The sequence below is a fragment of the Plectropomus leopardus genome, chromosome 14 (assembly GCF_026936395.1).
Source record: "Plectropomus leopardus strain MGB_pleo_1.0 chromosome 14, ASM2693639v1, whole genome shotgun sequence".
NCBI classification, from domain to species: domain Eukaryota; kingdom Metazoa; phylum Chordata; class Actinopteri; order Perciformes; family Serranidae; genus Plectropomus; species Plectropomus leopardus.
Window position 1 is genome coordinate 4,582,819 of NC_142189.1, and position 106,557 is coordinate 4,689,375.

Genomic DNA, 106,557 nt, shown 5'->3' on the forward strand with positions numbered 1-106,557 from the left:
GACATTTCTCAGATTTTAGGACATCTCTAGGATTTAAGGATGTTTCTATGATTTTAGGACATTTCTCAGATTTTTGGACATTTCTAGGATTTTCAGACATTTCTGGGATTTTGTCATGTTTCTAGGATTTAAAGACATTCCTCAGCTTTTAGGATGTTTCTCGGATTTTAGGGCATTTCTATGATTTTTGGACATCAGAGTCTTAGCTTTGACCTCCCTCGGGTCATAGGTGATCCTCCACTGGCACTTGTTGGATATTCAAGCTCTATTTTGATGTTGTTTTATGCACTCTGGCACCTTTAGTATACTTAGTGTACTAAAAATACAAAAACAATTCCCTGCATGAATCACTTTATTTTTATTTGTAAATTAGAAAATGGTCTGACAAGATTTGGGCCACGGGCCGGATGTTGAGTATCAAGTACTGTATATGAATAAGCACCCAGAAAAACCCCACTTAAAAAAAAATCTGACTTGTACCTTTAAGTAAATAAAAAAGAGTTGCTACTTTCTCCATTGTTGTACTTGCCTTTGCCATTAGGGCCCCGAAACTACGAGATGAGGCGTGCCGAATCAGTGACATCTTTAAATCACTTCTTAAACTCACTTTTACAGACTTGTTTTTATGTGATGTCTCCTTTATATACTTATTTATTTATTTATCATTTTAAATCTCTTTCTTTATCCAGTTAGCTGCTCATAAATGGCCTGATCTTACCATCTTGTCACGTTTTAATTTATTCACACGTTCATGTAACTCTTATTCATTTGTCTTTAGCTTATCTTTGTTTCATCCCCAATGAAGCGATGTTGTCTTGTTAGATTACCTCTTATATTAGTTATATTTTTATCCCCTTTCATTGCATTTACTTTTATATCCTCTAAAAACTTCTAAAAATGTGCTTTATTTTTGCTGTATATGTATTTTTGTTATCTCTATTTGGCACTTTTGTTGTTGTCTATTTTTATTATTCCCAGAGTTCCTGTCTTTGCTTTGTTATATATAAATAAAGTTATTATTACTACATTACTTGTGTAAGGCGGTTGTGTGAGTGGTGGTGGTGGAGCTGTGATGTCGGAGCCGGGGAGGAGTCCGTGAAGGCAGCGTAATCCAGCCCAGCCGCTGAGTAGCCATTTTGGTCCCACCTAAAACGGACAGAGCAGCTTCACTTTGGGCCGCCGGAGATGGAAGAAACCGAGTCGACGGCGAGTATTTCAGCCTCCAAAACCGTCTGAATCCCTCCAACAACCGTCGGCTGGTGACACTCGACGCCATGGCTTCTTTTTAATCTGTTATTTTTTGGTGAGAAAAGGAAAAAGCCCGGGGTGATTTTCTTTTTTCTTTTTTTTTTTTTTTTTGTTTGGAAGTGGCGACCGACAGCGCCTTAGTTTAGTTAGCTTCACTGACCCAAACCCAGACCGACAGACGGATTTGAGTTGAGGCCATGAGCGGTTTGTTCCCGTCATGTAAATAAGTGAAGTCAACATAATTTTAGTGGGATTTTTTGTTTATTTTTTCGGTCCCTAACAGTTCAGGTGCTCGGCTCTAACACGTCCGGTTTGAAAATTGTCACGATCCATGCTGAGACTGTTTCCCCCCGGAGAGCAGAGCTGCAAAGCACAGCAATAATCTTCATTTTTCCGGCTGAAGGACTGAAGGAGGTGTCGGTGGATTTTTTTTTTAGAGACTGGGGGAAGAAAGGACGAATAAAACATGTCAACAAAAACTCCTTTGCCTACGGTCAACGAGAAGGTGACGGAAAGTGTGAGTATAAATTCTTGTTGAATATGTAGATGTACTTTAATCAGTTTATTTAAGACAGAAATAACATTTTTTCAGTTATAAGGTGGATATTTCACTGAAATTATTTTGCATTTTTGAACTGGATGATAGCTAATTGTTTCACACTTTAGTAGCAAATCGTAAACAAGCATATTCTCCACGTCAAATACGCTAATTTAACTCGATCCAGCGTACATGTGGGGGTTTATTTACATGTAATTGATGTTTTTGTGATACATTTTGAAGTAACTGTATGTAATTTGGATGTAGTCGGGATATTTAGGCCCAAAACTACAGTACTTTGCCTGCTGGTTCTGGCAGGCAACAGTAGTTTCTGTCCCGGCTCGCTATTGGCTCCCCCAGCTGTCACTCAAACGTTTCAGCCGCTCAGCTTCCAAATATGGGCTTCGTAAGTCCCGCCTCCTCGTGACCAACAGAATCTCCTGTCTGAAAGAGCGTTGTCAAGGTAGCGACACTGAAGTTTCCGGTCAGCATTTTCAAAATTAAACTAATCTCTAACTTGTGATTTTTGGCAGCATAGAATTGACATGAGAGAAATTAAATTAATTTCCTTGATTTTAATGTTAAATACAGAAATTAAAAGTGTATAAATAGAAAAATATCAATCAAAAGTCATAGTGATGACATTGGAATTAATGACTCTTGCTGGCAAAAAGAAAAATATTCGGGCTGCTATTAACATATCATTTACATAATTTCATAATGAGGATTTAAAGTCAATTTCTTTAGGGCAGCAACTGTTATTGTCCTTATTGAGTAATGTATTGATTATTCAAAATTGTTAGAAAATAGGGAAAAATTGAGGGAAAAATGCAACATTTTTAACCATTTGAATCCTGCGCAAAAAAGTAAAGAAAAGTAAAATAAATAAATAATAAAATTTTTGGAAAAAAGACAATGAGCAACATTCAAAGCAATGTCCCAAAAATTAGCAAGAAAATTACCTGAAAAAAAGGAAAGAAAAGTAACAGAACAAAAACAAAGTGTTTAAATATATATGTTCTCTGTATTATAAATTGTTTTAGATCATTTTCTTATCATGTGTATATGTATATGTGTGTGTGTGTGTGTGTGTGTGTGTAGATGGATAGATAGATAGATACAGATATATTTTTTACACTTTGTAACATGCCAAGTTGCGGCTTGCCTTTTTTTTTATGTTTTTGAATGAAGTCATGCTTCAGTGGTTTAAATACTTGCAAAAGGGAATCTGAAAGCTGTACAAGAGAAGGTCTTAAAGGGTTAAATTGCTATGTTTCTCTGAAAAATGGTCCAAAACCTTGAAGATATTCAGGTAACAATGCTGTAAAACACAGAAAATCCTCACAAACAAGAATCTGGAACTAGAGGATGTTAATCATTTTAGCTTTGTAGTTGTTTTTGTCTGTAGTTGTCTCATCTCATTTTTAAACGTAATAAAATAAAAGTAATAAAACACATATTATCCTCACATTTAAGATTTGGGAAAAATACAATTTTAGCTTTATAATATATTTCAGCAGGATGGATGATGATGATGATGATGATGATTTATTATAGCTTGGATGATAAGCTATACAACAAACTTAATGAGGAGATTCTAATAAACAACAAAAATCTTAATTTTATTCTGTACAGTGCAACAAAAACTAGAGAAAATCCTCATCACGTTCTTCAACACCCAAAATAATTTCTTTAAATTTCCAAAACTCTGTTAGTTTTACAATGGTCAAAAACATTATTTGAGAAGCAGCAGTCCATACATGTTCGATGTCATGGTCATATGAGCGTGATCTGATTGACTAATTTAGGTTTGCAAGGATTATGCCCAAAATGGGTACGATAAATTTCCGAAATTCAGGATGCTTGTTTTTTCTGACTGCTAATAAAAAAATAAATATATTTTATTCTCAACCATATAAAACAGGCAAAAGCAGCAAGTTAAAGCTGAAACCAGCAAATGTTTGATATTTCAGCTTGATGAATGTTCCCTAAGGATTAAGTGGGCATTAAAATAACTGTCGCTTGACTTATCAGTCAATCGACTAATTGATCAGTGCTACAGTACATTAACGCTTATGACAGGAAATTGAGTAGTATAAACCACTGTGCATTCATATTTTATCATATTGATGTACTTGTCGGCTGCAAATTCACATCTGCAAAAACGTAATCTACTATTTATTGTTGCTTTGTACTTTGTCTTAAAGCTGTAATCCACATATTATCTTTCATTTTTGCATTTCTGTTTCGCATATTGTTGAATTCAGGTAGTTGTATAAAATAATACTCCCCTTATTGTCATTTTGTTTTGTAATTTTCACACATTCCTTTTGTTTCTCTCCGTATCCCGTCTGTATAACTGCAGCCACACGTTCTGTCCACATGTGATATCAGAATCTCATGACTCATCACGGTAGCAGCAGAGAGTCAGCTGGAGATAAGAATATACTGCACAAACACGAGAACTGAGGGCGATAAGAAGTGGGGAAATTTTATTGATCCCTGCAGGTAAATTAGGCCATTTTAGTGGCTGCAAGTCAGTAGTCGGAGAACGACGACTGGAAACCTGCAGAAGCAATAATGAAACAGAAGAAATAACAATTAAAGGTGCTGTATGAGACATTCAGAGCATATCTATGATTGAGTGACTGGGACGGGATTGTTTGCACATGGTTCTCATGGAAGTGGCCGAGCTGGCAGCTAGCAGTTAATGTTGCTAACTCAATAAACAGAGGTAACAACGGCAACAGAGCTGACATCATCAACCAGGGGAAAACCGGAGGGTGGGCGCTACGTTTCTGCGACATTATCATTTCGTTATAAGTGATTACCACCATTTAGAGTTGTGAAGGGATGACATTTTTTTGTAGACCAACCAGGAAATTAGCATCGTGAAAAACCTTATGGGATTTTTGAATGGGATTTGCAGTTATCGCCAAAAATTAGCTCTGTGGCAAACACAAGTTTATGAGACTTACACATTTTGTTCAGCATGATGATCTTCACAGGTGAGCACCACTTTTGTGTGTTTTGAAGCGTAAATGAAATCGCTAGAAGCAAAAAGCTATTGTTAGGCTTTACACGAACTACATCATGGTTGCACGACTTGAACGTCTCAACTACAAACACTGTAAAAACATGTTAAAACACGATCGAAAAATATTATAAACAGGTAAATATACAAGTTCGAGTGTGAGTGTGTAAAGGCGGACAAGTGGGTTTAATGAGTTTCTGTGTCTGGTGTGATGATGTCTAACGTCCCCGACAAACACTGTAGTCCCATTTAGCCACGTGTTAGCAACTGAAAAATCGATTTGAAACTATTTTGATGAAATATAATATAATATAATAGGTCTGGGTGTTATTATGGTATACGGTATACGGTATATGGTATGTTTTTTTCGAAACTGTCTTAAATACAGGTGCTCCTCTTTCTGTTAAAATCATTTTATGTAGTGCACAGCACGCACCACCAGAGCTTGGTCTATGGTCTCTACTGGTGGAACAGGTTACAGGACCGTTAACAGCCGGCGGCCAGCAGACAGAGAGAGACTGTGGGAAAAAACGGCATGTTTTTTACATTGAATTTGGTGAATGAAAGATTTATTAAGAACAAATGGGAGCTGGTGATTGTATGAATAGTGGACTTACGAACTAGGTAACTAGCAAGAGTAATCAAGACAGTTTGGGTGAGTTTTACTTTGTTTCTGTCGTGTTTTATCGTGAGCTAATGAGGCAGCTAAGTAGTGCTCCCTCTTCTGAAGTTGGCGGTTCAAATCATTAGTCAGACTCCTCAGTCGACCGAGGTTGCCTCAAGTTGGTGCTGTGCAGTGTATGTCTGAGGATGGTCTCCAGATGGAGCAAACTTTTAAACTCAAAATACGGAAACAGAAACAAAAAGTCAAATAATCGTATTAAACAGCCAAATCCGATTCAACTGGCATCAGTCCGAGTCAGTTAAAGCCCTACAATTAAGCCATGTCAGTCTTACATGACGATAAACTTGAATTCAAAAGGTGTGCAGTTGTATTTCTCTGTTTAAAAAGGAAAAAAAGGTGTGAGAATATTACTTTTCTTAACATTTTGTGGGTTTATTTATTATTCCGAAAAGCTGAAAGTACCATATACCCCGGTGAAATTTCAGGAAGGTATGAAATAGTACATACCATGCCATGCCTACTGTGTTAATATGCAGATCTCTTAATGCCTTTTTCACATCTTAAGTTGCAAATTGGACAGTAAACAATTACCACAACATTGAGCAGGAAGTCTTTAGCTTAGATATCTGTTATCTGAATATCTACTAGCTATCCCTGAAATATTGGCTGATGCCCTCAGAGGCTAAATCGTAGTCAGACCGACAGCCGATGAGTTCTGTGATTGTTTAAAAAGAGTCTGTACCTCCCTGCCACTGTGAAAGCAGCTGACTCAATGCTTTTAACCTGAAAGGATCCTGTCCTGGTTTCCGGTTTCGGTGTGTCCGCCTGCAGCAGGCTTGACTGGGATCAGTGCGTCCCCCCCAACCCCCCTACCCCCGTCCTCCCGTCCTGCCGTCTCACTCTCTGTCTCTCTGTGGTTATCTGGGCTCTGAGTTGGGAAAATCTGGTGTAGTGGGAATCTCTATGGGCATCATCAGTGTTTTCCTGTTGAAACATGACGGGCTCGCAGGCGGCCAGGAGACACCGCAGCCTCGTGAGTAACCACAGAAAAGGAAAGGATCAAATTAAACCAGGAGACTTTTCTTACAGGAAGTTGTTAGCCAGAAAAATGGAAATGGGTGGTTTTTTTTAGAAACTTTAGATATTTCTGTGTTCTTTATGATGAGCAGATGATATGTGGGAAGGAAAAAAATAACAGTTTAATGTGTCCCAGAGGCTTTTTTTGTGGCGTGTCTGTGGTATTCAACAGTGACCTTATCCTATTTTTATCTCCCTGCTATCACTGTAGAGGGCCTAAAATATTCCTTTAGTGACTTAAAGTGTGTGTGCTGCTGAGCAGAGAGTTTAAAGTGACCTTATTGTGGTTTACTGCATTTAATATCCTGTAAAATAATTGATATGGAGACATCTAGCTTTATTGTGACCTTGTCTTATCTGATGGTTACTTTATATTCTGTGGTATCTCTAGAGGCCTGATCGTAGCTGTAACATCTGCGCAATATCTTAAAGAAATACTCATGCAGTGACTATAAATCTTTTTAATTAAATTGGTGTCTTGTGGAATGAAAACATAAAGTTTAGATGTTTCCTGTTTATCATTTTTGACCTCTAGTCAGGCTTTTTTATCACTAGTTTTGCATGAAAAGTCAAAACCATTGTTATTCATTTCCCCACTTTCATCGTCGTCCTCGTTATTGTCTCTGGGGTGAATGGGGTCAGTTAGGTTGGGGATGGGCAGAGGGCACTGCCACTGTTAATGAGGTCTGATAGTCGATACCGAGGCCGCAGCGAGTATCTATCAGATTTTTTTTTTTATATGTTGGGACACAGAGGGGGTGCTTTTTGAACACCCAGAAAAATCAATCCCTCTGTTGGTGGTGCTGTCAGAGCCACCAGAAAATCACCAGACTCCTTCCTGCACTGAGGTGTTTATCTTTGATTGCACAATGAAGGTGCAAACCAGAGTTTTCCAAACAGCTAATGTATTCTTGAAGTTTCCGCTATCATTTTACCTCGGAATATATTATTTTTTACATCTTTTTACAGCCTCTCAAACAGACTAACATCATGAAAAATTAGTACAAATAGTTGCAGCAGTCTTGGTGTAAATCAGAACAGTAGCGTGATAACAGTGTTTGAACCAGACTGCTGTTATGGATTGACCCTTTCAACTTTTCATTAACCTTTCTGACACCTTTATTTGGCGCTTTATGATCTGCTGTACATCCTGTTTTCACATCGGCTGCATGCGAACCACAGGATGTGACTGTAGCTGCCAGCCAGATAATGTTACATGTTATTTTTCAGTTTGATATGGCATTTTAAACATAGAGGCACATAGAGGTGTTTTATATTAGGTGTTTTATACTGTTTTGTCTTTGTTATGGCAGCTAACCTGCTTTTGTTGAGAACAGGGCAAGAAAATGAGGAAGAAAAGACACAAAAAATATGTGGAACAAGCAAGTAATTGTCCTCAAATTGAGATATGGGTCTCTGCATTTCATCCTGGTCACATTTTTTTCAGTTTAGTTCCCAGTTCCTTATGCGTTAAGGTGACCTTCATTCGTTTGTAGGAGCCAGTGAGCTGATTGGTAATAAAAAGTAATTCATAAGTAGCAGAATATGTTCCCAAATGAATAATCAGTTCCTCTTTAATATAGTTTAAGTTCATACAAATGATACTAGTGTAATTTGGGCGTTAATATGTATTATAAGTCACTAATTTTACAGCTGAAAAAAATAATGTCAAGAAGAAGAAGAATGCCAATTATTATTATTCAAGTGTCTTTAGCCTAGTTAAGACCAAAGGTTTGGGACAAGAGGAAACCGTTGTAGATCTTTGCTCTGATATTGCACTAGATATCAAACAAAAGAGATTGTGTTGTATTAAGTTGCTTTGAGCTGTAAATTTGTCAATTCTAAGCAGAAAGTCTCTCCTTCTCTGTGCTGCTGCCTGCATGTCTGCAGCTTCCTGCACCAAAGATTTGCGTCACAGTTGAGAGCGCTCACTCCGCAGCAAAATTAAGGGACTAAAACGTACCCAGAAGTACTCGACTATAAGCGATCTCAGTCTACTGAGGGGTCTCCACTGATGATTCAAATCTCCGATTTTCAGGGGGCAGCCCTACTTTCCTGACAATCTATCATCTCATAGTCACATTGGTGTAAACATGCAGTTTGTCAGAATGTTGCAGACAGTTGCATTTCAAGTTTTTTCACTTGTCTCGTCTTGAATTTTTGGTTTGAACTAAGTTTTGTGCTTTTCATGACAGTAAACTGACTTTCTTTGGCTTTTGAACCAATGTTTTGGCAAAACAAGCATTTTTAAAGACATCCCTGAAGACTCTGGGAACTTGTGCTGGATGCCTTTCACTATATTCTGACAGTTTATTGACCAAATGATTAAACAGTTAATTGATAAACCATCAAGGAAAGGTAAGTTTTTATGTATAGCACATTTTACACACCAAGCCAATTCAAAGTGCTTAACATAATGCATTCAAAATATAAGAAAAAGAAGGAAAATGGTATAAAGACACAAAAATGCAAGATAGCCAAATAGAATTTTAAGACATAAACATAGTAAAGGAGACGTGGTTCATGATGAGTATTAAGCAAGTATTAAAGCAAGTGAACGACATTTTTAACCTGGTTTTAAAGACCGAATATCCTGTGGAAATTAATTTCAGCTCTGTGTCGATTGTTCCAGCAGTAAATGTAATACCTCGCTCTGATAGTTGGTTGATAAAGTGGTGAAACCACCTGGAAAACACTGCGTTTATCAGCCATCTGTGGTTGGTGGAAGAAAAGCTTCCCTTGTCTGGATGCAGAACTATAAATATCCTCAGTTTATTTCCTGCAGAGTCTAAGTGGAAACGTCACAGTGGGTCAACATGAGTCACAGCAGATACATGTAGATGTTTCACAGCATGTACGGTTCAGTAACCAGCACTTGTTTCTTTCTCCCACAGCACACGTCTCACAGTAATGGACGTCAGGAGATCAGCACGCGTTCGGGCCGGACCGGCGTCCGATCTCGCAGCTCCGAGGAGCCGCAGCAGCCTCACGTCGGCAACTACCGGCTGCTCAAAACCATCGGCAAGGGTAACTTCGCTAAGGTCAAGCTGGCCCGACACATCCTCACCGGCAGAGAGGTGAGATGCTCACAGACACTGTTTTTATACAGTGACGTCACATTTTAGGTGTTCAGCAGATACTCTTATTCTGAGAGTTATCTCTAGTAAATCTATTATTTGAACTAAAACAACAGCAACCTCAGAAATATGGTGAGAAATGTATTGCGGATTTGGAGTAATGGAAACAATATAGGTTAAATTAAAATGTTCAGTGTAGATATGAGATCTGTGTAATGTTTTCCTGAGAGTACGTGTAGAATTAAAAGATGAAAATGCAACAAATGAAGTAAATTATGAATTTCTATGTAGCTTGACATCACCAGATTAGTCTTGAACCTTTATTATTTTTTAATTTCCAAGGGTCGTTATGAACGGCTGTAGATCAGAATGCCTCTGGATGCAATGGTATTTAACTCCAACCAATCAGAGCAACGAAACGTGATGTAGCGCTGAGTGATGGAGAAATATAAACTCACTACAGTGTGCAGAGATGAGCTCTGATGGCTAAACAAAGCTGAGAATAATACCATAATAAAATACTTAAATCACGTCATGTGCTTTGTATTGTATGGGTAGTCAATAGCTTTAAGGTGTCAACCCGAAAAACTCTATACTCTATACTACCAAGTAGTGTAGAGACTTCTCTCGTCAAAAAAATCTGCAGTCACTCCTTTTCGTGTCCAGATCTAGAAAAAATGACTAGTTGTATGGTTTTGCTAATCACTGAAAGAGGTCTTTCTGAAAGACGACAAAAATTGGCTCACTACTGGAGCTATAAGCCATACAGTCTGTGGAGTGGTGAAGTTGATTTTTGATATTATTTATTTTAAAAAAAAAAGAAAAGAGACAAAAAGATTTTTTCCACAACCTGAGCTCTACCCAACCCGGCCAGTCAGCACACATTTTTGGCACAAACCTGGCCTGAACCATCGGGCTTTTCGGGACCCGTCGGGACCCGTTGGGACCTGTCGGGACCAGTCGGGACCAGTCGGGACCCGTCGGGACCAGTCGGGACCTGTTGCGCCTGGTTGAGATTGTGATCTACTGTGGAATCTTGTGGCATTTTACACAAACGAATGCTTTCGTTAACAAAAAAGCACAAAAAAACAGTATGCAATGAAGTACTCTATGGGTAATCTCTATGACTTTAAGGGTACTGGTAGTGGTATTGTAGTTTGCTGAGTGCTGTGTGAGCCTGAATGTCGACACCAGCAGACGCCAATATTATTACTGAATTTAAACACCAGTCTTTACTTAAACGTATAAAATTTAGAGATGCAGTGTCGTCTTCAGTGAGTTAGTTAAACCTCTACACACGACAGTAAACTGTTCATTGAAACCAAAAGAAAATATCTTTATCAGTTTCCAGCAACTTAAGACAAGAAGTTTGAAGTTTAATTGCTGGTTTTACACATGGCTTCCTCTGAGTTTACCTCTGTGGTTTTGGCGGGGAATATCACTGCTGTACTGATACTCAGTTTTTATCACAAGTCATATCTCAATGTTTCTTTTGTACAGACCGTAATGTGAAGTGAGAAAACTGTCAAACGTTGGCATTTAATTTCCTGTCAGATCCGTAGCGTTGTTTACTTGTTCTTTGGTAAGACAGTTCCTGATTTAATTCATTTTTTTGCCAGTTTTTCTTTAAAAGTCTGCTTCCGTTTGGGCAGCATTTAAGAACTTAGACTTATTTTTCTGAGTAAAATAAAATATTTTAAGGGTGAAACTTGCTTTTATTTCTTAAAGTAAGGCATCAAAAAAAGCATTGTCTTGATCTGTGTACCAAAACGTGGGTGGTATTTGTATGAGTATCTGTTATATTTCAAACACTATGCGGCCCCAGCAGCTCCACATACTGACAGATTCATCGCTCTAAACCTCGTTGGCAGTAATGGATGTTTTCAGAAGCTGCTGCTGAGCATTTGATTTGTTCATAATTGATGAACAGAAAGAGCAAGCTTCTCCTTAACACAGTGTACGACGTTTTAACGAAACGTTGGTGCTCTTTTCCTCTCAATCCCCTCCTGATTGTGTCGTTAATTATTCGGCAGCATATTTCTTGTCTCAAGGAGGAAGCTGAAACTGTTTTATTGCTCTCTCAGATTGCTTATTAAGTGTTAAAAGACAAGATAAACTCAATTTCCTTTTCTGTGTGGTTGTCTTTTTGCTTTGTGATTGATTTTCATATTCCTCTTCCTCTTTTTCACACTTCTCCTCTGCCGTTATGTCCCATTTAACTCCGTTTCAATTCTGTTTTTTTCTCCGTCTCTGCAGGTGGCAATTAAGATAATAGACAAGACACAGCTGAACCCAAACAGCCTTCAGAAGGTAATTTACCCCCCTTCTCTCTCTCTCTCTCTCTGCTGTTACTCTCTCACACTGTGGCAGAATTCATTTATAAATTCATGAAGCGCAGCAGATTGAGTATTAATTGTGTAAATGGGAAGCAGGGCATGCTGGGACTGAGCATGTGCCCTCCATATAGAGTTAAGAGCTTTTATTATTTTAGTGGGATGCTTCTGCAGTGGAGGAGGTGATTCAGCTCTACATCAACTGTCCCACTAAGGTTTAAAATGAAAACATTGGACTGTAATGCTTCTTAACATCTAACCTGAGGCCTGAAAGAAGAAGAAGAAGTACTCGGACCTTTTACTTAAGTTAAAGTAACAAACTTATCCATAAAACATGGATTAACAACATCATTAAACAGAAGTTAAAAAAAAAACTTGGCTAAATAATAACCGTCAAGGTTCATAGACAAACAAATGTCTTGCAAATCATGCTTCCCCCACATATACAACATGCTAATGTTATTAGCATAAGCCTATGGCATTTTACATTGAATAAATTAGCCTAGGGGGTAGTGGACTTTTCCTCTACTCATAGCTTCAGAGTTTACATGTATTATTAATACGTTTTGGATACTCATAGTTTTTTTAAATTTCCCAACAGAACAACACGGTTGAATTTTAGCCTGCATGCTCGCTTTTTTCTCAGCCTAACGTTAAAACTGAGCAGCTAATGTTGCTGTGAAGTTAGCGAAGTAAGATGCCCCGACGAGGTCATGTTACCTGGGTATGGCTTTACTTTACAATGGCTTTTTGTAGTACTTGTGTCAAGTACAAGTACCTCAGAACCGTCTCTTTTGAGCACTTTTTGCTGTGTGTACTTGTAGTTTTGCAGACGTCTTTTAGCCTCCAAGAGAAGCTGAATGCGATTTTTCTGCCACCTTTTTCTCGGCTCCTGCTGCTCGGTTTGTCATGCGACTGGGAGTGACAGTTTTGTTTTCCCTGTTAAATCAACCAAACCAGGAAGCGGCTTTGCTTTTAAAATGCAAATTATCAGAGAATGAGAGTGAATGCTTCTTTTTTGCTTCCCAGTGAAAAGCAGTTTCACTTTACAGTTTGAAGTCAGTGAGCTGAGAAGGAGCGGCCCATAACCCTCGTTTTTTTGTGTGTGTGTGTGCACTCATTAGCAAGGGAGATGTGTGTTGCGTGGTTGTTTTGATCTGTACATTTTGGCTCAGTCTCACAGCCTGGAAGTGGTTTCGGGGAAGTCAGAGCGATATCGACTCTGCAGCTCCGGAGGCTTTTTTGCTCATCAGACAGAGGAGAGGGGACAGGGGCAGAGCGAGGCGGCGACAGTGACTGCTGCTGCTGGTCGTGATGGTGATGGTGGCAGTGATGATGTGTTGATGTTCAGCCGCCACCCGTCGCTCGGCTCTTCTCTCCCTCGTCCCTCTCAGCGATCGGCTAGTGGTTTTCCATCAGTTTTTCCAAAGCTCCATTGATTCTGGCCTTTGTATCTCAGAGGCCCGGGCCCTTTGGCGTTGGCTGTGACACGACGCTGACAGAAAAACACTGAGTCATGACAGCGCTGTTCACGGAAACACAAAGCGGGAGGCTTTTGTCTGCAATCCTTGTTGTTTTTAGGTTACTGCTTTGTCACAGTCTAGGGGAAAAAAAGCCTCTTTTAGGAATTTGTCAGGTTATTTTTTCCTGCTGCTCAACAAAGATTGTGATTTCTTTTTTATGACTTAACCCTTTAAACCCGGATTGCCACATTTTTGGGCAGTGTTTGGATTCCTTTTACAGGCATTTCAACCTTGTCATTAAATATTATGAAAAAAAAAGAAAATGGCCTTAGCTAAAATACAGAAAATCATCAAATAACAAGGGAAAAATAAGAATAATAAAACATATGATTATTAAAACTATGAAATGAAGGCTACAGAATTAAAAATTTTTTTTTTAAATATTTATTTTGTTTTAGCACTTTGGGGTTATTTTTTTATGTAATTTTCTTGTAACTTTTTTTTTTGCTAATTATTGGGTCATCTCTTGTTAAGCTGCTTATTGCCTTCTTTCCATGTTTTTGAAAGAAAGTCCAGTTTCCTTAGGTTTCAAGGGATTGAATCTGAATTTCACACAAAGCCACATCATTAAAAAAACACAATCCCTTAATAGCACCAGATAGAAGAAAGGAAAATAGAATACAAAAAGATGAATAAAAACAAATAATGCTAAAGAAATTTGTCTAACATTATCTGTACCGCTGTTAAATGGCCACGCATAGTAAATCATGAATGCTTTCACTTTGCTTTTTGTCCTGCTGCTCCATCCTCATCCACCCTCCTGCGTCTCTGACAGGACTCAGATTTCTTTTAATGTTTATTTTAAGGAACTGGAACACACTTGAAAAAAGAAACTACTTTCCCCCCCCCCCCATAATTGACACTTTAAATGTTCCCATTCCTGTCACATGTTTCTATTTAAAGGCTCACTTTCTGTGTTTTTTCTTTTTTTGGTGGATAAGTTGGATATTCAAAGGAAATCCTGACATGGATTAGATTTGTGGTTTATTTAAAAAGTATGTAGCTCATTAATTGAGTCTGGTCCTAATCCAAGAGGGTCACTCGTGTAATGGGATTTTTTTTTTTGGGAAATGCAACTATAAGCTTTCATACAGAGAATCAGATGAGAAAATCAATACCACCCTCACGTTTGCATTTTTAATATGAAGCTCGTAATGCAAACAACCCACCCCTACTTTTCCTCTGATTGGATTTGAAACTCATTTTCTTCGTCGCATCCTCGAGCAACATCACAACTTAGACATACCGGTGAGAGAACTTTTCCGTCAATAAAAATGCTCTTTTACGCTTAACCCTTTAAAACTTGAGCAAATTGGCTTGATTTCTCAAAAAAAGGAAAAAAGCAATTTGTAACTTAACAAGAAATGACCCAAAACTTTGCAGAAAATTACCTGAAATTGGCACAAAAAAGAAAAAAAGGGTAAAAGACCAAAAACTGAGAATGGCCTGAAGAAAGTGATAAGAATAATAACAATACATATTTTTTTTCTGTAACCCAATTTTAAATAAATAATTAAAAACAATTCTAAATATAATTTGAGTTATATTTTCCTAATGATTCTTTCTATTTTTTAAAGCTAATTTTCTAGTCACCTTTAAAAAAAAATAGCTTTTTTTTGCAGTGTTTCTGAAGGAAAACAAACCAATTTGCTCACGTTTCGAAGGTTTAAATGCTTGTGAAAGACGTATGAAGGTAGCACAAAAAACGAATGTCAGTCCAGGTTTCAAAGGGTTAAAGATTTACGTCTTGAGTAGGAATCAGTGGGTTTGGAGCTGAGAGTCACAGACAGTTGGCAATAAGAAAAAGAGCAGCCTGATCCATAAAAACACTCACTCTTTTGGTATTTTAAGAGCTGACTGAACGTCAGCGGGGAGCTCAGGTTTGTGTCTGAAACGTTGCGTTCAGGTTCAGAGGGATCGGGTCTGCTGTTTATTTTGCTCTGCTCTCTCGTTCCTGTGAGCCGGTGCTGCTGTAACAGCCAACCTGTATCAGAGCGCCGGCACCGCTGCGACCTGACCTCTTATGTAACCGGGAGAATTGGCGAGAGGCTGATAGCGGGGGATATCGTCTCTGAAGCCTAAATGTTTATTTTCAGCCTCTGTTCTTAATAGTTTGGAGGAGCTGAGTCGACATTCACATCTGTCACTGGCTGCTGGCAAACTGCTCTCCGCTCCAACTCTGTTCTTCTTCTTCTTCTTCTTCTTCTTCCTCCTCTCGCTGTCCTCAGTCAACCTGCTGAGGGTTGTCGTCCAGGTCAAAGGTCAGGGAGGGAGTGCGACACTTGGAAGTCCTGATTAAACAAACACCCTCTGCTCTCTGTGCTGAGGTTTTGCTTTTCATTAAGTGGTTGCAGAGCAGTTATAAAATCCTTAAGACGTCATTTCTGGCACCATTTTTTCAAACAGGAGGGAGTAACTCTGCAGTGCGTCATAAAAATGATTAACCCTTAGAGACTGTTTGTCGCATTTAACGCTCTTTTCATCTTCAGTTTTTTTAATCATTTTGACTGTGACATACATTTTGGCAAGATTGTGTTTTTTTGTTTAATCTGTGAATTTCCAGCTCAGCTCCTACAATAAGTCTAAAATACAGTTTGGAAACTAAATAGTTACATTCAGACTGTGAAGAGCAAAAAATGCTCCATTGAAACCCATTCAAACTGACGTTTTTGGTCCCACAGCCATCAGAGCATAAAAACATGTATTATTTCTGGGTGTCATTTGGGGATTTTGACTTTGAAATTTTTAATTTCTTACTATTGTCCACCTGATGATGTCATATTTGGCATATCGAGAAAATACTTGCTATTTCCACTTTAGGTGCACTGTCACAATCAGTGTTGCTGCACATATCCCAGGCTTTGATAATCCAAAAAAACCCAATTAAAAAAAAACACTTTGCATGTTCTATTTTGAAAATAATTCGTTTTTTTGTGTTTTTTTTTATCTTAAAACATAGTGGCATCATGTCAAAAACCTGGCATTTAAATTGTTAAAACTCTAAAAAAATAAATAAATAAATGAATAAATATAAATGTAAGCTGAAATACCTCAAATATATTCGATATTTCCTCCACTAATCTGAAGGTTTTTCTATAAAACCTCTTTTCTGCCGGTGTAATATAAATCTGAACGAGGGGTGACAGATTGATCTATTACGGCTCAGTGCTTCATATTAAAGGTCCACAAAATAACCGTCCTAACGAGAAAACTCACAACACAGAGCTAAAGTTTGACGTTCTGGTGAAGTCTGCAGGACGATCACAAAGAGGCGTCTCGTTATTTGTGGCGTCATAACCTCTGAGGCGCTCTGAGACACACGGTTTTCTGTAAAGTGTCCTAAACTCGGCGTGATTGCAGCCGTTAATTTAAAGCAGTGTGTTTACTCCCTCAGGTTGATTTGTTTGTCCAGATGGGAACAATAACACTAAATCCTCAGAGGGACTAAATAACTGCATCAGGCAGGAAGTCTCTCCTGCTCAAAAAGCTGATCTTAACAATACACTGCAGTCTGGATACTTTTTTAACTGAAATAAACACCGTGGGTCAATTACAGAAAAAAACTGCTGCACATCCATCATTCTTAGCTGATGTTGCTGTAATCCGATTTGTTGTGACTCACCTCAAAGTCTGTGACCTGGTGGGATGAAAGTTTAGCAGAAACACGCAGTAAATGATCTAATGGCGAGCCCGCGGGATCTTGTTTACGAGCCTCGGATCTGTTGTAATTTAGGCGGCTTAAGAAATGCAGAAAGAGGGAAGTTTCTTTCCCTGAAGTTTGGACTGAAAGGAGTCAGTTGTAGGAGTGATTTCATCCTCTTACTGTGTGTCATTTGTCCTGAAGGGGCTTTGTATTGATCACCAGATGCATTGTGTAAGACTCATTGCATCATTGTGGTGGTATGACTGGATCAGCAGCAGGTTTGCGTCCTCGACCTCATGGCTGTATAATGTGGTGAATCATCTCGTGTTTTTCCACTAATTCTGTTTACTGCATACCATACCTGACAAAGTATTTCCATGTCCAGGTTTGTTTTTTTAAGGTCTATCAGGTGACAAAAGGACTGAATCTGCTATGTTTAAAAAAAAAAAAAATAATAAGACAGCTTTACTACTCTAAACATATTTGTTTGGAGTCGCTGGTTCTCGCTAATAATCAGCAAAGTTCCTCGTCCTTCTGTCACACAGAAAACCGGCTCAGATTTGTTTCTCTGTGAGCTCAGGAGATTGTTTTCAGTCTGATGACGGGCAGAGCGAGATCACAGGCAGTGTAATGACAGTGAGGAGACCTCGGGCTCCTCTCCTCCTCCTCCTCCTCCTCCTCCTCCTCCTCCTCCTCGTCAGCAGCAGCCAGACTCGTCCTGGCTCAGTTTGTTAACATGGCTTCCAAACCGGTCGACTCCGTCCTGAAGGCCTCGCAGACTGGAGCTCATAATTAACCCTTGAGTTGTCTCTGAACTGGAAATGAGATTTGTCATCACAGTGCCTCCCACAGCCGGCGTTCACTGCAGGATTGAGGTATTTAAAGGAGTACTCCTCCCCCCAAATAATAATTATACAAGGTAGATGTACTAGTCTTTTTAAAATCTTTCTAACCTAGTTTAGGAACAAATACAGAAAAATAAAAATAATAATAATAATAATGATAATGATGATACTACTGCTACTACTACTACTGCTGCTACTACTACTACTACTACTACTACTATGACTACTACTACTACTACTAATAATAATAATAATAATAATAATAATAATAGTAATAGTAATAATAATGATAAAAATGCTGATGATGATAATAATATATTTGCAAAGCAGCTTTCATACATCAAATGAAGCTTAAAATGCTTTACATGCGAGAGTGATTCAAATTAAAACCTAACAATATATAAGTATATATATAAAATAATAAAAAAATCATTATACAGCTTTTGGATACCATGATTCTAGAATTAAGTTACAGACAAGCCAGAATTGGAAAAAAAGAAATATATATATGTTTTTTTAAAATAAACAACCAAAGTCAAAAGAGTGAAAGTGTATAAAAGGCACAAAACAATTCTATAAAGCAACCATAATATGCAATAAAAATAAACAAAAGGGCAAAAGAGCATTTGTATATCGATTTCTAGCCCCATATCGTGTTGAATTCTTAGAGAAAATGTTTTTCTTGCATGCATCCACCGTAAACAAAGTATCCAAAAACAGATAAAAATCTTGATGAATTGGAGTTATAGGGAGTCCACTTTGAAACAGACAGCCCTCTGAATGAGAAACTTATCTATGCTCTTTAAAGCCAAACTCCGCTGATTGAAATTTTATCTCACTAAATAAGGGAGCTGCTCATCGATCAATAGTTTGTGATATCAGCCCTGATTACACAGAGATTGCGCTATAAGTCCCTTCTTCATGCTGCCTTTGCATTTTTACTACTATGTTCTTGTTTTTGTTTGTTTGTTTCTTCAAACTTTAAAGCACTTTCAGTTGGTTTCTATCTGTTAAGGGTGCTATATAAATAAAATTTGATTAATTAATCGATTACACAGAACCAAACAACGGCAACACCGTGCCTCTCCAATGTGTGATTATAGACAACATGCTCGCTTCCTAGAATCAAAAGAGGCGTGACGGACGTGATGTTCATCAGCACAGTGCTGTCCTCTTGTGTGGCAGAAAACATGCGTTTGCAGCACTTTATAAACAATAACAAAGACAAAACATGCTAATGATGATAATCTTGTCTGCAGACTTATGCCTGATATTATGCTGTTTTCTTGTTGTTTCTGTAAGGTGACCTTGAGTGTCCTGAAAGGTGCCCATAAATAAAATGTAATATTATTATTATTAGATTAGATTTATTATCCACTTTAGCGTAAAAGTTTGTCTTTGGCTTCCCTAATGCATTAAATTACAGACAAAAAAACAAATCATTAGATGCATCACACCATACAACAACAAACAAATTGCACAACTATACAGGAAACAGCAGCAGCAGGTGAGAATATTATAACCTACAGAGAATGCACTTAAAATCTGACTTATTATTATTATTATTATTATTATTATTAGTATCTACCGTCCCTGTTTACCGTCCCCGTTATATTGCGGCTGATCTTGTACTCTGAGGGTAAGGAGCTCATCATTTTCCGAATTTGCGGACATTTACTGGTCTTCTTCTCTGAGTTAACTGCTAACTGCTGCTTTTTAAATTTCAAACATAACATGTTGGCAAAATGTCACACCTGTCGTGCCTGTGGTCACGTCCTGTTGGTTGCCGTGTAGATACAGACAGTGTTTCAGCGCTGGTACTACCCGCCATTGCGTCTTAAAGTAAAAAAAAGAAGAAAATGTCTATCCTCTCCACTCAGAACTTGTTCTTATCGTCTATACCAACATTTCATTTGGCAAAAGAGCCTTTTTATATGAGGCTCATATGTACGAAGTCTTCTGCAGAAAGACTCAAAGCTGCACTCTTTGGTTCGTCGAGGTCGTTTCAAAGCTCTGCTGCAGGACTTCTGTGCTTAATTTTGTGCTCTTTTTGTTATTGTTGCTTTGGAGTTATACATTTTGATTTTGTATTTTTGTTCCATGTTGCTGCCTGTCTTGGCCAGGACATAAAAGAGATTTTTGATCTTAAGGTTTTTTTGTATAAATAAAGGTTAAATTACAAAATAAATAAAAAAATACAGAATGACGAGGCTGCATAACGGCACAGTATTCTCGTTCTGAACAGGAAGTTTGAAAGGAGGCTATTGTGTGACTTTAGAAGCATAAATAAATTAGCTGATGGAGGCAGCGGTAGACCAGCAGCTCCTGTGTTCAGCGAAGTAAAATTATTGTTTTTGTGAATGGAGTTTGGCTTTCAGGAGAGCACAGATATTTTCACGTTAAGTTCAGTTTCTCTACAGAACGGTTTGTCTGTTGGGGAAATACTGAGCACACGACTGGATAATGAGACTTGGATTACGCTGCATGGCTTCTGAAAGTTTTTGGATTCTTAATTTACTGAGGAGTCATACGAAAAAGTTTTCCTCACAAATTCCACTAAATACAAAGTGAGTAATTACACATGTTCATTCAGGGTGAAGTATTTCTTTAAATTACTACCGTATGATTTAAAGTCGTATTTATTATCTATACAACCACTTCATTTTTGGTTTTTAAGTTGACAGAAGTATAAGAGTGCAGACATAGTACATCCCCATTAGCAGAAAATATAAAATATTAATAATCTCATCAATAAGAAAGACAGTAAACAACAACAGTTTACAGCCAGATGTGGTTCACGGTGCAGACGGGGCAACATGAGAGACACGTAACAACATTTATATTCTCCACATTTTGTCTGTTTCTCGGCGTGCAGCCTCACACTGAATGTGAAAACATCACCCGCTGTTGGTCACCATCTGTCACAGCGTCATCAGGGCGTCCCCGGTGGATCTGCCTGTTCAAGGCGCCGTGGGTTTGAATCTGTTGCTCAGACTCCCGGCTCGCTTTACCGTCGACATTTATTTCGCTCCCCTCTGAGAGCCGACAGACTACAGCTCAAAGAAAGAAATGGAAAGGCACAAAAAAACAATATTCATATTGTTATTAATTAAATTAAAACAAAAACACATTATTTTCATTATATTTTCAAGCTTTGCGAACTTACAATGTGCATCCGTCATTATTGTGGGCGTTTTATATCCAAATATATTGTCTTAGTTGAAAAAGAAGTCAGTACATTAATTTTTTTCAGTGTTATTAAAAAAGAGCAGTTGGGTGGGAGAAGTATAAATGAGTAAAAAGCACAAATAAACAAGGATGCATCGCTTCAACAAGATGCTTTTACTGCATGATGTTTCTAAAGTAAATTTATTTTTTTAAAAATCTACACAGAGCTGCTGAATTTTTCATCAGTCAGCAGAATGTTGTTATATAACAGATTTATGAATTAATCAGTCTCAAAAATTGTGGGAATTTTCACTTCATTACATTTGTTTCACATGATAATTATTACATTTTGTGATTTTTTTTAATTGAAACAAAATTAGCAATTACAAGTCTTAACTTTTAGCTCTGTTTCATTAATAATTGATTTTATTATTTTTACATTATAAAAGAATTATTTTACTTCAGTTGGTCACAAAAATAATCAATACATAGATTAATTAAAATGTTATTCAAAAAGAACAGTTAGATAGGAGATTAATAAATGTGGAAGCAATTTATTATCTGAAAAAATGTTATAAGTGAAGGTATAAAAAGATCTTACATAGTGCTGAACTATTTTAATTCTATTAAAAAAATAAACTGTAATTAACAAATCTTGTAAGGAAATAAAAATGTGAGGATTTGCAGGGTCGTTTTTATTTTATATTATAATTGCAGAAACACATTTTTATGTTTTCCCAAACAATCAGTTTCAAGACAGTATTTTGAGCTCTGCTAACTTAAACTCTGCTGTGTGATTTTGTCCGTATGGTTGAATTTATTTGTGCGTTTTCTGGCTGCACAGCCTCAAGATTTGTTCGGCAGCGAGTCAACACTGTGGCCACTCCTGCCTCATGAAACATTGAAGCCTTTTTATATTTTTATGGAAGGGAAGAGGGCGAGGTGTAGTTGACAGCGGATCAATAATAAATAGCACTCAGTTCTTCTTGTGCCTCAGACCGAGGAAGACTAAAAAGCACTTTTGGCCGTTACAAATCTGCTCATCTGGTCAGCGTGAATGCTGATGGAGGAAGAGCGCGTGTGTTGACTGAGTGTCTTGTTATTAGAGCAGGGGGCGGAGATGTGACGGTGCATGTTTAACTTCATTCAGATCGCCTCCTCTCAGGCTGGTTCAAACCGACGCTGCGCTGCGGGGAATCCTGTTGTTGTGGTTATGTTTCCGCGGTGACAAAATGATCACATTTCCTTGACAAATGTGTTGATGTTGGCACAAGGAGCAGTGTTTGGGTTTCTGAACCCGTGATCTCTTCCCAGGAACCTGGGCTGTGTGTTTCCTCGTCATCAGGAGTGTGACACAAATATCAGACACAGGCAGAGAAAACAGTGAAGTGCCATTTAAAAATTAATGTAATCTGTGTGCATGTTAGTGCAACATCCATTTAAAATTAAATAATAAATGAATCATTGCTTTACGACATAGAAATACCACTTAATAAGTGAGGAACGCACTGCTGTTGAATTAATGTAACTGAAAATACTTGTTAAAGAAAGATTGTGGTATTATTGCTTTGAAAACTTGATGACGTGTAGTCTGAAAAAATGTTTAAATTTCCACACAGTCAGTCCCTCCAGGCTTTTGCTTTTGCTTTTTATGCCTCCGTCCTGGCAGCAGACTGCGCCAGAGGCAGTATGATTTTGGGATGTCTGCCCCTTTCTCTTGGACGAAATATCTCAAGAATGGCTAAAGGGACTTTCCTTAAATTTGGCACAAACGGTCATTTTGATTCAGTGATCAATTGATGAGATTTTGGCAGTCAAAGGTCACGGTGATCTTGCGTCTGTCCCATTCTTTCAAACCTGTTATCTCAAGAACCCCATGAGGGAATTTCTTAAAATTTGGCACAAACGTTCACTTAGACTAATGAGAATATGGTGGTCAATGGTCACTGTGACCTCACAGAACACGTTTTTGGCTAAAAAATGAATAATTCTAGTTTGTTTTTGGTTTTTTGCGGCCTGAAATGCTCAATTTTACAGCAGCCTTTCTAAAAAATAATTGTGGTGCATGTCCCAATATTTTCAGGCATTATTTTACAGTGAAATTGCAGAGACTGAGTCAAACTTAATGGATAAATAAGTGACTTTTATCATCAAGAATAACTTTTAAATAGCATTTCAACAATTTTACATGATTTATACAACAGGTATAAAACTTTCTAAAACGTATACATGACGAGGAACAAAGCATTAGATTCATTTGTTCAGATGTTCGTTTATTTAAAATCAAATGAAAGGGAGAGTAATGGACGGAAGAAAAGTTTTTTTGAGACTGTGCTTGGTGCATTTCTCTGAACAATATTTGTATTATTATGTATTCATCATGTATTTGTATATGAATACTGGAATATGTATTAACTCCCTGATAAAATAGAATTTTAAAAAAATTGCCGAGGAACGTGAAAGATTTCTAAAATAATTGCTGTCCTGGTGTTTCACCACAGCATTAAAATCTGTTCTTGAGAGGATATTTGGGTCTCCTTAAAATGTTGACTTTTGTGATAACTTATGTTCTTTACTTTTGTAAACACAGTGTCACAAGTCTCATCATTCTTGTAATATTATCTCTTTTTCTCTTGTTTTAATTTCACGTTTTTACCGAGCAGGGCCGAAAATAGATACTGTGCTGAGCTGAGGTTTTTGTTTTTGAGCTCACCGAATCAAAAACATACTTGTGTGATTTATGTTGAAATGTCAATGAAATCTTGAATCTGTGAACCCACGGAGTTAAATATAAACATTATTTTCTTCTGTTTCATTTCAGCTCTTCAGAGAAGTTAGAATAATGAAGATTTTGAATCATCCCAATATAGGTAAGTGGATCTTACACACAAAAACACAAATAAACACAGCACAGTAGCACAAACTGCGTCTGTTTACATATATAAGATCTGATTAAATATGGAAATGTATTATTATAACGTATTATAATGTTGGTTTTGTAGGTTAGATATGTGGTGTATCTGTTGGGGATTCCCACATGTGTAAATTCAGACATTTGAAAATGTTGTTGTGCTAAAAGTAAAGTTTGGGCTGTTTTCGGGTTCTCAGTCAGTCACATTTTGGACTGATCGGGTCAGAGTTTGCTGTCTGCTCAAGGACACTTGACATGCAGAGCTGTCTGACCTTTGACCTTTCTGTTACACGATCCTGCAGCACGCTGTCAGCCTGCATTTCATCAGCTTGTTTTAACATATAAGCACGGCTGTTTCAGCTTTTAGATCCTTCATTCATTTTGTTTTGGGTCACACAGACGCCACAGGAGAGTTCGTCATAATCAAACAGTCCTGGCAAATGTGAAAGTTTGTGTAAATACAGCATTGATTAATTGAAATAATGTTTGACAAAGCAGCCGGGACATTTTATTGTCCTCTGTGGACGACTGTATGTGACTGGTGAGACTAGAACCGGAAGGATCATTTTCTCCACTTTGTTTTGGGATTAGAGAATAAAGCCAGGTTGATTTAAAAAAAAAAAAACAAAGAGAGCAAACTCTCTGGAGCTGCTCAAACTTTGGCAACACAGCTGACTGCAAGAGGAAATGCCACCAAACACCAAACCACTGCAGCAACAAGAAGCCAAAATATCACAGAAATGTTAAAGGGTTGAACATGAACTCAGAGAGCAGCAGGGAGATGAGAAATCATGGCATTATGGTGTTGATCAGGAGTAGAACATGAGACTTTCCCAGTATAATAACTCATCACGGTATTACAGAGTTGATATTATTTTAGTTATGTTTTAGTTGAAGTAATATAATTATTTTTAATTTTATTATTTATTTTTGTATTATTATTATTATTATTATTATTATTATTATTATTATTATTACTATTATTATTATTATTATTATTATTATTATTATTATCATTATTATTTTATTTTCATTTATTTATGTTTTATTATTTTTCTCATTATTATTATTAGTTACAGTGACCATTAAAATAATAAAAAATATAAGGGTTTTGTTCATTAAACAAATGCTTTATTACTATATTTAAAACATTTAAAAAAAATAAAAGTGTGTAAAAAGTTACTCTGGAAAATAATATAAACTGTGCATTTCTGTATGTACAATGTACAACTTTAATACCATGGTATATTTCACTGTGTACAGCTGCTATTCTAATCAGGGTCGTAGTTATTGATCATTTTAATCATCAGTAACTCTGATTATTAGTTTCTCGATCTCCTCACTAAATCTTTGATAAATAAAATGAAGGAAATTGTTAAAATTGCACATTGAAATTTCCTACTGCATAAGATGATTTCAGTAAGAAGTAAAACGAGTACAGAAAGAAAATTATTTTTTATTCATGAGGATAATTATTTAAAGAAAGAGGACAATAAAAGAGAGATTTAAAAGCTGATAAAATTATCAGTGAATAAAAAACTTGAATTCTGGCTGAAAATGTGTTAGATGTTGTACTGTTCTTCCTCTGCCTTCATTTCCTGTCCAGCTGTCACTGTCATCCGTCCAATGACAGCAAATATGCCAAAAAATAATTTCTTAATCAAGTAAATAACTGAATGAATACAAAGTGCGTTGGGTGAGACGAACATGTAGTAAAAGCAAGTTTTTGTGTGCTCAATTTTTTCTTATATTGACATCCATAGTACAGCATGTAGCATTGGAAAAGGTCATTTCTCAAAATAAGTAACAATAATACTGACAATCAATGTTTAAAAGACAAAACAGTAGAAATTAGACAAAAGTCAAAAATAATTGTCCCAACTTAAGGAGTTTCTCTTTCTAAAGCTGTAACAAATAGAAGCGGCACATCACCACATTTTAGAAGCTTGATTCAGCAAAAAAATGGCTCTATTTTCTCTCCAAATAATCTAAATGATCAATTGATTATCCAGATAGTTGCTGATTATATTTTTAATCAACTAAACAATTAATTGAGCGATCATTTCAGCTTAAGTGACGTTCATGAGGATCAGCACGCCTCTGAAAAGTCAGATAAAGACTAAAAACTAAAAAGTTTTTTTTTCCTCTGTGTGTTTATGATCTTATGTGTACAGTATACACACAATGAACACACACAGCAAACACATGCAAGTGTCAGAAATCACACACACACACACACACACACACACACACACACACACACAGCGTGCACCTCAGACAAGCCTGCTGTGGTGCGTTTGGTTTTTGGAGACGGGATTCCCTGCTAATTACTTTTAATTTCCTTTCCCCCACGCTCCATGATTTCCTCTGCAGAAATGTGATTATAATTACCAGAGCGATAGTAAAGCGCTCACCAGGCCGTACGCGCTCTCTGTCTCTCCCTCATTGTCTTCCGTCCCACCTCGTCTAAATTTAGCTGCTCAGCCGCTCATCACACATCCCGCTTTCACATCTTCGAGCTGAGCACACTGCAGTAAAGGAAAAAAAGCTTTGGACTGTATGGTAAATATTGAGTGCTGCTAAGTTTGGCTCGATGCTGTGCTTTTATAGTCACGACACACACACAAACACACACACACACACACACACACACACACACACACACACACACACACACACACACATTAAGGTGCATGTGACTCCACTTTCCCCTCTACTCTACCCCTCTAGGTGCCTGTATGAAAACATTTTTGCCGTTTGTGTCCATGAATTAGTTACCGTCTGAATATCCTCCATCTTTGGACATAATTGAATTTAAAATGTCCTTTTCTCTCTCTCTCTTTCTGCCTCTCTGTCCCTCCTTTAGTCAAGCTTTTTGAAGTGATCGAGACGGAGAGGACGCTGTACCTGGTGATGGAGTACGCCAGTGGAGGTGAGAGGGAACTAAAATTAACATTTTGTCGCTGCAAATTGAAAACCAAGCACCTCCAACATGTCAAACGTGTCTGACTGAGAAATGCAGCCTCACTTTTGTTGAATGAAAAATGAATTTTAAGCATTAATACAACCCAAAAGGGAAGCCGATGTTTTCACACTGATGTTTAAACATGAATGAAAGTGTAAAACAAAAAAAGACATGAGTGAAAAACCAACAGCTGCTGCACAGAAAGACCAGATATAGTCAGTGGAAATCTGCAGGCTGTGTGCTGCTCCCAACATCCCAAGTATGATTTATTAACACCAAAATGTGATTAATGTGCGCGTTAATAATTTATACACATCGGGAGCTGCGAATAGTCTGCAGACCTGAAAGGACAAATGTAGGAGAACATGAATTGGTAGAAATCTGAGCGGGATTTGCAAAATATCATTTAAAGAAATGAATCGCACTGTTGATTTTCCTCACAGAAGTTAAAATCCATAATATGAAACATTAAATTAGATTCTTCACGACAAAATATAGCAAAACGCTTTGTTTTTTGGGTCCACTGTGCCCTAATAATTTTCTGGAACATTTACTTGAGGTGAGAAGGTGAAGTGTAACAACATAAAATGCTCTTAAAAACATGCAGATGGAAACACATTTAGGGGCAAATTCCCAAAGAATGGATTGCGGCTGCTGATAGGAGCATGAATTGCGAATCACCTGCACAGACGAAGATATCGGACTAAAGATATTACAGCACAAACATGGTCATTAAGTTTTGCAATTTGCCCTTTTTGCATCTAATTGCATTGATCCGTGTGGCGAAGAATAAATGTGGCCTTTACGCCAAGAACACAGTCGGCAGAACAAGTTAGAGAGAAAAAGAAAAGTGAAGGTCCTGATCGATGAGGTGCAGAGGCGTTCATCTAAACTTTAGGGACTCAGTGTTTGAGATTTAATATCTATTTACACTCACTGGCCACTTTATAAGGTACACCTGTTAAACTGCTCATTTATGCAAATATCTAATCAGCGGATCACATGGCAGCAGCTCATTTAGAATAGAATAGAAATACTTTATTAATCCCGTGAGGGAAATTGTTTTGTCACAGCAGCAAATAAGAGAGCAGCAGCTGAATAAAATATTCGTTAAAAAGGCAAAATGATGCAAATATATACAAAGGAAGGCACTTAACACTGAATAAAATAGAATAGAATAAAATAAAATAATAATAATAACAAAGATATGCACAGTATTTACAGAAAACAAACAAACAAAAAAGCCAAAAAGAGCAATAAAAAAGAAAAAACGTGCAAAAATGTGTGCAAAAAGTGAAGATGGATGTGCAAACATAGTGATGTGCAGAATCGAGAGCATAAAGACAAAATCAAGACGATCTGCTGAAGTTCAAACCGGCATCACAATCGGAAAAAAAGGTTGATTTTAGTGACTTTAAACGTGCCATGGTTATTAGTGCTGGTCTTCAGCAACTGTAGATCTACTGGGATTTTCATGCACAACCATCGCTAAGGTTTACGGACAATGGTACAAAAAGAAGAAGGAAGGCCGTTCTCTGGGTGAAAATGGCCTCCACAGTCACCAGATCTCGATCGAATAGAGCACCTTTGGGTTGTGGTGGAACGGTAGATTCACATCGTGGATGTGCAGCCGACAAATCTGCAGCATCTGCGTGATGTGATCATATCAGTGTGGACGAAAATCTCTGAGGAATGTTTCCAGCACCTTGTTGAATCAATGCCACAAAGAATTAAGGCAGTTTTGAAGGCAAAAGGGGGTTCAGACCGGTACAAGTAATGTGCACTTAATAAAGTGGCTGCTAAGTGTAAATTTAAAATCTATATTTTCATTAAGTTCATGTGTTTAGTGAATATCTTTTTAGTGATGGTAAACAGTTTCAGAAAAAGCTTTCAATGTCATACTAATGTAGATTATTCAGTAACTGAAGGGAACCAGTATTTCATCGTTACATCGATGCAGTATGTTAGAGTCTTTAAAGCTTTGCAGCCCCTAAAAACATTAGAGCAAAGCAGAAAAAGATTTAAAGAAATTTTTAATTGCGAGCTCCAGCATCTTTACACCATCGAGTTTACTTTTGTAGTTTTCTTACAGTGAAAGCTTCTTGTAATCTCTCATCTAATGCGGCGTCACACATATACAGAAAGGCGGCACATCTTGTCATTGATTTTTCTCGAAAAGGTCACATTCAGACCGCTGAGCCGAACGAAGAGACGACAAATCGTGAAGACCTGCTCAGCGAGGAGCAAATCACATTACCAGCAGAGATGGGAGCTCTGATCAGAGGCCAATTGCATTATATCTTAAATGAAGTAAATCTAATATTTCTCTCAGTTTGGCTTTGATTTTCAGCAGAGCCTCAAAGCGAACCCTCAACCATGTGATCCATGGATCTCTTCAGGAACTTGCACTTTCAAGTCATAGATTTTAAAATGAATAACAACATTTATCAAGTGAAGAGAAGTGAAAATACAGACTCGGCAGATGGTAGGAAATGTTCCTGCAGACCTGAAGGAAGCTGGGGAATAACGACAGGCAAATTTAAAACATGATTTATTACAACAGAGAAAGTTTCTGGAAGCTACATTAAGCCATCTTTGATTTTATATGTTTCGCGTCATTTTTACTGGAAGAGACTTCAGTGTGTCAAAATTAAGACTTTTTTTTTTTTTTTTTTTAGAAGTGACTATGTTGTTCGTTTGGTTCCTCCACCTTGGCGACAATTGCTGGATGGATTGGTATTAAATTTTGCTCATTCATGCTGCAAAACGGTGTGAAGTAACCACTCTGAGCATGTTCACGCTGTTGATGGATAACACCTAAACATGCTTGTTTTTGTCACCGAAGGGCTCAGATCGTTATTCAAAGTGTCTGACAACATTACGAAAAGATCTCTACAGAGATAAACCTTTCTGTTGAAGGGTAACATCCTTTATCTTTACCCAGAAACTGCAAAAAAAAATTGCCACCACTAATTCCTTTTTTTATGGAAATACAAAAAATTTGAAAAATAAATAAAATACAGAAGAAAATTACAAGCATGCCTTGGAATTAGTAAGCTTTACTCCTTTTTTTACCATATTTTTGCATATGGAAAAAAACAGATGCTACTTCCACATGTTGCACAGTCACAATCAATGTTGCCGCTGATCACTGACATATTAAAAAAAAATTGCACTTAGTATATTGAAAATAATAGATTTTTTTGTGGGGTTTTTTCATATAAAAAACATAGGCGCATCATGACAAAAACCCTGCATTTAATGGGGTTAAAATTCTGAATATTTGATATTTATGGTTACAACTGATGTCAATTAAAAGTAAACTCAATGAAAGTGGAAAATATTCTGTATAATTTTTTTTTAAAGCTTGATTTTAAAAAAAGCGTATATTGTCAGCAGAGCGATGTAAGTACGTTAAATATTAAAGCGGGCCCTAAGGGTTAAATTTTCCAGGAATATCATGCTGCCAGAAAATGTTTTAAATGATCCAGATTTTTACTTTTTCTCTAAATGTATGTCTTAAACAGCACTCATTTAAAAAAAAAGTTACAATTCTTTTCTGCTCTTCAGTTTTGTTCCTTCATCTGACTCTCATGTGCAGCACACACGGCGCCCTTTGGCTCTGACATGCGACGTGTGAGCTGCTGCATTCTGTCTTTAGCGTTGGAGTCAGAGAGCAGCGATGAATTGTTGCTTTTCTGGAGCTCTGAATACAGAAACGTACACTCTGACCGCCTCTGCAGGTCAGCGCAGAGAGAGTGGGAGGGCTTCGAGGATTCAGGAAAAGTGGGGGAGGTGTTTTTGTTGCTTGTTATTTTGTTTAGTTCCTCTTTTCGCTGCGGTAGAGACACACACACACACACACGCCAGTCACTCGAGTTCAATTATCACACGGGCGAGCGTAGTCACGTTTTGGCTGGAAGTGTGCAGAAGTGTGGGCCGAGGGAAGGGTCTGGAGCTCGGCAGCAGCTTTGTGCCTCCAGGAGAGGACCAGTGTGGAGGAGCTCGCCTCAATATGGTCAACAAACACCCTCGAAGCATGCACATGTGTGACGGCGCGGGCCAGCTGCTCAGCAAAAGTTCATTGTGAAGTTATTTTTATCGGCTTATTCTTGTAAGTTGTGACTCACTTTTTGTTTCTCCCTGTCTTTTCTTTATTCTCTGACTTCTCATTCATCGCTCGCTCTGTCTTTTGCTGTCTTTGTCTTCCTGTAATTCCCTCTTTTCTCTGTCTCTGTTCTGCAGGAGAGGTCTTTGACTACCTGGTTGCACATGGACGAATGAAGGAAAAAGAGGCCAGGGCTAAATTTAGACAGGTACCCAGCTTTCTCCCCCTGCAGTGTTCTGGTTTCACACCTCTGCTCCCGGCTCTGCTTCAGACAGGTCGCTGTCCTCTGTCCTGCTTCTGGGACAGGGACGTCTCTGTTGTCTTTAAGACTGATGAGACACGTCCAAACCGTCCTCTTTCTCCATCACTCACCCCTGACACACACACACGATGCAAAGTCACTGAACAAACACTGAAGTATTTTGTGTTAAAAGGACGATTTAGAAGTGAGAGACGCCACATTGCATTTATTTTAGGGATGATAACAATTAATCGACGATTGATTAATCAGTTGTTAAGAATTTAAAAGAACTTCAAAATTTCAGCAATTAATTGATAGAAATATGTTGCTTTTATCTTTAACTGAGGAGAAATGCATTTTTTATTGTTTGAAATCAGCATTTTGTTTCTCCATATAACAGTTAATTGATTGTTATTGATACAAATTAATTAATTAAAAGTGCTTATAAATTAATTTGTAACCCTAATTTCTGTTGCTGCCAGTCAAACAACAGAAACAGCTGTTAGTTATTCAACAAAAAAAATAGCAATTTCGACGATCGTTTAAGGCATTCATGAAGCAAAAATGCTGAACGTTTTTAAGATCCAGCTTTTCAGATGTGAACATTTGCTGCTTTTCTCCACTTTTATGTTTTTGTAAGCAGAATATTTTTGGGTCATTTTGAAGCCTTTGTAGAGGAACTTTTTTGATAGATTTTAAAACTTTTCAGACCCTCTCAGCGACTTATTCTCATTGAGAAAATTGTTTTCATGACCTTTAAAGACGAAACTGCTGTAACATGCAGCTTAAACATGTTCAGTGAATGCTGAATGAAAACTTTTTCTGTGTGTTTTCCTTTTTGTCTGTAAAATCTTCTGCTTTAAAAAAAGTTGCTCAATCCCAAAAGCAACAATATAATGAAGCGTATTTGGAAATATCTGCTTCAGCAAAAATTCAAAATGGAACAAAACAAATTTGGACGGTAGTACTGCCATGACCGGCCCTCCAAATCTGCTCAGGCTGTCAAAATGATTTCTACACATAACTGGGGAGTGTGGATGCTTTGTTTCGCAGTTGCTGAATTTAATTTGGAGCTGAAGATGCAAAACAAAGAGAAATAAAAACTTAATCTAAGAAGTGAACAAATCTAAATTGATTGTTGGCCCCTCGGTGCCCCGATACTGTTCCTGCTTCACAGTCTTTCTGTAGCATTAGTGCAGGCTGGTACCTGGAGTGTGAGTCAGATAAATGTGCTGCACAGAGGAAACCTGCTCTCTCACCCTCCTGCTGTCTTCAGCCCCACCTGCTTTCTGTTTTATCTTTCCTGTCAGAGTCGACCACATCTCCTCCTGCACCACATCCTTTATCACAGTCTGAGAGCAGAACACACAGAACTTTAACTAAACTCTCGCTTGTCTTTTTTCCCTCGTACAGATTGTATCGGCCGTGCAGTACTGCCACCAGAAGCACATTGTTCACAGAGACCTCAAGGTGAGTTCAGAGGAGCCACGCTGGCTGGTAGCAGGAAACGATCAACTTTTTCTGCACTGACAGAAGCTTCAATCCACCAGAGAAAAAATGCAGCCACATCACAGGTGGATTCAAAGCGTGCAGAAATGATTAAAAACATCACTCTGTTCTCTGGAGTTCAAGCCGTTTGGGAAATGATGGCGATAAAACAACCAAAATGTTAAATAACCTTATTTTAGAGTCAGAACAAGTCTCAGTTATTAAGACTTAAAATATATATTTTATCTTAGGTACATGTTCATTTTTGTAAGGAACACCCCAGATTTAGTTATTAAAGTATTCTTACACAGACATGAACTGCGCCGGCCTATAAATCATATTACAGATGTAAGGAAAAAGCCTTGTTTGGTACAGACCGCAGCAAAAATCACATGATCTTTATTTTGTTTTATTTTTCAGTGACAATTAAATGCAAAATTACAATTTAAAAGTTTCCAGATTTAGGTGTCACACTGAAAACATGAGCTGATATATTTGTGACATGCAGCTGTTAAATATATTTCATTATGACATTTAGTGATATCTGAGTATTTGGGTGCTTTATATTGTATATAGTCTGCACATTTTCAGTTCCCAGCTTCAGAAAACCTAATATTTTATATGGTTATTTGCATAGTAGAGCTAAATTTAACACATTTTGTTTGCAGTATTCCAGTTTATCAGTTTTCCTCTGCAAGAGTTTAAATGTGCAAAGAGTCTCCACCTTTTGAGGCTAATTACATCTGACTCATATTGGACAGAAAGGTCACAGTGTAGAGAGCTGACGTCAGTGTTGCGTGTTTTATGAGTCTCATCTTTACTCCCATATTCCCACTGATGACTCCGAACACAGTGATCCCAAAAACACCACATATGCCGCTAACGAGGCTCCGCTTTGCCTTTTTCTCTCTCGCACTCTCTCTTTCAGCTCTTCAGCCACCTTTTTTAAAACCAATCATTAAGCCACAAAGAAGCCGTTCACGTGTTCTGCACCACATCACCCGTCGTAGTGTAAAATGGACCTCCTCCGTTTCGTGACGCCACTTTACTTCTCCGAGTATAAATATTGATGCTTCTGTATTTTTATCTCGCCGTTGGTGGGAGTTGCTCGTTGGAGAGAAGCCCCGTGAATCTGCTGCGCGGCTAAACTGTTTCCTGTGCAGAGTTTCATGAATGATCCATGAGGAGGGAGATGTGTGTCCTCTGCTTTACATGTGCAGTGGTGAATACCTGTGTGTGTGTGTGTGTGTGTGTGTGTGTGTGTGTGTGTGTGTGTGTGTGTGTGTGTGTGTGTGTGTGTGTGTGTGTGTGTGTGTATGCGTGTGTTGAGGTCAGGTGTACATACGTCACAGGTGTGATTGTAGAGGCTTATATGAACAACGTGGTTAAATTTTAACCACAAAATGAACCCCGATCCCTCAGGCCTGTAGGTCACTGTGAGACTGACTTAAACAGTGTCACCTGCTGAGATAGAGACGGTCAGCAACGTTGCATCACGTGTTGTTTACCCTTCGTCCTTCAGTCCTTCGGCTCAATGCAAGATTTCTTCTTCTTCTTCTTCTTCTTCTGCTCTCTTTGCTTTAGCTTCCTCATTAGTCTTTTTGGCCTCCAGCTGCATGTGAGCAGATGTTTGAGTTGAGATTCGCCTCCATCTGAGCACTTTTCATTCACAAAGGGGATGTTAACTGTTTTATTAGCTCAGACGCCAACATATCGAACACATCACTCGAATAAATGAATACGGTAAAGAGGAAAGAATAAATAATTTGTCAAGCAACTGAGGAATCATTCAACAGTTTTGGGAATTGTTTAAATCAGTATTTCTTAGATTCAGCTTTTCTAATGTGGAGATTTGCTGATTCTTTTTGTTTTTTATAATATTGTAGATAAAACATTTTTGGGTTTTTGGCTGTTGATCGGGAAAATGGCAATTTTAGGACCAAAGCTAAAGTAAAACATTTGCCAGTTTCATGTTTCTTAAATGTGATTTTCGTTGTCATGATAGTGGACTGAATAACTTTGGATTTTGGGGCTGTTGGTTGGATATAAACTCTTGTTTTTTTGTCATTTTTTCAGTATTTTCTTACGTATTTACATTTTTGGTTAAACCCTGAAATTTTGTCAGGTCGTTGCCATTAGTGTGATTTCCGTTATTGGGGTGGGAGGATAAGGGGAGAAAACATTGGGAAAAATGATAAATTGAAGAAATTATGGGCAGACTAATCGATGATGAAAATATTGGTTAAATTAACACAAAGTTGTGAATTCCATTAAGGTGAGATGGTGTTTCAGAGGCCATTCAACCTAAATCCAGTGTGAGACAGATTTTTTTTCATGAAATATCTTCTTCTTGTCAGATTCTCAGCTAATCCTGCTAATCTTCAATTTAAATCCAGACCCTGACAGTGAAACTGGATTAATTACTCTTAAAATTAGCTGTAAGACCTTCTGAATGTCCATCAGTTTAAAAACACATAATAAGCTCATATGCAGAACATTAAGTGGTCAGATTATCTGCAGGGAAAAAGGATCATAATAACCGTCGTATGTGTGTGATCTCAGGCGGAGAACCTGCTCCTCGACGCAGACATGAACATCAAGATCGCAGATTTCGGCTTCAGTAACGAGTTCACGATGGGCAACAAGCTGGACACGTTCTGCGGCTCTCCGCCGTACGCAGCGCCGGAGCTGTTCCAGGGGAAGAAGTACGACGGGCCGGAGGTGGACGTCTGGAGTCTGGGGGTCATACTGTACACGCTGGTCAGCGGCTCGCTGCCCTTCGATGGACAGAACCTCAAGGTAGGACAGTGTGGACAGTAAATATTGTGTTTTGAGTTCATGATATTTCGAAATATGAAACGGGTTTACTGCCACATACAAGGTTTTCACAAACAAGGAATTAGTCTTGATGTTTCGTTAAATGACGGTTAAAATAAGACAAAGAAGACAAAAGAAAACGAGTGGTGTAACAGTCAAGAGTCACAATTATGGCTGTCTGTTTTACTTTTAAGGTTATTGATATGTTTCACATAACGATTATTGTTTTTAAACTTGTTTTAAACTTGAAAAAAAATACAAAAAAACCTGTCTCTGACTAAATCTGGCATATTTACAGTAATGTTTATTAATGTACACTGTTCCTGGAAAAATAAGTAAAATTAATTTAAAATAGATATTTTTTTTGCATACACACACTTATACAAGAGTTCTTGCCACAAAATGTACGTGTGTTTTTGGTTGTGGTGTTGGACTTTTGCACTCTGTAGATCAGTTTAGATATAAAAAAAAAACATTTCTGCAGCTTACTAAACGAGCAAACCTTTATTTCTTTGTGTCCAAATGTTGCATTAATTCTGTAGTTTTCTCTGTGTCTTACAGTTTGGTTCCACTGACTACAATGTCATTATACTTGTCTCTTTTTTTACTTTTAATTTGTATTTATTTATTTAAATTTATAAATATTTCTGTATATTGATAGGTTTTAATTATTAGCATTCTCGCATGTAAAGCACTTTAAGCTGAATTTTATCTCTGAAAGGTGCTTTAAAGATAAAGGTTATTATTATTATTTTAGTAGTAGTAGTAATAGTATTTTATTATAATTTTCGCTGTGAAATGATTAGTGAAAGAAGACCGCAGAGCCACTTAAAGTTACTTCTGTCAGTTTTCGTCTCTTATCTGTAACCAAATATAGACCATAAGGAGGTATCAGAAGCTGCTCTGCATCGTGGCCTCACAGTCATCCATGTATTAATTTCTTCACGTGTTCAAACATGTTGCATGTTTGAACGTTTTGCTGACGTCCCGGTTGTCGTCGTCCTCCCTGCAGGAGCTGCGGGAGCGTGTCCTCAGAGGGAAATACCGCATCCCTTTCTACATGTCCACAGACTGCGAGAACCTCCTCAAACGCTTCCTGGTGCTCAACCCGGCCAAGCGGGGTACTCTCGAGGTGAGGGAGGACGCAGAAAATGTAAATATACCTCTCAGTTCTTATCTCACACTCCACCCAGCACGTCTGCACCATCGGAGAATGCCATCTATCCTCCACCTCTCCAACAACCCCCCCTTCCCTCCTGCATCATCTCCTCTGACGCCCACGGTGTCCTGTTTCCTGTGTGCGTCCCGGCCCACACTCTCCTCCTTCTTTCTGATGTTGTAATCATGAATAATGCATCGTCACTCTCGTGTTTGTACCAAAATTGTCTTTCTTGTTCACTTCTCCGCCTTTTATCTGTGAGTCGAGGGTGCTTCAGTAAAACCAGATTAGTCGAGTTGAAGCCGTCATCAGGAAGTACTGTCGAGTTCAAGTGAGTTCAGGTGATGAACCTCATTTAACGGAGATTTATTCATGATGGAGACGAGCGGAGACTAAATCTCAGCTTCACGCCAAAACCAAAATAGGAGATTTATGATCATTGTCTTAACAAATGTAAAAACTGACGGCGCATGAGAGGCCACGTTGAGGTGATTTTCCCACCATTAATCGTGATAACGCCAATGTTACCAGTTACACCGGATATTTTACAGTCTTCATTAATGACGCAGGGTACTTACTTTGATCGTAAACATTAGATCTTGAGATCTTCCGCTTTAAACAAAACAGAACAAACGCAGTCGGTGTGTCTGTGGCGGTGCCGTCTTTTCATTTTGATCATTTTTCTTTTTCTTTTCAGTCAATCAACCACACTTTATTTATATAGCACTTTTCATACAAGCAAAACTGTAACACAAAGTGCCTCATACAATAAAACCAAAAGACCCCCCGCACCTTTAAATTAAAATTAAAACTGCAAACTGAGAAAACGTTACCATTCAAGCTGTGGGATCATTGTTGCATGTCACCCCTCAACAATTTCCAATCTGCATTTACACTGTCAACCTCTGAAGAGTATTAAAACTTAAAGCAGTGCTTCATATTTAAGAAGTTAATGCATTTCTATGTGTATAATCTGGAAAATAAGCAGCAGCTTCAAAGATTTCAAAGAATACTGAGTCTGATAGTTAAAAGAACAATTTTTTATCATTTTTTGATTATATTTAACACATTTGGGGTTTGTGCCTTGATACTAAAAGAGCTTAAACACGACTTTGGACTTAATAAATTTCATTAGGGGTCATAATGTGTCAAAATGTCCCGTCAGAGACAAGTTAAACATTATTATTTAATTTTCCACAATTCATAATCTGACGATACTAGAAATATTTAGACATTTGGTTTCTTTTGGAGCGTCTGCTGAGATGAAAATAGTCGCGTTTGATGTTAGAGAGAGAGAATCGTTCCACAGATCAATCAGAGCAGCGATCACGTTGTCACAAAAGTGTTAATGATCGTCTTTTTAGCTGTAATCGTGCAGCCCTGCCTGACACCCAGCAGAATATCATTAACATATAAAACACAATTTCTTCTCAAGATTATTTTTGGCACGTGAGAGCTGAACAGGATCAGGTTTAAAGGCAGTGCGGAGGTTTTTTAAATGGCCCATTTATTAAAAAAAGGTTTGGTTTTATTTGCTGTTTATGAGAAGGAAACAGTTTTATTGCGTTTTTCTGATTGTAAGTGAGTTAAAGTAAACGTTGGCTCGACTCTGAGGGTCACATGTGTCGGCCTCAGATGCCTCATGATTGCCCTGGATTACCGCAGAAGCTCTGGTTACATCTGAGTACGACCAGCAATAATTAGTTTGGCTCCATCATTCATTAAAACCCCCCAGAGAGCCATTGATCAGCTGCAAATTAAAAATAAAGGTGCAAACACATGAGTTGCGGTGCAGCACAGCATGGACGTTACTGTGACGGGGCAGAGAAATAATCTGGGTTTAATGGTGATGCAACAGTCACCTCTTTGATGGCATTTCTTTAAAGTGCAGTAGTTTGTCATTTTGTGGTTAAAATCTAATTAAAACTTGCAATACAAGTAAAAAAAAACTTTAAAACAAACACAGATACTAACATAGGTATTCCTGTATAATCTGTGGCCTTTAAAACTGTTTTATGGATGATTATAAGAACAGCTACATATTACAACTCTGTCTTTCTGAGGTGTTTTTTAATATTTGCACGTTTATGGCATAGCTTTGGAGTCTTTGCATATAGCCTCTGTGGTTTCATAAATTTATCCTCACACCACAATATTGGTCAGTTGTGGTTATGTTTTTTTGTTATTTTGGCGAAAATAGAAACCCTGTGAAATGGGCGCCCAGTAGGTCAGTTGATAGAGCAGGCGCATTATGCACAGAGGCTGCATTCTCGCCGCAGCGGTCGTGGGTTTGACTCCAGTCTCGGCCCTTTGCTGCGTGTCATCCCCTCTCTCTCCCCTTTTTTTAAGCCTGAGATGTCCTATCAGATTACAGCAAAAAGCCCTGTTTGATGGTGCTGCTGCAGTGCAACTGCAAGTTGACGTACAGTCTTAGAGGGAGGCTCAGTGGGAGCTCTAAATGAAAAGCGGCTCTCTAGCTGAACAGCTGCAGCTCACACACTTGTAGTGTTCACACCAACAGTGTTGTTGCTGCAGCCACCGCCAGTGCGTTTTCAACAACACAGCCATGCAAGTATTTCACAATAACAAGTCTTGTGTTAGCAGATGAGGGGACTCTGAAATGTTGTCAGAAGGCTTTTATTTTGAAACAGAAACAGGAAAGGTTTAGTAAAACAGCTATATTTGTACTTCTCCATGTCTGTGACAGACATTGTTAAAAGTGATATAATGTCAACTCATCAATTGATAAAGATTTGTCTGATGGGTTGACACTCAAAAAATGGGTGTTTCTTTATGGCTCGAAGTCTCCGGCTTTCCTTTGATATCTTTCAGCAAAAAAATTATGTTAAAAATGTTAATCCACATTTCTTATTAGTCTTTTGCATAGTTAGCACGCTTTAGCTTGGAAGGTTAACTTGGCTTTTTTCTGCAAGCGTCACTTTTTCACCCTGAACATCTCATTGATCACCGTCCAAATTCTCAAACAGCATATGAAAAAAAATAAATAAAAAATAGTCAAATATTCAAACTGACCAGCCAAATCCAATTTGACTGATGTAATTCTGAGTCAGGTACGGCCCTAAAATCTGTTGTTATTGTTGTATTTTTGTCACTCTAACATGTTAATCAGTTGAAATCAAGTATCAGACAGGGTCTAATTGTCTCGCTTTGCTTTTTCAGCAAATCATGAAGGATCGATGGATCAATGCAGGATTTGAAGAGGACGAGCTCAAGCCTTACACTGAACCAGAGCTGGACATCACGGATCAGAAGAGAATAGGTAAGACAAGAAAAATGCACAGGAATAAAAAACGATGTCCTTTCTGTCTGTGGCCAAAAAAACTGAATATGTATGTTTTTGAGATGCTGTGAGGCGTTTAAACGTCAGCGGGGTCACAGCTTCACAGCACAGAGCCCGGCTCGTTCTTATTCAGAGCTGAAGAAGCTTTAAAAGAAAAGATGAAACGTGATGATGAATAAATAAACAGGAGCCGTGCTGCTGCATGCAGAGAGAGAAGAGAAGCCCCCCCGTCGTGCCCTGGATGAGAGCTGTTAACGGGGGGAACTCTTATGTAACAGCAGCTGGGCTGTCGGTGCACATGTGTCGGCCGCGAACTCCCAGTCACCCAGTTAGTGCAGGAGAAAGACAAGATGAAGAAGAGATGTCGTAATGTGGCTGAGGAATCCCTGAATCCTAAATAATGCATTTAAAACTTTATATAATCCTTTTCCCAAATAAGAAAAACGGCATATTTCAGAAGTCTCTCACTAAATGCTTAAAACTGTCGTGACTGCAGGAGGGATGTGAACAATAGTTTTACATAAAACAGCATTATAGTTGTAAAATTGTCACGTTTGTCTTGCCTGAGAACATTTTTTATGTAAAAGTCAGGGTGGCAGTCATATAAAGTTGGTTTAAGTGACATTCAGCATTGAACTGACTGCTGTATGATTATTTTAAGGTGAATCCTTAAAAAGTCTTGAAGGGCATTAATTTTACAAATCTATGAAAATGGCTTTAATTGATAATAAAATATCTTTAGTCAATCTTTCAGAGGTCTCAAAATGCGAAGACATGGAAAGTAGGATATTACATCATCTACATGTAAAATTAATTGTTGTTTTTTAAAATAATTGACCAACTTTAATGCCACCCAAACAGGAAAGAGGAACAAACAGCACTATTATACATTTACAACATACAATTAAATGAAAATAAAAAGGCTTCTTTCAAGAAGCATCTCAAAAACATACATATAACATGAACATTTGTTCAGGCATTTATCTCCTATACAATTAAAGCTTAAAGTGACCAGGATTCAAACGTTTAAAAAAAACAAACAAAATAAAGCCTCAAAATGTCTTCATACTGCTCGTTCAAAGTAACCCAAGTCTCCTGAAGCCCCGACATGCAAAGTTGTTTTGAAAAACGTCACTAGTGTCAAGTTTTTAGCCATATTTCGGACTGTAGCGCCTCATGTGGGATAAGGCAAAGCGTCAGCAAAGTTTTTAAAAACAACTTGGCACATCAGGGCTTCAGGAAATTTTAATTACTTCTGACAAGCAGTATGGAGACATTTTATGGTTTTCATAAGTATTTTTTTTTAATGTTTGAATCCAATCACCATAAGCTTCAATTGTTTAAGAGATGAGTGCAACACCTTTTTCCTGTGAAACTCCGGCATTAATAGATGTAATCATTTTTAGAATTCACAACATGTTTTATCTAAGAAAATATTCTGCTTCAGTCCTTGTTTGTTGGCGTTTAGCCTTTCAGAAAACAACATTTTCACTGCGGTCAGAAAACAGTTTGCAGTGTGAACCGTCAGCAATCTAACAGCACCACAGATTATATTTACACATGAAAGTTTATTCAGTAAAAGAGGACTTACTCATCTTGATCTGATCATCTAACCACGTTATTTTGTTTGAGGTGAGATGAGATGATGAAATATGACAACAGACATTCAAAGCTTCAATTGAAAACCTCTGTTAAAAAAAAAAAAAAGATGTTTGGTTCAGCCCTAGAAATATCCATTCTGTCAAAGATTCATTATTGCTGGATTTTTTTGTCTTCTTTGACAATAAACATAGTTTTGGACTGAAAAAACAGGACATTTTAAGACTTAAGATTTAGAAACCATGATTTGATATTTATTATTATGTGACTTTTTTTGTGACTGAACGATTAAATCATCGTCAAATTAATTGATGATGAAACAATCTTTTAGTTGTGTCCTTTAAGGAAAATCCGCTCACACCGTAAATTATAATATTTCCACTTGTGGTTCAGAAAACAAGAATAATCAGCAGCACTGTGTCTATAGTAACAATTTCCAGTGAAACACCTTGAACATGAGCAAATAGGAGTTTAATGAGTCCCAACTAAACATCTTGTCACTCTGTGCTCATGCACTCTGGGAGAATTTGCTTTCTCATTACGTTATATTGATGTAAATGAAATGAAAATGTATTCGTGGACATTAGTTAAGTCTTAAACAGCAAAATACATATTAAAATCCATCAGTGAAGAGAACAGAAAACACTTTCCTGACATGATTTTTAACTCGGCTCTGTTCTCCAGCAGAGAGGCATCAGCTGCTGTCATGTCTGAGTGAAGCTGTATAACGAACATTTACGTAACCGCTCCCAAAAAGTCGTTCCTTTAGCAGATGGGTGAAGAAAGATATGTTATGTATTCGTAGGGTTTAAAACACGCAGTTTTCAAATTTGAATATCATGAAATCTAGTCAGAAGCGGATCATAAAAACATGTTATGTGCTGCAAAGATGAGGATTTTTGTGCACATTTTGAGGAGAATAATAGCAAAAGTGTTGAGGGGGAGCAGGAGGGTGAGTGTGAGAAAGAGGAGAAGAGAGAGGCGGATGAAGAAAGACGGTTATACAGATTCTGCCTCGTCAGAGGTAATTTCTTTCTTTTTGTGCAGACGGTTTTTACATGATGAAACTCTGCAGGTCATTTACAGAAAAAGTTAGACAATCTTTTAAAATCGCAGCGTAGGTTGTTTTTTTTTTTTTTTTTTTTTTTTAGCTTACTTATATTTGTCTCATCTGCCGGAGTGGATTCCTTCACGTTGGTTGGACACATTTAATTCGACCAAATTTAGAAGATGTCAGCGAGTGAAAAGCTGCAGAGGAGAGCTGTTAACCCACCGGGAATAATGGCATTAGCACGGCTTTCAGCGGAGAGTGTTTCGGTGTGACGTGATGATCAGAGCGCTGCCTGAGAGGCTTTTCCACCCTGACAGCGAGACGATCCTGTCGGACAGGAAGAGTCATTTTAATTTGTAGGGTTTTTGTTATTTTGAAAACATTAAACGTATAGAAAATTTGCTTAAAGCTGCAGAAAACTAAAATAAGCAGTTTGGGCTCCTACCTATAGATTCTTAAGTTGAAATCTGGGTCAGCATCACTTTTCTTTTGCTGTGTCCAGACGCCTTTTACAAGCTTTTAACCTTTGATTTGATTGGCTTGATTTCTGTCGTAAACAAGGGGGAGAAAGACAATGAGCAGCTTGGCGAGAAATGTCCCCGAAATGTTTTTGATTTTTTTTTTTTTGTAAATATGGAAAAATGTTGAGAAAAAAGTTAATTAGAGATTTAATGTAAATTTGGGTACCAATCATTGGTAGTTAATGAGACCGATAACCAATATTTGGAACGGATTCATTTAAAACTAAAATCTTTTTGTCAGTATTTAAAATTTGGAATATAACAAACTCCAAAAAAACTTTGTTTAAATGCCTTTAGCAAATTTTAATGAAAACTGAAACTACATCAACAACACATACAGTCACTTCCCAGCAACTTTTTTCATAAAGTCAAAATTTAAATAAAAACTGAATAAATAAAAGTCTCCCTGAAGTTTTACAAAATAAAAGCTCCTCCCATGCTGACACTTTCTTTGCATTTTTAATTTAATTAATTTTATCTGTGATCAGTAATAAAAAAAAAAACACCAATACAGATTACCTGCAAAATGGCAAATATTGGCTGATAATCTGTTGTTTATATATGTTTATATGTGTACATATATATGTATATATATTTAACAGATTTAAATAGATTTTTGATAAAGTTTGCTATTGATAAACATATAAAACAATTACCTTATTTCATGAAGAAGTCTGTTTTTGTATTCTTCATTCATGGTGGAGGCATTGCAAGAAAACATGTTTTCTTCACAAATTCGATGTAGCGTGGGTTGCGTAATTGATTAAATTAAGTTATTGGTTATTATGTGGGTGGCGTGTTCCTTTAATCATTAAGGAGTTTGATCAAATAATCCGGTTTATCTCCCGTTAAAGATGAAACACCGACCTGTTCTTGACTCATCTCAACACCTTTTACCGAGAAACCAGACTCGATTAGAAATGATTCAGATAGAAGAAGTGCTTTAAAAATTGATAGGCTGCGTAGGGCTGAGATGAAAGGGTAAAAGCCTTCATACGACACACACACACACACACACACACACGCACACACACACAGATAAATGTTTAAAGCAGATCAGACTGGAGATACAGAGGAAACAGCTCTGCTTCACCTGCATGCTGCTGCAAACGTGAGCTGGAGGATGGGGGAGGCAATGCGTCATAGTCGTGTGTGTGTGTGTGTGTGTGTGTGTGTGTGTGTGTGTGTGTGTGTGTGTGTGTGTGTGTGTGTGTGTGTGTGTGTGTGTGTGTGTGTGTGTGTGTGTTATAGACTCTCCAATCAGCATCTCTCTGCCTCTGATTGGTGGAGGCAGACTTGGAGAGCAGGATGCTGATTACCTGAGCTTTGCTGCTGCAGCCTGATTCACTCACCTGAATCATTTCACACACCGTCAGAAAAACATCCTTGTTTTTGTTTTTACACCCCCTCCCCTTCCCCAAATAACGGCGTTAGCTCTGTTAGCACTTTTGCCATTCTAAGCACTGAATCAATGAAAATGTGAAAATGATTTCCCTCCTTCAAGTCCATTAACCGTTTGAAACCTGAGCAAACCAACTCTACTGATTCCAAAATACACAGTGATTTAGTCTAAGAAAATTACCTTAAAAGATAGTAAAAAAAATTTAAAAAAAGGGAAAAAAAGTATATATATATTTTAATTTAAAAAGGAAATGACCTGAAAGAGGTGTTTTATTATAATAATTCTGCTACATATTTTTTAAATATATTTATATATATTTTTAAATATAAAAATTCTAACTCGAAAGAAATCACACCAGTTTGCTCATGTTTCAAAGGTTTAAATACTTGTGAAAGGTGCTTTAAAGCAAAACAAGAAAAGTGATGTTGCTCCAGGTTTCAGAGGATTAATTACAATAAAACTTCTGAGTTTTGAAGTAAATTTTTTTTCAACTGTGAACATCAGGGAGCAGTTTTTCTGCCGTATTTTATATGGGATGAAAACCGGTGAGCTCTCAGTCACCTATTTTGTATACATTTCTTAAAATGTTGGTTGTATTATTAGATAAATGAGTCCGTGTGTGTTTTTGTTTTTCGTAGATGTGATGGTGGGGATGGGCTACAACCTGGAGGAGATCCAGGACTCTCTGGCCAAGATGAAATATGACGAGATCACAGCTACCTACCTGCTGCTGGGCAGAAAGGCCTCCGAGGTACAAACATCAGCCTAACGTCTCCTAAAATGCATTAAAATAAACCCGTTATCAGAGCAGAACATCACAGTAGGTCAGCTTTAGGGTAAAAGTTTCCTGTTTTTTGTAATTTGAAAGTCATAGTCCTATTACCGCTGATTATAAATCACATTCATGTACATGTGCTTTATGTTTTTACTTAAATATGTCCGCTCTTCCTCCCAGCTGGAGCCCAGCGAGTCGGCCTCCAGCAGCAACCTGTCTCTGGCCAAACCGCGGCCCAACAGCGAGCTCAACGGCCAGTCGCCCTCCCACCTCAAAGTCCAGAGGAGCGTCTCCTCCAACCACAAACAGAGACGTTACAGCGAACAAGGTGAGGAGGACACAGTGTTGACTTTCCTCAGTCAAACATTATAAAAGCTTTACTGGTTAAAACTCAGCGAGGACGCCTCCTTTTTCAAACTCCAGTTGTGCCTCTCGCTCCCAATAAATGTCTTTTTCCGTCAGTAGCTCTTTGTCAGGCTGATGAAAGCAGTTAAATCAAACACAGTCACATGGTGGAGGCACTTTAACCTTTAGCTTATTTGCACAGCTCGGTGCTGTCCGCTGTGATATAATGCTTTGTCAATGTCTTCAGTCTGAGTTGCTCTTTATTCAGTGAGAGCCGCAGCTTAAACAGCCTCACTGAGAACCTTTTAAGCTGCGGCTCTAACGTGGCAGCTACTCACCGCCAATTTAAAGAGCACTGTGGTGTTTAAGTTGTGTTTTTTTTTCCTGACACAGAATACCAGTATTTTTTATTAGTTTGGCACATGTGGGGTGCTTTTTAATATTAGTTAAGCAGACGATTGCTCATTATTATTTTACTTTTATGTATTTGTTTTTCTTGACATCCTAACTGGGCGTTTAGTCTTTGGGATGTAAGAAAAACATGTAGAAAAAAGTTCAAAAGTAGTAAAGACTAGATGCTGCATAAAGCAAAATGCAACAAATAAATAAAGTCTGCACACCAGAAAATGCTCCCATGAACATTTATTAAATTACATTCTCGCGTGTCACGTTTTGAGGCATAGCCCTTCTTCCATTTTTTTATTTGTATTTTTTGTATATGTAAGAAAAACATGAAAATATTATTTTTGGCTGCTGATCAGACAGAACAAATAATATTCAGTAATAATATTTAGTTAAAGTTTAAGAAAACCACACTTTAGGAGCTGCAACCAGTTCATTTTTGGTATTTCTGCCGATTCGATTATCTAAATTATTGTTGTTAAAAAGAGTTTATTTTGGGGGTAAAATGTGCCTTCAGGCTCATTTATTTGCTTTCAAACACAAACAAGAGACAGATATGTTTTTCAACCATGAACTAAATCACCGTGGGCTCTTAAAAAATACCTTAATGTGCTGATGATTCTGTCCTCAGTCAGTTTGAGTCAGTGTCAGAATTATTCTTTTCCAAATGTAGGTCGCTTCTTTTTTGGATAAAACACTTAAATTAAAAAAAAAAAAAGTCTTTTTTGCCAGAGGTCCAAACAACATCTTTGAGTCATCCGTCACACATCTGTCTCCCTGTTTCTCTCTGTGCAGTCGGTCAGAACGTCCCTCCGGGGATGTCTCATCCAAAGAGGAGTCAGACCACCACAGCGGAGAACAGCGCCAAGGAGGAGAGCGGAGTCCAGCTGCGTAAACCCAGCACCCCGGGGAGCCGCGGCGCTCCGCCCGCCAGCCCGCTGCTGGGCAACGCCAACAACCCCAACAAGGCCGACATCCCCGACCGCAGGAAAGGCGCCACCACCGGCCCGAGCGTGAGTTATTGTATCAGTTTAAATACATCAACGAATATTAATACACCTGCAGCGTTCTGATGTTTATCAGGAAAACATGAATTGTCTCTAACTGAACTATGAAACCGAGCAAAAAACAAGCATCTCATGAGAAACAAAGATCAACCATTTCATCCCAGAAATCAGAAAATATTTAAAAGACACTGTCCTATATAGAGCTTTCTTAACACTTTATAGAGAAAAGAAGAAGTTAGCCAAAACTCAGCCAAAAAATTGTGAAACAAAAATTTCCTGAAATTAACAAAAGTAAAAGAAAAGCAACAAAAACAGGATATTACCTGAATAAGGTGCTACAATAAAATAAACAATTCACATAATAATAATAATAATAATAATAATAGTAAATATGTTTTTCTGTAGCCTAATTTTTAATACATAATTGTAATTATAAATATAGTTGTCTTGAGATTTTTTATTTATTTTTTTTATTTAAATTTTTAAAAAATTATCTTTTTTTGAATAATTATTATCATTATTGTTAGTATTAGTATTATTATTTTAGCTGAGGTAATTTTCTTGTCAATGTGTTTTCAAGTTGCTGACTGCCTTTTTCCCCATGTTTTTGAAAAAAATCAACACAAAATTTTTACACAGTTTTTACAGAATATTATATAATATTTAGTCATATGCTTGTGTTTCCTGCTTTTTCTTAGAGATAAGAACAGATAAATTATTTATTCTGATTCTTTCTTCAATACATTACAGACGGTACATTACATACAGATGGTTAAACCTTAAAGGAGAAACTGAATAAATGATTGTAGAAACATTATGAATGCACATTCTTCCACACAGGTGCTCTGCGTGGTAAAATTAGGCCGCGAGCATCCAGTCGAGCTCTGCTGCATGAATGATGTTGAGAGGTCTCAGTTGTGTCTGATTTTGTATCACGATGGAAAGAGGAAAAGATAAACTTTTTACTTTGAACAGATTACACAGACAGGAGCATCAGTCCAGTCAGTGTCTCAATAGAAACAGAAACTTTTTCAGAAAAAGCTTTTTTGTGCGTATTTGTTATGTAATGGTACTTTTTTAATGAAGTATTGCAGTACTTTGCTTTATTTTTATTTCTCTTTATATGTTAGTTGTATGTTTATGCACTAAAACTAAAGCAAAATTCCTTGTAAGTGAAAAACTGCTTGGTAGGGCGGGGCAGTTAATCGAAAAGTAATTGAAACCGACATTCAGAACCTCTAACCAAATTAATCTTGCCCATGTCGGTTATTGGGTTTGTCTTTTTTTTGGGGTCTGTCTCACGCTCTCACGACACTGAGCAAAATCTCACCCCAAAACACTGCCACAGAAGTGTCGTACAATCATGTTGCGCCGTGAAAGGCTTTGACTCGAGAATACAGTATTTAACAACCGAGTCGTATGTGCTTCCACGTGGTTTGATTATCTCAGATCAAACAGCTGATGGTCCAACAGCACAGAGCAGTGAGACAGACAAACAGAGCGGAGCTTCTCCTCACAGCACCAAAGTGTCTGAATGAACGAACAGACAAATCTTCAGCAGTAAAAAGTGACTTTAAATTGTTTTAGTTTCAGATTTAGTCAGACTTTGAATTATTTAGAAACACCAGGACGCATTGCTCTGTGTCTCATCTAATGTTCAAAGTCAGAGTCCTGCAGTCAGGAGAGGTTGGCTGATTATCAGTACAACGTACTTGAATTTACCCAAAGTTTGTTTAAGATGGAGCTTTTAATTCTTATATTATGCTTTATAGTTTAATAAATAATAATGCATCATGTTGCTATTACAGTGCAACATACCAAGGTCAAATGAAACCTCTATTTTAATTTCTTGGATAATAACGTTGGATAATTTAATGATATATTGACCGTCAAGTGAACTCTGAGGGCAAAAAACAAAGTAATCTTATATTAATCGTAATTGAGGTAAAATGTTCAGTTAATTTTGATATTGATTTGAGGTCATAGAGCTCAGCCGTACTGCTTGGGAACAAATCTTATTGCTGTGTTTCTGATTCTCGTCTCTTCTGATTTTCTCTGCAGAATAACACTGCGTCGGCAGGTATGACCCGGAGGAACACGTACGTCTGCAGCGACAGAAACAACACGGACCGCCTCTCCGTCATCCCTAACGGGAAGGAGAACAGGTGAGAGAGGGAGTTTGTCTTTGACCTCGTTTCATCACGAAATTCTGTGTCAGCACAGAAAGTACAGTGCCCACAAAAAGCTTCAGTTTTTAATGAGATTATTGAGCTTTTTACATTTTTTTGTGAAGCCAGTGTTTGTTTATTTGATTTCCCAGCAGTCAGTGCTTCCCTTTGCCAGTTTTGTGGTCTGAATGCTGCTTTAGAGCTTTTTCTACCCAACAAGAATGCAAAACTCCTCATTATGAACACGAATGTGGTCAAATTCAAAGCTCGTAAATATGCATATACAAAAATATCAGCCTTCCGGACTCTAACAGCAGAGTCTCACCATTTTAGGAAAGAAAATCCAGACAGGATCCTTTTTGTTTCATCCCTTTATTTTCTTTCTTTTACTCTTCTCTCTTTCTTTCTTGTATTTACTTTCTCATCATCTTATTTTTTCATTTCTGCCTGTGTGTTTGTGGTTCGGGGGGATGTTGTGTTTTCATTGTGGCATGACCAGCATGACTGAGATGGCTTGTGCCACTAGTCCTTCCTCTGGCTTTGCCGCCGCTGCGTTCGGTGCCTCGTCCAGTTCGGTGCGGCTGAGGTATCAAACCGTCGGCCCTTTGTACGTCTGCCAGGCAGGCTGGGCCACGCTGCCCCACTCCTACTACGCTCTGGACTACTGCTCGCCCAAGTAAGACGGCAGGGCCTCCAAACTCCCCCCTCGTCTGTCTCCTCTCATGTCTCAGCCCCTGTTTGGCCCCTCGCTAACCCGCACATCCAGCCAGCTTCACACTCTGTAACCCCCCGACTAAACCATGGACACCATTTCCTGCAAAGCACAGAAAGGACAGCAACTTGTTTTTGGTTGTCAGTGTCTGAAATGTGTGCCCATCGGCCAAAAGCAGGTAAAAGACAAGAAAAAAAGCGCTGAAATGCAGTGTATTTTTAGTGTTTCCCTCACAATAGTTGCAACAAAAGATAAAAGCAGTTGCTGTCGAAATAACAGCAGATATTTTAAATTTTGTCTGAGTGTTAAAAACCAGTGTGCAGTTTTTAGGGATCTGAGAAGCCATACGATGCAGAGATTAGTGTATCACATTTGATTTTTTGTTTTTCTTTCCTCACAGGTTCCTTAAACCTCGGGGTTTTTAATAATTTTTGCTGTGTTCATGCATATGGCATACATTTTGGCAGTACACTGCTGAAACAAAATTGTTACGTTCAAACTGTTAAGTGCAAAAAATGCATTCAAACTGCAATTTCTGATCCAGCCATCAAAGCATAAAAACATGCATTGTATTATTTCTGGGTGTCATTCTGGGCCTTTGCCTTGAAATTAGTAATTTTTACTATTTTTTATTTTTTATTATTTTTTTTTTTTTTTACCATATTTGGCATATGGAGAAAATACATGCTATTTCCACCAGGTGACCTGTCACATTCAGTGTTACTGCAAATCATTGACATATCCCAGACTGTGATAACCAAAGAAATCTACTCAGCATGTAGTATATGAAAATAATTCATTTTTTTGTGTGTGAATTTGTTTTCATCTAAGAACATGTAGGCATCGTGACAGAATCCTGGTTTTTAAAGGGTTAAAAGAAATGAAATGAAAGCAGAAAATCATATTGATGTATAATTTATTTATTTTTTTTTTAGAAATAAGACAAACACAAGTAATGTTTCAAGCAACCAAGAGAGAATTAAAAGTGGCCAACAGAAGAAAAAAATCAACTGAAAAACAGCAAACTGTTTAAAATCCATCAGACAAACTTTCACTGCAGCAGATAAACTTTATTCACCAAAAACAAATAATTTTACTGTAAAATAATGTTTTTTCCTATAAAAATAAAGTAAAAAACAAATAAATTTACTTTAAAATAATATTTTTCTTATACAAAAAATAAAGTAAAAAAAAAAACAAAAAAAAAAACAAATACATTGACTTTTAAAATAATATTTTTTCTCCCTGTAAAAAAAAAATAATAATAATAATTTTGCCTGCACTTGGAACTCGATGGGTGTCGATTTTAGACGCTGATAAATAAGCGGAGGCACAAGTGGAGAAAAATATGTATCGTCACACCGAAATCAAGCGGCCACGCTTTGATGAACGAGCTCTTCAACTCTGTGTGTGATAATATTTTTCCATGTTTGCGTCATCTTCTTCTGCCAGCATGAGCCGGAGGACCTCGTGTCTCCGCTGCAGTTACTAAACTCACGGCTCTGCTCCTGATCTCTCCTCCATCCTCTGCTGTGAACTCTGACCCCTGATCTTCTTCTCCGTCCGGATCCCCTCACCTGTCGGTGTCCACGACACGATGAGCCGAGCTGCACCGCTCGCCGGCTCCCCCGCTGTCCCTCAGACCCATCGTCTGTTTTTGTTTAGAGTCTAACTGATCAGGGAACTCACTCTCCTCATTGTACACGTCTGGAGCTTGATGCTCAGGGTGGGACATTAAAATCAACTGTTAAAGACGTTTCATTTAATGTCCTACCCTGACGACATCTAACATGCAAGATTCATTTACTTAAAACCCATGGCAGTTTTAGAGATCCACGTAGGAATAACAAACTTTTCAAAGATAAGGAGGGAAATGTGGTGTAACTGGCATTAAAACAGGTTTTTCCATTGCAGTTGTGTGCTGAACTGTACAGCAGCAGCGTCCTATGACCTTCACTGTAAACACTAGTTTATTTATTTTGGAAGACGATGTTCAAATTGTCAGTAAAATTTGAAATATCAGTCAGCTTCTTCACACTTTCTGAGCACATTAATGAATAGAAAAACACCTACGTGTGTTGATGAACACGTCTGCAGTGGAAAAACTGTCTGATTTCGGATAAAATCTCTGATCTTAACTGTCTCCGTTCTTCTCTCTCCACCTCAGCAGTGTCGCCGCGTCGCCCGGCGGCCAGAGGAACCCGGTGGCGTCGATCAACAGCATCGCCAACGCCACCACGCCCGACCGTCTCCGCTTCCCGCGAGGTACCGCCAGCCGCAGCACCTTCCACGGCGGCCAGCTGAGAGACCGCCGCACGGCCACGTACAACGGGCCGCCGGCCTCGCCCACCCTCTCCCACGACGCCACCCCTCTCTCTCAGACCCGCAGCCGTGGAACCAGCAACCTTTTCTCCAAACTGACCTCCAAACTCACCCGCAGGTAAGGCGAGGACACACCTCACTCAGTCTGAAGCATGACGGGTCGGAGTTTAGCTCTCGCTCTGTTCACTCTGTTTATTCTAAAACATTTTTCACAGTTGATTGATTGTGAAACAGAAAGCGAGCGGACTCCGGCCCTCCGCTCTGAACAGTTTAATCTCCTGTGTCTGTTCGAATTAGAAGCCAATCAACACAGTGCCTCGTAGAGTTAGGATGATTAATTACATGCTGGGGGAACACTTCACTGTCCTGTACGATGTGATTTACTCTTAAGTCTAAATTGTTTATCTGTCGCTGCCTGGATGCCCGCCACAGAGCGCTGAAACCTCTCTGAACGAGCCTCAGTTTTAATGGAAATTTTGATATTAATGGTTACAGCTGTGTTATGATCCGGAAACTGGTTATACGCCATTACCATTTCCCGAACCATAACATCATTCTCGCCAGTTTCAGTCCTGTGATTCATTACATCGTAACTAGTTTTTAATTTTTTTATTTTCAATCTGGACTCTATTTTCACATGTTTTTGTGCCTAAGTGACTAATGGGAACAACAGTTTTTAAAAAACTGGTCCAGTATAAAGTGAGATGTACTCGCCCTTTAAAAATATGTTTGCTGATTATTTTCTTGCATAATAGTCGTGAAAAAATATTTTCTGGAACATTTTTTTGGTTCATGTCGTCCAGTCACAAACAAACTGGAACTTGTCAGAAGAACTCCAGTAAAAATATTCAATTATTTAAATTAGAAATTATTATTCAGGCAAAAAATAAAATAAACCAGCCTCTCAGATTTGAGTATTGGCTGTTTTTATACTGTCTTAGTAAACTGATTGTGTTGTTGGACAAAACATTTACTTAAAGTGGTGGAGAGTTACTAAGTATATTTACTCAAATACAGTACTTAAGTACAATTTTGAGATACCTTATTAGAGTATTTCCATTTTAGGCAACTTTATTCTTCTACTCCACTGCATTTGAAAGCCATTTATTGTACTTTTATGTCATAAATCATTTTAAAGTATTATTATTGGTTTAACTACCCAGCAGCATATAAAGTAATAAAAATCATCTCTACCTTCACCAGCTGCAAAATTAAAGTGATTAACACATTAATGCATCACTAAATTTTGATTCTGAAATGGGCCATTTTGCATATTTTTTCGAGTACTTTGAGCACATTTTGATGCTAATAATACTTCTTTAGCTAATTAAAACTGGACTTTTACAGAGTATTTCTACACTGTTGTGTTTCCACTTTTACTAAAGAAAAGATCCTTCTTCCACCACTGGCTGTAGGGTTTAATGACCAAATGATAAATGATTTAATCAAGAAAATAATCAGCAGACTGAAAATAAGAATAAATTGAAGCCCTGGTTTAATAAAAACACATTTTCTGTGCATTTAAAGGCTCTTAAAGTGGCAGCCAGGCCAGCGACATCACTCTGCAATGACTGACCTAAAATGAGGAATTGAAATCATTTGATAATCGATGAAAAAAAAATCTTCCCCTCCACTGTTGATGATTCCAATCACCCCATTTTTGTTCACTCATTCAGGCTCCTCATCCCCCCTCCCTCCTTCTTCTCACTCCTCCTTCACCATTTTCACTGTTTCTTTGTCTGATTCTGTTGTAGAAACATGTCATTCAGGTTTACCAAAAGGTAGGATTCCTGTACTGCCTTTTATTTTCGCTCTGTGCCAAAAACAAAACCAAAAAAAAAAAAATAACGAAAAACCATTTTCACTGAGAAAAACATCCTCTGAAACTCTACAGACGTGTGGGGCTGCTGGCACTGAACTAACACACCGCTTAGCAGGAACAAAAACTCTCTGGGTACATTTACATGCACGCAGTTTCACAATCTGACTAATGTGATTTAAATATAGTTTTTATGTGGTGATTTTACTCCAAGTTTACATTATCTAATTTGTCAGTAGGGCTAGTTAAATTGTTTAAAGGAAAATTTGGTATAATATTCGCTTTCTTGCTGGGAGTTTATAAGATTGAAATGAGTCTCATGTTTACGCGATAAATACGAAGCTGGAGCCGACGGTCAGTCAGCTTCCTATAAAAACTGGAAACAGGTGGAAACAGATAGTCAGGCTCTGTCCAAAAGTACCAAAATCAGCCTAAAAACACCTCTAAATTTCAGTAATTAACGTTATAGCTTTTTTGTTTAATCCATACAAAACTGATCAGACATGGGACGATCCAAACAGTTCATGTCACGATTATATCGGCCAGAATAATTGAGATTCACGATATTATCCAGATAATAAAGAGAGATGACTAATTAATTGTATCGCGGTGCTCATGGAAAATGGGAAGCAACAGGATAAAACAAGAGGGAAATTCAGGCACTCCAAAAGTGTGAAAAACGAGTCAGGGCTTCAAAAAACAAATATATATTAACTCTTGTTTTTGAAGCCCTGATGAAGACGGTGTTGGCTTTTTTAATGATAAATTAATCAATTAATGTGATTTCCTCCTCGTTTTTCACACTTCTGGAGTGCCTGGATTTCCCTCTCATTTTATGCATCACAGATAAGACGCATCTTTTTAGTGCACGCCCTTTGTCATGAAAAACATTTAGAAAGGAAAAAATACACCAATGTTTGATTACATTTTTTGATATGAGTGTATATGTAGACTGTAGGCAGTCTGTTTTATTGTTTAGTCTCTCCAGGTGCTGCTGAAACAATATTCACGACTGCACAGTTTCGACCACGCATTTTGATTCCATGAGTGATGATATACAGTATAACGGCACTCCCTATAGTGTGATATCGCGTAATTATCCTGATAACTGAAATATTTTGATACACAATAAAATTGTATATCGTCCCATCTGTAAAACTACCGCTGCGAGGGCGTTCAAACTGCTGGTTTTGTTTGTATTTTGTGAATCTGTGTGTATCATCGTGACAAAATGTGGCCCTGGTGACTCCGATTGTCGCAGGAACAACCACAGAACCGGTTCTGAGTACTTTGCCAGGTGTTTGTCTGTCTGTCTGTCTGTCTGTGGACAGATTTTGTCGAAATAATAGTGTCACATCTTTGCAAGATGCAGTCAAAAACTTGCTCAAAATGAAGGCTGAATGCGAAGATGAGCATGGTCCGAGTAAAGGGGCAGTGGGATGTTTCAAAGGGTTTATTGCTCCCTCGTTTTACGCCGCTTTTCTACATTCATTTCAAATCGCAGTTTGCTGAATCACAGCTGGAGTGATGCCGCTGCAAGATGTTTGTGTTGCTGGATGTTTTTTAGGTTTTCTCTGACACCGGTGCTATAATTACACAGTTAAAACAGCACCAGTGCCTAAACAGTGGGCGGGTTTCCAATACAGAGTTGCGCAAAACTTGAGTGACATTTTCAAAATTGTGATAAAACACAGATGACTGTGTTTCCAATGAGTGATGTTATGCAACTTCTCTCGCGACAACATTCCAGTAACCATGGCGATGGATGTCCAAAACATTGGCAGGTTTATTTCTAATGCAGCCACTCGTTAAAGCCGATCTAATATCGCCAAAATGTTTTGTCATATAAGAGCTCAGAAGATTTGTTGTACTTTTTCTTCTTCTTTGGGTTAATTGGCGTTTGGCGTCCATAAGTCACATTAACGTCACCTGATGTTACATTTCATATGAGCTATAAATGGGAAAAAAAGTGTTTCCATTGCAGTTTTGCAAAATATGGCTTTTTTGGATCATTTGAAATACAACCTCATGCGTTTGTAAAAACGCATTTTTTGCGATAAATGGTAGTTTTTTCAAAATTGCCGTTTCCATTTGGCGTGCAATTTGAGGGTTAATGGAAACCTGCCTCATGTCTGAACTGATACTTTGAAAAAAAAAAAGATAAAGCACAAAACCAAGGTCACGGTTATTCTGGGCTGGTTTGTGTGATACATAAAACAACTACATGGATTTTGCCTTGAGAGACTTTTTAGGAAATATTTTTTTTTCTTTCTGAAACAACAGCTTGTAAGTGCAAAGGTAAAATTGATCTTGATATTGAATATTTTAAATCTTGACAGTTTCAATTAATTCTCTCTCTCTTTCAACCTCACACTCGTCACACACCTGATCTGGTGCCGAAATGAGGCTCCAAAATCTGCGCTGTTTTTTTGTTTGTTTGTTTGATCCACCCTATTTACATAAATCAGGAGGGGCTTTCTGAATAATTAAATACAACTAAAAACAGTTCAACGCCACCACAAACTACATCCATCACGTCACATCCATCACACATAGCGAGCTTTAAGTGGATTTCCTCACTTTTGGATGGAGCTAGGCTAGCAGTTTCCCCCTGTTTCCAGTCTTTATGCTAAGCTAAGCTAACCGGCTGCTGGCTCCGGCTTCACATTTACTCTACAGATTTATCATTTACCTTTTTAACTCTTGGAAAGAAAGTGAAATGCTCTCCAAAACTATTTCCTTTCAGAGGGATCGAATGCAATAAGATTTAGTCATAAATGTATTGTTTTTATTCCCATTTAAACTTCAACAAATACAGCATCATAAATAAGACTTAAATGCTGATTTTTATCAGCGGGAGTTTTGCATTAATCAGGTTTTCTAACTGGAGTTTCAGTGTGTGTAAATGTACCCAGTGTGGCTGTGGTTGGTCTGAGTGGATAAAGGCTGATTGGGAGAGCGGACTCCTTCAACCAATCAGTCGATTTAACCAACGACAACAAAAGCAGCAGCTTGCCACTAATCGATTGCCGATGCATGCATGGGGGTCGCTTCCTTACAGCCGCCATTTGATTTGTGGTTTGTTTTCTCGCCACATTGATTGTTGTTATCGACTCTTCTGCTGTTGAAACTGCACATTTTGGACGTAAACTTTATTCTGCTGCATTTATTCACCACAAAACAGTTTTTTTTTTTTAACTCCCTCTGGCTCAGATGTGATTTCTTGTGGCTGTCAGACGAGATTTTTTTTCCTGTTGTCAGACAAAGGAGGAAATGTTCGGGCCTTTAAAATACAGTCTTTGTATAGATTGTGGTGTTTGTGTAAGACTTTGGTTCGTCTATCCAGTGGTTTTAAGTGTTTTTTGACGCTTTGCATTACATATAGGAACTTAAGTCAAGCATTAATGTCTTTTTTAAAGGTTTGTGGGTTGACTCTTTTGTCCTTTTTGCAGCTTTTTGATTTGTTTTTGGGAACATTTGGTGTTCCTGAACTGGACTTTTGAGCTTCCTTGAGTCCTTTTTAGTAGAAATTCCCCATCGGGGTGGTTCAGTCATGTGAGCTGTGGGTTAGCATAGATACAGAGCATGCATCCTTCTCTTTTTTTTGGAAATACATTAAGCAAGTTATTACATTTTCTCTTTGTGGATACAGAAATCTAACTTAAATGACCTCATCTACAAAATATCAAATATCTTATTTGACATTTCAGATATAAAACCTTTAATCTTGACTCATTAATGGCCGAAAAGGTGGAAAATAAGACAATTGTGTTTAACACACTATATAACAGAGTATACGCCACGTCTTTATAGTCATAGCTAATAACACTAACTGTTGTTTTTATAAAGAAATCTGCGGGCGACCCTAATAACACACTCATGTGCCCATATGTGTATCAAAGGCACAAAACGTTACTTTAATCCTCACTGCTGTTCATACTGCCCCTAAACAGATCCCATCTTGAAGCGATTTCATTATAAACTTCGAACGCCGCTCTGAGAACGCAGACCTCCATTAAGGCAAAATCCACTTGAACAAACATAAATAAATACATAAAATGTGTCAGGAGGCTTATACAAACCCCACTCGACTTGAAAACTATTTAAAAATAAAATCAAAGAAAAAATGAAGAAAACTAACAAACAAAAAACATTTCTTAACAGTCCGTCATTCTTTCGCACTGTGTTTATGAACAAGTTGACATCTTATCGACAATATGAAAAAATACACCGAAAAACAACACATTGCGCGTTTCTTTGCTGCACCCGTACAACAAGTGTTTTTCTGTAATCCTGCTGACAAACAAACAAACAAACAAACAAACAAAACATAACATCTTTGGCCGAGGTAATAACAGAGGGCAAACTTCTCAAAACTGATCTTTTTAAAAACACCCCTTTATTAATGATTATTTTTCCAGTTTCACTATGTTTTATTTAATTTAATCTTATTTTATTGTATTTATGTTATTTAATCACTGCCCTGGACATAACATATATGTATGTATATGTTGTGGCTCAGCAGGATTTCCAAGCTTTCAAAGGACACAAAAAAGGGAAAATTGTACTAAAAATACCGTTTCTCTGGAAAATACACTTTTAGGTTTTCTTGGAAGCCTTATATAATCCTCAGTGCAGTCGAGAGGAGTTAAAATTGTTGTTTTTTGTCTCCCATCACTTGATGAAATTGCTGTAAGCAGGGATCTATTTGGGGCGACTAAAATTACAGCAACCAGTAGCTTATTCAGTGTGTTGTCTGAAGAAAGACTTTAACCTTTAACAAGATGTCCTTTTGTTTCAAAACAGTTCTTTGAAAACAAATATAATCCAATCTCATCCTCCTTTTATCCTCCTCAGAACAGAAATCTCTCTAAATATTCATTTCAAACACTTGTAACTCTTTGTGGTGTCTTTTCGGGTGATTTTCAGTTCATTTCTCCTTCAAATGAGAGGTCTGGACACCAAAAATAACACGCAAATATATTCCAAAAATAGGGCTTTTTCAGTGATTAGACACCAGAACCAGCTGCTGTCGAAACTCTCGGTGTCAGCTGGGGTCAAACTGAGCACTGGAGGAGGTTTTTGGCCCTTGCAGGGTGCCGTCTCGAGGCTCAGCGGCGCCCTCTGGTGGCTGATTGCTGGACAGTCTTCTTCCTCTGACAGCGTCTTCGTCATCCATCATCACCGTCCTCCCATCTCACTCTTATCACCTCACTTTGTTTTTTTTTCTGTTTGTCCTCATTTCCTATGGAGACAAAATGTAGCCAAAGATTATCAGACAAGTCCAAAATCTAACAGAACACATCAATAAATAATATTGTTTGTTACAGAGTGTAAGAAATAAATGTTTGAGCTTCATACTCTTCATTTAACCTTTAATCATTTGGTTATAAAATGCAATAAATTCTTTATAAATACTGTAAATTAATGTTTTTGTTTTTTTTATGTTACTCTTTTAATTATTTATTGAATTATTAAAATTAATTATTAATTTTTATTATCAAGTTTTATGTTGATAATTTTTTCAATTAATTGTTAGTTTAGAAATAGAGTTGAAAGAATTCTTGCCAACTGGTAAATTGCCAATTAATTTATCATTGAATAATTGGTTTGAGTATTTATTTTATTTTTGTTAAGAAAAAAAGGTTAAATTCTCTGATTCTAGCTTCATATATGTGAATATTTTCTGGTTTCTTTATTCTTTTATGACAGTTAACTAAATATTTTTGGGTTTTTGGACATTTGAATATGTCATCTTGGGTTTAGGAAAACACTAATCAACATTTTCTCCAGTTTCTGACATTTTATAGACCAAACAACTAATCAATTAAATTAGAAAATAATCAGCAGATTAATCAAAAATGAAAACAATCGCTGCAGCTTTTGTGTTTTTATTTTTAATAAAATGAGCAACTGAAAGACAAAAAGTAAAAACAATCACATTTTGATTTTTAGTGTTTATATAGTATTTTTTTTATTAGCCTTTAATCAGATCTTAATGAAATGTTTGTAAGTTGCAGTCACTGAACCAGGATGCATGTAAAAATGAAGTTAAAAAATAAAATTAGAAATTAAGAGAGTAAAATAAATGTGGTTTTAATAGAAACGTTTAATCGAGAAATAACCTGCAATCATATACTTATTAAAATATTTGGACGTTAGGCCAGAACAGTGACTGAACAAGGGTGCATGTAAAAATGAAGTTAAAAAATAAAATTAGTGACTCAAAGATAGAGTTAATTAAATTCAGTTTTAGTGTTTCTAGTTTTTATTTTATTGTTTTTTTTAACCAACAAATTAGAGGCTAAATGGAAATAAAAAGCTCACGTATCTATTTATACACTCCACTTAATTATATAACTAACAATATTTTACGTTTTATTTTTGACTTGTCTGATAGTATTTTTCTGCATTTTGTCAGTTTCGACCCTCCGTACATTTTGACGCATTTTGAGCTTTAATCGACGGTCATTTTCCTCCTCCTGGAGACATTTTTAGGTTCAGTCACCTCCCTCTTCCTCTTCCTCCTCCTCGTCACAGTTTGTGTGTTTTTGTCCTCCTAACCTTCCTGTGTCCTTTAACCTTTGACCTCTTGCTGCTCTTCCTCTCCTCTCAGGGTCAGTATTGACCCGGCCAAACGGCAGACGGCCAAAACAGGGCCTGCCATCCCCTCCACCCAGGGAGGAAAGACCCTTAGTAAGTCCTCTGCCCTCCAGTCTCTTATCAGCCTGTCCTTCCTTCCTTCTCATCCTCCTCCCACGTTTTTTCTTTTTTCTTTTTCCAGCCTCATGTCTCATTTACATTTTAATATTCTTTCCCTCTTTCTCTCTCTTTCTTTCTTTCTTTCTTTCTTTCTTTCTTTCTTGTCACGATGGAGGAAATTTTTCAGACTCCCATTTTTTCTTTCAGATTCAGGAGCAGAAGATATAGAGAGTTGTAGGAAGATGAAGATCTAGAGTAAGGGGCTGTTTCAATCCCTCAATCTCTTCTTCTCAGATAAAGTCTTGAGTCATGTGGAGGGACTCACCCCTCCTCCCTCCTCCGTCCTCACCCTCTCACCCGTCCCTCCGTCCCTCCGTCACCTTCGGTCTCGTGACTTTCACAGCCTCTCTGACCGACCCAGGACCTGCTGTCAGTCCTGTCTCTTCACTTGTCCTCTTGTTGTCGAGTCTCTTGAGCTGTCGGGGAGTTTGGAGTCACTTTCCTCCTCCTCCTCCTCCTCCTCCTCCTCCTCCTCCTCCTCCTCCTCCCTCGTCCTGTTTTTCTCTGTTCTCCAGGCTGCAGTGCATGCTGGGAGCCTGATAAACCCGTCCTATCAGAGGAGCAGGGAGCTTTCTGCTTATTTCACCCTTTAATCTTCTCTGATACTCCTCAGACGTCTTCTCTTTGTTTGTAGTGATTCAGAGACTGTTTCTTTCTGTCCAATAAACCCAGTAAAAGTTACTGCGAACAACCAGCAGATCAAACTGAACACACACCAGATAAACGGTGTGTGTTTCTGGAAAAAAATGACTCTCTGGCAACCTTGTGGATAAAACCTCTCAGAGTTTCTAATTTTATTCTCCCATATTTATTTGAGTATGTTAAGATAAAGTACAGAGATAAAGTCATTTTTGGGGGAAAAAATTGAAGAAAATTAAATTTAAAGATAAATAATCAAACAAACACAAAACAAACTTTATTGCGATAAATGGGAGTTTTTTTTAGTCGACTATTGTCACATTAAAGAGTAGTTTTGGTAAAAAGTAATAATAAATTGTAATGTTGGATTCGGGGTCCCAGTTCTAGCATTGATGAAGTGCTTTTGAGAAGATTTTAAAAATATCACAATATATTTTCAGCCTTAACGTGGCTCTGTTTAACTTATTTTCGGCACTGCGTCCTTTTCATAAAACCAGAGCTGCCGAATAAAACTCACATCAACACAAATGACAGAAACATTTTGTTTTAGAAAGTTTTGCATTTAAATTGGTTTTTTTTTTTTTACTGAAGGTTTTGAAGTTTACATAAATTATACAACTAGTATAAGCTATTAATTGAGAAAATAACTTTTAATCAAAATATTTGTAAGTTACACTCACTGAATCAGATAAAAATGAAGACGTTAAAAGAGTAAAATTCGTAACTAACTAATAGATAAAGAGTAAAATAGAGCCAGTTTTAATATAAACAATTAATCAAGAAATAACCTTTGATCAAACACCTATTAAATATTTGTAAGTTACCGTCCGGAGCAGTCAGTGAAACAGGGTACATATAAACATGAATAAAAACATCATGAAAAAAAAAATCTGTTTAAGTTTAAATGAACCCGACGAGCTAAAGTTGTCAGCTTCTACTTTATTTTAACTTTATTTATTTGTGAATTAAAAGTGTTTTTTCATATGTCAGACTCCTCCTGACGCTGACAGTTTCCCACACGACGATGGCGAGCTTTGTTGAGTCTCTGCCGTATTTTAAAGAAAAAAAAATAATGCTGAGTCGCTGAATGTGTCTCAAGGACAGAAACCGTTATCGGGGAACATTTTGTTTTATTTTTGGAGCCGTGAGTTTCTCCCTGTCGCAGGGAGCGTTTCCCATCTGCATCAACCCAGAATAGATGCAAACTGTGTCTGTGTCCTAGTTCTGTTTGTGGACGTTGCTTTTCCTTTGAATTTTAATATATTTCAGAGTTTAAAACTCACTGAAAATATAAATAAAAATGTGAAGTTAGACAACTAACAGTCAATAAAAACAATCACAAACGCCTTAAAAACATCAGATAATAATGTTTCACAAATTATATTAACATATTATTAAATTCTGACATCATTTTTATTAAAATAGAACAAAGTGAGGCTTTGTGTTGCACTTTTTAGGATTTTTTTAATGCACTTTGTGACAGTGCAGTTGAACATTGAGCAACTATGAGTCTTTTTCTGGAGCTCTCAACCACAGCTCATGGTCCTCTTAAATGACTGAAGAATACATATATTTCTATGTTAGTTTTTAAGTTTTCTTTTTTGTTTATAATAACAACAAGAAAACTATTCAAAGAAAAAAACTGTTAGATGCAAAAAGTACTTAAAAGATTAAATTGATTCTTTTATTACGAGAATTAAGACAAAATATTACAAGATTAAAGTCTTTTTTAAAAAAAAAAAAAAAAAAAACTTGTAAAACTTGTATTTTAATAAGGATTAAGTCATTATTTAAATAACAATTAAATAATAATTTAGTAAGAATTAAATCATAATTTGGGGAAAAAATTCTTAATACTATGTGAATAAAGTTGTAGTTTAAATGAGAATAAAGTCATAATTTAATAAGAATTAAATCATATTTTAAATGAAAATAAAGTAGTGAGTTGTAGTTTTTTAGAAAAAACATTTAAGAATGAAAGGTGTAATTTATAAAGAATTAAGTTGTAATTTTGATAATCGTCGTATTAAGAGAATAAAGTTGTAATTTAATTTATGTAAACCAATTTGAAATTTTATGCAAAATGCATAGAAATTAAATAAAATTATAACTTTATTCCTGAATTTTATGAATTAATCTTTTTAAAACCTCTTTTTTTAATGTGGTCTTAATACTCAGCTGTAATTCTGCGTCAGATTGACCTTGAAATTAGATTTATTGTGTGTTTGTTTCCAAAAATGAAGTTTCACTTTCACAAATATGTATTTGTTTTTTTTATTTCATACATAAACGTATTGATCATTTTAATTTGAATCATATCATTACCTGAAAGCCGCTCAAAGGGAACAGATTTAGATTTTAAATATGTTCATGAGGAATAAATTAAAGTAACGTATAAGAAATGCTCTGACTGCAGCGCCGCCTCCGTCTGTGAGCGGTTTGTTGAGTCTCACCTGTCGGCCGTGGTCGATGTTGTTCTCCTGATGTTTTGGGTCGACGCGCTCGCACCAGATCCCGAGATGCATTTCTGTGTTTTAAGTTTTTATTTGTGTGTTGGTTTAAGTTTGAGATCACCGTCTGAACATCCATCACTGTTTTTGTTTCTTTTTCTCTGGAAGTTAAAAAAAATCTTCCGTTTCTTTGTTTTGTGTTTTCAGTGGTGGTGGCTCTTTCACGTCGGTGTCACTCCTTATTTATCTGTCACATATTCTCTTTTTTATTGGTATTAAATTGATTTCTTGTCGTACACAATCCACATCTTTTTTTCTTCTTTTTTTTCCTCCTCTTCCTCCTCTGATCTTCTCATGCGCCTCAGAGTCTCAACCGAGTTTGAGAGAAACGGGAGACTTGAGGGCTCAAGGTGAGGTTACCTGCCCCCCAAATAAGCGTTCAGTTTGTCCTCGTCTGCAAGCTGCTCGACCCTCCTTCGCGTAGGAAGCCCTCTCTGCTTTGTTTCTGGCCCCGAAAAAACCTCTGTGTTGCATTTTGGCACGTTTTTGGATGTATTTGTGTGTTTGCATGGCTCTGTGCTCGTGTGCTGCATGTTTTTGTCACCCTGAGAAATGCAGCTAATACCCCCACCTCCAAAAAACTGCCATTAATAATACAGCATGAATGTGTCTAGCCCCAGTTTACATTACATTCAGTCACAGAACTACATTTTCTGGGAAATAAATACAGATAATAAAAAAACACTTAATCCTCAAAGAGTCTTTTAACCATCTGGATACAAAAATAAACAAAAAAAAGATTTTAATACATTTAAATTTTTTAATTAATTTATTTTTTATGGGATTTTTTGCTTTATTTTAAAGGACAAAAATATTGAATTTCTGCAGAACAAGTTGTTCTATTTCAGAAAAATATTTATGCTCACAGTTTACATTTTGAGTTTCCATCTTTTGAAGAGTTTTTGATAAATCAGTGGAACTCTAAACGTCTCAAAAAAAAGGACTTTTTTCTTTCTTTTTTGTATCCACTTGTGCAACAAATTTATCTTTTTTTTAAATTATTTTTATTCAATGTAATTAATTAATTTAAAAGAAAAAATTGATATGAAATTTAGCCCTGTCATCTTTAATTGTATGAACTTAATGAGTTCAATATTTCCCACTCTGTACTGCACGAAATAAAATATAAATTTTAAAATAAAATAAAATGAAATAGTGAATTACTGGATAAAAACGGTAGCATAACTGCTACGTCCTGGATATATTTAAGCACGTAATAATTAAAAAAATAATAATAATCTTGAAAACCATATTTAAAATCATCAACACAGACAGGTTTAAGTGATTTTGTATCATTTTCGTTTTTGTTCAAGTTGTACAAATTGAGCACAAACGTGATTATCTCTGAGAAGAAACGAGTGACAAACTTCTCGTGATTTTTGTCAGAATATTTTTTCATCCAGTTGGTTAAAAGAATCTTTTTTCCGAACCTGAAAATATCGTCAGAAAAGTGCTGAAAGCCGATCAGCAAAACTCTGTAATTATCAAACGTGGCTGTTTTTGTTTCCGGACAAAATAAAATGCTGAGCTTTGTGACTTTGATGTAATGATGATACTGGATGTGAAAGGCTTAAACTTGGGGCTCGTGAATGTGGGACGCTGGTGGAAATAAACACCAGCCGAAAGCTAAATAATGTTCACATTAAAAGTTTTAGACATTTATGAAAAGCTGCTTTCTTGCTGAGAGTCAGATGAAGAAACACGGTCAAAAAACGTTCTGATTCAAAGGGTAAGTTTGTTATTTTTCAACCTCAACCTTATTTACTGGTGTTTTTGTGTTTTAGGTGACCATGGGGACAACAGTTTCTTAAACTGGTAAACTTTTGAGCGAGACAGGCTGCAGTGTAACCAGCATGTCTGATAAAAGTGCTGATTTTTGCCGCTGACGGACTCAGATTGTCTGACGTCATTTTGTAAAGGATCCCTACAAAAAAAGACCTTTTTTTAAAGAGTAAAATCGTTTTTGTTTCACCAGAAACGACTCCCAAATCAACATCGCCAAACTAACTAGACTCCATGTAAATAAACGTCATTTGAGTGTGTATAGCGCCTGCGTGTTATCACGTCTGACTGGGTAAATTACGAGTTTATTTCAGCCAAAGCAGAGCTAATAATTCAGGTACAGTGAAAAGATGTTTTTGTGTGTTTTAGTTGGTTTCTAGAGCCCGACCAAAACATCGATCGATAAAATCACACGATATCGGCCCATCACAGCTAAATCAGTATCGGCCTGTATGTTGTCCACTGATATAAAATGTTTTTTTGCTTAAAGATAATTTTTAATCTTTAAATGCTCAAATGTTCTGTTTCAGTTCACTGAGGTCATTTTTGAAGTTTATTGTTAGACGCTAAAATTTCTTGCCTCCGTTATAAATCTTCAAGTGTTTGATAACCATGTTTGAAAGATAACTGCAAAAAAAGTGTGTTTTTGTAATTCTATTGCATGTTTATACTAGAAACACGCAATATTGGCCAATAAATCGTTATTTGATTGATTTTTACTTTAATATCAGTATCAGCTTTGACCTAAAAAATCAGTCCAGCTGTTTTACGATGATAAAATCGCTGTTTTAAAAATATATATATAGTCTGGTGGGTTTGGCGATGGCGATTTTGGGGCTGCTTCTGGTATTAAAAAAAAAAACAAAAAACATCTTACTGTTTGACAAACTGTTTTTCTCTGTAAGGATCATTTTTATAATGTTGTCAGACAAAACAAACACTTAAACTGCAGAACTTTTGCTCAATACTTAAACAGACTTGTTGCCGTTAGTTACTTCCACACAAAAACATGAGAAAATAGGATCCAGGTTGTAAAATACCAAACAAACCTTCTTAATGTGTCATTTTTATGCACAAGATACAGCGTGTTGTTCGTTAGCTGGAGTTTCGTCGCGTCATTCAGAGTCAGGATCGCTGTTTCTCGTCTCTTTGAGCGAACGGCTGCCTCCTCATCGAACTCTCGGCAAGAAAGCCAATAAAAGTTCAAACTACTCCTTCAAATTTCAACCGGCTGCTTCGACTCAAAAGGCACGATATATTTAACCTTTTCAAACCCGAAACGACGTCTTTGACGTGCGTTTGAACCTTTGAAACCTGAGCAAATTGGTTTGATTTCTTTTAAAAACATGACTAAAAAGGCAATGAACTGCAGCGTTTGCAAGAAATTAGGAAAAGAGGTAAAAGTAATTATTTGTTTTAAACAAGGGAGAGACACAAAATTAGTAAAAAGAAAAAAAAAGAAAAAATGCCCAGATAGCCATATTTATAATAGTATTTATTTATTATTATTATCATAGCTATATTTATTTATTATATTGTTTCTTTTTTTTTTATTTGTTTTGACGAGAGAGAGAAAATTATTACAGGTAATAGTTAAAAAAGAATATATATATATAAAATAAATATATTTATAATAATTAAGATTATTATGAACTATTCTTATCTATATTGGTGATATTCTGCCTTTTAAACCTTTTAAAATGTATTTTTATAATTATTTCCTTTTTTTTGTTTTTAATTTTAGGTAATTTTCTTTTAACTTCCAGTGTTTTTGAAAGAAGATCAAGCCAGTTTGCTCACGTTTCAAAGCTACCAAAGAATAAAAACGTCTTTTTGTGAAACAGTCAAAGCAGCTGTTGAATCTCGGAAATCCGCTTTGTGATTATAATTTAAAAAAAAAAAAAAAAATTTCGACACTAAAGCTGGTCTTTGTGTGTGTTTCTCCCGACAGTCGCCATGTACCTGGGGATCAAAAAGGGGAAAATAAAGACAGTAAACCCCGCTCCCTCAGATTCACTTGGAGTATGAGGACCACCAGCTCCATGGAGCCTTGCGATATCATGCGGGAGATTCGCAAGGTGCTCGACGCCAACAACTGCGACTACGAACAGCAAGAGAGTTTCCTGCTTCTTTGCGTCCACGGGGACGGGCGAGCCGAGAACCTGGTCCAGTGGGAGATGGAGGTTTGCAAGCTGCCCCGTCTCTCCCTCAACGGCGTCAGGTTCAAACGGATATCCGGATCATCCATCGCTTTCAAAAACATTGCTTCCAAAGTTGCCAACGAGTTAAAGCTATGAACAAAAGGGTTTAAAAGTATACATATATATATCTAGAAGTATTTAAGCTGTACAATCATCCAAGTAGCAGTTTCCAAATGTCTCCTTTTTTAAACAAAATACAGAGTATGTATTGAACATTATAATGTATAGATTAAGGCTTTTGGCAATAATCACTGAATTACCTACTAATATCTCAGTCTATTCTGGCCACACGGGGTCGACATTAACGAGTTGAATATGATTTGTCATGCTGTGAATGTGGACAAAAAAAGAAACATTTCTAGTCTTATTTATTTCATCTTTTTTTGTTTTATTTTTTCTCCTGGAAAAAGAAAAAAATTACGTAGCTTTTTTTCTGTTTTGTTTTCAGTGTAAATAATGTATCTTTTCTTTCAAGACGGCTTCACTGCAATACTCTTTTTTTTTTTCTTTTCTTTTGTATTTCGTTGAAAAGTAGAGATGATGGGGAGTCCGTGTAAATGCTCACATGGTTTAAGGGTCACTCATGTCTCAATTAAAGTGTCTGTCAACTTGAACGTCTCACGATGATCATTTGTGTCCTGAAAAGACCAGAATAGAAACATTTTGGCTGATTTCGCTGCTTCTGTGTGGAGCTTTATTTCTTTCAAAAATATCAAAAGAAGGCAATGAGCAACAAATGAAGAAATTACCCAAAAAGTAGTGAGAAATTATTAAAAAGTACAAGGAAATTACCTGAAATTTGTAAACAAAAAATACATATTATTGTTGTTGTTATTATTATTAATACATTTTTTTTATTTTTAAAAAACCTGGAAAAAGTGAGGGGAAGAAAATGAGCAACAAAAGACGAAAACAAATTTGCAAGACATTAGTAAAAAAAAAAAAAAAATTACCTGAAATTTGTAATAATAAAATAATAATAATAAATGGTAATTTTTCTGTTTCAAAAAAATGACTGAGTAAAGTGCCTTAAAAATATAATTTTAAATATGTAATTATGATCATTATAAAAGTTTTTCCCAGCTCTTTTATTTTATCCCGAGACATTTCTTCCTCACCTTTAAAATGAAATTCTTTAAGTGTAAAGATTTCTTGCAGTTTGTGGAACATTTTTTATCGAGTTGCTCATTGTGTGTTTTTTTCCTCACGTTTTTGAAAGAAATTGCACCCGTTTGCTCGGAGATCACAGGTTTGAATGTGTGTGACAGTGACGTCGCTCCTGTTTCAAAGGAACAGTGTGTGAATTTAGTGACATCTAGTGGCGAGATTTGCAGATTGCAACCAGCTGAAACTTCTCCCGGTTATAATTTTTACTGGGAGTTAAATCATCCGCCTCTCCAAAGAAACAGAGGTGGTGATTTAAAAAAACAAAACAAAACAGAATAAAGCAGTTTCACGTTAAAGATCTTTTTCTAAATCTTTTCAGCTCTGTCTAGAGCCAGCGCTGGTGGTTTGTCTGTTCTGGGCTGCCGTAGAGACATGTCGGTGCAACATGGCAGTCTCCGAGGACGAGGACACGCTCGGCAAAAAAGGCAGCTCATTCTAAGGTAACGAAAACACAGTTCACAGATTATTTTCCGGGGATGAAACGCTAAACATTTCTGCTGATTTCTCCTGCACACTGGACTTTTAACTCAAGTATTTTAATTTATTTCTTCAGTTTTTGAAAGAAAAATTGAAACAACATAAGTTTTAATATTATCAAAAAGTAAAACAATAATGGTTCAAATGAAAAAGTTATAAAGGTGTGTATGTTACAAAAATACTCCACCTGTGAGTTCATGTTTTAGTAATTTGTTGATCTGGTTACTCTTTATCTTTGTTACGCAGTATTTGTTTAAAGTATTCTTAGATGTATTGTGTCTCTGAGATTTAAAAAAAAAAATTGTGTTGAGTTTAAATTGGATGGAAAACAGTTTCGGCATCTAGATCCCCAAAAAACCACCTAATTAATGTCAGGTGTAACCAGAATACAAAGATGTCCTCAGGACTACAAATCCCAAATTCTTTTCTGTCCCTTCATGATTAGTTGCATAATTTGTGGTATTAAATGTAAAAATAAAGAGAATGACCTAGAAAAGTGCCTAAAAAATATGCAACAATTTTAAATATGTAATTATGATCATTATACAGTTTTTCCCTAAAACATGATCTAGCTTTTAAAAAACGTCTAATTTGTATAACGATTCTTAACGAGTTGCTCACTGCATTTTTCTATGCTTTCAAAAGAAATCACATCGCTTTGGTTTCAAATATTTAAATACTTGTGTTGGTGTTGATCCAGTTTTCAAAGGGTTAAGGTACTTTTGGTTCATTTATATTCTGCAGAACAATAAAGTACATTAAAACTTCAGATTTTTATAATTGTGCCTCAAAATAGGAGACGAGAACAAAAATCCCCAGCAGATGGAAAAAGATCCTCACTGTTTTAGTCCGAGTAAAGCTACAAATACACCAGAGCCTACATTTCCCATAATGCAACTGTAGCATTTTTACCCTCAACACATTTCCTATGTTAAAGCTGCTTCAGTGCAGCATGCAGACATCAGCTGTGGTGTCGTGCTGCATTCAGGGACCGATGTTCAGCTCTCGTTTTGAGGGTCTTGTGAAGGTGAATGTTTAAACTCGAGTTCGAGGCGCTGCACGTGTAGTTTTGGGATATTTTGATGAATCTACGACTCTTCAGACAAGACAGACTTCAGTGATCACAAACACGTTGAACCAGAACGTTTTTTATTTTATTTCCATCCTCGCAGGAACCGTTTCGTCTTAAATACAAACAAATACAAACTGTGTGGAACAGAGTGCATTTTGGGACAGAGTCAAACATTCATTCAGACAGAGGGGAGGAGGAGCAGGAGGAGCAGGAGGAGGAGCAGGAGCAGGAGGAGCAGGAGGAGGGGAGGTTTGAGGTTGTCGGGGTGATTTTACTTCTGCGCGGGCATGATGTCGTCGATGGACTGGCCCTTCTCCAGCCTCTTCTCCATCTCCACCAGCAGCTTGATTCCATCGACCACCATCTGCACCAGCTCCACCTCGGAGAAGCCGAGTCTGTCGGCGTTGGAAATGTCAAACACTCCGCCCACTGCGGCCGTGTCCACGCCACCTGAACAAGACAGACACATTTTAAAAACGAAAGACTGAGGTTCCGCCCACTTCTTCCCAAAGTTTGGCATTACTGACATTGTTTAAAAACACAGAAACACAAAAGTGCGTGAACGACGTCCGTCGTGTTGATGGTAAAACGTGAGAATGAAGAGAAATCTGACGGTCGTACGAACCAGTTCCACGTTTCTGGAGCCTCAGCTTCTTGAGGATGTCCTCAAACTTGGCGTGTTTGCTCATGTTGGGCAGTTTGACGTGCACACCTGCGCGCAGGCCGGTGCCCAGGTTAGACGGGCAAGTGAGGATGTAGCCCAGGTGCTCGCTCCACATGAAGGCGTGGCCTCGCTCCTTGAACAGGGTCTCGATCTACAAAACAAAGAACCAGGACGATGAGGTCATTACGCAGATCACGAGTCAGAGTCCGACTTCAGGTGAACTTGAGTTCCCGCTCACCTTGGTGAGTCCGGTGCAGAAGCGCTCGAACACTTCCTTCATGTTGCCGCCTTTCTGCATGGAGATGACGCGCAGGTGGTCCTCCTCGTTCACCCACACCAGGAATGTCTTGTTGTCGTTGTGCCTGAAGACAGAGGACCAGATCAGCAGTCTGTCCAAATAAATCTCCCAAAAGAAAAAAACACAAGGTTTTGTGACGATAAAGACGACAGTCTCACCAGATGCCCCTGGCGTCGGGCCAGTCGCGGCCCATCCCTGAGGCCAGCAGCAGAGGGGACACTGGCTTATCAAACAGGAAGTGGTCATCGATGAGCTGCTGCTGCTCAGCCTCCGTCATGTTCTTCAGGGCGTAGTACTTCCCCTTCAGGTCGCCGCTCAGGGAGGCCAGAGCTGCAGGAAGAGAGATTTACGCGTCTTAAAATGTCAAACCAAAACAGAAACACCCGTTCAGCACTTGTGCATTTTGTAAAATAATCTGTAACTCCTGCTGCCACCACTAGAGGGCGCCCGCCGCTGCACACAGACGTCCAGTATCACGCGGCGTTCACTGAGCATCACTGAATTCAGGCCGCAGCCTTCTGATCCGACACAGTTGATTATACCTAAAATAATCTTAACTGATTGCCCTGAAAAAGTAATTACAAATACAAATCTTCATGTGTAATTACTTCATATCAAAGTCTTAAGTTTACTTGAAATGTAGCTGTTTTTACTTCATTTTGTGAAGTTTTGCCACTTAAAAATGACAAGTAGACCTACTTTATTCTTTCTCAGTGTGAGCAACTTCAGTAAATCAAGTTAGTCTGACTTAACTTCATCACAAAGAGGGTTTTGCCGGTGATGAAGTTTGGAGATCTGTGAGCTCTGTTTTAACATGTTTCAGGAAATGCAAATATGATTGACGAGTTTACAACCAGCAGAATACAGATGTAAAGCACAGTCAGCTCGGTATACTGAAGGTGCTAAAACTTAGATTGATTTAACTAAACTTGTCATTTTTAAGTTGCAACAACTTCACAAAATCAAATAAATATAACTACATCTTATCAATTGCATGTAAAGTTAACATAAATTAAGACTAATAGTTACATTTACTTACATTTTTCAGGGATATTGGTTTCCTAAACAATTATCAGATGTTACCGTGTCGCAGAGCTCTGTGTGTGTGACTCTCTGTGTGTGTGTGTGTGTGTGTGTGTGTGTGTGTGTGTGTGTGTGTGTGTGTGTGTGTGTGTGTGTGTGTGTGTCTGTGACTCTCTGTGTGTGTGTGTGTCTGTGACTCTGTGTGTGTGTGTGTGTCTGTGACTCTGTGTGTGTGTGTGTGTGTGTGTGACTCTCTGTGTGTGTGTGTGTGTGTGTGTGTGTGTCTGTGACTCTGTGTGTGTGTGTCTGTGTCTCTCTGTGTGTGTGTGTGTGTGACTCTCTCTGTGTGCGTGTCTGTGACTCGGTGTGTGTGTCTGTGACTCTCTGTGTGTGTGTGTCTGTGACTCTCTCTGTGTGCGTGTCTGTGACTCTCTCTGTGTGTGTGTGTGTGTGTGTCTGTGACTCTCTCTGTGTGCGTGTCTGTGACTCTCTCTGTGTGCGTGTCTGTGACTCGGCGTGTGTGTCTGTGACAGAAGCACCTGCGTCGTCACTTAGAGCTTCAGGTGTTTTGTTTACCTTCGATGGAGAGCTTCTCCACAGCGCGCCTCTCTCCTCGGCTGCAGTGAGGCGGCAGGCAGAAGCCGCGGACGCTGCGACCTGTTCGGACTCGGGAGCTCAGGACGTAGTTGGGGTCGAGGTCATCGCCGCCCTGTGGAGGACACACACACAGACACACACCTGTTAGCTTCAGCTCAGAGTGACAGTTGGACGTGTTGACTGATCGGAGGACGCCGTACCTTCAGGTTGCTTGAGTTGAGGTCGGTCTTGTGCTTGTCTGAGGGTTTGTATCCTCCGTGGCGGTCCTCGATGACGGGGTCCAGCAGCTCTTTGAAGACCTCGTAGGACTCCTCGTCTCCGGCGACGCAGCCCACCGTCATGATGAAGGGGTGGCCTGCACACAGAGGGGACAGGGTCACAGAGGACACAGTGGACCGACAGACACCAACACTGTCTCAATGTGCTGCGGGTCTCAGACCGTTACTGTACCAGGATTATCAACCCCTGTCTGAATGACACCATCTACGGTGAAGCCGTTGGGCGTGGCGCGCTCTCTCAGCTCTCTGTACATGTCCAGGGTTAAGACCTTGGCCATGTGGTTGTTGTGCTGACTGAGATCAGGGAACTCGTCCTCAGCTGACAGCCTCTTCAGCGTCAGCTTGGCCATATTCTCACAGCTGAACAGAGACACAGTCTACAGGGTGAGGGGGACGCCTGCTACACCGCAGTGACCGTCTGAACACACACCGCTCAACCTACACACACACTACACACACTCAGTGGTTCCCACCTGGTGGGTCGCGACCATGTCAGGTTCGTACAGTAAATTTGCAGCAAAGAGATTTTATTTTGAAGTGTGGTTTCCTGTTTGTCGTGTGAGATGCAAAGTTTGTTTTGCTTGAGACTCCCTGAGCAACTCGGGGAAAATATATGAAGCGACCATCAGAAGTTTAAAAATCCAATGAGAATTTCTGTTTGCTGTGATAAGTGGTGTCATTTTGACTATTTTTATTTTGGTGGGTATGGAAGACATGTTTCTTTAAAAATAACAACAACAAAATTTTTTTTGGGGGGGGGGGGGGCTAATTGGAGAAAAATTAAAAAAAAAATTTAATCACAAAAAAGGGGGGGAAAATGGCAAAAATAAAAAGAAGGGGTCCAGGCTAAGCCCCAGTGTCATAAAATCCTAGAAATGCCCCTGGTTTTAACTAATTACTCCTTAGTCCTGCAATATGTTTTATTTCATTCTGCTCTAAGCCCATGCATTGTTTTCAATTACTCAATTAAAATTGAATATGTGGTAATTTCTCTTAAATGTGGACTTTAAACTAATGACTAAGGAGAAATCCGGAGCCCGTGGCTGCACCAGCTGGGAACCACTGATCTAAGTGACATAATAAAACAGGGAAAGCAGCAGCAGTGGATTATCAGCTGCCCCTGCATACATTATGTAACTGCTAATCTTTAACATTTGCTATAAAAGCTTGTAATGTGCTCTGATAGTGGAGGCCCTGTTAAGAGGAGGATGACTGTTTGACTGATTCAGCTCTCCATATGTCTGTAAATGTTGGTCATCCCTCGGCAGGGTCACAGTGCAGAGAGCTGTGAGTGCTCGCTCACAGGGACGCGCAGCTCTGAGCGCCGCTGCGGCCATTAAACGCGGTCGATGAGGCAAAACAGATGGCTGTTCCGCCGAAAAGCGGCTTTTGTTTTTACCTGGGTTATCAACCCCAGTCTGAATGACATCATCCAGAGTAAATCCACTGGGTGTCTGTTTGCTCCTCAGCCGCTCGTACATGGCAGGAGTCAGGACCTTGGCCATATGATTGTTGTGTTTGCTGAGGTCCGGATACTCCTGCTCCGAGGCGTACTTCATCTTCATCTGGTTGTGCGTGTTACCGAAAGGCATGGTTGATCCCTGAGCGGAGGATGGAGGGGAGAGACGGTGAAAAATAAACCGACAGCACACGCCGAGATTATTATGGATGTTACATTTTAGCTGAAGCTGTGCAGAGACAATGAGATGTCCTGCCGTGAACAGAGTGTCCTGAAGGCGTTTTCAGGTGCAGAAATGTGCACCGAGAAATTTAATGCATCGTATTAATTTACACTTTTATTAATTAAAAAAAAATAAACCGCTAACATGACTCATTGTTCTAAAAAAAAAAATCGTTCATATTTATAAGGCAAAGTCTCTACCGCCCAGATATCATTTAATCGTTAAAAATGAAAAATAGTTCTCAGTGTGACGGAATTTCGAGTTGTATTAAATCATTTTCTTACCTGTTGTCGGATTTGAGGACTACTACTACTACCAGGGGTTGATACAAAGATCCCTATTGTTCCGGCCGAGGAGCTCACAAACCTCCAGCAGCGTCCCAGCAGCGCTCCGGTCAGACTGATGGGGTCTCCAGACCGTAATTTATAGAGGACCGTCTCTCCTCCCATTGGTCGGTATTTGTAGTCCATTCATTTAATTGGACGCGCTCTGTTTTGGAGTGGGGACTCCTTCCACACACATATAACACCACATATTCATTCTTTTGGTGCAAAAAATCTTAATTTGTAAATTAAAATAAAGAACATGCTCCAATCTATATAAAAAAGAAACTGAAACATATCTAAGCTTAAAATGATGACATTTCATATAAATCAATTTATTCTCATTTTATGAAGTTTAAAACTTGTATTCTTTTTGTTGGTTTTGTTTTTGACACTCCCCGAGGCTGCATATATTTTTAATTTTTCTCCCTCCAGTATAAATTAGTCGTTATTTGATTTTAAAAATTAACCCTTTGATTGAAAAATATTTGTAGCTTCAGAGAGGATAAAAAAAGAAGTCAAACCCTAGCCACCCCCCTCCTCTGATAAATAAAGACCAGTCCCAGACCAGTAATAGTGTGTTTTTACAATATGGTATTGCTTCTTTTTATCCCCACTGATATGATGTCGTCCTCTTATATTATGTCTTATTTTATTTTTAACATCTTTTTGCTTTTATTCTTATATTTTCTAAAACTATATTCATTTAGTTCTTTAACTGACTTTGGGATCTGTCTGTTTCATTACTTGTATTTGCTTTATTCCTGTTGACGTCCTCTATAAACATTTTGTGGTTTTTATTTGACTGGTCTACACTTTTCTCTGTTTGGCTTGTTCCTGCCTTTGCTTTGTCTGTCAAAGCGCTTTCTAAACAACTGCTTTTAAAGGCGCTATAAATAAAGTTATTATTATTATGATGGTGATGATTATTATTACTATAAATACTTAAATCCACATTAAATATTATTGTGGGGCTTTCACAAGATTACGCCACAAAACGTTTGTAGCGTCTGGAAGTGAGAAGCAGATTTACAAAACATCTGCGCAGCCTCTTCGAATCTACTCTGCCGGCGGAGGGAGTTTACAAATCGGTGAAGCGAATCGGCTTCCGGTGGCGTCTCCTCCACTTCCTCTGAAAACAACACCACGTGTGCGCGGAGGAATGAATGGGTGGTTAGTTAGCTGTCAGCTCCGTCCACATGCACTTTCAACGGCTTTAACATCACGTTTTACCGTTTACTGACCAGCGGTTGTGTTCGTTTAAAAGCTCCAGCGAATTCTTCTTCTGCAGACGGTAGGTCCAGAGTCCGGTAACGGTTATTTTACCCGCCGAGGGGAGTTAGCGGCTATGGCAGCTAACGTTAGCATGTTAGCTCGTTAGCTTGATAGCAAGCGAAAGCAGCAGTTAACGTTCAAACACAACATTTAGAAACTCGGTGGAAAGTTGTTTTTACAGACTGTCTGCACTGTGACCTTTCTGTATGTTTGAGATTAGATATTGTGTGTTGTGTATGTAAAAAGTAGGCGTTAAAGTTAGCCCTTTGAAAGCTGAGCACATCGGTTTGATTTCTTTCTAAAACATAAGAAGGCAATGAGCAACTTCACAAGACGAAAAAAATAAAATACCTGAAAATAAGTTCTTAAAAAGTGAAATAAATAAAGGTAAATAATAATTTTTAAAAAAAAACAATAAAATGACCCCCCCAAAAATACTGAAAATTTTAGCTTTTTTCACACAAGACATTGCTCCAAAAACGTTACAAGAGAATTACCTGAAAGTACGCCAAAAAGAAGAAATAGACCTAAAAGTGCTGGAAATGTTAATTAATTATTTAATGTTTTTTTCACACAATACATGGCGCAAAAATCAGCACAAAATATTTTTTTAATTACCAGAAAATACTTTAAAATAAGTTTGTTTGTTTGTTTGTTTTTTAAAAAAAAAAAAAAAAAAAAAAAAAGAAAGTGACCCCCAAAAAGTGCTGTTTTTTCCCCTCAAGGCATCGAGACATGGCAAGTTTATGATATAACAAAATATGAAATTCTAATAATTAAAAGTGCAATTTTTAGGAAATTTACTCCTAAAAATCAATAAATAAAAATACCCCCCCACCCCACTCTATCCTTTTTACACAATAATTTTGTGGTCATTTTCTTGTCACTTTTTTACTAACTTATTGACATTTGTGAGACATTTCCTGACAAGTTGGTCATTGCCTTTTTCCCCGTGTCTTTTTTGTGTAAATTCAGTAAATATTAAACGAATATGCTCATGTTTCAAAGGGTTAACGTTAGCCATATTTCCCAAACGGCATTAAAACTGACTTTTTAACATCTTCGATAGCCGTTAGCGTCAGTTGGGCTAACGTTGCTAAATTAGCTTAAATAACGTCACCTTAAAAACAGTTAAAAGTGTTGCGTTAAAGTCTGTTTCTCCATCGATTTGTGCCCCCTTTACTTTAATCTGAGGATAAACTGATTCTTAATCGCATTGGCTAGTTAGCTAACTAACTAAAAGTTAACCAAAGATCTAGATTAACCTCAATCACGGTGGGCAACGATACGGAAAACACAATTAAAGGAACAGACTTCGACACAAAACCGGATTTTTCTCCTTTTTTCTCCTTTTAACACAAACAAAACTCATAAAAATCATCTCTTACATTTTCTCTATGTTGTCCGACATGTTTTCGTCTCTTTTCTGTCGTGAAGCAGCAAACCAAAGTGAATCTTTTCTCTCTGAGGTGAAACGTTAGTGAGTTTTTAGATGAAACGACGGTTATTCTTCTTTTTAAAAAATAACGGTTTGTGCGCGTGATGGTGATTTAAAAGGACCAGGGCCTGGAGATCTGTTGCCATGGAGACGGCGGTCCTGCTGCTGTCACCATCCACCTGCTGAGAGGTTAAACTGCTGACAAGAGTCCAGTTTCTGTATAAATAAAAATAAACACATAACAGGGAAATGGTGGAAATACAAGCCAAAAGTGACAATAAGAACTGAATCACATTGTTGTGTACTTATTAGAAATCATTGTTGTTTCATGTTTGTATATTTTGACTTCTCAGGTTACATTTACACCATAAAGTTAAAAGAGGAACCGCAATAATTATTGCACATCAGTTTGTTTACAGGTTTTTTTGGGAGCATTACTGCATCAGAATCAGGGTTATTAAGTATGTTTTCCAGTACAGGACGTCGGTCTCGGTGTTGTGGTATTTGATAATAAACATAGTGACCCTTGGGGCATGCTTTAATATTTCACACTCATATTGCTGTGCGCTTTTTAAAATAAAGCTTTGAAAAGAAAATGTATACCTATATTTTTACTTTTATTAAGTTCATTGTTAAACCAACATCAGTCCTAATCATAAATCTCAAATATTCATTCATTTTCAGAATTTTAACCCTTTACATGCCAGGTTTTTGTTGTGATGCCACTATGTTTTAAGATGAAAAAAAATACTTTGAGTATACTACATCTTAAGTTGATTTTTGTTTTTATTATCAGCCTAGAATATGTCAGTGATAAGCAGCAACATTGATTTTTAAAGCCTACATTATTATTTTTTGTGCAGTTTCTAATACTCACACTCATAATGCTCTGTAAACAAAATGCGCTTTTCAAATACAGGCTATAAAAATATTCTACTTAAAAATGGGGGGTTTTTTTGTACTTTGAGTTTATTTTTTTAACCAGCTTTTGTCCTAATCATAAATATCAAATGCTCATTAATGTTCAGAATTTTAACCCTTTAAATGCCAGATTTTTGTTATGATGCCACTATGTTTTTAGATGTAAAAAAACAAACCAAAAATGAATTAATTTAAATATACTACATGCAAAGTAGACTTTTTAAAATTATCACAGCCTTGGATATGTCAATAATATGCAACCACACTGACTGTGACACTGCACCTTGTGGAAATAGCATGTATTTTCTACATATGCCAAATATGATAAAAATGACAAATTACAAATTCTAAGGCACAAGCCCATGAAACCCAAAAATAATACAATGCATATTTTTATACTTTGATGGCTTTGGGATCAAAAATGTGCAGTTTGATTAAACAACAGGATGCTACAGATGTTGCAAGTTTTAAGCGAGTGTGCAGTTATCCTGCTGACTGTGGGAATGTCCACCAGAGACACTCCATAAGACGTCTCAGTGCTGTTTCCATCCAACCGTCCTGTAAATGCAAATAAACAACCTGAAATGCATTTTGACACATAGAGGATATTTGTTTACTGCCATAACAGACGATATGTAAAGAATGTGGAACAAACTCAGTTAATAAAAAAACGTAATAACTTAAGCTAGAGTATTAAAGTACATTTAAATATGTCAGAAGGAGTAGTTAAAGATGGTTGTACTCTTTGTTGTTAGATCTAAAAACAGTTTTTCTTGCATGTATGTTGAAAATATCAGAATAAGAAAAATCTATGCAAATACCTGGGACTTACCATACCATCTATTTTACATTATTTCATGATAAACATTTGGTATTTTTTTGCTGATTTTTTTAATCTCCTACCTTCCTGCTGCAGAGTGACGGTGCTCGCCATGAGTTTCGTGGAGTACTCAGATTTCATCCAGGACGGAGACGTCGCCATCGTCTACTTGGGCCATGAATCCATGATGCCAGTCAAGGTGCAGCAGGGCGCCCAAACGCAGACACGTTACGGAGTCATTCGCCACTCCACGGACCTGATCGGCCAGCGTTACGGGGCGAAGGTCACCTGCAGCAAAGGCGGCTGGGTCCGCGTGCTTCACCCCACACCTGAGCTGTGGACCGTCACCCTGCCACACCGCACGCAGATCCTCTACACCACCGACATCGCCACCATCACCATGATGCTGGAGCTGAAGCCGGGGTCCATCGTCTGCGAGTCAGGTGAGGGTCTATTCGATCTATTTAAGGACACGGGGTCAAACAATACTGGTTTTTCAGGGCGAATACTAAAATAGTTTATTGGTAGTTAATGGCACCAATAACTGATGTTTGGGACTGATATGCATTTACAATGAAAATAAAAAGTTGTGTGTTTTTGTGGACATTTAAGGAATTGTTAATATAATACATAATATTTTGCACCAGGAGCAGAATGGTAAATAATCTCCACAGTAAGAGTCTTTGCAAAATCTTAGTGTGTGTGACTGAAAGCTCACAATAAACATTTGCCTTTTAAAAGCATGTCATAATCTTTTATTTATTGTAGGCATAAGGTTTTACATGGAGGATTTTTATTTGCAGTGGAGTATTTTCACAGTGTGGTATTAGTACTTTTAAGAGAAGCATCTGAATACTTCTGTCACCCCTGTTCTCATATGATGGATGGGGTATTTTGCTCTCATGCGGCCCATGTTTTATTATTTATGACGGCCTTAAATCTTCACCGCTGCAGCTTTAAGAGGCGCCTGGTTAAATTTAATCTTCCTGTTCGCACCTTTTCAGCCTGATGTTTTGTTCTGAGCCTCAGCTGTTGATAATGAACATCATGTGACGGCTCACAGATGTGCCAAACACAATTATGTAATACAGTATTTGTTCACATTGTCACTTTTTGTCTCGCGCCTTCAGCACCATCCTCCCATTTGTTTAATTGCAATCACTCAGAGCGTGTTGGCGTGTTTTTCGGGTGAGCTGTAGCTGCAGTTTCTTCCCGTCCAAGAGCAGCGAAGGGGCGGGGATGGGAGAGGATGTTAATATGTGTGCGGTGGTGCAGTGCTCCATCATGTTTTACTGCTGCCAGCCCCTGCGCATGCCACTTTATTGATTGTACTTAATGGAAATTGTGTGTGTGCGTGTGCGTGTGATTCGAAGGCTCTCTTGGGTGATAAATGAGTTCAACAGGAAATCTGTTTAGTCAGCAAGAAGGCTGCACTATCTGCATCGTATCACATTACTCTGCATATTTAACACTGCATCCACATGCATGCATTAGATTAAACCATCTTATCACACATAAAATTGGAGGATAATGGTTTGAATATGAGATGAAGTACCAGTTTATTAAATTTCTTCCTGCGTGCAGCATTTCATTAGCTGCACAGAGCAACACTTGAGCGTCGTTATGTGTCGGTGAGGTGCTAATAGGCGTTTTGTACGACACAGTGGTGACTCATAACGCTCGGCTTGCTAGTCTATAACCAGGACGTGCTGTCCTGTGGAGGGGAGACTTTTTGTCAGCTAGCTGTGTAAACACACAGCGATTAGAGGCGATAATGTTGTTGGCTGTTCTCACATGTTGAGCTCGCTGAAGGAGCATCCGGTCATGTTGAGGAGTCACCTTGGCCGAGTGTTGGAAGCTTTTCCACCTGTATCAGTGCTTCGGTATGCTCAGTAAATACTCACTAGGTAAATACTCATTGAAACTCAAGGGCTTTTGAGTCATAGTATTGAGGCTGTGCAAATATGGCAAGTTCAGCCGGGCAGAGGGCACATAGGTGGAACAGGGGCGAGGCCCGTGGTTTAAGTCCAGGTTGTAATTATGGCTGTTTTTTATTTTTGCAAACTTGCAAATGTGTGTCCCTTTCTGTCATTCTGTGTCCCCTCTTTAAATTCTGAGGTTTCCAGTTTTCTTGGAACACTGAAAAAAACCCAAAAAACATTAGGAGGTTATTTTTCCTCAGCAGCAATTTGTGTACACTGATTAGCAGATTAAAAACGGACCACTTGACCCGATCAAAGCTGATCAGATCGATGGATAAGAGGAGGAGCTGCTGCAGAGGCGAGTGAAAGCAATTTTTTTAAACTGTTAAGTTTCACTTGCACTGTGCCTGACATTCTGCTGCTCCGTCTGTGCCCAGAGTACTCTCTGCTCTCCAAGAGTGTGCTGAAATAAGTAACTTAAACCTGTATATTTTAACAGCACTCCTGTCCAGCTCAAAAGATAGAAAATCTATTTGTGGCGGCCTGCCATGATTAAAATATCTGCAGCCACAAATAGATTTTCTATTTTTTTGAGCTGGACTGTTCATTAGGAGTCCAACATTGTTTACATCCATCGTACATTCAGGCTGACATAGGACAAGCTCTTTTTTGTTAGATTTGCCCACATTTAATAATAAAATGTATTTGTAAGTGTCAGTTTTTCTTTTTTTTCATCACATCTGCATTTACAAGCTAGCATTTTTTGTCTTTATCTGGGAGTTTTTTGGCATATTGCAGCACATCTTGGCATGTTACCTGTAGATCAGTGGAATATGTTTGTATTCATGTATTTCATACTGACAAGTTAAAGCCAAAAACTTCACTTCACTTCAAAAACTAAGAAAATATAACTTAATTTATTGATTTGATTCGATTTGATTTACAGAAATAGAGAATACAAACAGATCTTCTTTCGAGTTAAAATGTTCAGTTGATCTGTATTTGTAATTAATCCTTGTTACATTAGCATGTCCTTTTGCCAGTTTATTGGGCCAGTGTCGGATCAGATGTCTCGTTCACTTCTGATATGATGACGAAAAAAGCTCTCTGTATAACAGTTTTTCTCCCTGCCCTGAAGGAGTCTCATTTTGTCTGGTGTCATCTTGTGATGTTCTCGTTACAGGGGCGTTTCATTATGACATAAATGACCGTCTGTGACCTAAATTCTGAGTAATGTGATTCTCGGGCAGAGAAAATGGCAATTGGCTGCTTAAATGCAGAAGTATGTGTATCCATTGCTGTAGAATAAGTCTTAAAACATTTACATTGGTCAAACCATACAGTCAGTCCGTTCACATGATGGTAGAAAAAGTCAAATTATTGTGTAAATCCGACCAAAACTGGACTTTTAAAATTCATGTAAACATATTAGTTGGACTGAAATTGGGCTAAATTAAATTTTGTCGAAACTGGACTAACACACCCAGATAATTTGATTGTAAGTTGAGCTATTCTGTCATGTAAACACTTGACAGACTGACTTTAACTGGACTCAGATTTCTGCACGTGCTCGTAGTCGCCTTGTGGACCTCCCTTGGTATTTAGGGATAGGGACTGAATCAATACCAGTGTAAGTGTACAGTATATTTGAGTATTTGCTCCCCTTTACCCTCTACAACAGCTGATGGAGGCAGCAGTAGAGCAGCAGCTCTGTCGTTCAGTGGAGTAAAATGACTGTTATCCCCGTTGGTAAGGACTGTGGTACTGCAGGGTTAAGAGGTGAAAATATACAAAATATTGATTTTTCAAGGTTTCTTTTAAGTAATCAATGAAGGCAGTTTTTTCCCAGCTTTGTTTGATTATATGTTATTGACGCGGTGGTTTTATTATAATTATTACTGTAAATAAACAGTTATGATTGTGATTTGGTCTATATCATAGACGTTATAAATAATACCGATTCATTGCAACTAGCAGCAAGAGGGCGTATCTCCACCTGCCGTGGCGGAGTCGGACATACTTCCGTCAATAAATCATTGGTGTTTGTATACTAGGACAATGACAGTAGTCCAATTAAATGACGTAATCAAGCTTTGACAGTAGCTCGACTAAACTGTGCATCACGTACTGACTGTCGAGATCAGCCCGAACACAGCCACCTACAGTCAGCCTTCACTCCAACATTTAATGGTTGAGAGGTTTCCTGAAATCTACAGAGACAGAAGTGGGTTAATAATGGGGGACGTCTTACATTCGCTCTCTAAATTGCCTGCAGGGAAGTTAAGCTGTCTGACCTCTGGCCTGCTTTTTGCTTCTGATCGTGCTTGAGAACAGAAAGCAGAGATGACCTACAGTTGAGGCCAGCAGCCCCCTCCCCCACCATCATCTGCCTCCTCTTCTTCCTCTCGTACAGTGGCTGCCCACTGACTTGACGTCAGGTACCGAATAGAAACTCTGATATGACTCATGGGTTGCCTTGACCATTTACTTCACAGAGATCTTGTTAAAGGGCAGCTCATCATCGTTTGCGTAATACTCTTCTCTTCTGAACACCTACAACGAACTGCAGCGGAGAAAAAAAGCAGATGTCAGAGCTGGTGGTTAACGTGGCCACCAGATCGTACAGCTGAATCACGTCCAAGGGGTCAAACGGAGTAGTGTTTCCTCTTCATGTGCACGTGGTCGGATACAACTTCTTTATTTCTAATTATTGCAGATAGCGCAACTTCTTCAGTTCCGCTCAGTGAAATTAATGAGTATTCACAGATGTGATGAATACACAAGTCACATGACTAATGATCAAAATCTTTTTTCTTTTTCGCACAGTAGGAGCTACAGGCTATGCAAAAGTGATGTTTTTCAAAACAACTTGGCACGTTGGGGCTTCAGGTCTTCTGGATTGCCTCGGACGAGCGGTTTGGCTTTTGTGGTTTTATTAAGTATTTTTAAAAAATTTAAATTCTGATCACTATTTGCTTCAGTTGTTTGGGAGATTAGTGTAACACCTTTTTCCTGTGAATCTCCAGCAGTGTTTTGTGGACTATAAAACTTCACCCGGCTTTCCATCCAAGATAACGACCGAATTTTCATTTTTGGGTGAACTATCCCTTTAAAGCCCAGCGCTGTTGCCGGGGGTTTGGTTTAAACAATGAGTAGAAAAGACAAAAGAAGCTTCATAGCATTTTAATGGTGATTTTGAATTTGAATGTCAACGTGATGTATGAAGCTTCAATACAGCTCTTCTCAAATGTCAACACTGAGTCACAACATGACTCAACAGCTGCTCAGACTCAAAACCTCGCATTTTTAGCTTTGGAAAGAGGTTGTTATAGTTTTCTGTGTGTGGTGGCAGCGTTTTGTGCCTCACTGCTTTTTTTTAATATTTCTTCCTCTCATCATTTTTGTGCCATTTTTGCGTTTTTGGTGTGAAATATCTCAGCTCAGCTGAGATGTTATTACCATGTGTTCCTTCTCTTCGTAAAATTTCAAATCAGATCGTAAATCAAGCTTTTTCTTGCTGTTTGGCTCGTATCAGACCAACAGCCAGCTTTCCTTAATATCAGCGTGTAGGTGCATCTCTGACCAGTAGTACTCTTGGTTTACCAACCGATTGTCATGTACTCTATGTAACAATTTTACTCCAGTTACACACTTAAAGCACCAGATCCCTTTATATTAAATTAGCCTGTCCCAGAAATGCACTCACTGTCCTCTCCAATGAATGAAAATGCCAATTTTTTGAACAAATTTGAAAGATGTTGGCTCTATAATCACATTTCATTTTCTGTTTGTAAATTTCTGACATCATTTTATATAAAACTGCTGATGTTTAGTGTACTTGTGGTGGACTTGGCGCTGTACTTGGATGGAAACTCAACCCGTCAGCACGCTGGCATGAAGCCTGAACTCCAGAGTCGCATTCTGCGCTGATTGATCGTCTGTTTAATGCAGCTCGAGTTCAGATAGTGTGTGAGCCCCTGGCTCGCCCATCACTCAGCTGGAGACTCTCAGCCATTTCCTCTCAACAGTAAACTCTGCTTTACAGAGGAGGATCGATCTTTTCAGCCCATTGAAATGTTCTCGATGTGCAACAACGTGAGGCTGTAGTTTGTGGTGCAGTTGTTTTGAATTATACAGCCTTTAAGACAAAACTTGCTGCTGTAGCGTCACATCTATGAAATGCAATGAAGTCGATTAGTGCTGAAACTAAACAATTAATTTGTCAACCAAAAAAATAAATGCAACTATTCTAATAACCAAATAATCATTTAAAATATTTAACAATATGCTTTTTTATTGTAAATTTAAAATCTTTTGGTTTTTGAGTGTTGATCAGAACACAATTGTTTTTTATAAAATTAACATTCAATTAGTCGATTAGTTGCTGTTTGAAAAAAAAAAAAAACATCAAAACTTTGCTTATTTCATCTGATAAGTCGGATTTCTACCCAGAAGTGACTTTTATTGTTAGCCAGACGTCATGGTTATCGGTCTATCGGCCCTTTCCCAAAATATTGATACAATGAGATTCTTGATAAATAATCATCAGAAATGTGAATATATGGATGAATATATCTGGTCTCATATCAAGATATTAATGTAATATTGATATTTTGGCCTTGCCTATGATATAGTGATGCAGTCTAATACAAAAGCAATATGAAAAACAGAACCTCAAAAACTGAATCCAAACCCCTTTAACCTCGAGGGACTGTTACGCACATTTTACGCCCTTTTCATTCTTCATTTTTTGATCATTTTGGCTGTGTTCATGCATATTGCATAAATTTTAGCAAGATTTAGTGTTTTTGTTTAATCTTGGAATTTCCAGCTCAGCTCCTACAATAAGTCTAAAATTCACCAAGTAAACAAAATTGTTACATTCATACGTTTAGTGCAAAAAATGCTCCATTGAAACCAATACAAACTGCAATTCTTGATCCCACATCAAAGCATAAAAACATGCATTGTGTTTTTTTTGGGTGTCCTTCTGGGCGTTTGCCTTCAAATTAATTTTTACTATTTTCTAACACCATTTTTACCGTATTTGGCATATGGAGAAATACATGCTATTTCCACTAGGTGCACTGTCACAATCAGTGTTGCTGCTAATCATTGACATACCCCAGGCTGTGATAATCCAAAAAAATTAACTTTGCATGGAGTATTTTGAAGATAATTCTTTTTTTTGTTTGTTTGTTTTTTCATTTAAAAACATCATGACAGAAACCTGGCATTTTAAAGGGTTACAATTAATGAATATTTCATATTTATAATTAGCTGGTGTTGGTTAAAAAATAATTCAATGTAAGTAGAAAATAATATTAATGTATAATATTTTTGATTTTTATAGCCCATTTTGTGCGCAGAGCGATAAAAGTGATATTAAAGCGAGCCCTAAGGGTTAAACAGTCAACAAAACAGATTTTTGTTGAGCATATCGTGTATTTTTTTGGAGTCACTGTATGTATATCGACATAAAGTCCAGTGAGGACAATCAGCACAGTTTGTCCTTCACCCAAAATGATAAAGAAATGTTTTTTATCATTAATGAGGAAGTTCAAACAGAAGCCTTATCTTGGTGTTATGAGCTCTCGCTCTCTTTATTTCTCTGGTTTTGTAACAGACAGCTGTTGTTGTTGTTTTAATCTGCATATTCACATCTGTGTTTCCTCATTCCTTCACTTTACTCCATCCATCCGCAGTTCCCGCATTTACTGTCGTTTCCGCCCGGCTCGGCAGTGCGAGGTTTTAGCAAGTCAGAGTGCTGCTGTGGGGTAAACATTGCCCTCTTTGTCACCACTCGAACAAAGGCGGCGGTGACGTAATGTCAGGAGGAGAAGAAGAGGAGGGGGTGTGGAGGATCTGCCGGCTTCTAGCTGTGCTCTCGATGCTTCATCCCCCACCTCGGCTTTAAGTGTAGGTCACATGACCAGCGTTACTGTACATCTGCTGAAATCACACATTACTCTCCACCAAACTGCACATTAGGAGCAGGCATCAAGGAGCGAGCAGAGCGCTGCAGGCCGAAGAGGTTACACTCAGAAATGTAGCATCCACTTATCAGCCCGAGTGAGGCAGTGTGAGGGGGTGTGTGTGTGTGTGTGTGTGTGTGCGCGTGCTTTAGTAACAGCTGTGAGCTCTTTGTGTAGACTGTAGACCGAGGGAAGCTCTCAGCGTCATTTCTGAGACATAACAAGACGTTAAGACGAGTTGGATCGTTTTTTATTATCTGGTGTGAAGATTTGATAATGACGTGAGAAAAATGGGAAAGTTCATTTTCTGAGTTAATGTGCAACATGACGTCTAAAACAGATCCCAAAGTTATCTGTCCTGGTTCTTCGTGCTTACCAACTGTTCAGCGGATAGTTTTATCACAATGTGTTTCAGTGAATTCTTGCAGCAGCTGAAGAAGTAGGCCATAAAAAATTTGACCCAGTAAAAGGCCAAATGTGCAGCTCTCAGCACAAAACAGACACTCAGCGCCTCGTCGAACTGCTGGCGTTTGTAGCGTAGTGTAAATATGCAAAAAATGAAAATGAAAAATGGAAAACCACTCTGGTGGAGACCTAAACCTCCCAGGTAGAGTGCACTCAGCACACTGTGGCAGAGTTAGTTAGTTCAGAAACGGTTTCCACAGTCATGGAAAACCTGGGAAAGTCATGGAGTTAGATCATTTTATTTTCCAGGCCTGGAAAAGTTATGGAATTAGATCAAATCACTGAAAAGTTTGGAAAAGTCATCGAATTTTGTTGTGTGTAATGACATTAATTGTTCCAGTAATCTGGTGATGTGGTGTAATGTAACATATTGGCAATTTCTGTAATTTAGTTGTTGACAACGTAAATATAATATGTGTCGTCTTAGAGCCGCATGATTTTATAGTTGCATCAAAAGATTTGTGATGTCTTATTTGCTGACTTCCTCTTTAAGACAGCTAAAGTGTGTATGTGACGTAGCGTGGTGGCGTTTATCATGTGAAGCAAGACTCTCCTGAGTGTGTGTGGAGCCACACTGCCTAGTGAGTATTGCGTAATCGGTTGTTTTTCTTTTAAATTTGGTGCCCATTTAACCAGGTTAGAGCAGCCGCACTGCCGCATGAGTAGCACTGCTCAGGCATGGAAAGGCTGCTGCTCAGCTGCAGCACATCTGGAGGGGCGGAGTTTTGCATGACTCACGCGGTTGTGCGCAGAAATAGACCATGAAAATTGTGTTTTCATAATCATATTGACTCTATACAACTACAACCACAATTGCATTCATCCGTCACAGACATAAGGAAATACAAACATATTAGTTTTACTCAACCTTTACTGTTTCAGTTTCAGAATAAAAGCACCCTGACATATCTGTCAACAGAATCTCTTCAGTTGTTGACACAAGGTATTTTATTGTGAAATATTTTCAGGGCCAAGTTTTTGACAATACAGTGTCTTGTATGGCTTCAAAAATGTGTGGAAGAATATGTGTGTATAATTATAGAAATAGAGTAGTTACAGCGGCAGGCAGCTCTGTAGCAGCTCTGCAGCAACAATGTTGTCAGTGTGAACACTGCAAGCGTGTGAGCCGCAGCCGTCCAGCGAGGTTGTTTTGTCACGGGTCCTTGAGAAGTCATGAAGAAGTTTTGAAATTTAGTCCATGAAAATGTGTGTGAACCCTGTTTAGAGATTAGGAACAGGTTTATTTTACCCATCGACCAATCTGTTTGTTAAAGAGAAGCTAGAAATGCAGTCGACCAAGATTTTCTTTGACTACAACCCTACAAAATAGTTGCTTATAAATTTTCTGTCGATAAACCTGCTGTTCTTAGACTCATCCCCTCATGCTGATGTCTGCATTTTCAGGGACAGGTAGCGGCTCCCTCTCCCACGCCATCCTGCGCACCATCGCCCCCACAGGTCACCTGCACACGGTGGAGTTCCACCAGCAGCGGGCGGAGAAGGTGGCGGAGGAGTTTAAGGAGCACCGCGTGGACCATCTGGTCACCGTCAGGAACCAGGACGTGTGCAAAGACGGTTTTGGAGTGACCGGGATAGCGGACGCCGTCTTCCTGGACATCCCCAGCCCCTGGGAGGCGGTGAGACACTCCAAGGCTGCTCTGAAGAAACAAGGTAAGACTCCACTGCGGGGGATTTTTATTATTACCGTTTTTATTATTATCATCTTTTTAACGATAAACTCAAATTAAGACTAAAATGTGATGTGCAAAACCCTAAATTTATAAAGTAGATATCTAATAATAGTTGTGGAGTAAAAAAGTACAGTATTTTCCTCTGAAGTGTTGTGGAGTAGAAGTGAAAAGTGGCATGAGATTAAAATACTCAAGTAATGTAAAAGTTCCTCAGATTTGCAGTTAAGTACAGTACTTAAGTAAATGTACTTAGTTACATTTCACCTGTGGTCAGCAGAGGGGCGCACGGTAACTGAAATGACAGTAATTGGGACTAATGCACCAAGTATAGTGCTTTTTATTTAGCCCTGAAATTCAATAACATAATTACTCTAAAACATGATCTAAATTTGATTAAATTATATTCATGTTTTTTTTTAAACTGTATTGTAATATAAAACGTATTTTTCCTGGTGCTGGGCAACAATTTGTGGTCTGTGAAAATGTTTTTCTCTTATCCTGGTATCCTGGTAGTGCACTGGACCGTAAAATTTTCTTATCTAAGAGAAGAGCAAAAAAAAAGAAAAAAATGGCGAATCCCAAAAATCAATGGGTACTAACAAAATAAGAACAAACCCTGAATGCGTTCGGATATGACCTCCAATGACTGGAGGTCACTGTCGACTAAACAAAAATAAAATACATGTGTGTGGAACATTCCCATCACCTGCTGCTGACTTTTCGGTGACTCGTCCTGACACAGCAGGAACATGACTGTGACTGAGCACATTTTAAAAATATCAGCCAGCGAGTTTATTTCCCCCCGCGGCCGTCTCGCCTCGCCCTGCACTCACAGAGCGACCATCGATCCGATCCGACACAGCTCTCATTAACTTTGTCCTTGCGTGTGTGTGTGTGTGTGTGTGTGTGTTGGGGTTTCTGTGACGACCAGCAGCAGCAGCATGTCGGGGCAGGTCGGCGGTTCACTGAGGTGATCAGAAGGTCACGGCTTATATGATGCAGGTAGAACATAAAGATTAACCCTTTCTCACTACGCTCTCAGTGTGAGCAGTTGTTTGAAGGACAGAGTGTCCTTTATGTATAAACGACAAATGATAATATCACCCGCTATAACACACACACACCGGACTGTTGCATAATATGAATAAACATTATAATGTTAAGATTAATTAACCCTTAGAGACTGTTTGATGCATCTTATGTGCTTTTCATTCTTAATTTTTTGATCATTTTGGCTGTGTTCATACTTACGGCGTAAATTTTAGCGTCTTATCTGTCGACCTCTAGAAAGAATAGGTGCAAATATACCAACACCAGATTTGCAAAAATGTGCATTCATGTAAAAGATGGTGTTTTTTCTTTTTCTTCCCTTATTTGTGAAGGATGCACCAATCCAACTTTTCTCTTCTGATACAAAGAACTGACCCAATACCAACATTTCCCAAACTGAAAATTATATAGACCTCACTGTATTGAACTGATTGGTGTCATTTTTATAAGTTAGCATGAAGGCAGGGATGCCACGGTGCTGAAAACTCAGAGCTCTAACATGTTTGAATTATAGAGGAAACACTAAAATAAAACACTGTAGAAAACTATATTTAATGTGGATGTTGCATTTAAAAAAGCAATATTGTGTTCTGCCACCAAATCTTGCTACTCAAATGAATTTATCCGATAAACCGACAGTCTCTGTCCTCCGTCCTGTTAGGATGCACAGGATCAGTGGTTTATGAAAACACGCTCATCTTCCTGAGACGCATAAATGCAGCACGATTTTAAAAACTAAGCCCCAATATGAAGAGGAATGCTGCTCTGCCTCCTCCTCTCTAAATCCCTTTTATGGTGCCACTGCAACATATTCCTTTCATGACCCTCACACACACACACACACACACACACACACACACACAGATACAGATAAATAGAGTGCAGCCATTGTAGAAGCAGTCCCATGACCATACAGGGTTATGCTGCAGGCAGAGCGAGCCGGTGAATGTGGCTCCATAAGGAAAGGCTTGATTTACTTCCCACCGCTCTGACTGGATGTTTTCTCCTGAGAGCCTCGGGGCGGCTGAGCACCTCTTTCCCCCGAAAAACAACCTAAAGGCCCAACAAAAGTAACCCTGCGATACCCGGTTGTTTTAGCGGGCGAGATGTTTGCAGAGTAGAAACGACAGGAGGCAAGACGTGTCACCCGCAGCCCAAATTCATCACCTTGTTGTTCATTTTTGTCAGATCTGCTCTTGGGCTGCAGTGGACAGAATGTAAGAGTTGTAATTCTTCTAATTTTTGGCCTGCAGCCCGGCCTGGTCTCTGAGACGGACCCTGACTCCATCGAGCCCTCCCTCCCCGCTCGCTCTAAGACTCTTATTATGCAACCATGAAGCAAACACTCAGCCGCCCGATAAGGACTTATACGTTTCACGCATGTATAGATGCTCGTCGTCGCGGACGAACCGTTGATATTCAAAGCTATTAATAACCCGCCCGAGACGCCCTTGTATAATCATCAACCCGGCCCCTCCCTGTGTGTTCGCCCCGGTTGCTAGGAGACCATTGAGTTGTGTTTATGACTGTGTCGAAGGGAGAACACTGGTCCTGTTAGCTGAAGGAACGACTGCTATCTGAAACATCCCAAAGTTTACTGTTTATCAGACGCTGCAGATTCTTCAGCAAGGCTGCCCTCTGCAGACTCCACTTTATTTCACTCAGTAACTCTGAGTTTTGGGGTGATTACATGTTGATGACTTCAGAATATGAAGTTTGAATCTCATGTTGTCTCCCATCAGGCATCAGTTTGTCTCACATTATCACCGCAGACTGCAGATTTTTCGCCTCTGAAATGTAAAGTAAGATTAACCCTCAGGGGCTTTTTTGGCTGCGTTCATGCATATGGTATAAACTTTCCCAAGTTTGTGTATTTTTGTTTAGTCTTGGAGTTTCCAGCTCAGCTCCTACAGTAAGTCTAAAATGCACTGTGGAAACTAAATTGTGACATTCAGACTGTTAAGTGCCAAAACAAGAAATGCGCCATCGAAACCCATTCAAACTGCAATTTTTGATCCTCCAGCGATCAAAGCATAAAAACATTCTGGGCTTTTGCCTCGGAATTTGTATATTTTTTAAACAATTTTTACCATATTTGGCAAATGGAGAAAATACACACGTTTTCCATCAGGTGCTTCATCAGTGTTGCTGCAAATCATTAACATATCCCAGGCTGTAATTTAAAAAAAAATCTACTTTGCATGTGTAGTATATTGAAAATAATTCACTTTTGTGTTGTTTTCCATGTAGAACCATAGTGCCATCATGACAAAAACTGGCACTTAAAGGGTTAAAAGTCTGAAAAATAATAAATATTTAATATTTATGATTAAGATTGATGTTGGTTAAAAAAATAAACCCAAAGAAAGAATTATATTAATATATAGAGTGGGATGAGTGTGAGTTTTTTACACAGCACCAAAAATTATGGTGTATGTGTTAAATTCAATGTTGCTGCTTAACATCAACATATCCCAAACAGTGATAATTGGAAAAGAAAATCTACTTAGCGTGTAGTATATTGAAAATAATTTTTGTGATTTTTTTTTCGATTTTTTTTTTTTAATCTAAAAACATACTGGCAACAAAACTGGCATTTAAAAGGGTTAAAATATTACTGATTAATTGATACTTATGATTAACACTGATGTTATTTTTTTTAACTCATTGAAAGTTGAAAATATTATTAATGTATAATATTTTTATTTTTTGCTTGATTTTGAAAAGTGCGTTCTGTGTGCAGAGAGTTATGAGAGTGTGTGATATTAAAGCTAAGGGTTAAAACATTAGATGAAACATTGAGCCATTTTCAACCCGTAACATGTCGACTTTTTTAAGTTTGGTAAGAAATCTTAGAATTTCACCAGCGTTTGCTTTATGGCTCACAAAGCTCGTTTTTCTGTGCAGTACGCCTTTAAATTACGTCTCTTGACGGCAAAATCATCAAACATCACTCAAACATATCGAGTCGTTTTGTTTCGTTAACCCCTCCTCTCTCCCAGGACAGCTGGTCAGAGTCACATTCTTCGCTCTTCAGGTCACCCGGTGAAAGTTTTCTTGGCTCGATGTTCCGACCTCCCGCCGCCGATCACCGCGGGGTTTCGTTTAGAGCCGAGAGGCCCGCAGCAGAGAGCTGATCTGTGTTTATCAGAGCGGCCGTTCATCCCCCGATGATCCACAAACTACAGCCCCGAGCCCGACAGGTCACAGGCCTGCTTTGTTAGGGAAAACGATATGCTTTGAAAAGTGCTTGTAGGTGTAAGAAAAACAAATTATTAATAGTCGTAGTAGTATCATGGGATCCCTGGAGGAGGCTGAATGTCTCCTGAGTCCAGATTAAGTTAAGTTGAATCATTTTTCTTTGTCCGTGGCTGTTTTTTTTAACATTACTCTTACAGTGAAAACACCTTCGTCACTCCTTTCTGAGATATCTGATGCTTTAATTTGCCCCAAAAACACCAGAGAAACTTGATGACAAACGGTGTCATGTTTTTAAGTTTCCTCAATCATAAAGCCACAGTTCAGTCTCACAAACAGACTTTTAGACGACAAGGTCGTGACAACAGATCCTGAGTTAAGTGGATCTGCGGTGATCTTGTTGTTTAAGAGAATCACTCACAGTTAATTACAACTAGTGACTCCTGCTGCTTTGTCTCTCACGCACAATGGTTCGGACAAATGGAAACCTCCGAGGCTGAAATTATGAAGCAAATGCACCAAAAACTGCAGTTCCTTTAATGGTCACCTGCGGCTGGCTCCAAAACAAAGTCGATCCTCAAAGACAAACGTAAAAATGCTCAACTACATCAGAATTAAACATGTTTACAGTCAGGGGGGGAAATAAATGAAATGCTAAATTTCTGGATTTTATTTTTATTTTTAATTTAAAAAATATATAATACATATATTTATATATATTTCATTTATAAGTTGTGTTGTGACACATTTTATCTTTATCAAAACAATTGCACTTGGCCATATTGTGATTTAAATAATATTTCATATGATTGTGCAGGCCTACTTTAAAATGGTTTTAAAGTGTTTTCATTATTGTTTGTCTGCTATTTTTATTTAGTTATTTTTTATTTTTGTCTTGTAAAGCACTTTGTAACTTTGTTTTTAAAAGTGCTGAATAAATAAAGTATTAATGATTATTTTATTAATATTTAATAATAATTATTATTATTAATAATATTTCATCTAATTTTGATAAATTCCCAGCGAACACGAAGATGTTCAGATATTTAAATAAACACTGATAATTCTGCACAATAATTTTTTTTTTTTGTCTTGTAAAGCACTTTTTAACTTTTTTTAGAAAGTGCTGAATAAATAAAATTAATAATTCATCTCATTTTGAAAAAAATCCCAGTGAACACAAGTTGTTCAGATATTTAAATAAACTAATGATTTTTTTCACTGTACATTTTATTTATTTATTCATTTTTTTACATTTAGAGTATTTTAATGTGTCATCATTTTAGGAGAATAGTTTTGAGACATTTCACTGAAAACTACAAATGTGAATCTCACAGTGGCACTAGAGGAAGAGGATCGCCAACGTCCCCACGGTTCAACCTCAGAATAAAACTTTTGTTGTGAATCCGATGCATCATCTGAGAACCATGAGTCCATCCAGTCGGGTCATCCAAGAGGTTTTTTCACTGGAAAAGTCGAAGTCAAAGTAGACCTGTATGTGGTATTAGAGAAAAGTCAGAGGGTCACTGAAGTCTGCATGATTGAACCTCTGGGGACCATGAATGACCTGATCAGTGCTTCACTGGACAAGTCAAACTTTGACTTGTCTGTGGCACCAGAGGAAAAGTTAGAGGATCACTTAACTCTGCATGATTCAGCCTCTGAAAATCTGTACAAATTTAACGTTAATCTACTAGTAGTTGTTGAGATACTTTGGTTGGGACCAAAGTGGTGGAAAAATCAACACAGCCTCCCTTTGAGTCACTGTTGTGGGTAAAAATGAGCCTGGCTGTCCAAAAAGGGAGAAGAGGGAAGGTAGATTCATTCGACATTTTTTAAACTTTGTTTAAAAAAACGAAATTCCATTTGTCCTTGATCCTGATCTTTGGAGTTGGAGGATGAGTTGATTTAAAATCAGCAGCTACTATGAAGATTTCATCTGGTTGTTTGGGCATGTTGCTGCTGGTGGCATCATTCAAATCCTGCAGTGCATTGTTTAATTTGCATCAGTCTTGACCTGAACTGACCACGATGTCTCAGAAGATGTGCACAGAGCAGTCTCTGATTTCCCGTTGCTGAGTGAGCCTTAATCACATTAGCTTTATTCTCTCATGAGTGGACATTAGCCAGAAGAAGGTTTGGTAGAGGAGCTGCTCTCGGTCCAAGCCGGGTCAGCCTCGCCCTGATGCCAGTTCTCCTCCCTCTCTTTGTCCGGCGCTTTCAGTTTAGTTTCTCCCCTCTGGTCTGACTGGCCGCTCGGCGTATGATGTGGTGGAGATCCTCTTGTGGCCCGCTGCATTCAGCCCAAACTTCACTTTTCCTGACGTTGATTCTCTACAGTAGAACAGTCGTGCTTCAGCAGAAGGGGTCAAAAAAATAGGAAAATATAGCAAAAAAGTAGCAAGGATTCGAGGAGCTACTGGCTGCTGCATGATCATACGTGCCATCGTCATAGCAACAAGAACACATCTTTGTTACTGTCTTGTCTTTATTGTTTTGTCTGTCCTCTCTCTGTCTCATCCCCAGGAGGTCGGGTGTGTTCGTTTTCTCCGTGTATCGAGCAGGTCCAGAGAACATGCGAGGCCTTGGCGGATCAGGGTTTCAAGGAGATCAGCACCGTTGAGGTCCTGCTGCGAGTCCACGACGTCCGAACCGTCTCTTTGCCGCTGCCCGACTTCGGCCCGGACCCCTCCGCTCAGACTGAGCCCGACGGCGCAGAGAAAACACCTCCAGGACAGGCGTCCATCTCCTTGAAGACCACCACCCCGCCAAGAGAGATCCCGGGTCACACAGGGTACCTCACCTTCGCCACCAAACCCAGAACCTAAAGAGATTTGTCTTTATTTCACCACCAGTACACAGGATGAGGTTTCTAATCTCTTTGCCTCGTTCCAGTGTATTTTGCGTGTACATTAATGAGACTGTGATAATCCAGCAGGGGTACCGGGCTCCTCCAGGTCCCGCCTGGCACTGCAGCACCAAGAGGATTTACCGTTTGGGGTTACATAATTCTGTCCTCCTGTCACTTGGCACCGGTTTGTTGCTTGCATCAAGCAAGAGTGAAATTCAAACCGACAGTGATTTAATTTGTGGAGAATTTAAAACTTTGTGTCTCCCCTTTTATTAAAAAAAAATCTCTTTTAATCAGTGTTTTGTTTGTTTGGGAGATAATTACTTTTATTTTTAGTGTTTTTTTTGCACTTTTGTATTCAAGTAAATACAATAAATGAGTGAAGAGATTTTAGTTTTTCTGTCTTCTGTTGCACCACAAGCAGAAATACAAAGTGGGTCAAAGGTTTAATCCCTTACAGGACCTGTTTAAGTGTCCTGCAGGGAGACACGGATCTCCCTCCAGATCAGCCAACAATAATGTGTCACTTTTTAAAAAAAAGTCAGCTTCACTGTGATGTCATAATGTCATAGCGTCATAATTCAGGAACAGAATTGGAGACATTTGGTCAGAAACTGAATTTGTGACACTAATCTTGAAACTGTTGATTGTAGAGATTTTCTGTGATGTTTTCACAGACGTGGACGTAAACTGGAAGAGAAATTTGAGTAGAAGCAAACAACCACGAGGCAGTAATTCTAATTATTTAACCATCCTCTCGTCGCTGATTTCTTTTTACACTTTGACATGTTTGGTGAACTTGCGACTTTTCTCTGAAGCTCAGCACCAAAAAAATGTCTGCAGTAAAACACAGACGAGCGTCTTCTTCTCTCCGCCACCTTTCATAACCAGCTCTGACTAATTGCTATTACTATTACCGTCCTGACGTGAGCTTTCCCAGAGCTTTTCCGGAGCACCAAGAAGCTCCGGAAAATCATTACTGCTGTATTTAGTTTTTGGACTCTGGGTGTTCTCATTCATCATTAGGGAGGTTTTTTGTTTTTTAAATCTTCACTGGCGGACAGTCCGTGTTTAAAACTGCAGAAATCTGATATGCAAAATGCTCATTTAATGACATTTCATGTGATTGTGTCTCATTATATCAGTTTTTTTCTGACCTGACTGCTGCTGCTGTTATTAGTCAAAACCTCCTGCTGCATTCAGAGGCGGTCGGGACGTTTCAGGCCTGTTACACGGTATAATCCCAGAGGCTTACTGTGAGTTATAAAAAGCTCTGTGGTTGTTTTAGTCTGCTGTTTTGGACAGGTCTATGCATCTCAATACCCACTTATTTAAATCTGCTTTTAATCTGTGATCTATAACTCCCTCGCTTCTTTCTTTTTTCATCTCTGCGGTGTCACGTTTTTATACTGTATTGCTTTTACTTTTTCATTACCATGTAATCGAGTACCTTTTAAAGCACTATACAAACAAAACCTTATTATAATTATTGATTATTTGGGTGTTTATGACTGAGTGTCTGAGGTAGAAAAAGACAGGCCAAAGACTAAGCACACCTTGTTTTATTATTATTAATATATTGGCAGTGGTGGAATGTAACTAAGTACTTTTACTCTTGTGCTGCTTAACCCTTTGAAACTTGAGCACATTGGCTTGATTTCTTTCAAAAACATGAAAAGAGGGGCAACGAGCAACTACAGACGAAATGACCCAATTATTAGCAAATAATAACAAAAAAGTACAAGAAAACTACCTGAAATTAGTTTTAAAATTAATTAATTAATTTTAAAAACAGAACAAAAGAGACTTTTAAAAAAAAATTTAAAATGACATGGTTCTTTTTAAAAATATATAATAATTTCAAATATTTAAAATAATATTATAATATACAATTTTAAATATGTAACTATGAAAATGATGAATACATTTTTTCCCAGTTTTTTTCTTTTTTTCTTTAGACATTTTTCCCTAGCTTTTATATTAAATTCTACTTATTTCTTGCAGTTTAAGAAACACTCCTTACCAAGATGTTCGTTGTCTTTTTTTCCCAATGTTTTGGGGAAAACGCATCGAGGAGCTCAGGGTTCAAACTTTAAAAAACTGGCAGCACATAAAATAATCCCCTGCTTGTAAACAGTGAAAACAGTGGTAGTGGTTGATCTGGAGAGAAGAGTGATTTTTGTCGCTGAGTTTTCGGGTTTGTGTTGCAGGTATCAGCGGGAGTGTGAGTGTAGGTGGAGGAAGTGAGTAACGCTCCCTGATGAGGAGGTGGGTGTTTCTGTGATTAAACCTTCACATTCATCTTCTGGTTGCGTTCAGGGAGAGAAAATGTGAACAGTGAATCTTACAGATGAATATTTCACCACCAAGATCAGAAACCTGCTGGTTTAGAGCTGCTGTGGTGTTATTTTGGACTATTTTTTTCCTCTTTTTCCTCGTCTCATACAGCATTTATCTAGAAAACATCTTAAAATAAGTTATGTGACACAGGCATAAAGTGGAGGGCCAGTGGACCCTTCGCTATTTACATTTAAATGGGTGAATTATGTAAAAATTCACCCCCATAAAGATGTCTGTAATGTTGCAATTAGCTAAAGAGACCAAAACTAAAAAGTAAAACAAACAAATACTAAAAAAGCACAAGAAAATTACCTAAAAATATTTATTAAATTAATTTTAAAAAGAACAAAAGAGACCATTTAAAAAAAAAATAGAAAATGACACAGGGAAATAATAATGTCAAATATGAAAAAAAAAAAAAAAACATTTATGGGTGAGTTATCTAAAATTCATCCCTATACAGATGTCATTAATGTTTAAATCAACTTAGAGAGCAAAACTAAAACTAAAAAAAAACAACTTTAAGTTCAAGAAAATTTCCTTAAAATTTGCTTAAAAAATATTTAATTTATTTTTTTTTTTTTAAAAAAAAGAACAAAGGAGATAATTTAAAAAAAAAATCAGAAGGTGACATAAGGAAATCTCTTTAGAGATATGTAATTTCAAATATTAAAAAATATTTACATTCATTTGGGTAGTTATATAAAAAAACCCACCCGTATACAGTCGTTAATGGTAAAAAACGTTATTGTTGTTTATTGTTTATTTCTGTTGTAAAGTTTGGTATTTTAACACACGGGGGGTCTAAGAGGATTGACTCACTCTTTGAGCCGGCCTCAAGTGGCCATTTGATGAACTGCAGTTTTTGGCGCTTCTGTATTGGCTTTATTTCGTAGCTTCAGAGGTTGCTGCTTGTTCGAGTGTGAATTTGTTTAAATGAGCGATTTTCCAGACAGCTGCATCAGCAATGCCAGGCACCGAGCAATCGGCCCGCTCTAAAACTGCAAGAGTAGAAACAAATGGATGCCTGGAGCTGCAGGAAATCACATGAAAAAATCAGTCTGTGTTGCATGCAGCTGAAGCTGTAAAACGTGAATTTGGCAATGAGATAATGTTGCCCCACGTGTGACTTAAAATCACCACTAGGAGGCTTATGAGAAAGTTATTAAATCCTCCATTAAATAAATACGAGCTTCTCTGGTCAGCTTCCAGAAAACTGAGTCACGTAGTTGAGTGAAAGCTGGAGGAACGCCCGAGTTCTCCGTGAATCGTTCCCACCCGCAGACCAGAAGCAGCAGGCGGCTCCGGAGGGTCTTAATCTGCCGACCGCGGCCGGGAATAGCAGCTCTGATCTGCTGGAAAATCCTGCCGCTTAATCAGCTTGTCTTCTGCCCTCCTGAGCCGAGCGCTGATACTCTGCAAACACTGGGGCCTGAGACCACGCCGCCTGAGAGCGAGGGGGGCGTGCACGAGATTTGACAGGGTGGCACGCGAAGAGGTCGCGGGCAGAGGCGAGAGGTCGTGTTGGGCCTCCACTCTGAGAAACGAGAGCTCGGAGTTATCATCTTTTAGATGGAAATAGCTGCAGGTTTTCTTGGGAACTGAGTGACTGAGATTTAATGGATTTCTGTTCAAGAAAAGACACTAATTCGATTGACCCTGCTCTGCAGAGAACGTCTGTCCTTTATATGCGTCTTTATTTATTTATTTTCCATAAATTATTATTATAAATCAATTATTAGGATTTATTATCTATTTTATTAGCTTTTCATATAGAGTAATATGTTAGGGCATGTTCCTTTTGAAAAAATTTAAAAAAAAAAAAAAAAAAAAGTTTAAAACAAGAAAGAAAAGACACTAATTCAAAATTTAAGACCAGTATTTTTTCATTAAAAAATGCTTGTAATTGAATTAAAGCAGATTAAGTTTTTGGTATGTGAGCTGATGGGCACTGGGGTTTGATGGTTACTTATTATAAAGGAAACATTTATTATAATATACCCTTATATTTTTAGTTAAAACCGAAGCTAAGGTAATTTAAAGAGAAAAAAATCCATCGAAACTGGATGCAGAAGGTTGGGGTTTTCATTAAATATTTAAAAAATAATAATAGTTTGGGGTTTTTTTAAAGCGGCAAAAACTATTACAAAATAATTTTAAAAAGTAGAGAAAAAACTATACTCTATTTTTAATTATGATCAAAATAATATATATAATATATTATATAATCTAACTTTTTTTTTTGATAATTATTGGGCTATGTCTTGTTAAATTGCTTAAATTGGATTTATGTTAGTTGCTAATTGAATTAAATGGAGACTGTTTGCAGGGAGTTAAAATGCATCAGTGTTTCCCCGTCAGCAGCTGACATGTACGTACGCTGCAGTATTTTCGTTTCTTTGACAGTATGCGATCAACAGAGGACAGTGAAACCTCGGCGAGGTAACAGTGCCGCAGTTTTCTTTTAACCCTTTAATCCCGGTGGGACTAAAAGCGCGAGGGACGAGGAACGTAACGATGATGAGATTAGAGGCTGAAAAGAGACTCAGAGAGGAAAGCTGCTGTTGCTGCTCGATGGTTCGAATAAACCTCTTACACAAGTCTCTGTCGCCGTGAAAACGGCAGCAGAAATGGATTTTAATCAGATCAATAGCAGAGTTTAGTCACGACAAAGTGAGCCTGAAAGTCAGGAGAGTACGAGGTATTTATATCAGTAAGAAGAGTTCCCAGAAACAATATGATCAGAGATAATTGATTATTTTTTCTCTCCTGACCTCTGCAGCCGGAGGTCAGCGGAGCGGCAGTCTGGATCATTGCTCAAGGACGTTTCAACACGAGGAGTTTGTGCAGCTGGTGGTCCAGTTAGAGCTGAAGTGATCTGAGTAATTTTGTGGCAAAGGTCAGATCTGCAGACTCCTTGTAATGCAGTATAGAAACTTTATAATATTTACACGAGTTACATGACGGATCAGATAACTTTGTGTTTGTGAGTTGGAGGCCGAGCTGCAGACGACTTTTCAAGACCAGAAAACAACAAAGCTGGTTGTTTTTTTCACGTGACATCGCTGTATTTCCAGCAGCTTTTTACCCCCAAAATGTGGGTGTTTCTTAGTGACTCGTTGCTGTGTTTGTCGCAGGTAGAGCGCCACAAAAAGTGATCATTTTTACTGAGACATCTCTGCGTTTTCTGCCAGGTTAGTAGCATGAAAAGTGATTTTTTTAATTTTTTTTTTTAGGCGGGTTTCCATTACAGATATGTGCAAAACTTAGCAATATTTTCAAAATGACAGTAAAACACAATTGCGAAATGTTTTGTGACTTCGATTTTAAGAAGCACGGCGATGGATGTTCAAAACATTAGCACGTTAACTTCTGTTGCAGCCTTCGCACTAGTCGTCATTATTTCCAGTCGAGTCGTTTTATGTGAGCGATAATGGAAAGGAAAGCCACTCATGCGTGGCCGCTCCCACGTATGAGGGATTTCTGGTCGTTGATATTCCACGATTTCACAGAGGAATTGTGGCTTTAAAACTTTCGGATGATCCGCTCAACTTTTTTTTAGAGTTATGTGATGCAGTAACACCTCATTCAGCGTCTGCTTGTGGTTTTTGTGCCTGAAACACACATTAATTAAAGCATTTTTGAAATTAAACCTTCAGCTTAACTGCAAGAAAGTAACAGACAACTCATTTTTTCTGACATTTGGGCTGTTTTACTTCAGGGAGTGTGTGTTTTGGAGAAATGTGCTTTTAATCCAGTGGGACTTTTTTCCTGCTAACATTTGTACATTTGTACGTTTAATTTGTATCATATCAAAGTTTCAGGTGACGTTTTATGAGCTGACTTTGTCATTCAGAGGTTTAGGGGATGGTGGATGATGTGATGTTCAAGACCAACAAACAAAACCTGTTGTTTTTTTGTGAGGCGTCGCTGTGCTTCCTCGCTACGAGAGGCAGTTGTTTTTACCGAGTTAACCCAAAACTGGGTATTTCAAGTGAAATCATGATCTTTTCCACCTATAACTAAGAGGGTTTTTTTGTGCCTAAACGTAACTAAACAGTGACCAAAGCATTATGAAACGAAGTTATAATGAATCTGCTACATCATAACCTTTCGAGGCCGACACCAAAAACGAGTCAACTTTGCGTCTTCTAACATTTTGTTTTTGCAGAGACACCGCAGCTTCTCCAGCTGTGATTGTGCCACCAAAAACATGATATTTTCCTCGATAATATCCGAGTGGATTTTGTGCCTAAAATTTTAGCGTATTCACTACAAAGTTACACCAAATGTAACTTATGTGTGGTTTGCAGAAACGTGTAATATCAACCTTTTTCAGGTGATTGAGAGTCAAAAACGGTGAACAGTTGAGCTCTAGGTGTGACTTTGCTCGATGAAACGTGGCGATTTTGAAAAATGTGGTGTGTTCAGTAGAAAACTCTGATAAACATAAATAAATTTGACATGAGGTTGTGTTTTACGTGGTGCAGGTGAGCTGCTTCGCCGTGTCGTCAGCGTTTCAGATCTGTGTTAACACGTAAAAACGACAAACAGCTGAGTGAAAACAGAAGATTTCTCTGCAGCTCAGTAACACACAAACGTGTTGCTCCTCTCGTTTGAGGATCCAGCAGTAATTAAAAAACAAACGTCTGTGACCCAGTTTCACTGAGGGACAAATGTTTCCACATAAAGCCTCGGGCCGTTCCTCCGCTCTGATCACTGTGTGAAATATTGATGAGCAGCTTGTTTGAATCCGTTCCAGCTGTCTCCTAAATTACTATCGATCAGTTTTGGGGATGGAAACCCGATGATGATGCGTTCATGTTTCATAATTACACATCTAATCTGCAATATTTTATTTGGATTTATAAAGTTTATGTCCTCTTTCTGCTCTTTTGTGTATGCACATGAATAATTTACTGACTTTCCATGTTGGAAAGCTGCAGCTTCATCAATGAGGCTGCATTTTTCTCACCCGATGAATTATTGATCAATACTTCAATGTACATATAAATTAATGGAAGTCGTCCTTCATGTTTTCAAAGTGCTCGGTCAGAACTTCTCAGAGTGACGTTTTCACGTTTTGTCCGTCTGACAGTTCAAAATATATTCAGTTTAAAATAATTTTTTTAAAAAAACAAGAGAAAGCAGCAAATCTTCATATTCAACAAACTAAATTCAGCAAATATTTCTCATTTTTAGCTCGATGAATCTGTCCGTCCACCGCTGAAATCAGACTGAAATATCTCAGCAACTTTTGGATGAAATTTTGTACAAATATTCATGTTCCCCAGAGGATGAATCCTAATTAATTTGATGATTCACTGACGTTCCCTCTTGTGCCACCGTGAAGTACAATATCTCGAAACCCTGAAACATCATTAACTATAAATGTATTGTCATAAAAAGTTTGTACCATAGACGGTATAAAAAAATGGATACAACAATTTTGACTTCACCAACTGGTTTGTTGACTCCTGTTTTGAAACTATGAGTTTGGCATCGTGGTTGTTGCCGTCTTGGTTTGGTGTTTTGGCGTTTGGTTGTTGTTGTTGATGTTGTTGTTGTAAAAACAGAAATTATTGTTGGATTTTCAAATTTCGACCGTCCTTGATCACATGCAACGAGCGCTTCTTCATTGTCCTGCACGCAGGAGCACGAATCCTAACACACTAATGAAAAAAAACAAGCAAAATTTTATTTATATAACACATTTGATTCCAGGTGGAAGCACAAAGTGCAAGGTCCAACTGCAGGCGCAAAGCAATGCCGTCAACTGACTATAAAAGCCAATCAAATCCATTAAAAATAAAAACTCATAAACTAATAATTATGATGAAGAATAAACTAAAAAAAAATACAAAGATGTGTGAGTCAGAACTGATTAAACAAATTGTTAAAATTAAGTAAAGTAATAATAGTAAATGTAGACCACAAAAAGAGGATAATATACATTTATTAAAATTAATATAAAAAAATAATAAACTAATTATAAAATAAGATAAATAGACCAATAAAAGACAATAACACACAAGTAAAAAAATAGACTAAATACTATATTTATCAATAAACAAGTAAAAGCAAAAACATACACTAAATTAAATTAAATTAAATTAAATTAAATTAAATTAAATTAAATTAAATTAAAATAAATTAAATGTAAAATAGTTGAACCAGACTACTACAATGTGCAGCTAAGAAATGAACGTCTTCAGCTTAACTTTAAAAGATGATGCTGTTCGGTCACTTCAGATGTTTTTCGGTAACATGTTCCAGCGACGTCAAGATAAAACACTTAAGACTGAATTAACTGTGAGATAAATCTTTGAACTAAAGGATAGTTTCAGCGTTTCGTAACCGTCCTCTGAGCTTTTTATTCTCCCTTGGGAACGAGCCTCATTAAAACTCAACGCCGCCCTCGTCTCCACCGACATTCCCGTGACACAGTTTGGATCGCGGCCAATCGTCCTCTTCCCTGAGGTGTGGGGTCGCCTGCTAAGTGGGACAACAATGGCGGGTTCATCAGTGTCTCTGCGCTCGTCTTCTTTTAATGGACGAACGGGTTGGCAGCAGTCCAGCCTCTGAAAACTGGGCGCTCAGCAGTGGGTTCACTGGGGACCAGTATGGGTTCAGGGAACAGAGGGTTTGTTGTGTTTGTTTGACCTGGAAAAGATGCAGTGTGACACATTTACAGACTCAGATTAATCCAGATTACGCCGACGTAAAAATCCAATAACGAAACATCCAAAACAAAGAATTTTACGACTAATCTTAAAGAAAGACTCAAAGCTGCGAAACAGTTCGTCTTTCTCATCTCAAGTTCAACCAACACCTCCAAACTCAATTATTAAAGCTTTTTATCTTGTTTGATTAATCTGTGTACAAATGCAAACAATTAGAAAAAATAAAGAA

The 106,557-nt window shown here is 38.0% G+C and overlaps 3 protein-coding genes across 28 annotated transcripts; 2 read left to right on the forward strand and 1 right to left on the reverse strand.

Annotated features, from left to right (window-relative positions):
• Positions 1–1,121: 1,121 nt before the first annotated feature.
• Positions 1,122–68,732, forward strand: mark3a (MAP/microtubule affinity-regulating kinase 3a). Of its 25 annotated transcripts, XM_088087216.1 has the most exons (21): positions 1,122–1,765; positions 9,417–9,599; positions 11,856–11,909; positions 23,933–23,981; positions 26,889–26,954; positions 31,233–31,303; positions 32,750–32,806; positions 35,387–35,623; positions 36,654–36,794; positions 39,981–40,080; positions 45,313–45,425; positions 45,630–45,777; positions 46,992–47,209; positions 49,265–49,368; positions 49,871–50,047; positions 52,251–52,523; positions 54,160–54,186; positions 60,841–60,920; positions 61,134–61,181; positions 64,441–64,485; positions 67,869–67,964. In XM_088087216.1, the coding sequence occupies exons 1-19, from the start codon at positions 1,715–1,717 to the stop codon at positions 61,178–61,180; spliced, it is 2,196 nt and encodes a 731-aa protein (XP_087943342.1). In that variant the 5' UTR covers positions 1,122–1,714; the 3' UTR covers position 61,181; positions 64,441–64,485; positions 67,869–67,964. The 25 variants fall into 25 exon arrangements, 24 of the variants coding, with proteins under 24 accessions (XP_087943342.1, XP_087943335.1, XP_087943343.1 ...); XM_088087209.1 differs by lacking the exon at positions 61,134–61,181 and having other exon boundaries at positions 67,869–68,090; XM_088087217.1 differs by lacking the exon at positions 64,441–64,485 and having other exon boundaries at positions 67,869–68,009.
• Positions 68,733–70,894: 2,162 nt separating this feature from the next.
• On the reverse strand, positions 70,895–75,840 carry ckba (creatine kinase, brain a). 2 transcript variants are annotated; one of them, XM_042500375.2, is made up of 8 exons: positions 75,661–75,840; positions 75,094–75,295; positions 73,617–73,771; positions 73,396–73,528; positions 71,955–72,126; positions 71,737–71,860; positions 71,460–71,649; positions 70,895–71,284 (listed from the first exon to the last, which is right to left on the reverse strand). In XM_042500375.2, the coding sequence occupies exons 1-8, from the start codon at positions 75,823–75,825 to the stop codon at positions 71,106–71,108; spliced, it is 1,320 nt and encodes a 439-aa protein (XP_042356309.1). In that variant the 5' UTR covers positions 75,826–75,840; the 3' UTR covers positions 70,895–71,105. The 2 variants fall into 2 exon arrangements, with proteins under 2 accessions (XP_042356309.1, XP_042356310.1); XM_042500376.2 differs by lacking the exons at positions 75,094–75,295; positions 75,661–75,840 and adding an exon at positions 73,867–74,343.
• Positions 75,841–76,824: 984 nt separating this feature from the next.
• trmt61a (tRNA methyltransferase 61A) lies at positions 76,825–97,693 on the forward strand. Its single transcript, XM_042500377.2, has 4 exons — positions 76,825–76,993; positions 80,250–80,596; positions 89,920–90,186; positions 96,981–97,693. The coding sequence occupies exons 2-4, from the start codon at positions 80,266–80,268 to the stop codon at positions 97,280–97,282; spliced, it is 900 nt and encodes a 299-aa protein (XP_042356311.2). The 5' UTR covers positions 76,825–76,993; positions 80,250–80,265; the 3' UTR covers positions 97,283–97,693.
• The last annotated feature ends 8,864 nt before the right edge of the window (positions 97,694–106,557 follow it).

What these genes read in the sequence shown, in the direction of transcription:
- ckba (XM_042500375.2), bottom strand. Translation starts at nt 75,825, where the DNA reads ATGGGAGGAGAGACGGTCCTCTATAAATTACGGTCTGGAGACCCCATC. An exon ending in GTCCTCAAATCCGACAACAG is followed by an intron (nt 75,296 to 75,660) that starts GTAAGAAAATGA and finishes TCCTCCGCTCAG; the next exon opens with GGATCAACCATGCCTTTCGG. An exon ending in GGAGAAGCTCTCCATCGAAG is followed by an intron (nt 72,127 to 73,395) that starts GTAAACAAAACA and finishes CTCTTCCTGCAG; the next exon opens with CTCTGGCCTCCCTGAGCGGC.
- trmt61a (XM_042500377.2), top strand. Translation starts at nt 80,266, where the DNA reads ATGAGTTTCGTGGAGTACTCAGATTTCATCCAGGACGGAGACGTCGCC. An exon ending in GTCCATCGTCTGCGAGTCAG is followed by an intron (nt 80,597 to 89,919) that starts GTGAGGGTCTAT and finishes CTGCATTTTCAG; the next exon opens with GGACAGGTAGCGGCTCCCTC. An exon ending in GGCTGCTCTGAAGAAACAAG is followed by an intron (nt 90,187 to 96,980) that starts GTAAGACTCCAC and finishes TCTCATCCCCAG; the next exon opens with GAGGTCGGGTGTGTTCGTTT.
- mark3a (XM_088087203.1), top strand. Translation starts at nt 1,715, where the DNA reads ATGTCAACAAAAACTCCTTTGCCTACGGTCAACGAGAAGGTGACGGAA. An exon ending in GAGACGTTACAGCGAACAAG is followed by an intron (nt 45,778 to 46,991) that starts GTGAGGAGGACA and finishes CTCTCTGTGCAG; the next exon opens with TCGGTCAGAACGTCCCTCCG. An exon ending in TCATTCAGGTTTACCAAAAG is followed by an intron (nt 54,187 to 64,440) that starts GTAGGATTCCTG and finishes CATGCGCCTCAG; the next exon opens with AGTCTCAACCGAGTTTGAGA.